The sequence below is a fragment of the Panicum virgatum genome, chromosome 2N (assembly GCF_016808335.1).
Source record: "Panicum virgatum strain AP13 chromosome 2N, P.virgatum_v5, whole genome shotgun sequence".
Lineage (NCBI taxonomy): Eukaryota > Viridiplantae > Streptophyta > Magnoliopsida > Poales > Poaceae > Panicum > Panicum virgatum.
The window spans coordinates 64,916,011-65,054,546 of record NC_053146.1 but is presented as its reverse complement, the minus strand read 5'-3'; the positions used below and the strand labels follow the sequence as shown (position 1 = coordinate 65,054,546).

At 45.7% G+C, this 138,536-nt stretch overlaps 15 protein-coding genes and 3 long non-coding RNA genes across 29 annotated transcripts; 7 read left to right on the top strand and 11 right to left on the bottom strand.

The window, feature by feature from the left end:
• Positions 1-3,221: 3,221 nt before the first annotated feature.
• Positions 3,222-5,332, bottom strand: LOC120662916. The gene is made up of 4 exons (XM_039941965.1): positions 5,159-5,332; positions 3,797-3,854; positions 3,603-3,674; positions 3,222-3,495 (listed from the first exon to the last, which is right to left on the bottom strand). Exons 2-4 carry the CDS (start codon positions 3,811-3,813, stop codon positions 3,222-3,224), a joined length of 363 nt encoding a protein of 120 aa, XP_039797899.1. The 5' UTR covers positions 3,814-3,854; positions 5,159-5,332.
• LOC120658625 lies at positions 3,945-4,908 on the bottom strand. The gene is made up of 2 exons (XM_039936896.1): positions 4,713-4,908; positions 3,945-4,617 (listed from the first exon to the last, which is right to left on the bottom strand). The coding sequence occupies exons 1-2, from the start codon at positions 4,761-4,763 to the stop codon at positions 4,150-4,152; spliced, it is 519 nt and encodes a 172-aa protein (XP_039792830.1). The 5' UTR covers positions 4,764-4,908; the 3' UTR covers positions 3,945-4,149.
• Positions 5,333-6,568: 1,236 nt separating the features above from the next.
• On the bottom strand, positions 6,569-7,541 carry LOC120658642. The gene is made up of 2 exons (XM_039936913.1): positions 7,384-7,541; positions 6,569-6,995 (listed from the first exon to the last, which is right to left on the bottom strand). Exons 1-2 carry the CDS (start codon positions 7,405-7,407, stop codon positions 6,744-6,746), a joined length of 276 nt encoding a protein of 91 aa, XP_039792847.1. The 5' UTR covers positions 7,408-7,541; the 3' UTR covers positions 6,569-6,743.
• Positions 7,542-10,945: 3,404 nt separating this feature from the next.
• Positions 10,946-17,689, top strand: LOC120658612 (mitochondrial import inner membrane translocase subunit TIM17-2-like). The gene is made up of 2 exons (XM_039936882.1): positions 10,946-11,800; positions 17,287-17,689. The coding sequence occupies exon 1, from the start codon at positions 11,127-11,129 to the stop codon at positions 11,790-11,792; it is 666 nt and encodes a 221-aa protein (XP_039792816.1). The 5' UTR covers positions 10,946-11,126; the 3' UTR covers positions 11,793-11,800; positions 17,287-17,689.
• Positions 17,690-18,757: 1,068 nt separating this feature from the next.
• Positions 18,758-21,147, top strand: LOC120658553 (COBRA-like protein 6). The gene is made up of 6 exons (XM_039936814.1): positions 18,758-19,113; positions 19,237-19,316; positions 19,420-19,876; positions 19,957-20,101; positions 20,185-20,492; positions 20,603-21,147. Exons 1-6 carry the CDS (start codon positions 19,056-19,058, stop codon positions 20,890-20,892), a joined length of 1,338 nt encoding a protein of 445 aa, XP_039792748.1. The 5' UTR covers positions 18,758-19,055; the 3' UTR covers positions 20,893-21,147.
• A 157-nt stretch (positions 21,148-21,304) lies between these two features.
• LOC120658548 (COBRA-like protein 1) lies at positions 21,305-25,293 on the bottom strand. Its single transcript, XM_039936808.1, has 6 exons — positions 24,928-25,293; positions 24,209-24,288; positions 22,589-23,045; positions 22,268-22,427; positions 21,903-22,180; positions 21,305-21,799 (listed from the first exon to the last, which is right to left on the bottom strand). The coding sequence occupies exons 1-6, from the start codon at positions 25,013-25,015 to the stop codon at positions 21,507-21,509; spliced, it is 1,356 nt and encodes a 451-aa protein (XP_039792742.1). The 5' UTR covers positions 25,016-25,293; the 3' UTR covers positions 21,305-21,506.
• A 5,345-nt stretch (positions 25,294-30,638) lies between these two features.
• On the bottom strand, positions 30,639-35,826 carry LOC120658595 (probable 6-phosphogluconolactonase 2). 4 transcript variants are annotated; one of them, XM_039936867.1, is made up of 4 exons: positions 35,759-35,826; positions 33,338-33,571; positions 33,085-33,220; positions 30,639-31,504 (listed from the first exon to the last, which is right to left on the bottom strand). In XM_039936867.1, exons 2-4 carry the CDS (start codon positions 33,520-33,522, stop codon positions 30,974-30,976), a joined length of 852 nt encoding a protein of 283 aa, XP_039792801.1. In that variant the 5' UTR covers positions 33,523-33,571; positions 35,759-35,826; the 3' UTR covers positions 30,639-30,973. The 4 variants fall into 4 exon arrangements, with proteins under 4 accessions (XP_039792801.1, XP_039792802.1, XP_039792803.1 ...); XM_039936868.1 differs by lacking the exon at positions 35,759-35,826 and adding an exon at positions 33,817-35,745; XM_039936869.1 differs by lacking the exon at positions 35,759-35,826 and adding an exon at positions 35,575-35,745.
• A 5,715-nt stretch (positions 35,827-41,541) lies between these two features.
• LOC120658544 (pentatricopeptide repeat-containing protein PNM1, mitochondrial-like) lies at positions 41,542-45,659 on the bottom strand. The gene is made up of 2 exons (XM_039936803.1): positions 44,126-45,659; positions 41,542-41,908 (listed from the first exon to the last, which is right to left on the bottom strand). The coding sequence occupies exon 1, from the start codon at positions 45,587-45,589 to the stop codon at positions 44,138-44,140; it is 1,452 nt and encodes a 483-aa protein (XP_039792737.1). The 5' UTR covers positions 45,590-45,659; the 3' UTR covers positions 41,542-41,908; positions 44,126-44,137.
• A 90-nt stretch (positions 45,660-45,749) lies between these two features.
• LOC120658521 (dihydrofolate synthetase-like) lies at positions 45,750-50,575 on the top strand. 2 transcript variants are annotated; one of them, XM_039936773.1, is made up of 10 exons: positions 45,750-46,247; positions 46,409-46,506; positions 46,982-47,132; positions 47,329-47,391; positions 47,910-48,071; positions 48,809-49,000; positions 49,099-49,198; positions 49,367-49,516; positions 49,607-49,738; positions 49,855-50,575. In XM_039936773.1, the coding sequence occupies exons 1-10, from the start codon at positions 45,987-45,989 to the stop codon at positions 50,241-50,243; spliced, it is 1,698 nt and encodes a 565-aa protein (XP_039792707.1). In that variant the 5' UTR covers positions 45,750-45,986; the 3' UTR covers positions 50,244-50,575. The 2 variants fall into 2 exon arrangements, with proteins under 2 accessions (XP_039792707.1, XP_039792708.1); XM_039936774.1 differs by having other exon boundaries at positions 45,751-46,247; positions 49,382-49,516.
• A 393-nt stretch (positions 50,576-50,968) lies between these two features.
• Positions 50,969-54,775, bottom strand: LOC120658536 (protein NRT1/ PTR FAMILY 8.3-like). 2 transcript variants are annotated; one of them, XM_039936794.1, is made up of 6 exons: positions 54,425-54,775; positions 53,758-53,866; positions 53,209-53,426; positions 52,826-53,065; positions 52,170-52,477; positions 50,969-51,961 (listed from the first exon to the last, which is right to left on the bottom strand). In XM_039936794.1, the coding sequence occupies exons 1-6, from the start codon at positions 54,461-54,463 to the stop codon at positions 51,157-51,159; spliced, it is 1,719 nt and encodes a 572-aa protein (XP_039792728.1). In that variant the 5' UTR covers positions 54,464-54,775; the 3' UTR covers positions 50,969-51,156. The 2 variants fall into 2 exon arrangements, with proteins under 2 accessions (XP_039792728.1, XP_039792729.1); XM_039936795.1 differs by having other exon boundaries at positions 53,219-53,426; positions 54,425-54,771.
• Positions 54,776-64,325: 9,550 nt separating this feature from the next.
• On the bottom strand, positions 64,326-66,618 carry LOC120658540 (cytochrome P450 78A5-like). Its single transcript, XM_039936799.1, has 2 exons — positions 65,668-66,618; positions 64,326-65,531 (listed from the first exon to the last, which is right to left on the bottom strand). The coding sequence occupies exons 1-2, from the start codon at positions 66,613-66,615 to the stop codon at positions 64,914-64,916; spliced, it is 1,566 nt and encodes a 521-aa protein (XP_039792733.1). The 5' UTR covers positions 66,616-66,618; the 3' UTR covers positions 64,326-64,913.
• Positions 66,619-70,302: 3,684 nt separating this feature from the next.
• On the bottom strand, positions 70,303-84,526 carry LOC120658566 (putative methylesterase 11, chloroplastic). Its single transcript, XM_039936832.1, has 5 exons — positions 84,032-84,526; positions 82,350-82,586; positions 71,351-71,494; positions 71,074-71,205; positions 70,303-70,968 (listed from the first exon to the last, which is right to left on the bottom strand). Exons 1-5 carry the CDS (start codon positions 84,368-84,370, stop codon positions 70,681-70,683), a joined length of 1,140 nt encoding a protein of 379 aa, XP_039792766.1. The 5' UTR covers positions 84,371-84,526; the 3' UTR covers positions 70,303-70,680.
• LOC120658616 lies at positions 72,262-82,235 on the top strand. Of its 2 annotated transcripts, none has more exons than XM_039936887.1 (3): positions 72,262-73,013; positions 75,874-77,665; positions 81,745-82,235. In XM_039936887.1, exons 2-3 carry the CDS (start codon positions 77,221-77,223, stop codon positions 81,894-81,896), a joined length of 597 nt encoding a protein of 198 aa, XP_039792821.1. In that variant the 5' UTR covers positions 72,262-73,013; positions 75,874-77,220; the 3' UTR covers positions 81,897-82,235. The 2 variants fall into 2 exon arrangements, with proteins under 2 accessions (XP_039792821.1, XP_039792822.1); XM_039936888.1 differs by having other exon boundaries at positions 72,897-73,013; positions 75,899-77,665; positions 81,745-82,121.
• A 6,915-nt stretch (positions 84,527-91,441) lies between the features above and the next one.
• LOC120658651 lies at positions 91,442-95,162 on the top strand. Of its 4 annotated transcripts, XR_005668785.1 has the most exons (7): positions 91,445-92,106; positions 92,495-92,702; positions 92,814-92,899; positions 93,121-93,232; positions 93,312-93,377; positions 94,648-94,707; positions 94,898-95,162. It is a non-coding gene; the product is annotated as an uncharacterized LOC120658651 (long non-coding RNA). The 4 variants fall into 4 exon arrangements; XR_005668784.1 differs by having other exon boundaries at positions 91,442-92,106; positions 93,312-94,707; XR_005668783.1 differs by having other exon boundaries at positions 91,446-92,106; positions 94,648-95,160.
• A 1,773-nt stretch (positions 95,163-96,935) lies between these two features.
• On the top strand, positions 96,936-98,857 carry LOC120658546. Of its 3 annotated transcripts, none has more exons than XM_039936804.1 (3): positions 96,936-97,251; positions 97,357-97,425; positions 97,503-98,857. In XM_039936804.1, exons 1-3 carry the CDS (start codon positions 96,999-97,001, stop codon positions 98,609-98,611), a joined length of 1,431 nt encoding a protein of 476 aa, XP_039792738.1. In that variant the 5' UTR covers positions 96,936-96,998; the 3' UTR covers positions 98,612-98,857. The 3 variants fall into 3 exon arrangements, with proteins under 3 accessions (XP_039792738.1, XP_039792739.1, XP_039792740.1); XM_039936806.1 differs by having other exon boundaries at positions 96,938-97,251; positions 97,534-98,844; XM_039936805.1 differs by having other exon boundaries at positions 96,937-97,251; positions 97,357-98,857.
• A 6,990-nt stretch (positions 98,858-105,847) lies between these two features.
• LOC120658659 lies at positions 105,848-109,685 on the bottom strand. The gene is made up of 2 exons (XR_005668797.1): positions 109,537-109,685; positions 105,848-107,801 (listed from the first exon to the last, which is right to left on the bottom strand). It is a non-coding gene; the product is annotated as an uncharacterized LOC120658659 (long non-coding RNA).
• Positions 109,686-126,633: 16,948 nt separating this feature from the next.
• LOC120658512 (protein LONGIFOLIA 2-like) lies at positions 126,634-132,083 on the top strand. Its single transcript, XM_039936762.1, has 5 exons — positions 126,634-127,324; positions 128,353-128,420; positions 128,564-130,249; positions 130,379-130,493; positions 131,033-132,083. The coding sequence occupies exons 1-5, from the start codon at positions 127,144-127,146 to the stop codon at positions 131,830-131,832; spliced, it is 2,850 nt and encodes a 949-aa protein (XP_039792696.1). The 5' UTR covers positions 126,634-127,143; the 3' UTR covers positions 131,833-132,083.
• LOC120658665 lies at positions 127,563-128,681 on the bottom strand. Its single transcript, XR_005668802.1, has 2 exons — positions 128,545-128,681; positions 127,563-127,746 (listed from the first exon to the last, which is right to left on the bottom strand). It is a non-coding gene; the product is annotated as an uncharacterized LOC120658665 (long non-coding RNA).
• Positions 132,084-138,536: the final 6,453 nt, after the last annotated feature.

Genomic DNA, 138,536 nt, shown 5'->3' with positions numbered 1-138,536 from the left:
GTCGATGCCGGCTCCTGCATAGACGTCAGATTTGTTACCGGAGTTTCAGGAGGCACACGCCACACACCTGAATTAAAAATTCAACCTTCAACTATCATAAAAAACTAGATGTATAGGCCACGCATTTACGCGGCTAGTATTGAAAATTCGAAAATTTACATGTCGTTTGTATATACTATTTTTTACCATACATTATCATGTTCATTATCGTAAATTATGTCTTATTGTTGATTAAAACAATTCAAATATGATATAACTGTAATAACAATTTGATTTGTTGAGATTTAATAATATTATGCATATAATTATTTTTATTTTTGTTTTATTTTGATTGATTGTTGTTAGCTTTAGTTTTTTATTAATAGTATATATATGTTTGTAACTGATGCATAGCTAAATGATATTTTATATTTAATTTTTCATAATGGCATTGGTGGGTGATTTTTAATTAGACATAGGGATATTTTAGGCTAATTTTTATCATAATGACAGTGGTGGGTAATTTTATTTTTTTATTTTTCTCCAATTAATGTAGAAATTTCTAGGTCTTGAGAGCGAACGTGGAGGCTCCGTTTGTTGGCCAAATAATAAGATAATAGATTGATTTTCAACATTTAATAACAAAATCAGATAACAAACACCTTATGTGGTTTCAATGGTAGTTTTCTAATTTGTGATAATTAAAAATATTCAAATGTAAACTAAAAATTCATAAGTTATTTATTTTAAATAAAAAATATGAAATGGGTATAAACCGTTTCTAAAAATATAATCTATCTATTGACACTATAGTTGTCAGTTATTCAGATCTAATTTTTTCATATTGATAGTATTTGGTTGCTTGTAGTTATGCCTATTATTTTTTAATAACTAAGGTTCGAGGAATAATAGATATAATACATTTTCAAATTTTTTTGGTACTAGTTACATATTTTTCTGATTTAAAATACATTAGTTTTGATTTTGTAGATCTAATTAGAGTTTTTATTTTTAAAAATATACAAAATCACTTTTAAACCCACCCTAATGACCATTTTTGCCCGGTTTCAATAGTTGGATAGTATCTGTTACCCGGTTCTGTAGATAGTTCGAGGATGTAAACCGAACTTTTTTTCTGTTCGAAATTGGGCCATTCCCTCTCCGTACCTCAAACGTATGAAACAAGGATCGATTTGGAAGATTTTGATGCTCCTTGTACCGTCAGCCCTAGCATGGCGGGCAAGATCTTCTGTTGTACTTCTCCACGTCAGTGACTCAAGTGCAGCAGTAACTACTACAGAGGATCCCTATCCCTGGCATGGAGTAACTTTCTTGCACGGCTGTGCTACAATAGCAAAGCTTGTGAAGTTTCTCTATCGATGTCTCCGCAAAATGGAACGCACTGCGGCACTGGTTTGTGGTTTCGCTCGTTTTGTTTGCCGAAGAGATGCAGACGCTCAAGGAAGCCCGCTGGTGTTCAGTCAGAGAGAAGAAGTTACAGAGAACATACCAATTGGTCCGTGAGAATATGCCTTGAAAGACCATGAATGCGAGGCTCATTCCCATGTCATGGCGTAACTTCCATAGCCGAAGCGTCCTTGTATTTTTTTTCCAACTCATATAATTAATTGCGCCTAAAAGAAAACACATCAATTCTCTGCATCCTTCTAGGATTTAGGGGCTGTTCGGCTGACAATTTCTAGGCTGATTTCGGCTAGTACTGGCTGAACGAGTACAGTGCACAACTGAAAGCCAACATCAGCCGTCCAGCGGCTTCAGCCAACAACAGCCAATTCAATTCAAAAAACTGGTGCCAACTACAGCCAATGCAATTCAACAAATGGCGCCAACTAGAATTCTATTTCAGATTCAAATAGACTCAAACAACATGACCCATCAGTGGTCCCTTCACATACAAACAGTTCCATTACAACCACAGCCATTCCAAGTAATAATTACCACTAAGTACCCAATGGTTAAGGTCTCTACAACCATCTCCTAGATAAATTCCCAATGCATTAGTTAATTAGTTCTCTAAACAACTAATTTGAATTAGTACACACAGTAAGAAGGCAAATTCATCATCCAGCCAAAAGCCATCTTCCACCCTCTTCATTACTAATCAATCACCTAAACAAAATCCAAAAGCCATTTTCAACCTTCGTCATCCAGCAACTCCCTACTCCCCGTCCTCCTAGTCCCTTGCATAAACCATTCATCCGCGCATGTTTACAAATGCATATTAGTATCAACTTAGCCAGTGAAACAAATATTGATACATGAAACAATGGCATGTAAACAAGATTCACATACTTCTTCTCAAGGAGAGGAAGTCCCAGAGTAATCCAATCTCGGACTTCTTCTGTAGTCGCGTCTGGGCTTAACGCCATTGCAAGCACTTGACCCAAACTGCCACCAACACCACGTTGCTTGTACCTCGCTGGACGTTTTGGTCCCTCCAACTCATGCACATAGTTGTGCAGTGCACAGGCAGCCATAACAAGCTGAGATTGCTTTATTAGCGGGTAGTGAGGTATGCCATTCAAGAGTTGCCACTTACTTTTTGCGCACCCAAAAGTACGTTCAATCACGTTTCACAGCCTCGAATGGTACTTGTTGAACAACTCCTGAGCGTGACGAGGCGACCCTTTCTTGAACTCCTTGACATGGTACCTCATACATGGATATGGCGGCATATATCCCTCTCGATTTGCATACCCAGAGTCCACCAAATAATACCGTCCTACACACAAAAACATAAGCTCATATAACATCAGCTTGTACTCACCAACTGCTAACCACACATTATACAACCAGCAAGAATTTTGGCAAACAAACCTTTGGGAGGTTGCGGGAACTTGCCATCCATCAAAGCCTTCTTTTTAAACACCCGCATGTCATTCGCTGATCCCTCCATGCCAACGCCAACGTACGTGAACATCATATTGAAATTACAAACACAAATCACATTTTGGCTTCTCCAGCCATGGCTGTTTGTGAAGTCATCATGAAATGCTTCATCGACACACACTTCAATGTGTGTCCCATCAATGGCTCCTATGCAGCCATCAAATAAAGGTGAATACTCTTTCAACTCATCAGGCACTTCTGCATACGTGCTGTCCCTCGGCCTTAACACATCATCAGCAAATTGCACCATGACGTTGAGCACGGTTGCAATCATCTGGCTGCAAGTTCCTAGCCCCCTTCTAAATCTCTCATGCATTTGCCTCATTGGTTGTCTAGTCCCCACAGCCCAAAGGAACATGCCTAAAGCTTCTTTTGTATGAACATCTGCTAGCATCTGCCAAAACATTTTCTACCCACTGTTGTCCATTGAGGTCCAGCTGAAGGTACACAGGTTGGTATACTAATGGTAGCTGCGGCGGTGCTAACAGCCCGGACATTGCATATCCTACCGCAAGAGCAACATTTGCCACTTCGTTGAAACTGTTCTCACTGGAATTTTCACTTTCTTCTTCATTGCAGTCTATGCTATTGTGCTCCATGCTTGTTCTGGTTTCACAGGAACAAGGCAAGACTCTATTAAAATAATCTACTTACATACTGGCATTCTACCTAAGAGTGCATATTATTAAATTAAGTAACAAACTGCTACTCACCTTGACGACAACACAGGACCAGCCTGGAACTTTCCTTGCCTGCAACCACAGTGGTTGTACCTATTGTCCTCCCTGCAAAACAAAGCAAAACAAAAGAAAAGCAGATATGGGAGAAAAATAAGACAATTACGGGTTATTGGTTTGAAGTAAACAAAGTTCATAGATCGTAAACAAAATAAGCAAATCAAAGTTACCTTGCATGAAAGGACATCACATTTGTCACATGACAGCACCATCAGAGCACTAAAGCACCTATACAAATACAAATGAAACTACACTTAGTATCCATAATTTAAAAGATTAAATAATTTTGATGTGCATTAAAACATGTGTTAATAGGGATTGTAGGAAGAGAGCAGCATCAAGGTTATTACAAACCAAGTCCAACAACTAGAGTTCGAAATTATTACATACATAGTTCGTCACATTACAAACACAGAGAGCGGCCTAGACATTAAACAACTACAGTCCAACAAAAGTACATTCGAAACAAGCACGTTTACTAGCAACCAGGACTACTTCTGGTTCTTATGCTGGATGAGCCATGTCAGCCAAGCAATACGGACTTGTGGGCTTTTATATTGAGGAACTCTCTGTGCGACACAGAGTTCTTGAACAGCTCCAAAGCTGTGAAGTATAGGTCTGAAGGTACTGGGACACCATCGGCTTCTGAGATTTCCATTGCTTCGTCGACTTCTTCCTGCTCACGGGTCCGTTGTCGATCCCGAGAACTACTCCGCGTAGCAATGCTGTCCGAAATCCTTCCTAAAATCTCGCAGCACTTCTTCCTTGGGCTGTCAACCACATGATCACCTCGGGCCCTTTTCGAACCAGAGTGGTAACTGGAAGGTCCGCTGTAATCGTTCTGGCTCATAACATGAGGAGGTGTTTCTGAACCAATGCCACCTCCTGACAAGTAAATGCCTGTGTTGGTGTTCCGGTCGCCAAACAGGGCATGGAGTTCATTCAGGAAAGGCGGTGGGTTGCCACGAGCTGCCGCAGCGTTACTTGTTTCCTACAATGCACAGTGTTTTAGACATGTGTGAGGTAATGGAGCATGAAATAAATTCTAGAATTTGTGATAATAGTTGCAGGACGTACAAAACTTACCCCGGCGTGTGGAGAGTCGTCGTCAATTGGCTGGGAACCATCCTGGGCCATCTAGTAATCTGGATCAGCATCAATGCCGCCCGTTTGGGTGTTCCGACCGAGACCAGTGGCCACTTGTGAGCCCTTCCAAGCTCTATACTTTTGTTTCAGAAAGTCAAATTTGTTGTTTATCTGTTTGCACAAATATTGGGGGAAGTGCGGATAAATGTTGTGCCACCCTTCTCTAGTCAATCCGAACTGGTTCCAGTTGAACTTTTCCTTCTCCTGAATAGCAAGGGTCAACAGAAGTTTCACTTCATGTTCCTCCCAATGGGCATGATCCCTTGGCATCTGTGGGCACATGTAATGGCTAATTTTTGTTTGGGTGCATGCTGACAGTTTAGAGGTAAAAAGCAGAAAACATAACGGCAGTAGTAGAAGACGAAAAGAGACAACGGTAAACTTGCCTTGGTTTCTCGCTTTGCTCGTTTGGCACGGAAGTTGTACTGAGTAGCTTCCGGCGGTGAGCAGGAAGCCGTAGACGAAGGTGCCAGTGTAGAAAACCATAGAAGTCACCGATGGAAACGTGAGGGAATGGTGGACTTCCTGAGGATGGAAGTAAGAAATGAGGTTCAGAGAGATGTGATGGAATTGTACATTACTGGAATTTCAAGGGAGCAGTACAAATTACTGAGATCTTGACGAATAACACAAATGTATTGAAAAGTAATAGTACCAGTCAGCTGTTGACCGATCCAGACTTCAATAAACTGACTAATATCACCCTATTTGATTCTGGCTATCCAATGAGCTGCATGTAATTCTCATGTTTGTTTTTTGTTGTCTTCGTCCAGCAATTAATACAAGTAACACCTTAAACATGACCATATAATCAGATAGCCAATGGTACCATTAGGATCACATGACACCAATGTAATGAGCAAGCTCTCTACATCCAACCAGAGGGGGGCAATTACAGAGCTTTTGAATAAAGGTTTTGAATAAGCAAGCAAGCTTTGCTGGCCACATCGTTGTCCCTGTCCCAACTAACAAACACGAAGGCAGGAACCGTCCCAATAACTCAAGAATCAAATTGATACTCTTAGTATGGGGTGCCATTTCAATCCCAGTCAAGCAACATATTAACACCTGACAATCTGATAATTTTATTATGGGGTGCTCAAATGAAGAGCCCTGGAAGAGCAGTGTACACCTATTTTATAAAGAAAAGGCCCAACTTTGCTGAGCAAGATGAACGAGGTCTCCCAAACTGGTCGGTTCAAACCAGAGATGAAGGAGCAGTAGAAGACGGCGGAACCCTAAACCTATCTGCGTGCACATACGAGAATCGACGGGGACCGCGTGTATGTACCGGATTTGGGGAGGTGCTTGGTGCGCATGCGGAGGGAATAGCTGGATCCGGCAAGAACGACGGACGCGGCAGTGCTCAACCACCAGATCGAGCGATTTCGGGGAGTCGAGGCGGGTGTGGCGTCCTCCTGCTGTCGTCCGGTGGCGGATGGAGACGGACGCAAGCTGGCCGACGGTGAAGGAAATGGTGGAAACGAAGGCTGGCGGGCGCCACCGGCCGTCGGCGGCGGCGCGAGGGGAGACTGGTGCGGGGAAATCCTACGCGCGCGCGAGCTAATGGAGAGGGAGAGGAAGAGGGAGAGAAGGGTGGTGTGCCAGCCAACAGATGGATGGAGTCGCTCAGCCGAACGGCTGGGCTGATGGGCCAGCTACTTCAGCCGAAATCAGCCCAGAAGTTGTCAGCCGAACAGCCCCTTAGCTGAGCTCGTCCATTTGTGTGGAGACAAATTTTTTTAAAACTACGTGGAGACAAATTTTTCAGGCCGGATGAGCCTCACAAGTACATCACAACCGCACGACAAGACGAGAGCAACAAAAACCCAAGTTTATTGTGCACACACCACCATATCATGATTCCAGAGGCACGTACGCACGCACCCGCACACCAATATTCACACGCGCACGATGACATGCGTGCAGGCCGAAGCAATGCTCCGGCGCCGTCGTCTGATTATCTGATCATCACTTGTCGCCCGCGGACGACGACTCGGAGAAGAATCGGTTGAGCGTGGGGAAGACCTCCGGGCGCTGCGTGCTGAGGAAGCGGCGGAACGCGTGCTGGCTGTAGCGCTGCCCCTCGTCGGCGTTGTCCAGCACGGCGCTCTGGCGGTTGCTCTTGCTCACCCGCACGTCCGGGTTCATGAGCACGTTCCGGGTGAGCTGGAACACGCATATCCCCGTCACGAACGACATGGCCGCGATCAGCGGGTACACCTGCAATGTAACACGCCATGGTTAGCAGCACGCCAGCACGTAAGACCATGAAGCGACCTAGCTACCATACAAACAGGTACTCCCTCCGTTCCAAATTATAAGTCATTTTAAGAATCTTGGAGAGTTAAACCATCTCAAAGTTTGACCAAAATTATAGAGAGAAATATAAAGATTTACGATGTCAAATAGATATACTATGAAAATATAGCTAACAAAGAATCTAATGATATTTAATTGGTATCATAAATATTATTATCTTTTTATATAAATTTAGTCAAATTTGAAAAACTTTGACTCTCCAAGATTCTTGGAATGACTTATAATTTGGAACGGAGGGAGTAGCTAGCTAACGACACCATGAGGGAGGAACGATCGATCAGATGCGTACATCTGGCTTCAGCCAACGGCCCATGTCGGTCGACCTATTTGCTGCCTGACGCTAGCTGCTGGGATCAGGTTCACCACTCGAGCTCGCTCTGAAAAAGTCTCCGGATGATGGCTGGAGCCTGCCTTCTGCTTTTTCGATCTTGTGCCGCTGAAAGCTGGTCGATGGGTGCCATGCAGACGCGCTCGCGTGCGTTTATATACCCGCCGGCAAAGTGCCCGGGCGGCAAAGCCGCGCAGCCACGCACAGCGAATTGCTTCGCCGCGGTGCGGTGCCGGGGCGATGGTTTCCTGTGGGCGACGAGGTGGGTTTTCGCTTCACGGCGTGTGGCGAGGCCGCCCGCCCGCTCGTGCTCCCGCGCCGAAACCATGAGCTGCCCGTTGTTTTGCCGGCGGGCCTGCTCTGCTGGTTGTCAAGGTCTCGGCGCGCGTGCGCTGTCACCACCGGCGGCGCAGGTCAACCCAGGTTGCCCCGACCGTTCGATTGGCCCGGTCAACGCCAACGGAACGTTCCAGGTCAGCAGCCGTTGCTGTCATCACTAGGGTTCGCGTCACCATCGATATCTCTGCCTCTCTCTCTTGGACTCCGTCGACGTCGGTGTTCCTACGTGTGGATGGCGAGTGCTCGTCAGAATATGCTGCTTTTTTGGACGTGATGAATTCCCGGTCAAGTCCGGGAACCTGCTCAGACGACTCACCTCGGGTTTTCTGAATCTGTGGGAGTAAGCCTGGTTTTTGCTGGGAGATGAAGAAGAGAGCGGTGACGACGACGAGGACGAGGAGGCGGAAGAGCACGGCAACACAACACCCTGTGCTGTGCTGTGCGGAACCTGCGGAAACAATGACGGCAAGGACCAATTCTGGATCTGCTGCGATAACTGCGAGAAGTGGTACCACGGGAAGTGCGTGAAGATCACGCCCGCCCGAGCCGACCACATCAAGCAGTACAAGTGCCCGGATTGCACCAACAAGTGGCATCCCTAGATACTTTTTTTTTGCGAAGGGGCTGGAAGCCCTGAGTTGGATTAACCCGTGTCAAATACAACGAGGACCCTGGAGAAAGAAGAAAATACAACCCACACCTTCAAACAAAATCTCCAGGGTGCACGACACCAACAATTGAAGAAATGGTCAGTTGAGAGGTACCTTCAGTGTTTACATGCAGGGAAAGGTTCATGTCAACACTCAACACAAGGAACATGCCACGTTTTAGACACACACAGAGCTAGGCCGAACAACTAATCAACAGATATAACCATATATAGAAGGGTCTTTTATTGGTGGTTCTGATTTTTTAGTTTTTTTTAGAGGGATCATGAGGAAATCTTCTAGGCTGGGCCTATATGGGCCTGTTTCTCGTGCGAGCTAGGCTGCAAGCAAGTCTTTCGACTGAGAGATAGAGAGATATTGGCCTCATCGGCCTAAGATGAAGGGCGTTGTTGGGGATAACTCGCGTTTGCGAGTCGATTAGTCGCATAAGCTCCTTCCCACCTCTCGTCTTCCTTCCCTCACGCTCTTCTTCCTCCTGTCTCCCCCACCTCTCGTCCACAGCCCCGACCAGCGGCGGCGGCCCACCTGCCCACCCACCACCCACTGCCGCGCCACCGCAGCTATGACCTTCTTCTTGCCCTCACCGCCGGCCACCTCCCACTGAGGGTTTAGCCCCGCCCGGTCGGCGACGGTCTCGCGACACCTCACCCTCGCCGCCTGTCAAATCACCACCACTGTCGGGCCTCCACCGTCCCGACTTTCCCTCTACATCCGCCGCCTCGACCACCACAGGCTGGTGGTGATCTCACCGCCGGCCGCTCCCCCCACCACCCACTCCCGGTGGTCTCTCCATCCCCTATCAGATGATTATCTCCAACGAACCGTCTCTGACTTTGGTGGCCTTGTAGACTGTAGTGAAAAATCTTGACTTTCAATGGGATGCATTACTTGTGTATAGGTCTGAAACTTCAAACCCCAACCAAATGCCGGTGTTTTTTCTATTTTTCTATTTTTTAGAAACATTTTTTACAGAAATATATTTTTGGTTTCACAATTTACACTTTTATACCCCTACCGCCCGGCAGGAGGGCAGTAGGGGGCCTACCGCCCGTTTGCGGGGCGGCCGCCCCCTGCCGGGTGGTAGGGACCTATATGTAATTAAAATTTGAGTGCTATCGCATGGAGACCCCTACCGCCCGGCGGAGGGGCGGCAGGCAGGCCGACCGCCCGGCAGGGGGGCGGCAGGCTCCCAATATAAAAGCAGAGCCCCCCCCCACCTGCATTTGCAGCAAACAACATCCATAGAGGGAAAAGGGAGAGACGTGGGGTGAGGGAGGGAGTTGCAACAGCGAAGCCCTGACGGATTTTGGATCCGAATCGCAAGTAACCAATATTTCTCAACTTTGTCATTCTAATTTTTTTGTATTTTTAATTCTATGATTAGTGTTTTTTATAATTGTAACCGTTTAGGGTTCGGATTAGTGGTTATAATTGAAGCCGTACCATGGTTTTAGAAACTGATTTAATTAAAATTAAGTCTTTGGATGGCCAGATATGTCGAGCAAGGTGGCGTTTCAAGTTCATTACGGTGATTTCTATAGAATTACTCGTGATTCCTATGTAGTAAATCTATCAGCATTGGAACGAAGACAGTGCAGTCTAGATAAACCCCTAGAGAGGATTTTTGGTTCCATACGCAAATGGCTTCACGGGAAGTTCAATGTGAATCCAAAGACCCATTTGCTTACGGTTCATACCGTGACTTCCTGGGAAATAAATGGGGATTTCTGAGAGTTGACGCTTATAAGTAGTACGGAAGAATGGAAACATTACATGCAACTCCCTCCTTCACCCCACGTCTCTCTTTTTTCCCTCTATGGATGTTGTTTGCTGCAAATGCAGGTGGGGGACCTCAGCTTTTATATTGGGGGGAGCCTGCCGCCCTTCCACCGGGCGGTAGGGGCCTCCATGCGATAGCACTCAAATTTTAATTACATATAGGTCCCTACCGCCCGGCAGGGGGCGGCCGCCCCGATGAGGGTATAAAACTGTAAATTGTGAAACAAAAAATATGAAACGAAAAATATATTTCTGTAAAAAATATTTTTAAAAAATATAAAAATAGAAAAAAGGCCAAATGCCGCCGTGACTAGCCTTTGTATGGACCATGACACTAGGCCTCAACGGGCCAAGTTTTTATTGGGCTATTAGAAATGATGATTCCCCGGCTCGGCCCAACAGCAGGGTTTCAAAAACCGGACGGGAACCGCCGGTTTCCGGATTTTTTTTCCCATTTCCGATCCAGTCCGGGACAGTAAACCAGATCTGATTTTTTATATTTTATGTTTCTAAATTTAAAAATACAAAAACAGTAGCACCGGTTTTTGAAACCCTACCTAACAGCACGCCTACGGGCTACGCTGGGGCGGTGGCCGCCTCGTCGCCGGCGCCGCTACAAATATCTCTCACCGGCCTGTTCGCCCGACGTGATGTCGGTAACCACACGACCTAGCAGTCGATGACACTGGGCCCTTGCCCGGTGACGGGACCCTAATAGCGCTAATCACTCGGTGAGCCAATTAGCCAAAGCAATTTCTCCAGGCTTCGACGGCGCTCCGCTTCTCTTCCCCCCATTCCGCACCAACTTCCTTTCCACGCCAGGGCCCGAGCTCCGTGCTAGGGTTTCCTCTCCCGCCGCCGCCGCCGCCACCGCCGCCGGTGGAGGAGGAGCTGAGCGACTAGCGCCGGGAGGGGACCATGGGGACGCCGGAGACGTCGCGCGAGCCGTGCCCGGACCGGATCCTGGACGACGTGGGCGGCGCGTTCGGGATGGGCGCCGTCGGCGGCTCCGTCTTCCACTTCCTCAAGGGCGCCTACAACACCCCCAACGGGATGCGCCTGTCGGGCGGCGCGCAGGCCGTGCGCATGAACGCGCCGCGGGTGGGGGGCAGCTTCGCCGTCTGGGGCGGCCTCTTCTCCACCTTCGACTGCGCCATGGTCTACGCGCGCCAGAAGGAGGACCCCTGGAACTCCATCGTAGCTGGCGCCGCCACGGGCGGCTTTCTATCCATGCGCCAGGGCGCGGGGGCCGCGGGGCGGTCGGCGCTCATGGGCGGGATCCTCCTTGCCCTCATCGAGGGCGCCGGGCTCATGCTCAACCGCGTCCTGGTAAACCCGCCGCTGCCCGCCGAGGATCCCAACCTCACCGCGGCCATGGGTCCCGGAGGGTTCCCGGGCCTCCCGCAGGCGCCGCTGGTCGTGGCGCCTCCTGAGGCCGCGAGCTCCGGCGGTGCGGGTGGCTGGTTTGGGGGGCTGTTCGGCAAGAAGGAGGAGGAGAAGGCCAGCTCGAGCGGGGGCAAGTCGGAGATCCTGGAGAGCTTCGACACACCGAGCACCCCGATACCATCATTCGAGTATAAGTGAGGAAAAAGGTGCGATTTTTACTCGATTTACGTATTCTTCAGTATGTGTTCGTTTCAGATTTAGAGAAAAAGCTAAAGGGATATTTACATTGGAATACATTCGATTCGTTGCTCGATTTTTGTTTGGTGCTTCGTGTAGTAGGACTCTTATTCTTTCCGTGGAAGTTGGAAATCGCTTGGATTTGGCAGATGATTTATTTCTTGTGCTACATGTAGCGATAATTTTGTTACTAGTCCGTACCGAATCCAACTAGATATTGTTATTAGCTTCCTATTGGGAGAACGGGGTTGGTCTAGTCGTGTTATATACATATGTTCGGGAAACAGGTGAACATTGCTTTGCCACATTTTCCAAAGTTCTATTGTTTCTCCTCTGTCCACAACCACGGATCAGACCTTCAGGTTAGGGTCAGACAGCAACTACTATGGAGTCTCTATCGGCTACGGTGCCATGTCCAAACCGCATCATCCATGATGCAGGTACAGGATTTGCCGTTGGTGCTGTTGGGGGTTCTTTCTTCCACTTTGTCAAGGGTGTCCGCAACGCGCCTAGTGGCACACGATTTGCTGGTGGTCTGCAGGCTATGCACATGAATGTTCCACGTGTTGCTGGAAGCTTTGCTGTTTGGTGCGGCATGTACTCAGCTTGTGATTGCACTCTTGTACACTTGCGTCAGAAGGAGGATCATTGGAATTCCATCCTTTCCGGTGCGGCTACTAGTGGCATCTTTTCTTTGCGTCAGGGCTTCCGTGCGGTTGTTCGTTCATCCATGCAGGGTGCAATTTTCTTTGCCCTAATTAGTGGGGCAGGGATTATGATGCAAAGCTCACCCTGATGATATGCCTATGACAGAAGATGTTCCAGCTATCACCCCTGTGAACACATCTTCAGGTGGTTGGTGGTTTAGTGAATTATTTCGCAAAAAGGAAGGTGGAAGAGGGAGTATCAAATTACTTTAGAGACTTACAAGGGGGCCAATCATGCCAGTACCTTGGTTTGAGTATAAGTAGATTTATTGGATTTGGATCGCTCTTTTTACTTCCTATAATCTAGTACCAAAGTCAGAGTCAGTATCAGGCAGGGAGAATATCTTCGCATGATATGGCTATATTCAGATTTATTTGATGGAATAAAGGAATAAAATTCAGGTTTCACTTCTTTGTAGTTTTTTTTTCCTTCTAATTTCTGGGGTTGGAGTTGGACAAATTATTTGTGGACTTGTTCGGTATCATGCTGGGCACTACTAGCTCTTTGTTTATTTGTCCGGACTTGTGGTGGCGACACCACTGACTTTCCTATTAACATAGGCCTACATCAGGGGTCGGTATTGAGCTCTTATTTATTTGCTTTGGTGATGGATGAGGTCACAAGGGACATACAAGGTGATATCCCTTGGTGTATGCTCTTTGCTGATGATGTGGTGCTAGTGGACGAGAGTAGAGCAGGGGTAAATAGGAAGTTGGAGTTGTGGAGACGCACGTTAGAGTCAAAAGGGTTCAGACTTAGTAGGACCAAGACCGAGTACATGATGTGCGATTTCAGCGCATCTAGGCATGAGGGTGGTGACGTTAGTCTCGATGGTCAAGTGGTGGCCCATAAGGACACTTTTCGGTATTTAGGTTCGATGTTACAAAAGGATGGCGACATTGATGAAGATGTTAGGCATAGAATCTTAGCTGGCTGATTGAAATGGCGTCAAGCTTCTGGTATCCTCTGTGACAGGAGGGTGCCACAAAAGCTAAAAGGTAAGTTCTATAGGACAGCGATTCGCCCGGCAATGTTATATGGTGCTGAATGTTGGCCTACAAAAAGGCGACATGTCCAGCAACTGAGTGTAGCAGAGATGCGGATGTTACGGTGGTTTTGCGGGCACACAAGGAGGGATAGAGTCCGGAACGAAGCTATTCGGGAAAGGGTAGGGGTGGCACCAATTGAGGAGAAACTTACTCAACATCGGTTGAGATGGTTTGGACATGTCCAACGGAGGCCTCCGGAGGTGCCGGTGCGTAGTGGGGTGCTAAAGCGTGTTGATAAGGTAAAGAGGGGGTAGAGGTAGGCCTAAACTGACTTGGGACGAGTCGGTTAAGAGAGACCTTAAAGATTGGGATATCTTTGAGGAGTTAGCTTTGGATAGGAGCGCTTGGAGACTAGCTATCAACGTGATTGAACCATGACCTTTGTGTCTTTTGGGTTTCATCTCTAGCCTACCCCAATTTGCTTGGGACAAAAGGCTATGTTGTTGTTGTTGTTGTGCCGATGTTGATGTTTTAGGAGTTCTTATCTGTCACGACTCATATGGCTGACTTTATGTACCAGCTGTTGGGAGCTGGTTTGTTCCAGACTTCCATAAGGGTTTGCCCTTAGTCTATAAAATCTGCAAAATTTGCTACGATTCTGAACATTATTGTTATGGACGTTGTTGGCATTGAGATCGTGAGAGAGGGAGGGCAGCAGCGATGGGCGAGCTACAGTACCGCGGTGCTACAGTGCCCGCGGGTACTGTTTACGCGATGGCGTCTGCGAGGTGAGGGAGCGGCGGCTAGGGTTGGGGGCGTTTGGGACGCCGGCCGCGGGGCTTCGCCCACGGCCGGCAAGAGAGAAGGGATTTCCTTCTAATCTCTTCCTTGATTAGATTGATACATCTCCTCTCCTTATATAGAGAGGTTTACTTGACCCCTAAGCAAGCGACTAAGTAACCCTAATGGGCTAAGGCCCAATAGGCCCTTGACTCCTCTAATACTACACCCCACCTGGACATGCAGCTTGTCCTCAAGCTGCAATCTAACGATGACGCTAACAATGACTCCACTAGACGCAAACCGAACTCCTAAGAACAAGCCTTTTACATCTCGGCTTATTTTAAATAGACTGCGACTCTTTATTTTTGACGACACCTGAAGATACGGCGGACACCCTCCGCGTGCTGGATCTGCACGTATGTCGCCGCCTAGATCCCATGGAGACCATCGGAACGAGAGGGGAGGATAGGTATTACCACCGGAAATTAGTCGCAACAGCGACCAGCGGAGACGTCCTCGTGGCGGCCGGTGACGGAACGTGATGGCGCTAGGTGATGTGCCTCCACCGTTGACAAGGAGGAAAGCGCCTCCCCTATCGCTGCTGTATAATTGGAGTTCGCTACCCAGCGCGCGCTTGAAGACAGCGGCGAGTTGGCGCAAGCGCTGGTGGCCTTCCGACGGGACAAGGTCGCGCCCCCATTTGCAGAGGTCGATCGCTGTCAAAGCCGCCTCTTGCATCTCCAAGCGCATCTTCTGCAGCCGTCGCCGCGCTAGGAGGCCGCCTGCAGCCGCACCGCCGCCTGGATGAATGAAGCCGCTTGGTCCTGTTGCTCCTTGCGCATCACGCGGACGAGCCGTCGCGCCAAGAACTTGCGCGTTGCCACTTGTAGGTGCACGACCGCCTCTCTCTTTCGCTCAAGTTGTATCATCTCCTGGAGAGCGGCTTGTATCTGGACTATTGTAACCCTTGTGTCGGCGCACAGATCTTTGGTGAATGATGGAACAATCGCTGCAGGAGACGCTCTTGCCTTTGGGAGTCGCACATCTGCAGCGGAACCTAGCACGGGGCTGGGGGCGGTGAACGACGGGAAGGCGGCCGTGGCCATGGTGGCGGCGGCCGTGAAGGAAGGGCTCCCCAGCGAAGTAGATCCATACCCCGGCATCCCGTAGGAGAAGGGCGCGTTGGATGTCGGCGAAGACGTTGGTGGTGCCGTGGACAGCGTGGCGGCGGCCGTCGATGAAGAACTCGCCAGGGTTGTAGATCCGTACCCTGGCATCCCATAGGGCATGGACGCCGCAGGGGTCGACGTCGGTGGCGGTTGAAGGCGCGACTCCATAGAGGTGATGCGCGCCTCCACGTCGCCCATGCTGCTCAGCAGCTTGGTCATCAGGGCGGCCAGACCCTCCATGGTTGGCGGTGGCGGCGGTGGCTCAGACTTGTCGTCGTCTGGCATAGCTGATACCAGATTGTTATGGCTGTTGTTGGGATTGAGATCGTGAGGGAGCGATTGCTATCGTGCTACAGTACCGCGGTGCTACAGTACCACGCGGGTACTGTTCACGAGATGGCGGCTGCGAGGGCGGGAGAGCGGCGGCTAGGGTTGGGGGGCGCAGGGAACGCCGGCCGTGGGGCTTCGCCCATAGCCGGCAAGAGGGAAGGGATTTCCTTCTAATCTCTTGCTTTATTAGATTGATACATCTCCTCTCCTTATATAGAGAGGTTTACTTGACCCCTAAGCAAGCGACTAAGTAACCCTAATGGGATAAGGCCCAATAGGCCCTTGACTCCTCTAACAATTATTCCATTAGTTATAGAAGCTAGAAAGATAGGTAGTGTACGCTTTGTTGATTGATCGTTTTGCCCTATAATTATTCATTTATTTGTGCTATCATTTACTCTCATGAGTCAGATTGCAAATTAGTCAGCTTATCAGCATATCTGGTCAAGAATAGCTGGCCTAGTTTCGAAAATAAATGAAAGAAAAACTTGAGTCAACTTGTGTGTATGAATTATGTGTCAGGTAGTGTACGTTTTGTTGATTGATCGTTTTGCCCTATAATTATTCATTTATTTGTGCTATCATTTACTCTCATGAGTCAGATTGCAAATTAGTCAGCTTATCAGCATATCTGGTCAAGAATAGCTGGCCTAGTTTCGAAAATAAATGAAAGAAAAACTTGAGTCAACTTGTGTGTATGAATTATGTGTCAGGAAGTTATATAGGTCTATTTGAAATAAAACCAGGATAACTGAACAAAGGATGACCAGAAAATTTTACAATTCGTTAACCTAGTTTTTTGGAAGATCCAACATTTTGTAAATGTAAATATGTTTGTTTGGCTTGCATGGAACATTTCTAATTTTTTGTTCTTCAACTGCATTCAAGTGTATGAACATGCACCTTGTTTTCTAATTTTAATTTTGTTCAACTGCAACTTTGCAAGCTGGCCTGGACCTCCATGAGAAAATGTTTTAAGCACATTTTGTCCAATAAAGTAATTGAAATTTAATTTTAAATTGTTATATGAGGCTTTCTTTGGATAGGTGTTTCGCTGAGACAGTTAAGTCAATCGCTCTTCTTTGATCAGAATTGCCAAGCTGCAATAACTCGTATAAGCTCTATACATGGAGGTTAAGATCGCAAGGCCTTGAATCACAGTATTAATTGGTTGTATTCTTATTGAGATTCTGACTTGCAGCAAACCTGTGGCATTTCTCTTAGACAATGGTGTGAACCGCCTTGTCGCTAAATTTATTTTGTGCTTTTGAATCTCAACAAGCTTATGCATAACTAATGATGTTAAGATACAGTGGCTACTAGACCTAGTGCTTGCAAATGTTAAGGTGTCGATGTTTTTGCATACTTTTAACTGTTTATATTGTATTCCTTTCTTGGTTATTTTAAGCAACAGATCAGAATTCATGGCTGGGTAGACTTCATGAACTAGTGTGCTGATTTGAATGTACTTGACAGGTTTGCTGATGGAACTGTTGCTTACCTGGTCTTGGAACGTGGTGATTGGAATTGGAGATGCAGATCAGCAATACAATAACCGTGAGGACAAGTGATTCACTTGCTCGATAACTTATTCCCGCCTTTGCCCCTCTGCTTTGACGGCTCATATCTATGCGTCCCTGCTTGTGTATGTGGCAGATTGGCTACTTTTTGAAATGCGCCTTCTGAACGTGGCAGATTGGCTACTTTTTGAAATGATGTAGTAGTAGCAGAACAAGCAGAAGCAGTTGTGTACTGCCTATATGATAGCATTTGTGTCGTGTGCAATGTATTGCACTCGAGAAAACCCGTGTTCTATATCTTATGCTGGCCTGTGAAGGGACAGTAATTTTTTAGTTCGAAGTTGAGCTGTTCCACCGCATCCTGTTGTTCCCCGTAGCTGGGAGTTCTGAGTTGAGCTGTTCCACTGCATCGTGTTTTTCCGCAGATCCATCGTCTTCCCCGTAGCTCATTTTGAGCTGCAATTCTTTTCTGCTCACGATCTGCTGAACTGCCGTGCCGTTTTTGTTTGGGAAAATTCGATTCATGCCACCACAACTCCGTGAAATTGGGTTTCACGTTGAAAATCATGCCACTCAATGGCATGGATTTCAACATGAAATCCAACTTCGTGAAATTGTAGTGGCATGGATCCAACTGACCCTTTTTGTTTAGCCTGCTGATGTCGCACGGTGTGCCTGTGATGCACGGTACTGTGAGGTCTGAACTGCTCTATTGACGGTTGCTCTTGGGTACTGCAATTTGGTTGGTAAAATGCCCGTTGTGTGCAAGGTAAACCATCGAGATCGAGGACTCCAGAAACAGGCAGTACAACTTCAGCTTCAGCACGCGGAGCTTTCGTGATATTCTCAAGACTAACGCGAAGTTTACTGACTAACTGAATCGATATGATGCTCGGATTGGGAATGCATCGATTTCCTTCTTTATGCATGCTGGACACGTTAATCTTCAGAACAGAGGCATGTATGAGCCGATCTCATCAATCAAACCTGTCAATCCAGAAACAGGAACACGATCACTGCAATTAAATTTGAGAGAAAAAAAACTCCTTAAATTGCAACAAAGGCTCGCGCACGTGCCGGCGATCACGCGAATTTCGAGCCGCGACAGCGGCCGCGCAACTGACGCGGCCAGAGGAGAAGAAGAAGAAGAAGCTTCAGGTGTTCGGCCGTCGCGGTCGGCGGCCGTGGCGCGGCGGTTGCGATGGCCATTGCTCCACCCCCTTTCCCTCCTGCTCCCACTACCGGTCTACCGCCACTACTCCAGCAGGCGCGCGGTATCTGTGTCAGACTGTCAGTGTGTATGATCACCAACCACGTTGCTTCGGCAGGGAGGCACCAAGCCGCAAGCAACCCAGCCCGGGCAGGCCGCGTGCGAAGAGCCGCGGCCACCGGGTAGAAAGGCGCGGTCGCCGGCGCGCGCACGCGTCGTGCGTCACGGGCTCGGGTTCCGCCTCGGCCGATGAGTTACCGTGAAGGAACCCAACCGACGGTGGCAGAGCGGCGAGGTTGGTGGCGCTTTGACATCACGGCCGGCGCCGCCGTTGGCTCACAAGCAAGCGAGCGCCCTCCTGCCGAGCCCATCGCTCATCGCGGCGCGCGCTGGCTTTCTTCGCGTTAAAAGACCCGCGCGCGCTGCTCACCCCCCACCCAATGCGGCGTCCTGCTGGCGTGGTCTAGCCGCGTGGTGCTTGCGCTCTGTTCGTTGAGGCTCGCGTCGATCTAGCGATGGAGCCCCGGTGCTCCGTGCTGGTCCTGGCCCTCGCCGCCGTGCTCTCCGTCGCAGGTCAGCTCCTCACCGCCTCCTCTGCTCTTGCATGCTCGCTCCCCTCTCGTGTTGTTTGTTGGGAACTTGGGATCAATGAGCTGACACCTCAAGCGTCTGTCTGCCAATCCATTCTTACTGCAGTGGCTTACGACCCCCTGGACCCGAACGGGAACATTACCATCAAATGGGACATCATGTCGTGGACGCCCGACGGCTATGTCGTGAGTACTCACATGGATTACGCTGTTAATCATGCTAGAATGGGACATTGGGACTTGATTGGACATCGATCGATCGAGCTGCTGACACGAGCAATGGATGCAGACGGTGGTGACGATCAACAACTTCCAGATGTACCGGCAGATCATGGCTCCGGGGTGGACGGTGGGCTGGACGTGGGCGAAGAAGGAGGTGATCTGGTCCATGGTGGGCGCGCAGGCCACGGAGCAGGGCGACTGCTCCCGCTTCAAGGGCAACATCCCGCACTGCTGCAAGCGCACCCCCGCCGTCGTCGACCTGCTGCCCGGCGTGCCCTACAACCAGCAGATCGCCAACTGCTGCCGGGGCGGCGTCATCAGCGCCTACGGCCAGGACCCCGGCGCCGCCGTCGCCGCGTTCCAGGTCAGCGTCGGCCAGGCCGGCACCACCAACCGCACCGTCAAGGTGCCCAAGAACTTCACGCTGCTCGGCCCCGGCCCCGGGTACACCTGCGGCCCCGCCAAGATCGTCCCCTCCACCGTCTTCCTCACGCCCGACCGCCGCCGCAAGACCCAGGCTCTCAGTGCGTTCGCGCTCTCGCTTCTACGTAGCTCTCTTCTGACATGGCATAGGTTCCTGACGCGTCGCGACGCATGCCTGCAGTGACGTGGAACGTGACGTGCACCTACTCGCAGCACCTGGCGTCCAAGTACCCGTCCTGCTGCGTCTCCTTCTCCTCCTTCTACAACGACACCATCGTGCCCTGCGCCAAGTGCGCCTGCGGCTGCGAGCACAAGACCTGCGTCCAGTGCGTTGAGCTCATTCTTGCGCGCGCCTCTTGGATGCCGGCCGGCGTTCGCTCGAACTGACGATGAGCTCTCTTTCATCCAGGGGCGACTCGAAGCGGGCGCTGGCGGTGACGGGGAAGCACGAGCACGCGCACGCGGCGGCGGCGCGCGGGCACCGGGAACAGGAGGCGCCGCTGCTGCAGTGCACGACGCACATGTGCCCCGTGCGCGTGCACTGGCACGTCAAGCTCAACTACAAGGAGTACTGGCGCGCCAAGATCGCCATCACCAACTTCAACTACCGCATGAACTACACGCAGTGGACGCTCGTCGCGCAGCACCCCAACCTCGACAACATCACCGAGGTCTTCAGCTTCGACTACAAGCCCGTCGTCGCCTACGGATCCATCAGTAATTCTCTTTCTTCCTTACTGCTCAATTCGCCACACCGTGTCCGTGCTCTGCACTCGATCTGGACGTGACCTTGATGGGATTGCTGCCTGTTCTTGTGATGCCATCAGATGACACGGCCATGTTCTACGGGCTCAAGTACTTCAACGACCACCTGATGCAGGCGGGGCCGTACGGGAACGTGCAGTCGGAGGTGCTCATGCGCAAGGACGCCAGCACCTTCACCTTCAGGCAGGGCTGGGCGTTCCCGCGCAAGGTCTACTTCAACGGCGACGAGTGCCAGATGCCGCCGCCGGACGCCTACCCCTACCTGCCCAACGCCGCCCTGCCGGCCCCCGTGGCGTCGCTGGGCGCCGCAGTGGTGGCCGTCGTGGCGTTCCTGGTGCTGGTCATGGTATGAGACCACAGGAGAGAAAAAGACGACGATGTTTTGCTCTGTAGATACAATCGACGTTTTGGGTTTCAGGATTGGTTTGGAATTCCAAGTTTTTTCTTTCTTTCATTAAGGGCAGAAGCGTAATTTTGAAAGAGAATCTGTGCATCTCACGTCAGATCTAAGTCATATAGCTAACAGCTATGCTGGTGTCTGAATGTGTTGATATTGCTGGTAATGTATGGTCAAGCAACATCCTTGAGAAATAGGATTTTTCCAAAATGACAAATCTCTAGAACTGGGTAAATCAAATGATTATTATGTGATAATAATCTGAGGTTGTTTTAGACAAAGAGGTAAAAAAAAGAATATATTTTGAGCCATCCTACGTTTTGTAGATTTTAACAAAAAAACAAAAAGGAATATTTTCAAAGGATACTTCGTGCAAACTTTGCATGATGCCGAGGAAACAGCTTTATTTCTCGCCAGTCAGTCTTTGCTAAAATTTACAAGTACGGGAATGTACATCCTTGAGTACGTAACTGTACATTTGAACACCATCGCAAGAAACTCAATGATCAGAAGGCAATAGCATCCAATGCAATCAGGTCAAAACTTTCTGTGAAACATGTACTACATCACTAGGGATTGGCCAGTAGGATCGCCAATGCTGCCCAAACAGCAACAAATGTGAGGAGAACCGAAGCTGACTGCCGTGGAGAGGCGTTGGGCAGCCATGGGTACGCGTCCGGCGGCGGCATCACGCAGTTGTCGCCATTGAAGTACACTCGTCTTGGGAAAGCCCAGCCTTTCTGGAAGGTGAAGGTGGAGGGCTCCTTCCGGAACAGAAGCTCAGACTGAACATTCCCGTCCGGCCCAGCCGTCATCAGCAGATCGTTGTAGTACTTGATGCCCCATAACATCGCGGTGTCGTCTGCGAAAGCAGAAATGTTAATGCTTGAAAAAATTGGAACTAAAAGTGCATCAGTGCAAGTTTGAATGTGCCCACAGAGTAGATTGAAGTGCCAAGTGCTCACTTATTACGCCATAGGGGTTCAGAGATTTGTAGTTGAAGCTGAAAATGGTAGTCAGGTTGTCGAAGTTGGGGTGCTGCGCAACGAGGTTCCACTGCGAGTAGTTCATCCGGTAGTTGAAGTTTGTCACGGTGATCTTGACCCTCCAGTACTCCTTGTAGTTCACTTTGACATGCCAATGCACTCTTATTGGGCACATGTGAGAAGTGCATTGGACTAGAGGTGCCAAGCTGTTCTTGTTAGGATCGTTCACGACAGAGGCCAGATAAGGTGAATTACCCCTGTCGAAGAACAGCACATCCAACCTTCAGATAACTGAACGAAACGAAAATGACATGTTGACATTGAGTTCTGTCAGAGTGACTTACTCTACACAGCTTCCTGGTGCAGTGCTGTTATTCTGGCATCCACAAGAGCATGTTGGGCAGTTGACAATGGTGTCGTTGTAAAACGATGAAAGCGAAACACAGCAGGTTGGAGATCTTTGGGCAACAAACTGTGAGTATGTACAGGTCACATTCCAAGTCACTGCAGAAAGAAAACAAACGGTCAGCTACTGACACCCCAGAGGCGTTTCTGTCAGAACTCAGAAGGGATAAAAAATGTGCCAAAAAAGGCAATTAATCTGAAAGTTGTTCATGAGTTTATTTTCCTTGCAGAATAACTAGAACAATAAAAGAAGATCTTACTGTGTGCTTGAGTTGATCTTCTCCCATCCGGCGATATGAACTTAGTAGGTTTCACTAGTTTGGCAGGGCCGCAGGTATACCCTGGCCCGGGAGCCTTCAGAGTGAAATTCTTGGGCACCTTCACAGTCTTGTTGGTCGTCCCAGCCTGACCAACACTGACTTGGAACGAAGCCACAGCATTGTCAGGGTCCTGTGCCCATGCGGTGAGGACTCCTCCCTTGCAGCAGTTGGCGATCTGCATGTTATAAGGTGTGCCAGGAAGCAGGTCCACAACCTCAGGATCCTTCTTGCAGCAATGGGGAATGTTGCTTTTGAATTTGGAGCAATCGCCTTGCTCAGTGGCTTGGCCACCGGTCATTGCCCAGATTATCTCCTTCTTTGCCCAAACCCATCCGAGTTTCCAGCCCGGCGCTTGGATGTGGCGGTACTGCTGGTAATTGTATAGGGAAACAACAGCCTGGACAGAAGGTTTCACAGGATATGAGATATTGGCAGGTCTTGTGAAATGGGGAAAATGAAAATGATTATAAGTGAGGTTGTTGGATTTGATCTCTAGGCCTAATCCAAAGATCGGGCCAAATCCCCTTTGATCGCGCCCAGATCGGGGGCGCCCAGTCAATGTGGCTGGTGGGCCCCGTTGCCAGTGCTATATTAAGAACGGGAAGGGGTTGGGGCACGGTATCCCAAGTTTGCCGCCGCCAGAAAACCTTCCCACAACCCCGATCCGATCTCGGGAGCGCTAGGCCGACGGGAAGCTCCGCCAGCGCCCCCTCTCCTCCATCACGACGACCGGATCTGCCAACCCCGTCGCCGGCCAGTCCCGGTATAGGCCCGAAGGCTACCGGTACCTCGCCGCCCATCGCCGCCGCCGGACCCGCTCCTCGCCGACCCCGGTTTCCTGACCGCCATCGACGCCATGGCGCAGAACGCCTCCGCCTCCTCTGCACCACTCCATGCTGACGGTCTGCGCCTCCTTCTCACCTCTCTCTCTCTCTCTCTCTCTCTCTCTCTCTTAGATCATGAATGGACAACTTGTATAATTACTCAGAATTCATGTACCCCATACCCAGTTTTGTATGCCTAGATTCGATCCTTTTAGAACACAAGAGTTTTGAATCTAACAGAGGTTGCTCAAGTAAAAGAAAATATTTTTGAGGTGTCAAATAAATCTCAATTGCGTGATATGGATTTCGTAAAAAGGTGTGCGAAATGCATTTGAAGAAATGATGAAAATGTTAAGATTGGTATTTGGTTTGGTCTGGTAGGAAATGCAACAGATGGATAACGGAATAATTCAGTACAGCAATTGACAGTATACATAAGCGCATTAAGAAAAGTACCGCACTGCTCAAGGACAGGCAGGTTGAAAATATTTCAAAGGACATCGTTTTCTGAGACAAAAGAATGACAGAGAAAGCAGCATAATGACAACACGACTCAAGACTGAAGACTAAGATGCAGTAATTAGAGTAGACCGTGTCTTGTGGAATAATTTTCATGTCAGGTCAGATCTATGAAAGCGTATGCAGAATTTTTGTAACAACAGCGATGTGCAGTTGATTTTTTTTAATTATAGATGGTAAAAAGGTAGCTTTAAACAAACAGAAATCGTTTACTCACCACATAGCCATCTGGAGTCCACTGCATTACATCCCACTTGATTGTTATGTTCCCATTCGGATCGAGTGGATCGTATGCATCTGCAGATTACCAAGGGAAGTGTCAAGAAACTCGGTACTACTACCCCCAACTTAAAGATAGTAACGGTACCACATATACAAAGAAATCGTGCTAAAGGCGTTATGATAATGAAACACACGACAAATTGAAGGCATACACATTTTTAGCATCGACACCAAACATCCCCAACCAATTACAAGCAGCAACCAGCCATACCAACATGAACTATTCGTCAGGGGACTCGATATCTTTGAAGCAAACTGAACTGAAAGAACTGTACGGTCAAATGTTTCATTGCTCACATTAGCGATCCAATAATACTTGGGTTCACACTAATATGCTTCAATTAATATCAAGAGAAGATCACCTTAAAAAAGGGGAAGAAGATCACACTTTTAGCATGACACTTCCCGTAAGGCTGATTTCAAGCTCTGCCAGAAAGTATGAACCCGCACACTATTTCGTTTAAAATTTGTTTACCGGCCAAATGATAATCACGGGAGAGACTAATATTATGAAATTGCTAAAAGCAGACAACCAAATTCAAAACTTCTTTTTTTTGTTTTCTGTCCAATCGAGTTTACGCGGAGAATGTCTGCGCATTACAATCCAAAAATGGAGAGAAGGCTCGAGAAAGGACGCCTGATGTGCGAACTGACCTGACGAAGGCGTCAGAGAGGAGACGGCGACGACGAGCAGCGCGACGGAGGCGCACAGGCGCAGGGGCGCCGTCCGCCGTCCCGCCATGGCCCGGCCCGGCAGAGCTCAGGAAGTAAGCAGCAGGCCCCTCCCTGCCCTGATCGCTCTCGGCGTGTCTGCTCTCCGTGCGGAGGAAGGCAACAGGAGCTCAGAAGAACGAGGAGTGGGTCAGAGGGAGAAGCAGAGGTTTCCTCTCTCTCTCGTCCTGTGGTGTCTGGCCTACCAGTTTGTATGCGCGATGGCGATGCGAGGCTTCTGGCGCGCGCCGTGTCCGCCCGGGGATGCAGACATGCACGCGGGTTTGAGCTATTCTTGTGGGTGCGAGGGAGGGAGAAGCTTTCCCGGCTTCCCCTTTTGTTTTCCTTCTAGGGGAGTGCAAACTGCAACGAAGCTAGCAGTGATGGTGATCCCACCGCCAGCTGTGCCCGTTCTTCTTTTCCCCCTCTCTCTCCTTCATCTTTTGTTTTTATTAGTGACCTGTTTTCTTTAGAAAGAAGGCTTTCAAAAACAAAAAAGATGAAGTAAAACGTTCCATCGCGTTTACCACATTAGAACTTGTGCCATACTACTTTCTACTTTGCTGAAACCTGTCATGGATTTGCATGCAGTTTCAGGTTCAGGTTCAGGTTCAGGCGTTCGGATTCCTTCCTGGTTAATCAATCATCCGATGGTGTCAAAAGGGACCCATCCCTGTCATCTCGGTAGGTTCTCACCAGCGCTCCGGTCACTCCGAATTCGTGTGACAAAAAGTCGCTTTTCGTGCAGACTAACAATGCCGGCCTCTCGAGTTGGGCGCGTGCAATCTTTTCCTGGCGACGGTCAGGCCGGGCACTAAGAAATCGATCAGCTAGGGATATTGTTCTTTGGCCGGCCGGCCGGCTTTTGGCTTACGGCCGGAGGAGCACGATGCGTAGACTTTGAGATAAATGAGCTAAATCAATGGAGATCTCAGAAACATTCAGAACAGCGCCGCGTTGATCTGACCTTGTTTTTCTAGTTTTCGGATAGAATTAGTAGAAGTGATAATTCGAGATGATGATCTCTCTAACCCAGATAGAGCCATCATAAGGAACATTCGAGAGAACCATCCCTCATTCCTCTTGCGAAAACACACCCAGAGATCGGCCAGCTGGATAGTTCCTATTCCGTGGATTTCTGCTGGTCGCTGAATTGGCGTTTGCTGTCTGACCTTGACACCTTGTGCATGTGCCTGCCGGAACAGGACGGCGGAGAGGTCGGAAGGTTCTGGACGAAACGCGCGGCCGCAGCCGCCTCACGCGCACGCGGGTCCCGTGCCGTGAGGGAGCGGCGGCGGAGGGCCGGGCGACAGCTAGATCCAGCCAAGCCAGCGGCGGCACATGACACGAGCGAGCCGGCGAAGCAACCAGCGGCGGCGGAACGGAGCGAGAACGAGAACGAGCGCGCAAGCAAAGCGTGGCCTCGGGGAGCGCAGCTGCCGGAAACGGGAAGCCGCGGCCGGCCCGGGCTGGATGGTGTGAGCCGCGGCGCAAGGCAGGGCAGGCGGTGCGCGACGCCCCCACCGGCGGAGAGAGGCTGTGGTCGCGGACTCGTGGTCCCCTTGGCCCGCTGTCGATCACAGCTAGGATTTGCCCGGGCTATGTGCGTGCTAGTTGGATGGATGCCCGCCGTGTTGCGTGCTGCGGTCGCGGCGGCGGCGGCACGGTCAAGCCCAGCGGGTGGCGCACGGGAGGGAGAGCTAGCAAAAAGGCGGCAACTGGCATGCCCACTCTTCTTCAGCGAAAACCGACCAGTTTGGCTGCACACACGCCCAGGGTTCACTTAACCGACTGGAGACCGTTAACCGCCGCTCTCCGGTACCGGTATACCGGTCCGGTTTGGCCGGTTACCGGTCGGAACCGGTGTAATTCAAATTTGAATTCAAATGGCGCAGTTCAACCGGTTCGTACCGGTATACCGGCCGATTTGACCGGTTTACCGGCCGGTTTGACTGGTAACCGGCCGGTTTGACTGGTAACCGGCCGGTTTGACTGATAACCGGTCAAATTCAAATTTTTTTCTTTTTTGGTTTAAATTCAAATGCCCGCAAAGTATACTAAATAAATATTTGTATAACATATTTTAGTCTAAATGAACCCTTCAACCCTCTTTTGTACTATTTTTACATTGCATTTGTATATTTTTGTATGCACGTTTTTTTGTTTAACTTCAAATCCCCGCAAACTATACTAAATGAACGAATTTTTGAGAAAATTTGACACCATTAGATTCGTCGCAACTTGAAGTATTTTTAGGATTTTTTTGAGATTTTTTTATTTTTTTAAATTCAAATTTAAATTTTGAATTTGAACCGGTTTCATACCGAACCAAACCGGAACCGGACCGGTCCGGTTTGACCGCCGGTCAAACCGGACCAGTTCCCACCGGTTAGGGAAACCCTGCACACGCCAGGCCAAGCTGATACCTGGGCAACACGCTCAGTCCAGCTAGGCGCCAGCCCAGTTTCCGCGGCCACGGCCCACGGCTCGTCTCGTCGTTCCGATAGAGAGAGCTGGGCCACACGCTCTGGCCACGGTACAGTGTTGGGGGCTGGGCCGGCGCCGCGAGAAATGGCGGTTTTTTCTTTTTTATATTTTTTAAAAATAAAAATTTAAAAATATATGTCCGTTTTGAAATATTTCAAAAATACCCCCGGTCGCCCCCCAATAGGGCGACAGGCCTTAAGTGTAATTTTTTATTTCTTCAAATTCGCAATGAGGTCTCTGGAAAAAAAAGGCCATGTCGCCCCCCAACGGACGACAGGGCCCCCCTCGGGCGACCGCTGGGCCCAGCCCACGGGCGCGGCAGGGGGGCCTGTCGCCCCCCCCGCCCCCCCCCGCGGGCGACCGGGGTATCCCCCTCTATATAAGCTCCAACCCTCCCTTTCCCTCCTCATTTGAGCCCGAAAATTCCACCAAAAATCCAGAAAAAAAGAGAGGAGTGAGGAGAAGGAAAGCGGCGAAGCTCTGCCGGATTCAGCACTTGTGATCTACAGGTTAGTACATTTAGTTTATATATTGTTATATTTAAGTACTACGTATTTAAGTATGAGTAATTTAAGTAGGGGTGGGTAATTTAATTTAATTAGTGTTATAGTAGAACCATTTAAGTAGGAGTTCAATGATACTTTAGTTTGTAGTTATGTAGTAGTAAATTAGTTTAGAAAATTAGTTCTACGCATTTATTATTACAATTGCAATACTATTAGAGACGTGTTTATAAATTAATTATGATTTAGAATAGAATTTGGCATATGCAGTATAGAATTTGAGTGTCATCACGTAGTTATGAATACTTATACGTTGTAGTTGAATTTCATACTTAGTTTTTATGGATTATTGAATAAGGTAGTGAAGTAAAGAGTATAACTCGATAAGTATTATGTGATATACAGATATGTCGAGCAAGATGCAGTTTCAAGTATTTTATGGTGAATACAATGTTATGTATGAGCCAAATGGAGTAGATCTTTCTGTCTTTAAGCGCACATCTAGCGGCATAGATAAACCTCTGGAAAGGAGTTTTGGTTCCATATGTAAGTGGCTGCAGCGTGGGTTCCATGTTGATGATTGTGCTAGTTTACTTGTCATTTGTTTCTATACATACTATTGATGTGAACTTATTATGTTTGTGGGTTCCATAATGCTCGTGAAATAAGGGAAGTTCTTGCGATTTTTTCCCGTGATTTAATGAAGGACAAGTTAGGTGCGGTAGGAGTTAGCGGCCGAGATCCTGCCGACGATGATGACGACTACACGCTCGAATAGCTCAAAATAGGAACCATAGTGTATCTAGCTGCGAGTACGAGATCACAGGTTGCCACTGCTCAGCACGGCGATCACGGGTTTCCCAAATATGGCATTCTTTGCCCAGACATACGTGACCCAATAGCAGTGCCCTTCCACCATTTCAAAAAGTACGCAATTCGGCAGAGCTTCGCCGTTTTTCTTCTTCTCACCCCTCTCTTTTTTCCTGAATTTTTAGGCTCAAATGACAAAGGGAATGACGGCATATGGCAGGCTCAAATGACAAAGGGAATGCCGGCTAGGGAATATATAGGGCCTATCGCCCGTTGGGGGGCGACAGGGCCTTTTTTTTTTCCAGGGACCTCATTGCGAATTTGAAGAAATAAAAAATTACACTTAAGGCCTGTCGCCCTATGGGGGGCGACCGGGGGTATTTTTGAAATATTTCAAAACGAACATATATTTTTGAAATTTTTATTTTTAAAAAATATAAAAAAGAAAAAACCGCCGAGAAATGGTTTTCTGGAGCGGGCCACCAGCCGGTCACCACGCATGCTTATACAGCCTTTACATTTCAGTTTAGTCAATGTGCAGTACCTACTACCTAGTACACCTTTACGTTCTTCAACTCGATATAGTAATTAACAATACATTTCCTTATTTTTTGCTAAGAAAGAAATAATTTGCTGACATGCAGGATATATGTGGTTCGTGATACAATGATCTAATGCTGGGTCTTGCCATAAAAATTTCTCTAATTCTGGCTCTTCTCTTCCTCAGTTGCTCTTGTCTTTGCAGTTTGAGGTTTCACAGTCAATGGGCAGCAGAATGTACTTTTTTCAGATGGGTTCTGGCTATGTTAGTTTAACTGCTCTTCTACACAATTCTTTGTAAAAAAACTCTCAAAAATCTCATGTCCTCGGCAACAGTTCCATGAATGATTTTTGCAAAATGTGGTTTAGTTTTTTTTTTCGTTTCTTAATTTCCTAAATTGCGCTATGGAGGAATACAACAGCTAGGAGCCCAGCTTAGACATCAATGCTAATTTGGAGGTCACTATGTACTTATGTAGGTATGCTAATTGCATACAGTAATCAGCAGTATACTAATGGTTTACCTATATGTGCAAATTCACCAGTTCAGTTCTGACTCGTGTGCTATAAAGTTTCTTCTGTTTCTCTTAAGCTTCAGAGAATAGTAAGTAAGGTTCATCAGTTGATTGCATTGGCAGGTCTACGCTAAGCCATGCATTCATCTACTGCAAGCAGTTCAGGAACCAGGCAACATGTACGTAGTCCTTTACAATCTTCATACTTGTAAATTTTTTCTGAAAGAGAACACCAGTGCTCTGAATCATGGAAATTAGCTCTGAATATCCCCTTGGAGATGTACACAATAAATTTCAAATATATGATGGCTTGTGCTATCGCATACTGGCTCAATTTCTACTCTATGAATGAAGCAAATGAGAATAGGAAAAACTCAACCTATTTTCCTTGCTGACGTAACCATGGTATCTCAAGTCTGAATTTTATTTCTGAAGCTGTAATATTTGCAAGACAGAAGTACCTCAAACATGACTTTGCCGACGCATGAGACGTGTGCAGCCAGGCACATCAATCACAAGTGTATGCAGGCCGAACGCCTAATTGCCCAAGAACTGCAATGCTATAGCCGTGAGTAGAACAGAACAGTGCCTTCACGTCAACCATAATGAGCATTGGGTGATTCAAATCGTGCTGAAACACGCTACAGATTGAAAGAACTGCACATGATCATGTTTCAGAAACAACCAACTGAGCCCATATCAGGCAGCGAACGAAACAGAATTTCCATGTCTCCAGGTCGTTGGTATGGATTCAAGCATATTCAGAAGGGTGTTATGCACGAGAGCAAATACCAACATATTAAAGAATCTAACTTCAATCAGATAGCATTAGAATGCAGCGCATACCACAATACGACCACAGTTAAAAATCCAGTGTTCTCATCCTTTGCTCTCGACATCGCATACACATTTCTTCGCTCTAAATAACCTCATTGCAAAAGGACCAAGGGGCAGTTTTTCATTTCCCGGAACTTAGACCCTCAGACAAAATTAATGCCAAGACTACAAGTATATCGAGCTAAAATGGGCAACCAAGCATCTTCCATCACATCCCACCGCCTACTTACGTTACATACCACTGCCTACTTACGTTACATACCTCCACTCGTTAACGGCGAAATAACCTTTGGATCTTCAGGGTAAGTACTCGTGATGCTCATAGGAGGCGTCGCTTCCTTTGTCAGCCTTAAGGGATGATGCTGCAGCCTTGTCCAGGAACCACACCAGCTTCCCGTCTGTTGGCTTGACCATTCTTGCAGGCAGCAATGCGGGAGCCTCAGGACCTTCAGTGCCATCGAAAACTGCTAAGTGCATGGCCTTCGCCTTGTCGTCACCAGTAGCCACTATTGCTATGTTGGACGCCGAGTTGATTACTGGGAGAGTGAAGGTGATCCTTTCAGGTGGAGGCTGCGGGGAGTCAGTGATGTAGGTGACCCAATCGTCTTTCAGCTCAAGGGCAGGGTGGTTAGGGAACAGGGAGGCCACATGGCCATCAGAGCCCATGTCAAGGAGGATGAGATCAAACTTGGGGCAGTCGTTGCTCTCTGATACGCCGATTGTGCGGACCTTGACCAGCTGCCTGATGACGAACTTGTAGTCTTTTGCTGCATCCTCCACTGTGGCATTGTCATTGATGGAGTAGACATGGCCATTAAGAATAGGTACCTGTAAGACAGTTAAAATACACAATTAAAATACATTAAATAGTTAGTTAACTTGGCAAAATAATGCATCGCTAAAGGTGCTAACCCATGATGTGCAGCAGCAAAGCCAACCATCATAAATATGACACCAACAGCTATATCTTATTCAGCTATTTGCTTGGTGCCAAAATAAGCTAAAAATGGAATCAATGTAAACTGAAATGGTAAAAATAGGGATGACATGGAACAGATACATATAATCAAAGGATTCAAACAAGAACATGGCATGCTCTAAAAAATCTCATGCAACAGTAACACTAGCAGAGCAGAGAATGTTGTGGTTTTGTTAAGGCTATTAAGGCTTTTAGACAACCAGTCTTCTGTGCCCTCTAAATGTGCCACAAACTAGAAAAAATAATAGGGTAAGTACAATCAAGAAAAAGATCAACAAAAATTTTCAACTGAAATTTTGTTACGATCGAACTGAGTAATATTCTAGTCTAGAAAACAGAACCAAGAAATCTACACATGTAATGAGACTGGTGAAAGGAGCCCAGCTGAGTGCAGGTATTCTGTTGCAATAAGAAACCATTTAAATAAGTTGTTAATCTGACAATGGGCAATGATCGGAAGCATGAAAAGTGTGTGGACCCTGGTTGGTACTGGTCGCTTCCGGAGTAGCTGGAACATGGAACTCTTAAGTTGGTAGTTAGGCAGCCTTAATCTGTCCCCCACCCCCAAGTTGGCACAAGGATATAGCATTATCTGAAGTCTGAAAATATCAGACTACCAGAACATGACATAACAAATGATAAGGTGTAGCACCCATCCAGATCAACAGTTAGTGTGTAAAATCTACCTAACAAGGTGCTCTACTTTCATTTAGCATTAACATTTCTTACTGTATCAGGAAAAGAAAATGGATATGGCCATATGAGAACAACGACAGTAGACTGAATGTTAGCAACCCAGATTTTGGGCTAATATATACCACTACTCTTGACCTACTCTTTGTTTGAACAAATCATTGCAATAAAGAACAGGGGATTCTTGATTATCTACAACTCGCACTGGTTGGTCCCCTGAATGATTAATTTTAAGCCTTGTTGCTTTGAACCCTGAAATGGAAGTACCATATACTCTAACATTTGGTTGAACCGTTGAAACAAGAAAAGAAAAATGAAAAAAAAATCAGAAAGCTTACGTTTCATAACATGCAGTACACACCACCAATAGAGAATGAAAACTTGTATGTAATAGTTTGTTGACGTCTTATTTCGGTTCGGTTAAAAAAAATGTCTTGTTTCGGTGAATAAACTTTCCATTGTTTAGGTATGCAGAGGGATAAATATCATTGGTGGAAGGAACAAGGAGAACCATCACTAGAGGATCTCATGCAAGATACAACCACCATCTGGTTGGTACAGAACAATAAATAAAAGAATCCAAATCAACTCATTTTTCAAGGAAGCAGAAAGTAGGTGACAGAGACCAACAAATTAATACAGAATAAGAAAATCTTAGTCAACAAAAAAAATGTGCATAAGTTTATGTTAGGCTGCCCTGGAGAACAGAAAAGAAAGGTTTATGCAGTGCCCATACCTTGGCGAGGAATCCTTCTTTTGTTAGCTTATAGTTGCTCTCTGCGTGGTTCTTTGCAACAGCACGTTCATCAGACCAGAAGATGTACCATTTGGACCAATCCAGGGTCTTGTTGTATGGGGCCTCACAAAGTTTCCTTGTAGTTGAAAGAGAGAAAGTTCAGATATAGGAATGTGAATTGTGTTGACAATTCTTGTGCATAATTATTAAAAAGAACATAGGGCAGTTAATAAAGCTGAGGAAATAGCATTACCCCAAAAAACTGACTAGGGGACCTCCAGATAAGGCAATAGCAAAGTATCCCCTTTCCTTGACAGAAATTTCTGAAATTTGCGCGATATACTCAGCCAGATCTGTTGAAATCTCATCTAAACTCTCAAAAACCCTTATTTCACTGTTCCTTTTTGGCTCATATGTGGTAGCTGATTCCCTTTCCATTGCTTCTTTGGTCTTGAACTCTATATCAAGTTGTTGCACCAAAATATTCCTGCAGAAAGATGTAGCAGCAAATTAACAACACAAGTAGATTCAGAAGAAGTGATCTAATTAACATTATGAAAGCTTACAAAATGCAGACTAACTTGTACATCTAAAATATCTACGATACAAGTAGTAACATTATAGACATCCATAGTCTCCCAACTCAAATACCATTTTGTTTATTGTTTCTGGCCAAGAAGGGGCCAAAATGTTAGAAAACAGAAGACAAACTACTAAGTACAGTAGCATTACCTATGCTTACCCAGCCCAATATCCCATGAGTGATTGCCCCTTTAATAGCAGTAAAATATTGAGGCATAACATAGTCTCCGCTAGCCAATTTAATTGCATTAAAATTATAGAAGCATAACTATTGTAGCATATTTAACAGCAGTATAACTATTGTAGCATAACAGTCTCCGCTAGCCAATTTAATAGCAGTAAATCTATTGAAGCATAACATAGTGTCCGCTAGCCAATCTATGGGCAACATCACAGGGCGTCAGGGCCTTTTGCTAATAATTCTTGTTCATTACTGAACATGATCAAAACAAGACACAATTACTCCATAATTCTGAAGTTGCTCTGCAATAAAATATTACAATAGGGAGCTTCTCTCTAGAATGCAGGAGAAAAAACAATAGAGGAAACTGGTAGCCTAACATGAATCTAGAAACTGGTATGCTGGTTCCTTTTGCTGCATTCTTTAATATGTCATCCTTATACAAGTTATTTTTCTCTTCTAAACATTTCAAGCACAACCAAAAACTACAACACCAACTTTCTAGTTGTAAATGCTTAAAAAGCTACTCTTACATTTTGTAGAACTTGACCAAACATCCAAAAGGATTAAGTATTCTAGGAAAGATCTTGCACGCAACATTAAATCACCTAAAAAACTGAACATGTACGATTGCATCACGTCAATTTGGGGATCATAAATTTGCATGTGTAATATGATTGTGACAGAGATATAGCTGGATTGATTAACCCATAAGATTATAAGAAAGAAGATAAAACTTTGGGGTCTATTGTTGCCCTAGCCCCTAATTAATTATAGCTTTGACATTTCAGTATGAATTTTAAGGGAAGGGGAGTCTCCTATTGCTGTATATGGAAGTCTTGCTGGCTGCATGTTGCACATTAGCTGAAGCCTGAACCCAGTCCTAGGCATGGATGAACGAGTGAAACAGGTTATCGCACAAATCAGATCATGAGCATCTCAGCAAAACGACCTACTCAACATCCACCTGCAAACTGCCTCTTATGAGCCCAAGGCTCCAAACCCAATTGCATAAGTCAATCTGAGACAGTAAGACTACAAAACTAAGCTTCATTAAGTTCAAAGCACAGATTAAAACTGAAGCTCTAAAGGTCTCATACGAGATTGCACAGCAGACAGAGAGATATCAGCATTACACACAAGATTCACATACGAGCAGTAACACATACTCAAAGAACACAAAATTACGAATAAAAGAGCAGAAACTGTCTTTCTTGTTCTGCTGAAGGAATGGAGAAAGCTGCAAGAGCTCTGGACCAGAACTAGCAATAAGGAACGGACAGTTGCAACTGAAAGCTCTAGCAGTCATCATTTGAGTTGAGAACAGTTCAAAGATTCCAATCCCAACAAAAGCACTCAAAAACTACTTTACTGCTAATAAAAAGTGAAAAAGAAGCAGAAGCACTGCAGGGGAACAATCCATTGCAGTAGATGCTGAAGACTGAAAAAGCTGCTGCCTTTGGCCCCATGGCTCGCGTACTTTCTCCCGAGGAAAAGAACCCAAAAGAAATCGGATAAGGCCATGGCGAGCGCACCATTGCTGATTTGCTGTCCCGGACAAAAACATCCGGATTAAAAACGCGCAATTCCGCCCCGAAAAAAAAATCAATCTCCCATCGACTAGAACGCGCACCAAGCCGCATTATCTAAAACCCCTACCAGCAACAAAACCAGCAAACGATTCGGCCGCGTTTTCCTACCAATGTTCTATCAAGATCAGGCAGTACCAAGAAAACACGATCCGTCAAGAATAGCACGAGGTTGACGAGGGAGAGGAAGAATTCCAGTTCACGGCGGCTGCGCGCCGGATAAATCGCCCCCACCCAGTGTAGCACCCAAACCAAGAGCCAACCCTAAGATCACGGGAGCGGAAACGGATCAAGAAGAGCCGGGTCGAGTTCAAGAACTCACCGGAACGGTGCATTCACTCGTCCTACCCCGCCTCCTGTCCCTCAACGTATTGCGTAGCATTACTGTAGCAATTTAGCATCTAATTACAACATAATTAGGTTCATTAGATTCGTCTCGCCATTTACAGACAGCAGTCGCAATGCGTTTTTTATTTCGTCTAGATTTAAGTCTCCATGCAGATACCGGAAATTTTTTTTGGAATTTTGGTTTTTATTTTACATCTAAACACGGGCTTAGTGGGTTTCAGTAACGGAATCTACCGGGGGCAGAGGAAGGGGCTTTGTCAGTTGGCATCGGGCCAATTGGGTGTGTTTAGTTTGTGAAAAAATTTGGGTTTTAGTACCGTAACACATTTCGTTGTTACTTGACCAATAATATCTAATTATGAATAAATTAAATTTAAAAGATTCATCTCGTAATAATCAATTAGACTATATAATTAGTTGTTTTTTCAACTGTATTTCATGTTTCATGCATGTGTCCAAAAATTCGATGTGACGAATACTGTAATTTTTTTTTAAAACTAAACACCCCAAAATCACGCAAGTTGCAGGGGGCGCCTGCGGTCCTCATCTTTTTGGAGAAAACGATTGAGCTGCTGTCTTCTTCATCTGCAACTGACGCACAGGATGGCGAAGAGCCATTGCAGATAGCATGGACCAAGGACCATGGAGGGAGGTCCAGTGCCTTTGATGCTACCCTACCCCATATCTTTACACGTTGCTAGTGGAACAATGTGACCCGCTCGTTAAGTGATCCCAAAGTGCAACGGGCAGTTGTGCCTACGAGCCAATTGCCCAACCTACCTCGCCTCGAGTTTGATCTAAGAAAAGGGAATAAATAAAGCTGCATCAGTTGCAATTTGCAGGTAGTTTTGTTTTGAAACGGCATTTTGCAAGCAGTATGGGTGGTAAAAGATCTTAAAATTTGATTAGATTATTTGAAGGCCGGATTATAAAAAATTCTGGATCTAATTTTATATAATTTTGAATTAAATAAAATATATAAAAACCAACTTGTATTCCGAAGAGACACCCTAGGTAGCGGTAGTACTTTATGTTAGTGAGTTGATCACGAGGCCTCTGATCCTTATCCTCAGATTAGGGTCCTTTTACATGTACTGGCGTACTGCCCCATCGAATCTTCGGACACATACATGAAGCATTAAATGTAGTTAAAAAAATAACTAATTATATCATCTAACTGGTTAGCACGAGATAAATCTTTTAAGCTTAATTAGTCTATGATTGGACATTATTTGTTAAATAAAAATAAAATGTACTACCGTGTCAAAATTCAAACTTTTTTACCAAATAAACACACCCTCATCACGTAAGGGTAGAGTCTGGGGTCAATCCAACACAAATCGTTCCAAGTTGTACACTGCTTCTGACGCACGAGAGCTAGCATTCCTCTAGCCTGCATGGCTCCACCAATCAGGACTTGCAGGTGAACAGGTGAAGAACTGGACCGACGTGTCATTCTCAAGCTTGCGTGTACCAACCGCTCGTAGTTTACAGCATGAAAAACTGTCATCTTCCAGCCCTCTGATTGGGCACTGCAGCCTGCGGGCAACTGCAACTCCAATTCTTGGAAGCTCAATAACCAGACACCGATCACCACCCAACCCACACGGAGAACCAACAAGATAGCTGCGAATCAGGCCATGTTTTAGGTCAGGGCACGAAGAGGGAGCCTGTTTCCGACTAGAATATTATACACCATGGAGTTGTGGTAGGTGTTATCCTGTCCATTAATTTGTGTACTATTGCTGTATCGAGATGCGAGCCATATGTCAGAACGAATAGATTTATATTTCATCATGTATTTGTATAGTGTGGTCTACGTACATATACAGAATCTATACAGAATAAATATTATTATCCTGAACAGATCTGGCTGGGGCTGCATTTCAAAATCATTTGAAGCCTCCGCCCTCTCTCTTCGTCTCCCATCTGCCCTCTCTCCTCGCAGACCGGCCGTCGCCGTAGATCTGCACCAGGTCCGGCGCCCTATGCATCGCGGGTCAGCGCGGAGGACGGGGCTCGGAGCGGCGGCGCGCAGGTCGGGGCACGGCACAGCGGCCCCGGCGTCGCGGTCCGGCGGCTTGGAGGTCGGGGCACGGCGCGGCGGCCCCGCCTTTGCGTTCCGGCGGCGTGGAGGCCGGGGCACGGGGCGCCAACTCCGGCAGCGCGTTCCGGCAGCACGGAGGCCGGGGCACAGCACGGCGTGGCGACTCCGACACTCACGGGTCCAGGTCCAGCGCCGGCGAGGGTGGATCTGGCGACGGTGCGGCGAGATCCGGCGCTTGCCGCGGCCCTGGCAGCGCGGAGGGCAGGGCACGGCCCTGGCGGCGTGGAGGGCAGGGTGCGGTGGCGAGCTCGCGGCCGCGGCCGGCGGAGTTGCCGTCGGCGACGGGCCCAACACCGTCCGGCAGAGACGCGCGCGGCGCCGGGGCGCGGCCGCAGTATGCAGAGCCGCGCGCGGCGGTGACGCGGTGGTCGTTCGTGCGCTCGCCCTGCCGACACGTCCGGCGGCGACGCAGGCTGACACGTCCGGCGCCCCTGACAACGAGCTACGCTTTCCAGCCGTCAGCCATGGCGGTGGGCCGAGTTCCGGCGGCGCTTGCCTCCCGGGCCTAGATCCGGTGCTGGCTAGGCCGAATCCGGCGCTTGCCATGGCCGGCCCGTGCAGAGGCCAATGGCTCCCGGTGGCGCGAAGCCTGCGGCGAGCCACTCCCGCGCCGAGCACGAGTTCGCCGAGCGCCTCCTCCTCCAGGACTGCTGGACTGCTGCGCTCGCCGGCGACCGGTTCGCACGGGGCGGCGTTGGAGTTGTCCTTGAAGTAGTCCTCCGCGAGGGTGGACAGGGACAGGGTCTTGCGGGGCACGGACGCCGGGGGACGACGCCGCGGGCGAGGACTCCGCGCCGGACTCGTACCCAGGGGTCGCCGATGCTCCTCCCGCTCGCTCGTCCGCCAACAGAGCTTCCCGGCGCTGGGTCGGGGGCGGTGGAGCTCGCTTCTCCAGCTCGCATGGCGGCAGCGGAGTTCTTGAGCTCCTCGTGGACGAGGGACGGCACTATCAGTGGCGGCCGTCACTGGCGCTATCAACAAGAGACGGCACCGACGACGAGGGGATTCTCAGCCACGGGGAGCAGGTGAGGCTTGACCGCTTGAGGCTTCTGGAGTTCTTGTTGTTGCTTTGGTGGAATCTGTTAAGGCCACACATTTGAAGCTATATTTTCATTCTCAATTCATACTGGGTGAGCGGCTCGTATTATTTTTTTGGTGGGAGACTATTTTCTGCAAATATTTTTCAAGCAGAAAAATGTAAAATTTAAATGATCCTTGAGCAATTCCTGATGCACAGGACGAATTTATATTATTGATGTCAATATAGGAGTATTTATATTGTGGCTCGTGTTTTATGTGGCATGTATATTAATTGTGCCTGTTGTACATGCGTGAACTTCAATCAAGGGGAGACTCGAAAGATCATTTATGTGTGTTCAAAGAGTTGTTCAAGGATTGTTCATGTGCGGTACCACATGTTTATTAAAAAATGCACCACAATGTATATTAAAAAAAAGATTCTTCATATGTGGTACCATGGTGTATATCGAAACTGGTTCCTTGATGTATATTCAAACATACATGTGCTCACTCAAATTAAAAAAATTAGAAGATGATCGTGTGCAACATTAAGGATTCTTCATATGGGGTACCATGGTATATATCGAAAATGGTTCCTCGGTGTATATTCAAACAGACGTGTTCTCATTCAAATTAAAAAAAATAGAAGATGACCGTTTGCAACAGTATTTTTTTTTGAAATGAGTGGCTCACGGGCGGAAATGGAGTGGTGATGCAGGTACAGGTGGGTCAGCTTTACGCAGGCTCACATAGGCCATGTTTAGTTTCCACCCTATAAATCCTGTAAATGCAAAAAAACCGTCACATCGAATGTTTCGACACATGCATGGAGTACTAAATGAAGTTTATTTACAAAATTTTTTGCATAGAGGAGCCGGAGCCGGAGCTGTTTTTCGAGAAGCCGGAACTCTACCAAACGAGCCCGAAATCCACTGAGAACAGCTGGTGCAAGCTCGACTCCAAGCTCATGGGCGACTTCAAATTTTTTTCCAACTTTTATTCTTTTTTCTATTTCTGTTGTACCCACTTTCCCCCCTAAAAATGATAGTGAATATTATGCATAAAGCTAATATATCCAGTTGAGAAAGCCGGTACATGAAACTCTTTTTATTTCTCTTGATATTGTTTTTTATGAGCAAGATCTATATATATGTTCTTCATATGATGTACCACGGTGTGCAAAAAAGAGTACCTTGCGGTACCCGATTTGATTAGTGTGTTTATAATTTATTTTTATGTATCTAGTATTTTATTATGTAAGATAGCGTACCACTGTGTACATATGCAGTACCGTGGTACATATGGTACTTTGATTTATGTTCAAATAAATAGATCGTCAGTCAAATTAAAAAATATGGTTGCTTTGTGTGTATTTAAATAGTTGGGTGATCAGTCATATTAAAAAATAAGAAGGTGGTGATGTCTGTGTGCAACGGTAACTTTTTAAATGAGTGGTACATAGTGGTCAGCTTTTTGCATGGCCCTAGGTAACTTTATGTGCTCATCCGTCAGTCCAAGATTCCCTCGGTGGCAGCAAAGGTGGAGTATACAGCATAAAAAAATAAAATACAGCCCGTATACGCCATGTGGGGACAGGATCTTGCAAGTTGGCTTCACAATGGACGTTCAAGATAAGATCTATCACAGTTGCATGGTGTACCAATCATTTTTCCGCCTGTTTCTGATAAGAGGGATCGCCTTGGAAAGGATATGATGTTGATGTGTGACCCTCAATAATTCCCGGCCATATCCATCGCTCTCAGTTCTACTGCTGCCCATTTATGCACAGGAAACGGCTGCCTCTGCCTGGATTTGGGCTGTGGCAGAGGCGACGGGGGCATAGTGGGCAGGGTCCAAGGTTGGTGGCCTGTCAAATTCCTCACTGCAGAGTCTAAAAAATCGACAAATTTGGGCACGCAGGAACTCTTTATCACCTCACCTAGATTTGCATAGTGACCAAGAGCACATTTCTTCGCTTCAGCACCTTGCATTTCTCAGGGATTTTTAGATCGCACAACGGTGAAAGATGTCTGATGTCTCACAAGAATTTCAATAGAGAAGTGTAGGTTATTCAAGTTTTCATCAGATGGGAAGCACTTTTTATTTATTGATTTTGCTAGTCTTTTGCACACATCTTTTGCGGTTGCCACTCATTGAAGTGAAGCCCTTGCTGGTTCTCGGTGCAACAGAGATCAGGGCTGTGCCAATCGAGACAAGGGGCAAAGGGTCCCAGAGGCCCATAGTTTATGTTATCTAAAGTGTGTGTGAGAGAGAGCCCCTCTGTAATGGTGTGAATGATACCAGCTTGATCCGAGATTGGTTTACGAAATGAGAGCTCAAGAAAAGAGGACCAGTGCACGCAAACCAGGTGTATAAAGTTGCATAGAAAAAAGAAGTCATATCTACCTGATGGAAATCTGGAAAAGGACGGGTCTCTGCGTGAGTGCACCGTGATCCCTTCCGCTGTTCCTGCTCATCCCGGTCCCGGCAGTGCAGCCCCCAATTGCCGAGACCTAAACTCTGACGTGACGTGCAGAAATCAACCAGTGTGTAGAACAAGTGAGTGGAAACAGGTGATGTTAATGTAGAAGATCAGGCTCGAGGACATTGGAAAACACATTTCCACGCATAAAAAACAGTGACCGTTCTTTAGCAAGAGATGGTACAGTTAGATTTGGTTGGGCATACGGTTGTTGCAGATTTCCAATGCTTTCTATGAAAAACTAAGGTGTACATAACATTACTAGAAGGGTAAACAAAAAGAAGTGAAATGGTACATTATTTAGAATGAAATGCAAGGAGTCGCACCAAACATCACCAGAGCCACCAGACATTGAAACATAAACCATACGTAGCCCTTACATTGGAAAACATTACTGTTGAATAGCCAGTCACAATGGCAGGCACAAGTCAAGGACAACAATTTTCTGATCTTCAGGATTAATAAATCTAACTCCCGATGATGTTTCGCTCCCATGGCCATCTGCTCCAACCAAACTGATGCATAATTACAAACCATTAGGAACACAATTTCAGAAAGGCATAGGTAGTTTCTAAGAAAATCATATTAAGTACATAGGACAAACTTTTAAATCCTTAATTTCCCATGCAATGCTGCAAAACTTTTGGTGTGGCAAATAAAATCATACGTAAAACTTGAATCGGACAGATGAGATCATAGGGAAAATCCCTAGATAATGATATTAGCTTCTACTCCATCCAAAATTATTAGTCGTTTTGGCTTTTCTAGGTATACTGATTTTGCTGTGCACCTAGACATCATATATATCTAGATGCATAGCAAAAACTATGCACCTAAAAAAGCCAAAACGACTAATAATTTGGGATGGAGGGAGTAGTACAGTATGATCTCATTTATCTTGTAACTTCAGCTACCAGCAAACATACGGTAGTGGTGCCTCTATCAAACATAGTCACAAATATGAGTTGAGAACTTGTAACTTCATAAACATGGTGATTATGTTCAGCACTTTAGAATTCCCATAAAGAATACATAGAATTAAGGTCAAGGAACATGGCACATGACCAGAGCATATTCCATATGTTCAATACTAAAGATGTCCCTCATCCAAATATGATGGTTAAGTTAGTGAGAACCACTAGCTTGGATGGTGAAAAGCCAGGTTTGTTAAGTCAAGCTCATGATATGATACAATACAGGAAGTTGGACCTACATGTAGTGGTGGGGCTCAAGTACACTCTAAACACCTAGGTCAGAATATGCTCTGGTGACAAAGGGGAACTTAAAAAATTGGAAACAGGTTAGCATTCCTACCGTATAGAATATTAGAATATGCACCGTTCATGCTTATATGTATCAGAATACCAGCAGGATTGAACTTATGTATTAGAACAACCTTGGGCCTTGGCTACACATAACAGGACTCATTGAGAGTATTGTATTTCACAGCTAAAAGCATGGACTTGAGCACAGTGGCTAATTTTGTTTCATAGGGAAAGGTCCCTAACTGGAACTAAAGCCACATATGTCAAACAAACTGATTTAAAAAATGCAGGACTCATTGAGAGTATTGTATTTCACAGCTAAAAGCATGGACTTGAGCACAGTGGCTAATTTTGTTTCATAGGGAAAGGTCCCTAACTGGAACTAAAGCCACATATGTCAAACAAACTGATTTAAAAAATGTAGCCGTGGAGTTGCTATGATGTAAAAAGTAAAATGTTTTCAGCGGCAAATTAGACTGCGGGAAAATGAAAATGAGTAAGACTATTCCAGTTTGTACTGGCCTTTTGCAAGCAGAGAGGCATGATAACCTTGGATAAGGAACAATGAAGCAAGTTTAGTTCCTTTTGTATTTTCAAATGTTTTTATATTTGCATGTACCCACAGTTCTTAAAAAGAGTAGATTCAGGAATTTTGATATTCATAAGTAGTGCACTTAACCATAAGTCATTTTGAATGCTGTAAAATTTAAAGTAACTTATCTATGCAACTGCTTCATGATACTAAACAAAGAACAGAAATAGCCAGTTTGAAGAAAAGGGCAAGAAAAACAATATTAGGATACCAAATTTGCTAAGGCTTTGACTCATGTACCAATTATTGGGAACCAATGGCAGATGTACTGGTTGCTGATCAGAGAAATAAGATGAGTTGTGGAATCAAACTCATTCGAAACTACCTGCTGCTTTGGGACAGCACTTGCTAACTTCCCTGGTTCCAAAAAGTTCTTCCTGCCTATAATTCTTGACTTAATATCTTATTCAGTATCATATCCATGCATTAATTAGCAAACTTATCTTCTTTTTTTTTTCTCGAACACGCAGGAGAACTGCGCATCATTATATTAAGAAGAAGGAAGGAAGGTCCAAGAGGACCGATACAAACCGCCACTATGGCGGTGACCAAGCAAACTTATCCTTAGAGTTTGTCTTCCACACATTCATAAAGAAACGGGGCTTTTGACAACTGCCTTTAAGTAGGATGGCATAAAAGAATAGATTCTAAACATAGTCCTGAAACTGCATACAGGAAAAATCGGAAAAATAATATTTCATTTGTGCTTTCATATTTTTAAGTGCAATGCAGTAAGATACTTGAGGATAAACAACTAACGTAAAACAACAGATTGGTTCTTTGAACTATCAGTCTATCACCATCCACAAAGAAATGCTTAAGCAAAGATAGTATTATGAAAAGAGTAACAAAAGTAGCATGACTAGAAAAATTACCAAAAATTTTGCTTAAATTCTCATTCGACGCCTGGGCTTCTTGACAAAACTCATTCTGAGCTTGTATAGCCTCTTGCTCTTCAATCTCATCTTCTCCGGCAAAGTGAGCCTCTTCTTCACCTTCTTCTCCTTCTTTGCCTTCACAAACCTCTTTTCAGTCTTATACTCTCTTGGTGCCACAGTTACACCACGTGCAACTGCCTCCCTGAACAGTGCACTTGCACGATCCCCTAAATTGTGCCTAGTAAGGTTCTCAATCAGCAAGCTATACGACTTCACTCCAGGAGCATGCCCATATCCTTTCATCATACGGAATACCTTGACAGCATGCTCAACCCGCTCAATCCCACACAAGATCTTGATGAATCCGTAATACGCCTTCCTATCAAGTTTATCTCCAAATCCGGCAGAACGCATCCATGTCATCATCTCGTCCCCCTCTGAAATCCGAGCAGCTTGGTACAAGCTCCTGATGAGCACCAAGTATGTGTCAGCATCCGGTGAGCATCCCCACTCACCCATACGGCGGAAGAGATTCATGGCATCCTCCGTCTTGCGGATCTTGCAAAGATTTGTGATCAGCACCCGAAATGTCCCTGCATCCCGGGGAATGCCGTTGGCCTCCATGTCAACTAAGAACTTCTCCGCTTCCACTGACATCCTCAGCGGGTCCTTCTTGCGGCAGAGCCGGCAAACACAGTCAAGAATAGCATTGTATGAATCCAACCCTGGCTGAAACCCACCACGCCGTGTCTCGCCAATCAACCTCAGTGCATGGTCGAGCTTTCCAGCATCGGCATATCCAGATACCAGCAAAGTGCAGATATTGTCATCCGGGAAGATCTCATTGGCGACCTTCTTGGTAGCACGTTCTGCGTGCGAAGGGAAGCCTTCAGCAGAAAGCGAGGAGACCAACGAAGTGAGCGCCTCGCGGTTACGGAGCTGCTCGGGCAATTCGTCGAACACCTTGACGGCATCCGTGGGGCGGCCGGCTCTGGCGAGCTGGCGGAGGTAAGCGTCGAGCGTGGCGGGCCCGAGCGCGGTGGGGAACTCCTGGATGAGAGCGCGCACGGCGGGGAAGTCGCGGCGGCGCGCGAGGTGCCGGACGACGGGCGCGAGCGCGCCGTCGGAGGGGTGGAGCGAGCGGCGGCGGACGAGGAAGCGGAAGAGGTCGGCGGCTGCGCGCGAGGAGTCGGGCGGGGAGAGCGCGAGCGCCTCGGCGAGGAGCGCGTTGGTGGGGCGCACGTCGGAGAAATGGAGCGAGAAGTAGGCGTCCGCGGTGGTGGCGGGCGGCGGGGTCGTGGAGAGCGCGGCGAGCGCCGCCGCGAGGGACGATGCGAGGGAGTTGGTCAGAGCGGGTGTGGTGGAGGTGGAGAGGTGGCGCAGGAAGGGCGAATGGGGCGTGGCGGCCGTGGCGCCGGGGGCCGGAGACGGGAGAAAGCGGAGGAGGTGGCGGCGCCACATTTTGGAGCGGCGGAGATCGGGGGAGGGTTTGGGAGGTTTGCTTATGCTGCCTATTCGGTCGAGGTCTAAACGAGATCGGACGGTCAGGATGGAAAGTTACCGTTATCTATCAAGAACCCCCCTGGTTTTGCCCCTATCTTCTCTCTTTTCTCCCTCGTCGGCTCCTCCTCCGGCAGCCCGTCGGCCCGCGACGCCGCCATCCTCCCCACCTCCCGTCTCGGCCGGAAGCGCGAGGCCTATCCTCCTCACAAGACCTAGCAACAGCTCGCCATTCGTCTGTATCCCGCAGCGAGGAGTGGAGGCGCGCGGGCGCGATTCGCCGCATCTAGGCGCCACGGCTGCGACCGCGCGCCCTCCGGCTCCTCCTGCTGCCGCGCTCGAAGCTCGGCCCCGACGGATGCTCGGCCGCTTCCCCGTCGCCCTCCGCCTCCACCGCAGTATACTGCGGGGGAGCAGCGGCCGCCGCGGCCTGTCCGCAATGGCCGGGGGCGACGAGGAGGGTCGGCTCGGGGATTTCTTCGAGTACATGGAGCGGCTGCGCAACTACGAGCGCTCGGGCGTGCCGCGCGGCGCCGGAACAGACTCTGACGACGGTTTCGACCTCGGCCGCATGCGCCGTCTCCTCCGCAGGCTCGGCGACCCCCACACCCACTTCCCCGTGAGCCCCCCCGCAACCCCCCCCCCCCCCCCCCCCCCCCCCCCGCCCCCGGTCATCTCATCTCGCTTACTAACACAGATACCTTGCGGCTTCAACCGTTGACATCATCAAAGTTCAAAGATAGTGCAGTAAATGCAAGGGCTCAATAGTCGTGTTTGTAGGCTGTGCATATCGCCGGCACCAAGGGGAAAGGTTCGACTGCTGCATTCCTGTCCAATATCATGAGGGAGCAAGGCTACAATGTGGGTTGTTATTCCAGGTAATCTCTACTCATCATCAGCTATGTAGATCATATGTAGTTGTTACTGTTAGACAGAAGTTTTGTGGTGCCTCTATGATAGGAAGGCAGACTCGAGATTCATGATTGTTTGCTCGAGCAAGTTAGTACTTAGTATGAAACAATGGCATAGACAAAATGGTTTAGGCTTTTAACCTCTGTCAACTGATGTCAACTTTTACCAGATGATACCAAATTGAATTTACAAAATCTATTAAAGAGAAATAGCCTAGATGGGGCTGTTGATAGGTCAAAAAGGTACACAGGAGCATATGTAATATATTTTAAGTAGCTTTGATCGAATGAGGCTTATGTATATAAAAAAGTATCTTTCTCTGCCTTAGCTCTATCCTCTTCAATTCTTAGGGAGCAAATCCTTTCATATTGAGCTCTATGTCCAGTGTTTGAATTGTAGTCATCTATTGTAGATCGTTTATAGTTCTGTTTTTCTATGCAGCCCACATCTTCTAACTATACGTGAACGAATTTCTGTTGGAAATGATGGAGGACCTGTCCCAGTTAGACTCTTAAGTGATCTTTTTGATCAGGCTAAGGAAGCTATTGATGAATCAATAGAATCAGAAAACGGAGCCCTGACACATTTTGAGGTAGTTTATTTATTAAAAATGTAGCTTACCTCATTTTTGGATGATAAATTTTTTGTCCATTCCATTACACATGCAAACAGTTATTGCAAACAGTTGATGTGAATTTTTCCGGTAGACTCCAATACAATTGGCATTTAATCTCTTCATGTTTTGTCTTTCATCTAATCATAGTCATGACTTTTAGAATTATCTGCAGGTTTTTACTGCTCTCTCATTTCTTCTATTCTCACGAGAAAATGTTGACATTGCCATCGTTGAAGTAAGTTATGGAACATCTACTACCGCCTTATATGACCTCTTAGGTTCTCTGCTCATCGCTGTTAAATTTCGAGGCTGGTACATATAGGGCCATGACTTGGCCTTCCATATTTTAGATAGGAATATGAACTAATATTATGCTGAACAGAAATCACAAGAGTTTTTTTTTCTCGAATAGAAATCACAAGAGTTTGCCACTAGGAATGTAGAATAGGCAATCTATTTTGAGATATTAAGCCAAGTCGCATATGGGATACGAGATTGAAGAAAATACCGAAATAGTGCTAATAAGTTAAGACGACTCTGCTTGGCTAGCACTTTCGATGGATCTCACTCTAATGTAATAAGGACAACAAGCATACCGTCAGTTGGTCTTGAATGCAAAGTGCCTTGCTTATCATAGTTGAGTCACATTCTTAGCACCATCTGTCCTTGCTGACTCTAAATTACACGAAACCTGAACTTTCATGGTTGCAGAAACGATTTTATTAATCGCTTGCATGTCTATTTATTTCCTAGGCAGGCCTTGGTGGAGCTAGAGACGCCACACATGTCATACAAAGTACTGAATTAGCAGCATCTGTCATAACAACAGTAGGAAGCGAGCATCTGGCTGCATTGGGTGGCTCCCTGCAAAGCATAGCAATAGCAAAGTCTGGAATCATCAAACAAGGACGACCAGTTATGTAATTCTCTTATCATTTTCGTTCCGCATATCTACCAAGATCTAACTGCTCCTGTTTGTATGTTGAGCTTATAGCTAACTTGGATATGCCTTTTTTTTTCTTTTTTACTTGAAATTAAATGGTTTGTATGGCAAGCCCTGCTCCTCACTCCTGTTCCACTGTATCGTAGGAATCTTGTCCTTGACTTTGTTCAGTAACACGAGAAAGAAACATGTTACCTTTTTCTTGAGTCTTTCCAAAAGACTTTTATCCAGTTGTATATTTTTATCCTTGCATATAATATGCCATGTTATGTGACAAGTATGACTGAACATGAAGATCCGTATTCAGTTATTCTTTCCCCAGACTGATTGATTCTCAAATTTGTTTCTTTTAGCAATATTTTAGTTATTAGGTTCCTAATATTGAGTTGTGTGCTATCCAATGTATACCTCAGATGTAGCATTATACCTTGGATTTTGTAACATTGCGCTGTATGCAAGGAGCGGCAGTATTAGGAATCCTTCCTCTTCCAGTATCTCCTTATTTATCTTCCTCAATCCCTTCCAAACATTAGAACATGTTCTGGTATTATGATCTTAGATCTTTTCTTCACTCATATTTCAATTTTTTTTAACATATCATACATGGTCTAAATGAGGACACTAAGATTGAGTTTTTTAAAAAAGGAAAATATTCCAGCTTGTTTCCTGACCTAGACATTTGTCTCCTGGATATCAAATATTTCTTCAGGTTGTGATTGGTGGACCATTTTCAGCAGACATTGAGCAAATTATTCGTGACAGAGCATTCTTGACACAATCTCCAGTGATATCTGCTTGTGATCCTGGAATCAAGAGTATTACGAAATACATAGATTGGGATAATGGAAAGCCATATCAATGCTGTGACATCAGCATCAAGATTTCAAATGATATGCCATTGGTGAATTACATCGTGAACCCCACCTATTTCATCTGAAATTGATAGGTTCCTCTGATTATCAAATCCTCTGACTAAATAGGGCAAACTATGCTTTTCAGTCCATTGAATTGTGTGACGTAAACCTTAAGCTGCTGGGAGATCATCAGCGCCAGAATGCTGTTACAGCTTCTTGCACAGCTCTATGTCTCCGTGACCTAGGTAATGATACTATAAAGACAATTTGCTGACAGAGCATGCATCCAGTTGCATCGAAGCGAAACTACTTCAGCCTTAATGCCACAAGCACTGTCTGGTTATTTGTTCGTGTCTCTGTTTATTTGTTTTACCACAAGCACTGGCTGATCTATTATTCCTATAATCTCATGGATTTGGGAAGTCAAGGATGGGATATTTCCGAGGCATCAATCCAAGCTGGCTTAGAGGGAACACAACTTCCTGGGAGAAGCCAGATTCTTACACGAGAGGAAGCCTTGCTGCTTGGGCTTGATGGAGCAACCACCGTACTTATCGATGGAGGTCTGTGCTATATATATATACTATAATGTACCCTCAATGGATTTTCAGTTGTGTTTTTTGCCATCTGCTGATGTTCTCAGCATCTTCCAGCCCATACCGAGGCATCAGCAAAAACCTTGTCAAACATGATACAGACTATAAGACCGGAAGGTCCTCTGGCTCTTGTTGTCGGAATGGCTAATGACAAGGCGCATTTTGCATTTGCTGAACAGCTTCTAGCAGGTACGAGGACGATACATCCCTTCCTTAGCATTTGAAATCCACACGCATTGGTTTTTGTTGGCGCACAATTTAACAGTAGTGTTGAAATTTGTGTAATCTTCTGAAACTTTCTGCAGGTTCAAGGCCGGATGTGGTGTTGCTGACGGAAGCGAGCATCGCTGGAGGAGCCTCCCGCACCATGCCAGCTCTGTCACTGAAAGAAATATGGATGGCTGCAGCACGCTACCTGGACTTCAATTGTGTGGACATCGGCACCATCAGTGGTGCCAAGGCTCCAGAGTATATTACAAACCTGGTCGCATCTTCATCGAGCTTCGCTGGAAAACCCACGGTGATGATCGGGTGCCAGGACGACACGGTACCGTCCTCCTGCGATCTGATCAGGGCCGCCTCTCAGCTCATCCTCGAGAGCGGAGGCAGTGACGATCCATCTCCAGGCCTCATCTGCGTGACCGGCTCCCTGCATTTGGTTGCATCTGTACTGCAGCATCTGGAGCGGCACTAGCGCATGCTGCATGTTGCCTGGTTCTGGATGAACGATTGGATATCACACTGGAAGCTGTTCCAGTAGAACTATGGAAGAGTGGCATGAACCAATCGATGGATCCACAGGTGTGCAGATTGGTTGAGTGCTGAAGGCCTGAAGCTGATTCGAGATGGAAAAGATCTTCAACTCTTTCCTTTTGTTTTCTTTCTTTTTTTGTCGAGATTCCAATATGGATCTTGCTATGGTGTGCATTTCCGGATGGTCAGTTCCGTGAGCCCAGCTATCATGCATGTGACATCCTTAGACTTTGAGCCTTTGAGGTCTAAGGAGCGCTGGGAACTTTGATCACAGATTCACAGTGCCAACATCCTTGAAGGGATGGAGATTTACTACTAAACAACCAGTAACCTTTGCTCTCCATTTTTTGTTAAAAAAAGTAGTCTTGTTCTGAAAAAAATAGCCATAGTAATCAACTAGATTTCCATGTAGTGCATTTTTTTCCTTAACGAGAGGAAGCCCTATTGCATTTTCATCACCAACCAGAAATGGAACAAAAACTGCAACCAATCGATCGGCAACCAGCATTATTCCACATCCACCAGCATGCCATGCCAAAGTTAAGTACTTGCCATGCTTGCCAAAATAATGTTTACATTGCATTCACATATAACCGAACCAAATCAACCGATCCCTCCGCAAGCAGACAGAATGAATAACTCCTGAGATAAAAAAAAGAGACTATATTTGGGAGAAAAGGTCCTTCCATTGCCTATGCCCTATACACAGAGAATAAATATAAACATTTCCATATATTACACCTAGTGATAACAAGTGATGTTAGCTAATAACAACTTTCTTCAGTTTGTACCTATACACAGAGAATAAATATAAACGTTTCCATATATTACACCTAGTGATATAACAAGTGATGTTAGCTAATAACAACTTTCTTCAGTTTGTATTTACTGGCAAAATACACATACACAACAAAATTCGCCAAAGAGACGGCTGCAAAACACCAATAATAGTAGTCCAGGTGACCTCTATTCAGATCATCTGGTATCCATCCTGGGCTTTGCCATACTACGGTCACCCCAGCAATGAAGGTGATGATGGCTGAGCTCAAGTAATTACCAAGAGCAGTGGTGAGCAATGCGAATGCCGTCAACATGCTCTTCATGGAGTCTGGCGCCTGACCGTGGAAGAATTCCAGCTGAGTGATGACAGCGAAGCACTCGGCCCCAGCAATAATAAAGTACTGTGGAAACTGCCATGCAATGCTTAGCGGCTCTGCTTCCCGAATACTTTGTAGCCTCTTTGTTTCTAGAAGTGCAGCCATTGCCATGGCAAAAATCATCAGGAAACGACCGATCCCGATCCGCTGTAACTGTGTGAGCTCTACGCCGTTTGCAAAGTACATTCGGGTTGCTGGTGCAATCACTTTGTCCACAGCAAGTACCCAGAGTGTGACGCATATCACTTCAAATGAGTACAAGGATGCTGGTGGAATGGTCAGGGAGCCAATCTTGGTGTTCATCACAGTTCCCTGCTGAATGAAAGTGGTGTGCATTTGAGAGATTGCGGCACCAAAGAATATTCCAGTAACCCATATTGGGAGTAAGCGGATTAGTATTTTCAGTTCCTCAACTTCAGTAACCGTGCATAGACTCCATGAACTTTGACGATTTCCATAGGCCGAGCTCAGATCAGAAATAACCGCTGCCCTGTCTAAGAATCTGAGACAAAATGATGAAATCAGATGATTAATAAGTGCTGGATAGCCAGTGAATGCCAATCAAATGAACAAGTTAGTCACACTGGTTTCCATGTTTCAGGAACAGTTATTAATTTATAAGTTCACATTATAAGATGCATGAGATACACAATTTGAGTATTTTGTTTCCAGAAAAGTAATTATCTCATGGTAGTAACAAAAAAAAGTACCTAAAATCATCAGAGTGGGCTAGTTTTATCCTTTGTATGTGGTTGCTCCTGACCTCATACAGAAGAGAGCTATCATCAGGAACTTCCAAGCTCATGTTTCTAAAAGTGGCAACAATAACCTTGAAAATACTCTTCACTGGAGAACCACAAGGCTCATATTGTCGAAATATAGGTGTGCCCACCAGAAATCCTATCAAAGCAAGACCTATGCATGTCGTGGCAATTCCATATCCTATAGCCCAGCTAACATTTTCCTGAACCCAGACTATAATGGTCCCTGATGTAATCACACCGAAGATGACACATATATAGAATACAACAACAATAACAACAAGCCTTTTTTCCCAAGCAAGTTGGGGTAGGCTAGAGATGAAACCCGAAAAAAATAAGTTCAAGGTTCAGGCACATTGATAGCTAGTCTCCAAGCGCTCCTATCCAAAGCTATCTCTTTAGAAATATTCCAATCCTTAAGATCTCTCTTAACTGACTCATCTTGACCGAAAAATGAGATTAAAAAGCTTAGTTAACCATACTATTGCTCTATCTCCTAGTCATCTCCACACCTCAACGGGGATACCATCAGGGCCCATCGCTTTACCTCCCTTCATCCTCTTCAAAGCCTCCCCGATCTCTACCTCCTGAATTATGACACATATATAGAATGAACTGAAGAAATTCCTTCTCCTCTTAATGTCTAAACTGTGCTCATTGTTGAATTGGTCTGCACCAAATGGAAGCAATGCAGATCTTACTCCTCCACATCCAACAGCAGTGAGATACAACGCAACAAAGAAAATCAGATTTTGAGTTCCATCTGACAAAAGGCATGATGAGCTCATGTCACACGAGACTGAAGTAGAAGGCATAAATGCTGCAACTGTAATGAGTACCATGCCCTGCAATGAGCATTGGCATCCTGTTAGAAAAATATGCAAAATTGTGCATCACTTGAATGGTCAGGTTATCCAAAACAGTCTACAAAAATGGAAGTGAAAAGTGAATAAGAAGCAGCAGGTTAGCAGTAAGAGACTGATATTACAAGTAGGTACATGATAAGGGAGATTAAAATGGTCTTGTAATTTCCCAAGTAAGTATCTGCTATGGCGGCTCCAAGTATTGGCACAAAGAAACTTGTTCCAAACCAAAGAGATACGGTTGATGCACTGGAAGCAATACCACCATGGAGAACTGGGCGGATATACACGACTAGGTTTGTCGCGATTCCATTGAAAGCCATGCTCTCCAAGCATTCCAATCCTGCAGGATTATAGCCGATCAACATCCTCCCAATATACGAAAATGCAATTTGATTGTTACACAGCAACCATGTTTTTAAATGGCTGTATTTAATCAGATAACCATGGATAGGCTAGTTGTAGGAGTTGTGGCAAGGAGGGCAGGAATAGCACATCTTACACCAGGAGCTAGAAAAGAACGCAGAGCAATCAAACATCTCATGCGACATCATGCTAAAGAATGTAAAAGAGTGATAAGTGATCTACACAAGAGTTAGTAATGAGATAGCTTCGAAGAAGAATATCCAGATATTACACAGAACAAAAGTTACGCTTGGCACTGCATGACTCACCCAGAATGAGTGCCGGTGCTCTCCAGTCAAAGCGTTTACTTTTAAGCTGTGACCCTTGCCTTGTTTCCAATAGATTCTGTGATTCATCTCCATGGCATGATGCATCATCCTGAAGGAAGGCCAAGTATTAGCATGAGATCATAATGTTCGTCATGGGTAACCATTTCTTTTCTCAACAGAATATTTGATAGCTGTTTGAAACGAAGGCCACTCATCTAAGTTCTACAATCACTGCAAACAAGGAAGAAACAGGCGCTGAAATTGTGATCCCGGCTTTCAGATCCAGAACAATATAAGAAACAGCTTCACACGGCCTACCAGATTAAACGTTTCCCCCAACAACAGAGTAACACAAAAGGTATCATACTGACTTGCTATCCACAAGCAATCCAGCTTGCGTACATGTCACACTCAGATGCTTATAATACGGCCTGTTCGCTTCCCCAGTACAACGTACATGAGCATTCATGCTAACTCCCAATCTAGCACCTTGTGGCGCTCCGCGCTCCAAAGTAAAAAAATGATACTCCCAACCCCCGCTCTTTTTGGGATACAAAGGCAGCGCATTAAGCAAATGAAATTTGGTCCCGGCGAACCCGAGTCCTCAACAGGAAACACACCATTCCGCGGCAAGGAAGGAAGAGCAGCTAGTTGGGATTCGCCGTACCTTGACCAGAAGGCTCGTGTGCTCGCCTCCCTCCTCCATGGCCGGCCCGCCTCCAGTCCCCGGTGATCCGAGCCCCCCACCGAATCACGCCTCCCCTAGAAATAGTCAAATGCGCTGGTTGCCGAGAACGCGACGAGGCGGCTGGTTGGTGAGAGCGCAACCGATAAGATCATGACTTGCGCGACCTGGTAGTCCCGTCCCATTCTGGCAGCTGGTAGCTTCAGCTCCGCTCCCTGAGCGGGCCACGCCTGGGAGGGGGAGGTTGCTTCGTCCAGATCGGGGCGACGGGCCGACGGCGACGCGGGACGGTGGGCAAGGGGGCGGGCGGAGTGGCGGAGTGGCGGAGGGTGTGGTTTGCTTCTGCGGTTCGGGTGGCGGCGAGCCGATGACGGGTGGGCACGGGAGAGGACGGAGAGCGACCCAGCGACAGCGACAGCGACAGCGACAGGCCGACAGTTTTTTTTTTTTTTGCCTCGACTTTGTTTGGAGCAAGTATTAATTTAATGAGCTAAAAGAAGACTGAATGGTGAGGTGGAGAAAAAAAAAATGAGAAATAGACTTTTAGCTTACAGTCAATTTCGACATAAGAATTAATAAATTTTGTGAGATAGACAAGTGTGTCATGTATTTATAGTGGAGAGCTAAATCACTATACAAGTGGATTGAGAGATGAGTTGCAAAGATTCTTACAGCCAGCAATAGACTAAATTATTAGCCTTGCTCTTACAGACTCTTTTTATCTTCGGTCACTCAAAAAGAATCATTTAAGAGTATAAAATAAAATCTATTTTTTATAGATGGATGTTAATACACGAGACGAATCTAATTAATCAAATTAATCTATAATTTGCTACAATAATACTAATATATCTTATTAGAGTTATGAGATTCTACGGTTAGTTTTATAATTTAATTTTATTTAATATTAATAAATATCTAAATTCTTTTTGATGTGACATATGCTTTATTGGAGCACGTTGGCTGAATTCATGTTGCCGTTCGTGTGAACAGTATCCATCTGATTGATCAGAAGTTGGGGGATCAAGGTAGATGCCAATTTGGCGGCCTGCCCAAATGACACTGCTTGTTCCTAACCAACGCGCTACCGCCCCGTGTGATTTACGGGACGGCGGCGACACCCGGCCCAACCGTCGGTGGGCAGAAAATTCTCTGCGGCGGTGCCGCACAACGCTGCTCGCGCGACACCGCCCAGGACTGTGCCGCGTGGCCTTTGGTGGGCCTGGTCATCAAGCTGCCACGGGAGCTGCGCCGTTTCGGATTTGGAGCCGCTGCTAAGCCAGGATTGAAAAGCTGAGCCGCTGCTGAGAAGCGGAGTCGCTGCGGCCCGACGGAGCCTTTCTAGAGAAGTTTTAGGGAGTGTTTAGTTCCCAAAAAATTTTCTATAGTATTCGTCATCGAATTTTTTGAATACATATATAAAGTATTAAATATAGTTGAAAAAATAACTAATTACATAGTCCAACTAATTATCACGAGCTAAATCTTTTAAGCCTAATTAATTCATAATTAGACATTATTTGTTAAGTAACAACGAAATATGCTACAGTACCAAAACCCAAACCTTTTCACCAACTAAACACACCCTTAGAAGAGAACTCTGTGCTTGTAAAGATCACAAATGCAAGAACACTAGATGTGTGAAGTCCAAAAAAAAAAGAATATGGAATCACCAACATAGTGCAATTGGAACATTACAGTCCTGCGGTTTGTTTAAAAGTTATCAATGTATGACTACTACTCAAATGTAGCAGGATTTGAAACTTCATCAAAATATAATTTTCGAGAAGCTGATGTATCTTCATGAAGGCCAGCTAAAAGACTTGTATATCCTCCTTGGACTGAAGAAGGAATCATATATCCTCCATGGATTGACAAAGGAGGAACCATATATCCACTTTGAATTGAAGGATCAATTCTATATCCTCCCTGGACTGAAGGAGGAGCCACATATCCTCCCTGGACTGAAGGAGGAGCCACGTATCCTCCCTGGACCGAAGGAACAACTATATATTCTCGCTGGATTGAAGGAGCAACCATGGTTGAAAATTCACCAGATGTATTGGTTGAGAAACCTGGTAGTGCATCAGGACCCTGTGTAGAAAAAAAATATTGTTCAAGACATATATTTGAAAAATGGATCACTTAAATAGATAAATATAAAACTTGGTTATCTATAAGTCTTACGATCAATTCTTCATAACCTTGTGCATTCTTTTTATCTTTTCCTGAGGAATACAAATATAGAAAAATATTACTAGCTAAAAAAATGAGATGGGAAAGAATGTATCTTTGAATTGGGGTTTTTACCTTTTTTGTTTGTAGTCTTCTTTTTCTTCCCTTTCTTTTCAAGTACATCTTCTCTTTTCTTCTTTGGACCTTTTATCACCTCAGGAGCTCTAATAGATACTTTACCTTTTAAAATATCTGTTTCACATTCAGTGCTAACTCGGGAAACTACACAAGGTTCTGTAGGTCTTTGGTTCAGTGTAGTATCTGCTTCCTGGTCCAATTTATCAATAGCTTTCTCCATATCATCAAGAAGATCTTTTGAAACTGAGCACTTTAATGCAAGAGATGTTGCCTTTCGAGAGATGCGTGCACACTGTGCTTTTGATGTTTCATTGTCATTTATTTTTCTCTTCTCACAATAAAATCCCCTTTTTGCATATTTTGTCCATCTATTTAGTATATACTGTGTTGGCAAGATAAAAACTTCATTGATAGTCAAGACTCGGATAGCAAGCTTGCACAAAATACCTGTAATATATATGGACAACATTTTAAAAAAAAATGGAAAAGGATTTGAGCAACATGTACTATGAAGTAGTATTAATTTAAAGAGTGATACATACCGATGCATTCATACTTTCTGCAAGAACATGTTATGGTCAGATCCTCGGAGTTAAAGATAATTATTGCTTCATCTTGATATTTGGTTGGTGTAACCTTATAGGTATTGGTTGTCCCTTCAGATTGAAACAATTTGCATGAGAAAGAAAATTACTCTTTAAATTGCTCCTCAAAATCTGAATAAAGATTTCTTGTATATGATTGAGCTGCAGTCTTCAACATTGCTAAATGTGGCATATAAATAATTGGGTTAGTGGATCGTGACTTATAGTCCGCATCCAACTCGTTCTCACGAAGACTAGCAGTGCATTTCTCACATTCTTCAATAAGCTCATAAAGACAAAGTTTTCTTCGAAACCTTTTCTTGAAAACATTATTCATACCTTCACTTCTTTGCGTTGAGGTCATATCAGCAGTAAAAGAGTCACGGAAGATAGCAGCCCAGTGCGCCCGCAACGCATAAAGGTTAGTGAGCCATGAGTTCTTCTCGAGCTTATATTTGTTCAATAATTCATGCCGTAACTCATCAAAATATGCCACAGAACTCTCTTGGTAGACACATCTCTTAAATTCTGCAAGAAACTGTGGGTGATCCTCAATTACGTGACTAAGATGTTTGGCAGCATTTTGAAAAAATATGCCACAAACAAAGATGATGCCTTGTGTTAGGGAATACAATTCTAATTGCAGCAGACATGGCAGTATATTGATCTGTGAAAATTGTGCTAGGATGTTTGCCGGACATTGCTGTTAGAAATGTGTTGAAGAGCCAAACAAATGATTCAATGGTTTCATTATATAACAGTGCAGCTCCAAAAATAATTGTCTGCTTATGATGGTTGGTTCCAAGAAGTGGGGCAAAAGGCATCTCAAATTTGTTGGTCTGAAATGTAGTGTCAAATGATACGGCATCACCAAAACATGCATAATCCATGATAGCTTGACCATCTGCCCAGAAAAATTGGCTATCCGACCATCAACCTCATCTAATTGTATGGCATAAAAAAGGTAGGATCCTCTAATTGCTTATTCTTCAAATATTCTAGTAGCGTTTGCGCATCATTAGATGGTAAGTACTTCCTCCGCTCACGACCAATCATATTATTGCAATCCATCAATGTGAAAGGTACATTCTCAACTCCTCCATACCACTGCTTGAAAAATTCATAGACCTTGGCTGGTTGTATTCCAGCTTCTCGTATCTGAGAAATTAGTTGTTTATCTGCCTCTTTAATACGTCGTTGGGACCTCAACTTGTTTACCTTATTTGGACTAGCAAGATAGTGATTGTGGTCGAATACAATCTTTTGCACTGTCCAAATTTCCTCTCTACTTACACTGAACTGAATACGAGCATCACAACATGTCCTTTTAGTGGCATTTTCTTTTGAAGTCTGATGTTTTGAATGCTTAGCTCGTTGTCCTTGGTTGCTACATACCATATGCTTCTGATATACAGTCCCATCTGGTTTAAGCCTTGTGGTGCTCTTTCTTATACTAAAACTAATTCTTCTAGCATAAGCATTGTATATCTGATATGCATCATTCTCTGATTTGAAAGACATTCCAACATGAGGTACAATTGCAGATCCACCATGGTTACTACCCACCTACAGAATAATGAGATACTTAATTAAAACATGAAGCTACAATAATGAAATATAGTTCAAAGTTTATTTGGTGAAACTACCTGATCAGTTGGCGGATCCTGAGGTGCTATGGCTTCGAACACCTCCGGTGCTTGCATGGTTGAATTTGTTAGCATCTCCATCACCTCTGAGACTGTCGAAGCACCAGTGACCAATTCATTGCCGGGAGCCGATGATGCCCTCAACGGTGAAACAGATTGAACTGCAATCTCAGCAGCCGCAGCTGACTGGAGGGTGTCCGGTTCGACCATCGCTGTTGATGGAAGAACATTATGGTTGATGTTCGCAGTACCTGAATGGCCGGCGGCGGCAGAACTCTCCATCGATGGCCGCGGCAGAGTTCTGCAGTTTGACGTCAGATCCTTTTTTCACGAATCTACTAGTATTTTTCAATATGCGTAGCAGTCCCAAGGCTCCGTCGCGCAGCAGCGGCTCCGCTTCTCTGCTGCGGCTCAGCTTTTCAATCCTGGCTCAGCAGCGGCTCCAAATCCGAAACAGCGCAGCCCCCGCGGCAAGCTTGATGACCAGGCCCACCAAAAGCCACGCGGCACAGTCCTGGGCGGTGTCGCACGAGCAGCGTTGTGCGGCACCGCCGCAGAGAATTTTCTGCCCCGTCGGTGCGTCGTGGAGGCAGGCTTGCGACTTCCCCCGCGGCCCGCGACCCGCCGCCGCCGATTCGCCGGGTATCAGCCAGAGCTCATCCTGCGCGTTCGGTAATTCGGTATCTAGACAATTTGGACAATTTCGGTTCTTCAGAAACTGGTTCCGATCGGTTCCTAAAAAATTTGGTACAGAAGAAATTCGGTATCGGTAAATTCGGTTCGGTTTCGGTATTTACCGAATAGTACCGAATTAGTCACAGAGAAGATGTAATAGCCGGTTCAAAAACTAATTTTGATATAATTTCATAGGTATTAATAGTGCAAAATACAAATACATATAAAAATCCACATGACTATAAGTGTGAGTGCCAAAAATACATAATATATTTTCTATAATTGTACAATCAATTATATAACAACACTCAAACTTATCACATTTCATGTAAATTCGGTAACTTCGGTAAACTCGGTTCGGTTTCGGTATTTATCTCGGTAATTCGGTTCCTAAAAACTCGAAACCGAACATGGAACAGAATACTTCGGTTTCGGTAATTTCGATTCGGTTTTCGATAATTTCGGTGCGCAGGGTGAGCCAGAGCGCCTGGAGCCTTTCCACTTTCCAGCCAACTCTAGCCGCGGTATCCCGATCCGTCCCCGGGGTTGGCGAACGCGGCATGGCGCCTCCTGCCCCAAGTGCCCGGTGCCCATCACGCACCCGAGGATCGTGTTCCGCCGCGCTCCGCCCGGCCGCTCCCGTCGCGTCCAACTGTGCGCGGCAGGCTTTCCCTGCCGAGTGCCGACTAGGCGACTGCACCTACGAGCAGGGCGGTATAGCCCACGTGGGCATCCACGCGCCGCCGGCCGGCCGCATGATCTTGCCGAGTTGCGCTCCCCGCGGCCGGCGACGGCGATCACACCGCGACGGACGGGACGGGACGGAGCCCATGCATCTCGCCGTCGTCAGTGGGTCGAGGCCCAATCACGTTCCTGACTACTGACAGAACGCAGCACCATCTCGCAGCACCTTTCTTTTCAGGCTAGACGGGGGCTGACCGGCGACGTGACCAACCGCCGGCGACGGCTTTGTCTTGTCCCCGCGAGCCCAGATCTCCGCCATTGCTCTCCGTCTCGCCCACACCTGCAGATTGCGCCAATGATGGGACGGTGGCGCCCACCGGCTGGCTCCAAGCGGCATATGGGACACGTTCTGGTCGGACCTTTCCGTTTTCGTCGTAGATACAGGCATCTTTCCATCGATGGCGAGTTGGCGACGACGCAGCTGCTTTCCGGTCTTCTTCGTCGCAGATGCCGCGCAGATTTGGATCTGAGGATGTCCAAATCAGATTTTGTTTGAATCTGCCTTGGTGGAATCATATCGTTTGGTTCTTCATTTGGAATGGCCGTGTTGGAATCGTATCATTTGGTGATCAGGTTCAGGGTTGCAGTCCTCAAGGATGCTGATGCCTACGGAGTAGTTGACATAGCCAAGATGCAGTACAAGAAAGCTTTGGTTGGCAAGCAAGCAAGCTGCACTTTTGATTCGTCCATCTCCCAGAAGTTTCCACTGCTAAACCATGGGGTCTGATGACTACTACGTAAACGGATCACGGTTTCCTCAAACGAAACAGATCACTGCGCGCGCGGGCCATTAAAAAGAAATGCTCTGCACCCAGCGTCCGGTTCCCTTCCATGAAACAGTGCTCTGTTTCCCAGTGTTTGACCAACTTCAATTACTGCGTGCTAGCATACCTCGATTACTTCCATGAGGCATGGCAAATGCAGCGCCTATCTGAAGGCGCAGGCGTTGAACTGCAACTATATTAGTTTTTTTTATACAGGCCTTGCATTTGGCTGCGACTGTTGCCATCAGATCTTATTGGATCGAATCTTCAGCTGCGACCAACCTAGTTACCAGAGGAGTTGACAGTTCACTGAGGAATCAAGGCCGTTATTTTTTTTTCTTTTTTGTATATATATATATATATATATATATATATATATATATATATATATATATATATATATATATAACAAAAACAGTTTGATCGTATCGATCTGACTGGATGCAGTTATGACCAGGCCAAGCTAGTTTCTTGATTTGTTGGCGGATATCAAAGATGATCATGATCTGAGTCTGACTGATCGTTGATTAACAAAGGCTGTTTTACGGTCACTGACTTCTACACAAGTCAACTTTCAGGATCATGGGAAAGCAGAGAGCAGAAAGTAAATTATCTTGAAAAAGTATCAGAGTCTAGTCCACGAGCACCTTCAGCTATTATATCATATCTTTTTATCTCCTCTTCAACAAATTGCTCAAACACCCACACCAAAAACCATCGGCGTTCATAGCAAGACCATGGGACAGTTTTGCGGTACTTGGGAGGCAACACCAAGACTGTAAAATCAGCCTGATTCAAGGCATCAATCCGTACTGTGCATCCTGATTCAAGGCAACACCTCTGTCGATTAGAAGACATGCAAAACTTTTGCACGTTCAAAAAAAAAAACGGTACTGTGCCCATTGCTACACAATATGGAACAACGAAATGGGAGAAATGAAGATGATGGTCTGAATCTTCTTCTTCTTCTTCTTCTTCTTCTTCTAACGCAGATGATTGTCTGAATCTGATGCCTTGAGCTCTGGCTTCGTGTGAACACATGCCTCGAGATTCAGATCATATAAAAAAAAAGGTTTCAGGATTCAGACGATGAAATAAGCAAGCCCGTTGCAGAGACCAAGTCTAAAACTGATAAGCAGCATCAGTAGAATGCATGAGTAGTGGGCAGTTTTTCCTGCCAAGCATGAGACGCGTGACTGCGTGAGTAGCATGAACATGCATGAGCTGGGTAGGCAGAGTAGCATGGTTGCATGAATACACAGTATAAGAGAAGTATAGTTTGTTAGGCACATGCCATTTCGTCTCGCAGGTAGCAAAGACTCCATTTAGTCGCTGCTTGGTAACAAAATGTGACTGTTCAGAGCAAGAAGCCCTTGCATGACGACGATTTTGATATTAAAAAAAAAGTTTGAGACCAAGTCTGAGGGACCGAAATAGCGACCAGAGGAGGGTGAATGGGAGCCGATTAAAATTTTTCTTCAAAGAGAGTACGGCTTAAAATCCCAAGTGCGCACTCAACCCTGGATTCTTAGGTGAAGTGTGGAATAGCTATAGAGGAGCTACACCAACACAAAAACAACCCTAGGAACAAACGAGAATAAACGCGAAAGCAAACGCAAAGAACAGCACAAGATTCAGCACGGTATATATCACCGGTTGATCCGACGTACAAAGACTTGAGTACGTCGGTTTAACCGATGATACAGAGCCTGCAGCACGATAAAACAATGCACCAATTAAACCGACAAAATCGACAATTAACATCAGTGCAGTTGTCCAGAGAGACAGCAAAACAACGTAGTGAACACCGGTTAAACCGACGTGCACATGGAGCACCTCGTCGGTTAAACCGATGCCCAGAATAGGACAAAACCCAGAACCACTCACCGGTTAAACCGATGAGGGACAAAATGAACTCGTCAGTGCAACAGTTCAACACCCAGAGATGCTGTCACAAAAACAAATACACCGGATGATCCGGCGCTATTGCCCCGGAGCAACAGAGAAGCGTCGGTTCAATTCGTCAAAAACCCTAACAGCCGTAACACCTATTCACCGGTTGATCCGACGTGCATATGTTTAAACACGTCGGTTCATCCGGTGATAGGGAGAATTCTGTTCGAGTCCAGAAACATTTTTCCAGCCCGCGTCCTTTGGAAACCTCGATGATTGGAGGATCAAATCAAGTCCAAAGGAGCTCAAATTTTGCAGACATGATCACAAAGACCTTGTGAACATGTCCACGAAAGGAATCGACGAATCACTCCATGAGATGGGAGGAATCGCAGATATCTCGAGCAAGAACGAGGTTTTCTCTAGAACTCAAAAACTTCGAATTGAAGGGACTCGTGATTCCGCAGGTTTTAGCACTAGGCTAGATGGATTAGAATCACTACAAAGAGTCACGTGATCATCAAGAAACAACCCCTCATCTCGTGCACAAGAATAGACACGGGAAAATCGAATTTCAACCAAACAAGGCACAAGATGTATGAAATTGAAACGAATTCAAAAGCCCTGAGGGCACAAGGAGGAGAGGGCCTCCTTTCCCGATCAATTTCATACAAGAGCCTCAAAAATCCATAGCCCTAAAATCCTAATCCTAGAGAAGAAAGGAAGGAATATGGAGGAAGAGGAGGAGACGCCTGAGAGGTGGTCTGGTCTGGGCGCCAGGCAGAGAGAGGAGAGAAAGAGAGAGTGTGTGAGTAGATGTTTATGCACACTAACTTTAGAACTAAAAGACTAAACTATCCCTAGACTTAACTAGACACTAGAAAGCCCGTAGGGGCAAAACCGGAAAAAGATATAAGGACTCATCCGACGGCCAAGGTTCTTTCTTCGAGTCGAAGTCTTCTCCGCGATGCCACCGTGGGGATGAAGATCCGGTCCGCGGTTTTGGAGAGTCCGCGAAACCCAGGTAGGTGGCCGGTTTTGAGAAAACCGCCAAAACTCCACGCGCGGGAAGATTCCCGCCTCCACGCCGTGGCCCTGGACGCCGTTCCCGCCTCGGCCTTCTGACGGCCCTAGACGCCGCCCGACGCCCGTCACCTCCTCGCCCGCAGCGAGGCCCTAGACGCCGTCAACACCCGTTCCTCTGCCAGTCCCGAGACCGACGCCCGTGCCTCCACGACTTGGCGTCTTCAACCGCCGTCCGCCAACTTGGTTTTGTGGCGCAAACCAAGAAACCCGCCATCCACCGGTGCTTGCGCCCTCGATCCAGGAGTGGACGCCACAGCTACCGCCAGGCCCGAGCTCCGGTCCCGGCTGGCCTTCACCGTCGTCCACCACACGGTCCATCGGCCACAGCACCTCTACGGTAGCTCTCCGTCGACACTCGACGCCCGTGTACCTGCAACCAAAGACCAAGCACACGATCACACCGCACAGTTTACAATTCACTCATCCCAGCCAGGAGAAGGTACTCAACATTCCTCAAAGTCCAATATAAATAACTCTTAATATTATCGCTCATGTTCATTTCCACGAGCCAGCCGATCGCACCAAATTATTTTAGCACACAAAACTTAGCATGCCACATTCTTAAGAGATGAGGAATGCTTGGACAAACGGAAAATATAAGGAAAAACTCTGACGACGCCATGCACGGCGACCATTTGGTCGTAGCTTCCTTCATTGGTTCGTAGAGACACCAGCTAAACAAGACGACGACGCGGCCAAGCATGGAGGTAGGTCGGACACTCGGGCAAACAAATTGAAGGGCCTGACGGTGATGACGTACGACAGCTTAGGCTGCTGCTTGGAACCTGGGGACGGCCTTGCACACCAGCGGCGTCGCCATCTCCAGCGACATGCTCAGGCGCTCCGACAGGTCCACGCCGCCGGCGGCGGCCGCGGAGGCCCACTCGAACTGGTGCAGCAGCTGCGCGATCCAGAGATGGGTGGTGGCGAGCGCCAGCATCTTGCCCGGGCAGACGCGGCGGCCGGCGCCAAAGGGGGCCAGGCGGAGGTCGCTCCCGAGCACGCTCACGTCCTCCTCCTGGAAGCGCTCGGGGCGGAACACCTCCGGCTCGGCCCAGATGGCGGGGTCGTGGGCGATGGCCCACATGTTCACCATCGCCGTCGTGCCGGCGGGGACGAGGTGGCCGCCGACGTGCGCGTCGTGGATGGCGAGGCGCGCCCACGAGAGGAGCGGGCCCGGAGGGTGCATCCGCAGGGTCTCCTTCACGACGCACTGGATGTAGGGGAGGTTGGCCACGTCGGCGTCGGTCACGCCGCGGCCGCGGCCCACGACGGCGTCCAGCTCCGCCTGCGCCTTCGCCTGGATGTCAGGGTGCAGCACCATCCTCGCCATGATCCACTCCATCAAGATCGCCACCGTGTCGGTGCCTCTGAAGATCATTTCCTGGTTACAACAAAAAAAAAAACAACAGGACAAAACGTGCGTAAATTGAATGAAACCATTTCCGTATCCATGTAACAGAGAAGATAAATAAAGATTGTAAAGGACATGCATTTTACACATACAAAGTCGATCTTACCCAAAGAACAGCGATCATGTCGGAATCTGACATCTTCTCCTCTCCCTCGAGGCCAAGGAGGACGTCCACGAAGTCACCCACGAACTCATCCGTGACCCCTCCATTTGCACGCCTCGCCCTGTGCTCCTGGATGATCTTGCCAACGAACTCTTCAACCTTCTGGACTAACCTGTTGCACCGGCGGCGCACGCCCTGGAGGTCGAGCCACTTGAGCAATGGCAGGTGGTCGGCCCAGTTGAAAGTCCCAAGGAGGTCGTAGCCCTCGGTCACCATCTCCTCCAGCAGTGCGCCCTCTTGGCTGGCCAAGTCGTCGTAGTGCTTGCCGAAGACGGTGGCCATGATGTGGTTGAGCGACGCGGCGTGCAGCACGCGCTTCAGGGAGACCTCGCCGTGGCGTACCATGGCGGCGGCGACGTCGGAGACCATGGTCGCGCCGATGGAGGTGCGGTGGTGCGCGGCCCCGGCCACGCGTCGAGGGCCGAACAGGTGCGCGGCGGCGAGGCGGCGGAGCCCACGCCAGTGCGCGTCGCCGGACGGAGCGAAGCCCATGGCGCGGTGGAAGAGCAGGTGGCGCGCCGCGTCCTTGACGGGGCGGTCGCCGAACGCCGGGCTGACGAGGATCTCGCGCGCCGTGTCCGGCTGGCTGGACACCACGAGCCGCGTGAGGCCGACCGAGAAGGCCATCAATGCCGCGCCGCCGTCGACGGCGCGGGACAGCGCCGCCAGCGTGAGGTGCGCCACGGGGCTGGAGAGCGCGGTGACCACGCCCGGAGGGCCGGACGGCGGGCGGCGGCAGCGGGAGAGCGCCCACGCTGGCCCGCCGGGGGAGAGCCACAGGAGCAGGGCAGCCAGGAAGAGGGCCGCGACGAGGGGCGGGAGTGGGGAGGTTGTCGGGAGGAGGAGCAGGAGGAGCGAGTCCTCATGGCCGGTGGTCATGGTGAGCACCATGGCTGCTTGGGGTGGTGTGGGAGATGAGGGGTTTGGAGAAGTTGGTGGAATGGTGAGAGGGAGGGAGCGTTTAAATAGGAGGGAGTCCACCGCTGATGTAGCAGCTGTTAAGGCAAATAATTTTCTGATTTCCGTTTAAATTGCGCGTATTTAGTACTAATTGCATTGCCTAGGAGGCAAGGCAAGGAGTGATTGACGCCCTTGCTTGCAACAATAATAACGCCTTTAAATAAGCGTGTACTAACCTTTATGAATGGCTTGATTTTAGCTCTTGATGAATGAAAAGAAATATGTGGGATCTTTTTCTTGAAGAAAATATTCTGTGTAGATTATATTTGAAACGGGCCAGAGCTTCTTCAAGTGCAATGAGGTCATTGTGCGTGTTTTATTTTAAAAATCCTAGACGGTATGGAATGAAATCAAGACGAACTGCAGTACTGTTTGTACCTAATGCATAATAATATAACGGTCTAAAGATTTGAAACAGTACATGCAGATATGAAACAGCACCTGCACCTCTGAAGGAACAAATTTCAGAGTTTAACTAAAAGCTCTGCATTTTCTTAAAAAAAACAAAAGAGAAAAAAAAATAGAGGTAACTGGCACACGATGATAAGAAGCTGGTTATTTGTAATCTCCTATAACAAGAACATGAAGACGATTATAATTGTTCAGTGGAGACTAACAGAATGGCTAACCATTTCCAGCCTATGTTTTGTTCGCGTTTCTTGAAAGCTTAAAATACAGATAAATCTTTGAAGTTCGCCAGGAATCCAAACACATCAAGCTGGAAATCCAAAAATAATCAATAAGCACAGAAATGTGCATCGACGTTTCAAGCTGGAAATCTTGAAACAGGCAACCAGAAACGGAAATGTGCATCAATGTACCAAATCAAATCTTGAAAAAGGAATATAATAAAATGCTGATTGCTCATATATCATGACAGGTCCATGACTAATTAAACACAGGAAACGGGGCATTTAAAATCTTACCATTAAATCGTCAGCCAGCCGGCTCTGGTTACGTGTATTGCTCTAGCAGTAGTGGCGAAGCACTAGCGCAGCCGTAAATCGATGAGCACGCAAAGGCAGCCAGCCGGACGCCGGTGACGCTCCGCTTTAACGGCCCGTTGCGTTGCAAGCCCCCCCCTGAATTCGGCCTAAATACGAACCGAAACCAACAACTTCTGCATTGGAACCGAATCAAAGTGGTTGCAAATCGAAATCAGTTTCAATTCCCTTTCGATTTGTGCATGCCACGCAAGTGAAGAACTCGTTGCTTCATGGGGCCTTCGTTTTTATGGTCCAAGCGCAGCTAGCCAACGTGAGATAGGCCGGGCAACTCATGAGAGCCATTTGATGGAAGTCCCTGTCCTGACATTTTTTTTTAATTTTTTGTGTGTATAGTGTAGGCTAGCAGCTAGCTAGAGTGCACACTTCAAGATCGAACTCCCTTTTGTGCAAGGGACACTGCTCCTACTAGGAGTGGAGTTGCCGTATGTAGCGAGCTGTGTTTGGTCGTTTGTTTGTTTGTTTTCGCCATCGCGAAATTCAAGCTGCCCGTCGTCCGTCCAAAAACTGATACGACGTTTCCGCTGCAAGTGCCAAGAAAAGGTCGTGGATCGATTTAATTTGCGCCAATAACTTCCTCTTTCAAATTCATTTATTCGCTTTTTTTCCCCACTAAAGTTGAACCCGACGATCGGTTCCTGCCGAGCTGGCGATCGACATGGTACGCAGACAGCGACGACTGTTCATGGATGATGTGGCAAATCTCTGCGAACGAAATTCAGAAACTGCTGCTGCCTTTTGCTACACAGAGGCGCAAAGAATAGCCAGGCCTTCACGGCACGCTACATATCCATGAGGGAGGCTAGAGAGATTATTGGTTGGCAAATGGCAATACGTTTCGAGAGGATGTCAGATTATTGCGCAATTTACTTAGTGCAGACAGCTCGTATGTAGAAACAGTTCCGGAAGGAGAGCAAACAAAAACAGCTGCAGCGATGGTGGGCTGGGTTTTAGTTCTAGTGGTGATGGTTCATGCATCTGTGAGTTGTGACCCATGCAGCCCCTACGCCATGCGTCCGTCCCGTTCCGATTCCCATCGGATCGTCAGTTTCTTCTTCGGGCACATTCCCTCAATGCCATTAAAATTTTAGCCAATTCCTTAATTGCCATTAACCCCACATGTCATAGACATATAAAAAATCTCTTCAATGTCATTTAGTGGCATTCAAGGAATTGGCAAAAATTTCAGTGGCATTCAGGAAATTAACTCTTCTTCAGAGCCATCTCTAGTGCTCTTTTTTCAGAGTTCACGGTACCTTTTTCCGGCCTACTCGCTATCATCAGGCTCCAACATGGCAACATGGGGGGCCCAGCCCAGAACCCGGTGAGGAGAGGTTTTTCTCTAGAAGCTTCTAGGGAGGAAGACACACGGCAGCCGTCCCCACACGGCCCATACTGACTAAATTGATACGGACCCATTCCGATGAGGCCGCCCGGCCCATAACGGAACGGGCCGAGACCTCCTGTTTAACCCTCCTTTAACCCTCCTGTTTACACTGTCATTAATACCGTCCTCCCTGCGTTTCTGCCCATGCTTTACTCCCGCCGGCGGGATCAGGGCCCGGTGCGCGGCGTGTTGTCCTGCGAGGCGAGCTGCGGCGTCAGGGCCCGTCGCCCCATTGGCCGCGGCCTTGGCGAGGCCGGCCGGCAACGGTGTCACAGCCGAAAAAATTGTGATTTTAGTACCACTCGTGATTTTGACACTCCCAATGAATGAACCATCTGAGTCTATGAATTGTGGGAACCGGGAACGCCAGCCGGCCATGCTGCTTCCGTGGGCCCCCCGCAGGGCTGTCTGTTCTCAAATACTCCGGGCAAACTGATGAGATCCTGGTTATGGGGTTCGGCCGTTCAGGGAGATCTCTGATCTGGGGTGCTCGGTACAAGGTTCGAGGATGCAAACTTTTATATTAATTTTCAAAAGTTTTATGTTAAAAAAGTCAAACTGCATATAATTTGAAACAGATGGATATATAACATTCGCTCTCCATTTTTTTTTCTAAAACTTCTGTTCTCCAATTTTTTTCTTCCAAAAGTTTTTGCTCCAACTTTATCTTTTTGGTTTTTTGTTCACATTCGTTTCTTCCGAAAAATTTCCCCCTTTGCCAAAGTTTTTTTTCTCTCTTAAGTTTTGTTCTCAATTATTTATTTATTTTTTCTGATTATTTTTTTAAAAAAATTGCATAAATTTTTCTTCAGATTTTTTATTACCGAACTATTTTTTGCTTTGTTTCAACTTTTCAGCAGAAGTTTTTGTTTCTGAAAATTTCTGTCTAGTCTCAAGTCGCCGATTTTTTTTTGTCAAGTTAAATTCTGCTTGAAATAAATGTGTGAATCGAGATGATAATGATTTTAGTTTTCTTTTCCATTCCAGCTACTTGCAACTAACAAAGCAAATTTGAAGTGCCTCCGGATAAGATGGAAGGCCGCGCATTTTAGCCTAGCTTCTGGTGACTTACTGTTCATTTATGCTTCGTCTTTCCAATCTTGGAAGTGTTTCGCAGCTGATAGAGAATGCATGAAATTCTAACGGATCTATCTAATTTATGCAAAATAAAAAAGAATTAAGTGTTTCATTTTACCCATCGCAACACACGAGCATAGACCTCATAAGAGAGAGAAAAAAAGATGTTTCTTTACTATCATTTTCCTTTTTGGCTGTTGTAGAGTTACACATACTGAAGTGGTCAAGGCCCTATATCTGAAATGTGAAATTTCACATAAGCTGAAGCATCACAGAAATCTCGTGAAATTTCACCTTTCCAAACTTTTTCTAGACGGGATTCAGTAGTGATAGTTGCCCCGAAGATCAAGATGTCACCATGTCAGTCCACAACCGAAGGATGCCACATGCATCTTCAGAAATGACGGTGAGAGATTCTATAGCCCTGCTATGCCGCCGCACCTCTGACAACATCCTTACATCCTCAGCATGTACACCAGCCATGCACGCTCACCTGCCGGCAAAACCTGAAGCTATGAAAACGTGATCTCAAGACGCCTGGACCGGAGGCATGGTGGCTATCTCGACCAGTGTCTTGTGCAGCGCCTGTGGTTCGGAGAAGAAAGGCGCGTGGTCTGCCCCCTTCAGACGCAGCACCTTCTCCGGCGGGTTGGTGCCACACATGCTCTGCTGTAGAGGGAGGGGAATGGCGTTGTCCTCCGTGGTCTCCACGTAGAACCGCCGCACCGAGCCGTAGTTCTCAGCGGTTAGCACGAGCTTTTCCAGCAGAGGGGCGAAGGGGATGGGCCTCATCGACACTGAGGCCAGCGACACATCCTTCACGAGCACAAGGTAGGGGGTGTAAGAACTTCAGAATTCAGAACCAGGATTCAGTTATGTGATTGGAGATTATTGTCCTTGACAGAAACATAGTGCTCCTACCTTGGAAGGGCTCTGGTTGAATAACAAGCCTCTCAGCAGTGCCTTGTCGATGTTGATGGCGGTTGGAGGCCGGTCCTTGCCGTTGGAGTATATGAATTCCTGTGCCTTTTGGAGAGTGCCATTTGTGTCCATCTGGAGCGGAAGAATGGGATCAGCACATAATCATAGAAAGACAGTGTAATTTGGATGAGCGAGAAAAGACAACATTCAGTGTTTGTCTGTTTGATTTTGTTTATGTTATCATTCAACAAAATTAATGCTGCAGCAGGAAATCAACCTGCTGTTGGAACATGCCAAGGGCACTGTGTCTATTTGTCAGCATTGCTGCGCAGAGGAAAACAGCCTTGGCAACTTTGGACGGGAACATCTCCATTGCGTAGGATATACATGCACCACCAAAATCATGTCCAACCAAAATCACCTGCATAATGGTAGAGTATAGAATTGTTATATTTCTGGTAAAAGATGAAGAGGTTATGTGCAAAAAAAGAAAGCAGGGATCTTCATATAAATCCGAACATTACAGTATAAAAATCTCCTGAACAGTTCCTATCAATATTGCACTGCTAAGAACTTTTCTCAAAATTCTGGTTAAATATTAAGATGATATTGGAGCATTCACAAAGAATTCCTGGGAATCAGTTTAAGGAAATATAGATCAAGCTGAGTAGCTCTCAACTACCTTATGTCATTGGTGCATACATAATAATAAGGTTATTCCAAGCATCAAATCATATCTAGAACTGGTTCAATCTGTGATTTGAGAATTAGTTAACATGATTCCTGTTATGATTTTGATCTTTGCAAAAAAAAAGGTCTACAGAATTTAGCACACATAACACATACATATTTAATCCGGCAGAACACTAAGGATAATTGTGGCTTATTAATGATTTCCCCTAGTTCGCTATTTCTACATTGGGTTATTAACTACTAGTTTCGACCTCACACCCAAAAGACTAAAGTATCGCTCAAGGACATTAGACACTTAGATTAACACTTCGCTCACAATTTTCATGCTGCTGCACTATCTATTCTTGCCCAAGGAACAAGCACGTTTGCCACTACATAATCTTAGCTTACAATAAATTAGCTAATGGCATCCCACTTTGCATATTATAAAACCTAAGCAGTAGGCCATCCCAGAAATTAAGTTAAAGACAAGAATTTATCTTTGCCTGGATATAATTATGGACTATGCTCAAGCAGGCCTTTGTTATATTAATACATTGGAAAGTCCCTACAGGCAAGCAACTCCTATATGCTAATAATATTAAAACTATAAAGCATGAAAGGGGCTAAATGGTGATCTTCCCCTCCAAGAGTTTGTACGAGCTTCTCCTCCTGCTACGCGTCAAAACAACAACAAGAAGAAGAGTTGGACATAAACGACTGGCGGGAGGATGTTTCGTCCTGTTCCTCTAGGGCGGAGTCCTGGCGCCTCCATCTCCTTCCCGTGCGATTCCTCATCTCGTGCTTTCCGGCGATCTTTCTCGGATGCAAATTTTCCGATTGATCGCCTAGATTCTTAGTCGATTAATCTCAAGCATGTTCCAATCCAATTTCGTTGGGAATCGAAGAAACACGTTTCTGACAAGCTTTCGGAGTCAGCCCAGATCCCTGCAGAGGGAATCTTTCTGCTGGTGGATCCCCACAGAACTGGTTTCGGGAAGATCCCGAAACCGGGAGTGGTGAGATTACCTCTGTTTTGTCGGATTCGCGAAGGATTGCTGGGCGTTGATCCCTTTCAGGGGACACGCGGCACGAATCAGGTTCCTGTTCGACAAAACCTAGAGGTCCTTCATGGCGCTGGAAGCCAGCACAAGGAGGCCGACCATAGGCGGCTAGGGTTTGTCAACCCTGCTCCTACCAAAGCCCCCTCCCAGTTCGAGTCGATCGACAGGTTCGTGGGGTACTTCCTGCAACCACAAGCCTCTCAGGTAAATCCCAAATCCTATGCCCAAGTAGTCTGTTCTTCATCTGGTTTGGATTCGGGCAACATCATGAGTAGAAGAGAGGGATTCGGTTTGGGGCGTCAAGGTCGTGGGGCTGGTCGCACGAACGCGCGCAACAATGTTTGGCAACGTATAGATGGTCGAGATCAGAGAGGACAGGATCACGGTCGCGGCAACAATGGAGATTTTGAACAAGATGGAAGGCACTCTCAGTTTGAGGACAGATCTGACTTGGCTAATAGAAGGGGGGGGGGGGGGGAATGAACATGTCTACTGGTGAATCGTTCGGTCAAGGCATGCATAGGGGAGATTGTGAGACAGACCCGTCGAGTTAAAACGCTTAATTAAGCGTAACCACCATCCTTTGGTGCATTAGCTTAATTAAGTGTAACTTGACAAGCTGTTTCCAACCCACAGGCCGATCGAAACACATCAGAAGTCTCGCACGAAGGCGAGCGCAGAAGGTACCAGCAAGATACAATTTTACAAAAATAGTAAATAATATTAAGGCTTTGACAAAACATCTTTAAATTTAAAATTTACAAAATAAATGATAGCAGCGGAAGGGAATCTAACTTACAGAGCATTTTCACTAGAGAAATAGTAAAATAAACTAAATAAGTCGAGAACTACCAAGACGTGAAGACGAGGCGCCACATCGAGCCCACCGATGTGAAACCTAGTTAGCTCTTATACTTGAAATAGGGTAACAACAAACCCTGAGCAACTAATACTCAGCAAGACTTACCCGATCAGTGGGTATAACTTAGCCCACATACCTAGACATGCAAGACATTTGGCTGGTGGTTATTTTGCAGAAAAACGACTAAAGTAATTCCTTACTTTCAGTATTTTAGCCCCAGATTCTATACAAATTAACTCTAATCTAATATTTGCATGAATCAACTATAGCAAGCATGGTGGTGCAATCAAATAATAATTCAATGTGTTCATAGTCATATTCATACATATCCTCCTCATTCTATCATGAGACTACGATGCAGCAAAGAGATCAAGGCCCTCATAACCGCGAGACACGGCGAATCGATTCGATTTAACCTTGCAAGGTGGACCTAACCAACACGGCACGTAAAAGCCCCGTCGGACCCCACGCACCGACCTTTCCCCTCTCCGCCTCGAACTACAGGACCGCCCCACCATCATATGGTCAGCCGAGCTCAACGTGAGACCATCAAAAGTAATATATGCATCCCCGTTTCTCCGCGACTACTCGACTACCCCAGGAGGTGAGATGGAGTCCTGTACTTTCGAAGCAAAGCAGTACTCGGCTTACCGGTTTCGACTGCCTCCTACTCCTGGCATGCGGTTAGTACAGTTCAATCCCCGATCAGCACTGCCGACAACGACCAGTCCTTAATCGACACAGACGAGGCTAAGGCACCCAGAAACCCTGTCCTGCTGCCATCCCTAAACATCCTCATCATTCCCCCGTCCGGTCTCAATTTCCATATCAAATTCAATAACTCATGTACTGTAATATAAATATATCTTATATCTCGCGAGTAATCGGAAATTACTCGACTTCTAAACATCCTATATCTCGCGAGTGACAAGAGATCACTCGTCTTCTATCGGGAACCATTAAGCATAGCACTGCTATCGCCCTATACATACTAGTATAACTCAGGAAAACCTAAGGATCATGCAACTAGGGTTCCAAACAATTCCTGAATCTAATGCACAAGTATTAGAAACATATATAGGTGTCATAAATTTAAAAATAATAGGACATGCACCGGGACTTGCCTGGGGGTAACACTAAGTCAGTGTTAATGCTATCAAGGCCTTGAGCCCTTCCGACCTTGGGTCGGGTCTTCGGTTGCCCCTTAGGGTCCTTCCATCTTCTGGAGATGTCCACCGAACACCGTCTTGGGGTTCGGTTCCAACATCGCGTGCTTCACGTTCACGCATTGTACATCTAGCGCATCTACACGAGATGCATATGACATGAGAATGCAAATATGATAACTTAACCAGTACCGAGTATAAACACTACTAGTTTGCACAATTTACACTTAACAATCCTAATGTAACCCGGAATATCCGGATTTTATATCCGGAATATCCAGATTTTTCGGAGTATTCGGGTGAACCTAACAAAAGGGCAAACTACTGTGTATGCCACGGGGTGCAGCAGCGCGCGCGGCGCACGGAGCAGCGGAGAAAGGGCCGGGGAAAGGGGTGGGGAAGGTGGAGGAGCTCACCAGGAATCCATTCCCATGATCGATTTGGGTGGAGGAGAACCGGAGAAGCGGATCGACGCGAAGGGGCGGAGCTCGGGCGGCACTCCCATGGCGGTCGGCGATAGGGCCGTCGATTCCTGCCGGGGGAAGCTCGAGCGAGGCTCATGGAGGTGCGGCGGAGGTGCGGGACGTGGTTGGGAAGGTCCACGTAGAAGGGATCGACGAACTGCAGCCGGAGATGGCCGGGACGCCGTCGGAGGCGAGCACAGCTCGGCTCGGCACGTCCCGAGCTGGAGGAGGAAAAAGGAAATGAGAGAGAAAAGAGTACAGGGCCGGGTGTTTATAGAAGTCCAACCACCTGGTCCAGAGTATCCGGACGTAATTCCGGAGTGTCCAGGCAGGTCCGGACTATCCGGACATATTTCCGGACTATCCGGGCCCAATCAGTTCCAAGGCGATAAAATCTAGATTGAGTCGATTCTGATTTTTGAAAATGGTTCGAACCCTTTATTACAAATCGTTTTAAACGAAATTTCCTCATCACCTAGATTAAATTACTAGCAAAATTTTATTTAGTGGTTTTGTTCATGCAGGTTTAATGCTAATGATCATGTTAACCCCTTGACTAACCTTAATTATAGGTGATTAACACCCGGGGTGTTACAGATTGGCAGGGATCTGGATCATATAATGCTTCTTCCAAGAAGAATGAATCCGCAGGCGGGTCTTCATCTGGCAATTGGGATCGTGCGGCGGGCAAAGCTTCTGAACCTGATCAGACTGAGAGAGCTTCAGATAAAGAAAGATGGTTATCCAAAGAGGACAAGCAGAAAGGAGCCTTCATACATGAAGAATCTGGTGAGATACTGAAACAGCAAGAGGGTAAACAAGGAGAAGGAAACAAACCAGTTCATCTTAAGACACAACCTACTGACAATCAATTCAGGCCTGGTTCTACAAAAGCTGCTTGCGCTGTGTGTGGGCTGAAGAATCATACTACTGAGGAGTGTAGGAGAAATATGTTATGTGAACTTTGTGGGTTTGCCAACCACACTACTTTAGACTGCAAAAGAGAACCCTTCTAGAATGTAGGACCTGAATTGTGTGCTGCTCAGGTCAGTAATCAAAGCTTCTTCTATATTGATGAGAACATTGATCCTAAGACTTCTAGGGAAAAATCTAGTACTGCTATCATCACTGTCAGTAGGGGAGATCTCACCTCTAAACAACTTGAGAATGAGTTCAAGTCAGTGGTTAGTAGTGAACATTGGAAATGGTCAGCTAGGAAGATAGCTGACAACAAATTCACCATGAGATTCCCTAATGCAAAGATGGTGTTGGAATAAAGCAAGTTCAACCTGGGTGTTAAGGGTCTTGATGTACAGTTCTCAGTTGAGCCTTGGACCTCTGCTTCTTCTGCCAAAGGACAGTTACAACAAGCTTGGTTCAAAGTTAGGGGGATACCAGTGGACCAAAGGGGTTTGAGAACTATTGCTAAGATTGGAGGACTTGTTGGTAAAACCATGGCTATTGATGAACAGACTAGATTCAGCAGAGATTATGTGAGAATCAAAATTGCTTGCAGAAATGTGGAGTTAGTACCATCATCTGCTGAAGGAACTTTGGGCCTTTACATCTATGACTTTTTCTTTGACAGAGAATATTCCCAAGAAGAACAACTGGGTGATCAAACTGCTGCTGGGGAAGTTGACATTCCTGATATTTATCCTAGCCCCAAAAAACCAAGAACTGAAAGTATCAACATTAATGCTTCTAGTTCTAAAGATGGAAATGGCCAGAATTTGGGCAATACTACTCTGCAAGGTAAACAGCAAGTCTATCATGAGAACAATCCACAGGCCAAAGATACAAAAGCTGCTGATGACTCATAGAAATATGTTTTTGGTACTGTGGGACATCCTTCCACTAGGCTTTGTGGTTCTGCTCCTGGAAAATTTTCCTTTACTAAGAATTTGGCTTCAAAAGGTATGTCTGTTGAAAAGAACATGGTAGCTGACTTAGCTGAAGAGGCCATTCTTGCAGCCACTTATGTGCCCGAGAATGAGGAAGAATACTCAGACAATAGTGGCAGCAGTGCTGATTTTGAAGGTCAAGTGAATCAAATTATTGGGGATAATGTTGAGTCCTCTACAAGAAGAGAGAATCTGGGGATGGCTGAATGTGAATACAGTGTTAATCCAATGAAGTCACATAGCTTGTTCACTATACACTCTGAAGGTACTTCATCCGGTAAACCCATGACTACCATGGTGCCTGGCAACAATCTGGAGAATCAGGACATCAATCTGAAAGAATTACTTAACCCTTGTGAGATGATGAAAGCTCAGAGAACTGAAAGAAGGACAAGTGAGAGGATTCAGGAAGACATCAAGAAGACTATGGGCAACTCCTCTCAGAAAAGATCCCTACAAGGTATTGACTTACTTATCCAAAACTCTTTTTCTGCTCTAGACAATGAGACTATTATTCAAAAAGCTAATGATATGGGTGCTATTATTAATCACACTGAATTTCAGTCTATTGACCTGCTTAGAGAGTTAGAAAAAGCTAGATTTGATCTCCATAAAAAAGCAACTGCACCCATTCATAATTCTACTTTAGAACCTCATGTGGAGAACATTTTGGAACAATCTGAATCTGATTTTAATTATAGTGAGGATGAATCAAGTAGTCTAGCTATAGATGATGACTTTATTCCTGTTCTTTCCAAGAGAAACAGGAAATCAGTGAGAAGGTTAAGCTTATCTGGGAGGAAGCCTCCTAAAACCAAGCACAAGGAAAATCCTAGTGCTCTGATGAAGGGGAGGGATGATCCTCATGGAATCCATGAGTCACTCCTTACTAAGAAAAAACATACTGGAAAAATGAAAAAATGAAAGGTTTAATATGGAACTGCAGAGGCGTCAGGAAAACTGGTGTCTCCTCTTACCTCAGAAATCTCATTCTAGAACATCAATTCCATTTTATTGGTTTGCAAGAAACCATTGTGGGGGATATAACTGAAAGAATGTTAGAAAATTTTGATCCTTATAAACATTATTTATGGAAATGGATCCCTGCTAGAGGCAGATCTGGTGGTATTTTGAGTGGGATCAATACAGACAAGATGGATGTGGGTTCTTTTTGTGAAGGCAAATACATGCTCCAAATGGACTTGTGGGATAAATCCCTCAAGAAAAAATGGAATTTTCTAAATGTCTATGGGGCTGCTCAAGAAGAAAATAAGGATGAGTTTCTAGCCGAATTGGCTAACTTTTGCAATAGAAGCCAAGAACCTCTCCTAGTAGGAGGTGATTTTAACATTATTAGGTTTGCTTCTGAAAAAAATAATAACACTGGTGTTCATAAACACACAGATCTGTTCAACTATATCATTTCTTCTCAAGATTTAATGGAATTATACATGACTGGTGGAAAATTCACTTGGTCTAATAATCGTGAAATTCCTACTCTTGAGAAGTTGGACAGAATCTTGGTGCATAAATCTTGGGAACAATTATTTCCTACTGCTTTAGTATACAAGCTTCCAAGGGAAGTTTCTGATCACAACCCTCTTATCTTATCTACACAAATAAACACCCCACTAAAGAAACTGAGCTTCAGATTTGAATTGGCTTGGCTAAAGGAATCAGATTTCATTCCTACTATGCAAGAAATATGGGAGAAACCCTGCTATGCTTCAACACCTCTTGATAGGATTCAAATCAAATTAAAAAGATTCGAGCAACATTTCAAAGGCTGGGGGTTTAACAAGCAGGGGCTCCAAAGAAAGGAAAGAATTAATATACAAAATGAACTTTTGGATCTTGAAAAGCTTGAGGAGGAGTCTTATTTGTCCTTGGATCAGATGTCGAGAAAATCTCAGCTTCTGCATCACCTCATGAAATCTAATGAAATGGAAGAATTGTATTGGGCCAAAAGATCTCAAACCAAATGGCTCCTGGAGGGAGATAGTAATACTGAGTTTTTTCATAGGGTTGCCAATGGGAGAAAAAGAAGAAACACCATTATATCACTGGAAGCTGGTGATACTATAATTGAAGGTGATGCAAATTTGCTCTCTCATGCAACTGAGTACTATAAGAACCTGTTTGGCCCAGCCTCTGGTAACTCTTTTCCCATCAATCCAGAATTATGGAATTCTTGGGAAAAGGTCAATGACAATGATAATCTCTGGTTAACACAACCCTTTAGTGAGGAAGAAATCAAAAGTGCATTATTCCTTATGGAAAAAAATAAGGCTGCTGGTCCTGATAAGATACCTGTAGAATTTTATCAAAGCTGCTGGAACATAATAAAAGCTGATATCTTAGATCTTTTCAATGATTTCCACAATAGGAAGTTAGATGTTAAAAGGCTGAATTATGGGGTTATCACTCTTTTGCCCAAAGTTCAGGATGCTACCAAAATTCAGCAATTTAGACCCATTTGCCTTTTGAATTGTCTCTACAAATGGATTACCAAAGTGTTAACCATAAGATTGGAAAAGGTGATTGACAAGCTTATTCTCAGTACTCAATCTGCATTTCTCAAAGGTAGAAACATAATGAATGGGATTCTTACTCTTCATGAGGTTTTACATGAGACCAAGAGGAAAAATGAAATTGGAGTTGTCTTGAAATTAGACTTTGAGAAAGCCTATGACAAAGTTAACTGGGCATTCCTCTTCTCGTGCTTAAAGGCATGGGGCTTTTCTGAAACTTGGTGTGATTGGATTCAGCAAGTAGTCACTGGAGGAACAGTATGTGTCAAACTAAACAATAAAGAAGGACCCTACTTTGTAAGCTACAAAGGGGTCAGGCAGGGGGACCCTCTGTCCCCACTGTTGTTTAATTTTGCTGCTGACTGCCTTGCAAGAATGGTAAGGCAGGCACAAAATAATGGCCTTCTATGTGGCCTTGCAAGCAATCTGGTAGAAAAGGGTGTTGCCATCTTGCAATACGCTGATGACACCATAATTTGCTTGAAAGATGATATAAACATGGCCAGAGATATGAAACTATTGCTCTATGTCTATGAACAAATGTCTGGACTGAAAATCAATTTTGCAAAAAGTGAAGTTCTTTTGGTGCATGGAGATCACAATAAGAACTTGCAGTATTCTGATATCTTTAATTGCCAAGTTGGTACCTTCCCCATCAAATACCTGGGGGTTCCAGTCAGTCCTAGTCGGCTACATGTTAAGGATTGGGAGCCTTTGGTTGAGAAAAATGAGAAGAAACTGATGACATGGAAGGCTGGTTCTCTGTCCATTGCTGGCAGAACCATTCTGATCAACTCGAGTTTATCAAGTTCCTTCATATATCATATGTCGATGTATCTTTTACCAAAAACAATCACTCACAAACTAGACAAACAAAGAAGAACCTTCTTTTGGCAAGGCAATGGTCTGAAACGTAAGTACCACCTTATCAAATGGGAAACCATTTGCCAAAGCAAAGATAGGGGTGGTTTGGGCATCAAGAGCATCAGGAAAATGAATGTTAGCCTCTTAAGTAAATGGTGGTGGAAATTAGACAATGAAAAAGGGCTTTGGCAAGACATTGTCAAAGCTAAATATCTCAAAGATGGGACAATTAGTTCTGTGAAGCATAAGATTGATGATTCCCCTGTGTGGACAGACTTATTGAGTGTAAGACATATCTATCTCAAAGGAAGATCTTTGAAAGTAAACAATGGAAAAAACACCCTTTTTTGGGAAGACTCTTGGCTTAATAATCAACCTTTGTGTATTCGGGCACCTTTTCTCTATGATCTTTGTAATGAAAAATTCATTACTGTGCACCAAGTCCTACATAAAAATGGACAGCTTGACTTCAGGAGATGGCTGTCACCTTTCTTGTTTGATCTCTGGATACAAATTTTGAATGAAGTCTATTCTTATAATTTTGACAATAGGGATGATGAGGTCTCCTAGAAATGGAGTAAATCTGGAAAGTTTTCCACCAAAACTGTTTACAATCATCTGGCTTCTGATGCCTCTGGTTTACATTACAAACATATCTGGAAATCCAAGCTTCCTTACAAAATTAAAATCTTTTGCTGGTTAGTTGAAGCCTACCCCAACTTGCTTGTGAAAAAAGGCTATGTTGTTGTTGTTGTTGTTGTTGTTGTTGCTGGTTAGTTGAAAAAGGTGCAATTCTAACTAAAGATAATTTGCTAAAAAGACACTGGTCTGGTGATCCTACCTGCTCCTTTTGCCAAGAACCTGAATCCATTACCCATCTTTTCTTCCAATGTTCCATAGCTAAAGTAATTTGGGGGATAGTTGGCTTATGCCTTAGGGCCAACAATATTCCCTCTGCTTTGCATCATTACAGGCAATGGATGCTCACTTGGCTCCCTGGTGGCACTGCCACTTACACTCTGCCTAGCTGCCATTTGTTGGGCAATCTGGAAACGCCGCAATGAGGCTTGTTTTGAAAACAAAAATCTGAAACATCCGGTTGAGATTGTAATTCATATCTGTGCTCTTCTTTCTTACTGGGCAGGGCTTTATGGTTCAGAGATACAGGACAAGATTGTGGAAGGCGCGAAGATTCTGCTGGCCTGCGCTCACAGGGTGTTAGCACAACAACCTCGCCCGGTAATCTACCTGCCAGCTCCAACAGAAGACTTATCTGATGAAGAAGAAGACGCTTGATCGATCATGTGGTGGTCCTTTTCGTTCACATCTAGTTTCTGCAGTGCACTTTCTTCCTGGCTGGTTGCCTGACTTTGTAATAAGTAGTTTAAACTTGTTGCGGTCTGTGGCTTTGCCTAGAGCGGCAGGTGATCCTCCAGGCGTGCTTGGGTTTTGAAAGTCAAAACCTAAGTATCGCCTTCACTCTTCAGTTCACCTTGTGTTCTCCGGCTCGTAGTTTTCCTCTTTTCTCTAGCTGTCGTTGTGTCCTATGTCTGTAAACTCTTGGAATTTCCGTTCTGGTAATGGAAATGGGGTACGCCTCGCTTCGAAAAAAATGAAAGGGGCTAAATTACTAAACATCATGCACAACACGACAACAGTCATTTTTTAGGCTACTGCATCATCCCAAATAGAATTTAAGTTTCTAAATATTCAAAGCATCTACAATTGATATATGGAAAGAGGGTTAACCTTTTGAGCATCACCTAAGCCTTTAAGGTAAGATGTAAGTGGTTCAGAATACTCTGAAAGACTGCTAATCTTGTTTGTGTCATAAGAGTGAATCCCTGAGCCCGTTAAGTCAATGGCATTAACTTTGAACCCACTATCTTCAAGAAGTGATATAGTCTTGTACCAACACCAAGCACCAAAGCCACCACCATGAACGAGAACAATGATGTTTGTTTCCAAATCCTTAGTATTCAAATCCTGTTTGAGAAATGAACCATGAGTAAAAAAATTATGGTAATAGAAACAACAGGAATACAAGAATAGTCAAACACTATTATTCAAGTGGGGAGGAAACTAGAAAAACTATCTGAGGTCCTGATGGATATGTATACAAATTATTCTTGTAGTCACCAATGTGGAGTCATTTGCCGATAAGGACTAAAAGACAGAAACGCTATCTACAAATACCATGCTGATTCTGTTCAACCTTTCACTGATCGCATACCAGCTTTATGCGTTTGGCAGGTGGCAGCTGACAAATGACTTTGAAAACGTCAAACGTAAACCTTCCATACCCAATCAACCTGGGTTTCCTTCCTAGATGGTATCCTCTTACTAGTCAACACCACTATTTCGTCAGAAAATGCCAGTATATAAGTCAATAGAATTAGTGGCCACGCTGGCTGCCCCTCCCAGTCATGATCAGGGACTCAGGCAAACCTGGCAGCAGCATATCCCCGCAACACGTAGTATGTGTCAATACTGAAACAATTTGAAGAAACAACCTCGAGAGTCAAGATCCCCCACCATCACACAAGTTGAGATCCCCTCAGGTCCTCCCTTGTCCTATCTCCAGAGTAACGAACACACATGCCAATATAATCGCACAAGAACCAGAACCAACAAGCAATCAGTTTCAGCAGATCCCATGCACGATGAGCTTCTGAACAAGACCCAATACATATGACCAACTACTATCTGTCACAACCGAAGTTTCCCACGTTACTCCCAAATCAGTGCTCGGTCGTGGTCAAATGCCCACCGTTGAACAGGATACTATCAACAGATGCAAACAGGCGGAGAACCACATGTGCATTGCACCAGCCCGGATTTGTAGGCTTTCCAGTTTCAACAAACAAAACCTTGCTTTGCTCGCCTCTGGCATGGGAAATACATTGCCCGGTCCCACTAGGCAGTGTCACAGATGTCGTCTACCGGTTGATACAGGATAACAGGAGGCAAATGTGGCAAGAAACAAATCAGAGGAATTCGTCCGCAAAGCAGCATCGAATTATACTGGAAATTATACACCGAATCAGACGAGCGAGAAGGATCGCCACCAGGGATCATTACACCTACCACGACTGAGCCAAACGAATCGAGCAAACATGAAAGGGGCCTAAATTTAACAGAAACGAAGGGAGAAAAACACAAGAACGAGAGATCCGAGAATTGAAAATTTGGAAGCGGAAAAAAAAAAACCCAAAGCCGCACGTTTCTTACACGCAACGCAAAGGCAACCAAGTCAATCGAAGGAAAACGAACCCGAAGGAAAAACGGGCCGAAGTCAATCGAAAACAGCGCCAGGATTCAACGCAGCGCAGGCGGCGGCACGGAGACCAACCAGACCAAGCAATGGGGAGTGCATGGGGCCGAGAGGCGCAAGCGAGGGAGGGAGACTGGGAGAGAAAGCAGGTCCTCACCTTGGCGAGCAGGTGCTGCGGCTGGAGCTCGGGGTCGGCGAGCGACCTCGGGCGCGTGCTGCTGCTCCGGGGCAGCGGCGGGCCCTGGCCCTGGCGCTTGGCCGCGCAGCGCACCGACGCAGACCGCTCGAACGCCCCCACGGCGCCCCGCTGCCCCAGCACGAGCGCCGCGGCGGCGGCCAACGCCTCCTCGTCGATGGCCATGGTGGCCTTGGCGGAGTCCCTCCCGCCGCCGCCGCCGCCACGGCCGCGGGAGGAGGTGGAGGAGCGCCGCTTCGCCTGCGGCGGCGGGGACGCCGACGGGCAAGGATCGGACATGCAGGAGACCAGCGAGCCCATCGAGCCGATTCAGGGGAGGTAAAATCCCAGAAATCCCTGCTCTCGCTTCTCCGATTCAGGATGCTGGCTTTGGCGGAGGCCGAGGAGGGAGGGGAACGAAGCAGCGGGGGCGGCAGGCAGGCGGCGGATCAGCGGGCGCGGCAGCAATGGCAGGAAAAAGGATACGAAAAATTTATAGTTGTTCTGGTACCGCCGTTTTTGCACAAAAGGGCTCCCAGTTCAGGGAATTTTGTTCCAGTCTAGTCTTGACTAGTAAGGGTCGGAGATCATTAGCAGATAACTAGAGCTGACAATGTGGTACAACTGAATCCACAAATATTCTTTAGGACTAGTCTATCAACCTGTGCTCCTGCACGGGCTAATTAGAGATATCTAATAATTATCTATCTCATACACTCTTTAATTAATTAAATATTATAATCCAGTACTGCAAAGATATATATTTATTATTATATAATTGTAATAAATGTAATACGTTTAGTTACTAACAATCTTTTGTCACTTCACATCACACATTCATATATGTTTGATATGTGTTTAATTGAATATTTTATTTGAGCTATGTGAACAACATGAAAATTGGTATTCTTATCTCTTTTCTTATACATGAATATACGGTGACAAAACATTATGTTAGTATGTTTATATAAATAATATATTAATAATTATAGAAATAGTAATTTAGAATTTTATATTGATGCGCTTTAAAATTTTATTATAATAACATAATTTTGATTCAGATTTGAGGTTCATTCTAATTTTTTATTATGTTATCATTGGATAATATATAAAAAAAATTAAGGAGTTATTTGATATTATTTTATAATGACATAAGTGGATAATTTATATGAAGATTAGGGGGTTACTTTAGATTAGTTCTTTATAATGACAGAGGTGGGTAATTTACATACATGTTTAGGGGGTTATTTTAGTCTATTTTTATAATGGCAAATGTGGGTAATTTATTACAAAAGATAACAGACCGAATGGCTATTATAATTAGAGTTTCCTAATTGATGCCCGGATGTTTCTGATTTTTGTGAGAATTTATAGGATTTCTCTGTTTTTTTAGACTGTTCACCTAGGATCCTAAGTGGCTTCACCTGTAGACTTCAAAATGAGCGTCCAATTAGTATTGGGATGCTAAGTTATACCGTGTTCAATCTGTCAAAAAAAATCAGCAGCCATTTTTGACATTTGGTACCACAGACAGAATTGACGTTGCGAACTGCAGAATTGGCACGACGTCTGACTTCCAATCCTTGACAGGTAGTAAAGCAGAAGTGTTGAAGCAAATTTTCTGCTGCGCGCTGTAGCTGTTAGTACGTGACTCGGACGTGAAGCAGGTTCCACCCGAACAGTTTCTGCTTCGACGACTACTGAGGTTAGTACGTGGCTAAAGAAACCAGACAAAAGCTACCTGAACCCCCTCCCTGGCGTCAAAACGTGGCATGTTTGGTTAACAACGCCTCTTTTTCGCGACCTTTTAACAACGCCTCTCAAAAGTACTACATACCCAAAGACACACGGTGACAGCATTTTTCTCGGTTCCAAATAAAAGTTCAGTTGTCTGAACAAACACTAGCGTCTTGAGAACGAGCACATCTGTGCCCACCTACTACCCGCCCAAACTTTTGCGAGAAAATTTCTTGTATGCCACTGAAAAATATAAGTCATCATCTATATGCCATTAAAAATTAACAAATTCCCTCAATGTCATTGTTTTAAATTTTCCATCTCCTCTGTGTCATTGCTATAAAAAAATACTAATGGATGGACATTTTTTCATCGCCTATGTGCTATTGTTTTTAATTTTTTTCATCCCTATATGTCATTGCCGTCACTGAGTTTTTGACAGCAATGGCATAGAAGAGATGAAAAATTTAAAACAATAGTATTGAAGAGATGTTCTAATTTTCAATGGCACATAGAAGATAAGTTACATTTTACAGTGGCATATACGGAATTTTTCTCAACTTTTGCATCTCCAAACTGACGGCAGGCTCTGGCGCTCTGCCATGACCTGTCGAGGCGACCTATTGCATCCTGCGGTTGGTAGCGGCGACTCAGAGCCCTATGAGCTCCGAGCGAACGCGTAACGACTAGCGAAGGCTGCACGGTGCAGATCCGTGCTGGCGGCAAGCGGGCAGGACGTACCGCGCTGCACTGTCCTCCTTGCTGCCAATGAAACCGCGACCGGAGCACAGTGGCAGAGATTGACGCAGCTGCAGCCTCCGCCCTCCGGTCACGCTGCAACAACCGTGGATTGTGGATAGGCATAGACCACCGGGCGGGCGGGCGCGGCCCCGACGCCGGCGTCTCGCCGTGCGCCAACAGGCGGCGGGGCGAGCAGGCTGGACCCGTGTCCACGACGGCGCGCCGGCGCCACGCCCACGGAGCTCATCTGCCGACGGCGCCGAGAACTCGACGGCGTAGAAATCTCTCGCCGAGAACAAAGGCACCAGAGGAGTGGCACTTGCGAACAACAGGGTGCTGGGCCTGGATTGACTGACTGCCTCAGCTGAATCTTGTCCTGGCCTATTCCTGTTTCTGAAAAGAACAGAGGCGCGGTCGGCCGCGACCAGCCCGGGCTCACGGATGTGCCAGATGGCTCGGGCGACGCACACGACGACACGCGCGTCATGGCGACGGTTCTCTGTCAGAGCTGGGAAACGATTAGTTCATTTAACCAGCAGGTTGTTGAGTCGAATTGAAAGCCGACCGGTTGCTCATCAATCATCATATAACAGAGTCAAACAAAACCCATGCCGAGCTATCTGTATTCTGATCCATCAGCATGCTCCAGTTGATTTGACTCCCTAAGGATCATTCAGAGAACGAAGAAGGAACGTGCTTGATTTTGTTTGACCGGGCTGATCCGCAGCAAACTTGCATGATTGAATTTTTTACAAATTCAGGAACGGAAGAATCTGTGAACAAATGATTGGGACTTATCCATTTTTTCTTTGTTGAGTCGTGGCAATACGGATCACGGCACGCCTATTTTGGCAACAAGCTTTTAAACATGAAAGAGAAGAAGCACGCGGAGCAGAAGCTTGTTACGTGTGAGCACTGAGCGTCGACCTAGAAGAAAAATGAGAAGCACGATTAGCAGTTTAGCACGTCTCGGACTCGGAGCTAAAGTAATCTTCTTCCTTCGTCGTGACCGGTGAACACCTGCGCGGCTACGCGCTCTGGGCCCTGGGGTGTGGTGGGTGTCCCTCGCCGTTGTCCTTGTGACCATTCAATACTCCACCATCCATGGGATGCACGGCGACACGGCTCACGCGGCCACCGGTGGTTGCGATCCTGATCGCGCCACGGATCAGATAAAAGTAGCGCAAAAGTTTCCATCCGGGGCTCCACAAACTTGCACGCGCTTTGCCAAAATTTTGTAGATTTTGAGGTCGACCATCCTGTTGTCAATGCAGTTGGCGCGCCATGGCCGTGCCGCGCACCAACCGCGCAGAAGAATGGAAGCACATGCCATGGAGATCGATCGCCATCGTGCTTCTACTGAGGATTCAGATCATAAAATCTTCTCCAGAACAGTGCTCGTCGATTTTTGGATCAACCGCTGTGGAAAAACAGGGATGGTGCCCTAGTTTGACGCGATTGGAATCTTGAATTCAAAACAAAAGGATTTGTTTATGTTCAGGTGCTAGTTGTGTGAATTCAATTACGCCACCCTCATGCCTGAAGTGGTTTCAAGTCATCGTCACAGCTTTCCTTCTCTTGACATGCCTTTCCCCCCTGAACCAACTCTGTGTGCATGCTTTTGAAAGATGAAAAACTTCAACCATATGCCGAGATTTTCACCCTTTTCTGATGAGCGCAGAGAAAAGATTAGGTGGGGTGGCACCAAATTGCATTGTTGGATTCTTCCAGCCAAAAAAGAAGACTGTTGGCCTGCTAATTAGAAGTGCTGAACATGATTAGTTTGCACGTAGATGACACGATGGTCGGTTTTTAAGGACATTTTAGAGCATGGGGTATGGATGCTTGTCAGTCATGAGCATACTATGCTTTCGAAACTGCATGTTAGCAGTGGAGACCTAATTGGGTGGTCCAAAGCACTAAGCAACTATACATGTGACTGGCACCTATCAGCAAAGCTTCGGCCGATAATACCATCAAGAATTCCTCAATACAGTAAAACTAGCTGTTCCAATCGGGCTTACTCCCGCTGTTTTAAAATATACGACGTTTTTTTTACAAAAAAAGAACAAGTTTAAGTAGTTTAAAAATAAACTAATTAGTCTGTCATAAACGTCATATTTAAAGAAAAATACTTACAAAATTCATCGCGGTTTAATTTGCTAAAATCACCATAGGTTCAAAACTCTCTTCTGAAAGTGAGAACTAACTATACACGTACTCTACATGGCAATCGAAGTTCAGGGGTGGGAAATCCGATTTTGCTTTTAGCCCAACCAACCACAGTTACCAACATAATAGTACTACACATTTTCTCGTTCTTTAGTCAACTTTTGTTGACACGCAGCGCACAGTAATGGAAAGATCAAAGGTGGATTTCATCTGATTTTGATACCGATCAATTCTGCTCTGATCTCCAACAGCTCGCTGCTTAGTGCTCATTCACATGTTCCCCACCAAAAGCTCCACTGGAAGTTTCTTCAGGGCCAACCCTTTTGGGATAGGGGAAAAGCCAAAAGTCCCCAGATCAGGCAGATGAGGGGCATCATTGTTCACTTCCCATGGCATCAGGGCCACCCACAAATATCATGGATCACATGAGACTCCACGTACGGTTATATCTTTCTCTGTCCTTTTTTAGCTTCATCACAAAAGAAGCCGTGATACGGCGCTCATGCCTAATCATAAGAGAACATCATCTGAACACCGTGAGGATGCTGCGTGCGAGCCATCATTTCCTCATGAGCTTCTGGAGTGCGGGCTAAGGCTCAAAGAGATTCTGCCTCAAGCTGCCCTGCAAGCACTATCTTATTGTCATGGCATCATGGGTGTGTTGATCCTGCACGTCAGCTTGGGGGGTAGCAGATAAAATTTCAGGTAAGATTATTGGAGCTTGGAAGCTCAACTATCTGAAGAATTCCTTGTCTTAGCCGCCCTATAGACAGAATTATTTCCAGTGCTACATGCATGTGTTCAGACTTCAGAGTTTGCAGGGGGTCACTAGGCTGTCTGAAACTGACTGAAAGAACTAGTTGATTGAGTCATGCACATAAAGAACTAATAAAGAAGAACGTTAAGATATGCTAGTTATACTTAAAGCTCAAAAGCACTCGAGGACCGGCCGGGACCATCAGCCAGGGTCGGCATCAACTGAATCCGAAGCTGTAGCGCACCTGCCAGTGCCAACTCTGTGAGTTTGTGTACACATCGTCCTTCAGTGCACATAGGCATTGATCTGCCTCCAAACTGAAGGCAACTGAACTGATTGAAGATCATGTGGTTGTTGAACTGGCAATCTGCTGCAGAGTCCCACCCAATTGCAGTTGGGAAGACTGAAGAGCAGGATGGATCAGGTTAAAGAAAACCTAGACGTGCATCTACTTCACATGCATGATCGATCCCAGCAAGCTTAAGTACAGGCTCAAGGTCCCCAGCCACCTGAACGGAACGAGTAGTTTGTGGTCCAGGAATAATGCGTGTGTGCAACGCTTGTATGAGCTGCGCGTGCGTGCGTGCGTGGGCAACATGTATTTATGCAATCATATGCATGTGCAGAATGGCACCGGTGGATCAATGATCGATCGACCAGGAAGCTTTTACACTGTAAAATGCCTCTGGTTGCTGACGATCCGCGACGAGTTGTAAAGAGGCTGAAATCGCGTGCACGTGGCACAAGTGGGCCGTTGTTCGTAGGCCGCAGCTGAGGTGAGTCGCCCTATCTAAGAGGAATTTCTTTTTTGAAAAAAAGACACGAGAGCTCTTTCAGATCATATAAAGAGCAGAAGCCTGAAGCTTACATAGTTTGTGATTACATAAGAAAAAGAAACTCTCACAGCATTAAAGAAAAGATACATAGGGGAAACTAGTTGACCTCTCGGTTCTTACACGCACGTAGGGGTGGTAATAGTCCATGGCCCTAACGACCTCTTCACAGTGCAACATGGCTCTTCAATTTTTTAGCTTAAAATTATATAGGATCAGAGTCCAACCTCTTTAAGGCCCAGTCCTTAAATTCTCTAAGTCAAATTTCAAAGCCCTTTACCACCCTTACACGCACGTCTTCTAACATCCATCTCCTCCTTGATCATACCCAATAGCCTAGAGCTGAGAGGAATGATAAAGCAATTCAAAGCTCATTTGCTTTGATCTCGCGGATTTTTCAAACAAAATCACAAGCTTTCGAAATGAAGAATTGCATGCGAGCCTAAGCACAAGCTGCTGAACAGCTGAAGCGGAGAGGAGCAAGGCCTGCGCCATGCACGATTTGCTTTCCTAGATTTGACGGGTCGAATTCGTGCGTTATTATGCTACTGGTAGAAGATCAGACAACCTTCCGTTTCCATGGAAGATCGGTTGCACTAAATTCTGCTCATTTACCGGTGCTAGGGCGGGTTCATTGCTATAGGTCGGCCGTTTCATAGATCGTCTTGTGCAATACTACATAGAATTTTTGGTGATGTGGAAGCGAGGTGAGAGAAAGAGACGGTTGTCTCGCAAAACAACTTTTTTATAGGTTAAAATTTAGGAATATGATACTACTTTCTACCATTGTATGAGTTGATGTTGTCATGCAACTCAAAATATTTCTTTATTTCATCCATATAAATTAAAGAATGTGGTATAATTATGAGACAACAAAAAAGATAAAGCTATTGTAAAAGTTGTCAGGTAGGTCATCTCAAGATTATGTGTCACTACATGAGACCACCTTTAAGATGACACCAATATACTTGCCATAAAGTAATTGCTATTACTAATAGCAATTTTCTGAAAAAAAAAATACTCCTAGCGGGTTGTTGGCTGGGCACTAAACGCCCTGTGCCGCTGTGCCCTTGTGACAGGATCCAGCAAAGCCCACAAGACTCAGAATGCGAAGGCCTCACAGTGTCCAACAAAGCCCAGTTGTGCCGCTACTTGCCCGACCCCCCCACCCCTCTTCCAGTCTTCCTCCTCCCGCATCGCCGCTAGCCCACTACTAGGGTTTAGATCCCGCATCGCCGCCTAAGTCAGCCGCATCATGGAATCCGACGGGGAGGGCCACCGCAGACCCAAGCGTCGTCGGGACGAAGACGTTGATCGGCACCGGCACCAGAAGCAGGATCCTCGCGGCCAGGCACATGACGGCGACGAGTACATCGGCCGGCACCAGGAGCCTCGCCGCTACGAGTACCCCGGCAGGCACCGGGAGCATCGTGTCCGCGACGACGAGCGCTACGAGTACCACGGCCGGTACCGGGAGCCTCGCGACCGCGACGACGAGCGCTACGAGTACCACGGCCGGTACCGGGAGTCCGGGAGCCTCGCGACCGCGACGACGAGCGCTACGAGGACCGAGGGCCTCGCGACTACGACGGTGGCCGCTACGGGTACCGCGATCGACCCCGGTTCTGCAGAAGCCACGACCGTCGTGACCCTCCCCAGGGCGACGAACGTGACCTGGGCCACGCCGAGGGTGACGGTGACCCCAAGCGGGAGAGCGACCGTGGCCGCACCGAGGGTGACGGTTACCGCAACCGTGGCCGCAGCGAGCGTGATGATAGCCGCAATCAGGAGAGGGAGAGCGGCAGGAAGCGAGACAGGTGCCAATAGGAACACTCCTATCTCGAGTTCGTTCAAATTGCATTCATTGTTATTTTGTAGAGTGGCCAATCTATTGTTGCAATTCGAAACATGAGGACTTGTGACTGTATCTTAATACGATGCATTTACCAATTTGTTCGGAATTTCATGAAACTGACTTCATAATGAAATTGAGTGTTGATGGTTTAGATTTATTCCTTTATTTCTTTCTCCAATTCTGTAAAAGCATGCATGATGAATACACATTACTACCTCTGCTGTAAAATATTTGGCGTTTAGGAACTAGGACGACAGGCCTAATCAGTTGAACTAATAAGCATATTCTTATTACCTTGTTACCTTTGTATCTCTGCTGAATGAATTTCCCTTTGTACATTTTTGTATCAGTGCCACTTGTGATGGTGTGATTTATAGCAAAAAACCTTCTGATGCAACACAGCCTGTATCAATCTTTGACTCTCCACCTTCAACAACTGCAAGCGATGTGTGCTCTGGACCGCCTGAGCTTGCTGGAACTGCTATGGAAACTAAAATAGTTCAGGACCCCAGTGAATGCCTTGTTCTCAACATTTCATTTGATCAAGTCACAGATAAGGTTCCTTTTGTTATTGCAATATTTCTTTTCTCCATTTTTTATCCAAAGTCATTACTTCATTTACTTCGTCTTCAATTTATCAGTGTCATAGAAAGTTACCTTTTTTTGCAGAAGAAATCCGATTCCAAGTATATTAGGTACCACATTCTTCAAAAATGTACTGCAGCTGGTGGCGTCGACCATATCCATGTCGACACGTAAGTTAGTTTGTTTATTCTATAATCATGTCACACCTTGCATCCTGTTTTCTAGCATCATGTTCTTATTATACCCATTTTCTAATTTCCTGTAAATCACTATATGTCATCATAAATCCAAAACAGTGGATCTGAACATTTGAACCAGACCTGAATATGTTTCTGTTTGGCACTATTTCTGTCATGTATTTTGCACTCTAATTTTTTATGTTGTGGCGCAGAAAAAGAGGTCTAGTGTACCTGCGCTTCCGTACTACTAGAATAGCTATGCTTGCCCAAGAAGTATTTCATGGAGACTTCTATGAAGGAAATTTAATTACAGCTGATTTCATGGTATGATATGCTTCATTCTCTTTTCAATGAGTTCTGTTTTTGTATTTGGGACCTCATGTATGGTATTTGTATTTGCCAGGAGTCAAGTCTGTACTCACGGATGTTCCCAATCATGAACTAGGGGCCAGAGCCGCAACTAATGGATGTGAGTCTTTTGATCTCATGCACAGAATTTTACTCTATTTCTAGCATCAGTTGTATTAAATACTAGGTATACCCTGTGATTGATTGTGCTTTAGGCTAACTCTAATGCATAGAACCACCTTGCTCCTATGCTGAAATCACTGATCTTGTTGTAGAGGGTTATAGACGTTGTAGAGATACTACAAATGTATGGAGGTTGTAGAGGGTTGTAGGTGGGATCCAAAACAGGGTTTGATTCCTACAACTAGACAGCTAACTAAGTAATGTTTGGACTCATCGAATTAACCTGCCCAACTTGCTTAGGCCATTGGCTTTGTTGTTATTTTGTTTGATTCTGTGAATCATCTGATTGCACTCTCTTCCGTATTTGCTTGAAAAGTATGCCATTTAATAAAAACAGTGAACTCTTGGGTGAGAGTGTTTTACTTTTGAAAAGAAAGGGTGGAATGGATTATTGTTTACAGTAAAAGCAAGTCGCAAAACAAGTAGTGCGTGATTGTCTATGTACAGCATGACTCCTCTAAGGATTAGTTCTTCTCCTGTGACTTCATTAGTTACATGGGAATACTCGTATCCCTCTTCATAGATTAGCAATACAATCTTTATGCTTGTATTTGTGAGCATTCTGTTGCCCATTCCTATTAGTTATACGTAAGTTTAAGATATGTTACTGTTTATGCTTCCGCCTTAGGTTTTCTGAGTATATTGCAGCAAGTAAGACCAAAATATAAGATAAAATGTAAAGTTGCCTGTTGTGTAGGATATGAATTATATCTCATCATCTAAATCCATGTTCCATTGTTTTTTTTGGTTAAGGGTATGACTCCCATCATTATCCTTAGTGCTCCCTTGTAGGTTTCTTAGTTGCTACCTGTAATCCCAGTTTTGCAGTTTGGGTAATTGACCATATATTGAGGCAGCTCACTTACCTGTACTGTTGGATTATTAATTAATTACATAAATTTATCAACTGTACCTAGTATATAAACAAAAATAAGAGAAAGGTTACGTGGTCAACTGCCAACTTAAAAGTATATTTGGCGATTTTAGGAAAGTTTTAGGTACCACCAGACATCAGTGCAAATTTCTCACTGGATAAAGTGTGCAGAGTTCATATGATTGTGTTTGCAATTATGCATATTTGGTATATTTCCCTTGATGTGATTTGCTAATATCAGTGAGTTATCTCTTAGTTGTCAATGATTATCAAAAGTTAGTATGCATTCTATTCGTAAATGCAAAAGATTTGACTATCTGGTTTGTTTATGCAGTTGATATTGCAGAATGAATATGGATGAAGCATGTGGTCATGATTCTGAGTTATTATTATTGTAACCTTTTAACCTGTCTTGCTTCATTTTCAGTTATTAACTGGAATATTGTTTTCAACTGTTTTAGCTACATGCTATGTTGACTTTCATGCAACCCTGCTTGCATCATTACATCGCAGTCTTAAACTCTTGAACTGTTTGTGTTTACATTGAAGAACATATCATGAGTTTCATTGTTCATCTCTTGCAGATACTGAACATGGAAGAAATTTGGAATCTGTGAAGGGTTAAGGAGTGTAATGTTCAAATTTTGTAGCGAGGCTGTAGTGGCTCTCTTGTTTTGGCAGACGAAGCAAAACTTGTCCTATTCACTCAATTGCAGCATACGTTTATGGATAAGTCGCTTTGGATATGTGTTGTGGTGTTGTTATTCACTCAATTGCAGCCTACGTTGGGCGAATTTTTTGTATATGCTTCTATTCACTAGAGTTCAGAAATTCATGAACGTTTCCATTTGCACGTAGCTGAACAACGGAAAGCCATGCAGCGATTTCGGTGGGAGATGTGCCACAGGCACAGCATTCCTTTCCCCTTCGGCCCTCCATTCACTCTATTCTCGTGCCATCTTCGCTTCGTCGTTATCACCCTGCCCTTTAGTACAACTACAATTCCCAACTGCTAGAAAACACTTGCACAGCTAACCATGTGGAGCAGGCGCGGCTTATTTCGGAGAGCAGTCGAGCACTCGAGCACATCTAATATAATGTGATGGCGTTCGCGTCAGGTCCCCAAACAGCTGCAGGCTTTATCACGGCGTTCAATATCTGAGGCCTAATCAGAACATCTCCATCTAATGGGGTTAGTACTTTTTTTCTCACACGTACTCTGTTCTGGTGGCAACTATACTTTTCTCTCACACTAAATTAGCACCAGTCAGCAGTTTTTCTCTCACAGCAAATCAGCACCAGCCACAACGAGCCAAACAAAGTGAATGTAAGCAATTATATGATTGTGTTCTTTAGGATACATTCTTTTTAGGTACGCTCTGTTCTGTTGGCTGTGGTTGATGGTTGGTGCTGATTTATTATGAGAGAAAAGTACTACCGGTGGCTGATGTTAATTTGGTGTAAGAGAAAAGCACTGCTGATAGCAATCAGAAGGATAGAGCGATAATAGCAAGTGCTTTGCCTTTTCATTATTTCAGCTACATTATTTTCTTGAGCATGTTCATGCGGGATCTTAAAAGATGGGGAAAAGTCCAATTTTCACCATCGAACTATTGCAAAAGTCTGATTTTCAACCTTCAACTACGAAATCGGACAACATAGGCCATCCAACTGTCAAAACCGGGTAAATTTGGCCCTTGGGGTGGTTTTGAAGGTGGTTTTGCATTTTCTAAAAAAATTAAATAAATCTAATTAGATTCAAAAAATCAAAACTAATTCACTTTAAATCAGAAAAATATGAAAACTAGTACCAAATTTTTTCTAAAAATGTAACCTATCTATTGTTGCTCCATTTGAATCTTAGTTATTAAAATAATAGGCATAACTGCAAGTAGCCAAATATTATGAACATAAAAAAGTTTGATCTGAATAGCTCACAAGTCATGTGACAATAGATATGTTACATTTTTAGAAAACTTTTGTACCCATTTCATTTTTTTTGACTTGAAATGAATTACTTATTAATTTTTTAGTGTAAAATTGAATATTTTTAATTCTCACAAAATAGAAAACCACCTTCAAAACCACTCCATGGGCCAAATTTGCCCGATTTTAAAAGTTGGATGGCCTATGTTGTCCGATTTCGTAGTTCAAGGTTCAAAATCGAATTTTTGCGATAGTTGGAGGGTGTAAACCGAATTTTTCCCTAAAAGATGGGGATGGCCCGGTCGGCACATCATAAAGATAAAACCGACCCTAACGGACTCCTTAACCATGAATCCTGCCTGGTTTAGTGGACCGGGATCACTCTAACCGGGTCGACCCCGACCCACGGACCGACCCCAACGCGTTCGCGTTTGGGTCCCTTCCGATTTGCAACTTCCGAGCAGCGACGGCGCTCACGGAGATGCCGCCCTGTTCTCCGTTGACGACAGGCCACGCAGTGACACAGGCGGTCGCGCCGTCGCGCTCCTGCAGCGGCTTCCTCCTAGTCCCATAGCCCCGGTTGTCACGCTCAGCCGCCTCATCGAGCCCCTCCACTCCTGCAGCTGCCCCATCCCCCGACGCACTGCCCCTCCACTGAATAAGCGGGCGATTCACAATACACGTCAGAAGAAAAAATATCGCTGGTGATGAGAGAAAAGAAGAGAAAAAAAAGCCGAGCGACTCGCCAGTCGCCGGCTCATGCAGCCGAGCGCGAGTCGCCGGACAGCACGCGCATATATTATCCTTGCTCTGATCTGCATCGTCCCCGCCGGTGCCTCCCAAGACCAAGACCCCAAGCTTCGTCATCCACCAGCGCCCCCAAACACAGCACGCCGTCGAGGTGGGCGGATCCACTCGACGGGCCGGTTCCGAATCGAATCCCGGCAGAGCAGGCAGGTGGCCGCGACGCGGACTGAGACTATTTCGGATTCGTGGCGACGCCGGTGGCCAGGTACCGAGTTGGTCTTGCCTCATTAATCATTACAAGCGGAACGCAACCGAATAAGGAACTAATCGATCTCTTGGTTGCGTGCGACTCGGATTCTGCCCTCCACAGCTCTCCCTATAAATCAAACCCTCAAGCATCTTTCGGCGTCTGCAGAGCTACACCGCCTTGTGCATCCAGGTAACAAGAGATCGCCCTTAAACCCGATTTAGTAGAGGAAGGGTTGCGTGGATCCAATCGTTGTTTCCTTTGGAAAGAAAATCATATCCAAGGAGCTGCAATGAGCAGATCGGACAGGGGGTCGCCGTCCAAGCGGCAGCGCCGGAACGATGCTGACGACGACGCCACGACTGGGAAGAAGAAGCACCTTTATCTGGCACTGGATGATTGGAAGGGCGGGTGCAGCATTCACAAGCTGGACGCGGATAACATGCAACCTTCAGGGCACCTCACGGAGCCTGCTGCCCTCCGGTTAGCGGGGCCTCTGCTTGGCCACATGGCCTTCGCCGCTGTGGGTACCAGCATCTTCATCGATACTGTGGCAGAGCGGCGTTACTACGGCATCGACAGTTTCCCCCAAACCCTCGTCTACAACACCAAGACCGGCGCCCTTACCTTGGGCCCCCATGTTCCAGATGATCTGTTTGACTTGGGTGGAGCCATGGCTGTCGGCGAAAGATTGTATGCTGTAACAACAGTTTACCATCAGCCCTCCTCCTTGAAGGTCCTGTCGATGGCACCCAACACCAAGTTAGAGTTTTTTACTAGTATTCCGACCATGGATTGGTTCTGGAATAGCCTGCCGACATCAACGCCGCCGTTCAATGGAGATGACATTGTCACCTACGCGTTGCATCCGGACGGATCCACCATCTTCGTGTCCACGAAGTACCGTACCCACTCCTTTGACTCTAGCCATGGTGTGTGGAGGGAGCTTGGGGGTTGGGTGCTGCCCTTCCGAGGCCAAGCCTACTTTGATGCCGACATCGATGGGTGGGTTGGGATTCACCGCAAGGAGGATGGATATATATGCTGCTGCCCAGTTGCCTCCCGTAGCGCCACCACTACTCCACGTCTCAAGTGCAGGATGCTCATAGAGAAGCTATTCCGTAGCAAGGAAGAGGTGAAACAAGGCCACCAGCATTTGAAGCCCACTCTTACCTACATGGGTGACAGCAGGTATTGCCTCATTGAGAATGTCGTTCAAGGTGAGGATAAACATGAGGGATCCGTGCTCAATGTCACCTTGTTTGGCCTCAAGTATGATCATAGAGGAGAACTGCAAACTAAGGTTCGCAGAACGAGTAGATCTTATACGGTGTCCAAGAATACTATCTTTTTTTCTCATGCAGCATTCTGGATGTAGTGATGTAGATTGTAGCGTCGGACCTACACTGCTGTTTGTTCTCTGTTATCTATACCTATGCATGCCACACTTTGTTTGAGAACATCCCTAGAATATTTTGTATTGTCTTGGAAACCGTTGTGCCTTGCCTCTTGCATGTATAATATATATATGTGCAAGTATCCTGGGTGTAATTTATGATCAGTTCTAATCTACAGATAAGTAATAGAGAATTGCTAAAAAATAATAGATAAGTTCTCTTGGCAATTTTGTGGAATCTGTTCTGCATGCAGTTCTGGAAAACATGTACTATTCGACTTTTTTTTTGTATGCCTCTTGATCTTTGCTGAGTCATACTAAGTTTATCCTAAGAAACTCAATTCAAATATCAAGATGCACGTGCTCACACAAAATTTTTAGAAAACGACTCTGGGCTCATTTTATCTGCAGAGTGATGTTCAGCACTTAGGTATACGCGCTTAGTTATCCAATTGGTCTGATATGTTTGTTGTATAGTTTCATGCCATATCTCTATGTTTTGGCTCCTTTATAGCAGTTATATATTGCTGGCTACATTTCTCAGAAATACGCATGCTCGACTGTTAATTGTTTGACTGATATTTGCACCCGTGCCCTTGGGTCCTTGTAAGCATGTATGATCAACCGAGTGAAATGTGTTCGGATGGCTAGCCCATGCTCAATGCATGGAAGCCAGGTCGAGTACCTATAGCTTCTTTGGTTTTCATACTGACCATGCAACACCCGACTTTGGCTTCGGCTCCCTGCTTCCATACGAAATTTGTTCGGATCCGATCAATCTATTTGGCAGCCCATTTGGGCAATGGGAAATTGGGAACACCGTGATGTGGTAAGTGATAGTCGAACCGTTGAGGGGAGCGAACGCTACGCAGGTGAAGTTAAGTGCCCAGCTGCTGCTGTTGTACTGCCGAAAACCATCGCACGAAGAAAATCTGATGCGAGCAACCAAACATACCAAGCTGCCACTTCTAGATAACGAATGCTGATGCGATATCTGACAGGTCTCTGAACGGGAGGGTACCTGCCGCAGCGCTTAGGAGAACGTTCCTTATTTTCCACGTACCAGGGCCAAGCTCGTATTTCATTACTTCAAGAAGCAACGAAATTACAAAACGATCCGGTTCAGAGGGTGCGCAAGCACAAAAAAGAGAGAAAAAAAAAGCATTTTCCTTCAATTAAGAAATAAAAGATGCAGCTAAACATACAATCTCAGTAGAAGATTGGCATTTTCTTTCCTTCAAAACAGATAGCGTTTCTTATTTTTCCAGATTGCCTAGCAGATTGCCGTTAAACCAATCATGTGAAATTTTCTGTGGAACGGCATAAATTTAGCAGTCCACACCCAGAATCGGGTACATTCCTTATTACGGGAGCCTGCTTTTCCCCTTCTCCCTCAGGTTGCTTGTGCTGGCCACCGTGTCCCTCTTGCCGGCAGCTGCAGCAGCTCCGATCCACGGCAAGTTCTATGTTCTGATGACGTACACATGCGTTGCCTTGTCATCTACAGTGTTTCGTGTAGTAAATCCTTGCGATCCTTTGTGAGGATGTTTGGTTATTTAATTTTTTTTAAAAAAAGAATGTTTGGTTGATTGTATGGGCGCATGTAGATGACCTTACATACTTTATGGTGACGAGTGTGGCTGCAATGCATCCACATCCACTGAGTCCGTATGTGAGACCGTGTGAGTGGAGATGGCCAATTCAGGTGTGTCCACCCCATCGGGACAAGAGCATATTTTTTGCATTTGTTCATGCAGCCTGCATCCGCTCATACAGTCAACCAAATACTATTCTCTGCGAGTTTATATGAAACCAAGGACAACTTATGCGAGCAAAAAACACGCCATGCTTTAGCTATCATAATTCTGCTAAGATGAAAAAAGGAGCACCAATAAATTCGCACCATGGTCGGTTCTAGATGCATTAAATTTGAGAATTTTTATGGTGCTTGGAAATTCTAAAAGCAGTTTGGGTCCAAATTTAGAGAAATTTTATGGTGCTTGAGAATTTTATGAGCTGTTGAAAGGTCACCTTGTTTGGCCTCAAGTATGATCATAGAGGAGAACTGCAAACTAAGGTTCGCAGAACGAGTAGATCTTATACGGTGTCCAAGAATACTATCCATTTTTCTCATGCAGCATTCTGGATGTAGATTGTAGCCTCTAACGGTCTGACCTGCACTACTGTTTGAGAACGTCCCCAAAATATTTTGTAGTGTGCTGGAAACCGTTGTGCCTTGCCTCTTGCATGCATAACCTGTAGGCAGATCCAGGATAATTTGTAGGAGGGGTTTATTTCCACCTGTAGACAATTTTAGCCTCTCCTCACAGTACATCCATGACAAAAAATTGTAGGAGGGGCTTAGGAAGGGCTCCATAGGTCCAACAGTGGTAGGAGGGGCTGGAGCCCCTCCAGACCCATCGTTGGCTCCGCGCCTGCCTGTATGTGCAAGTTCTAATCTCGAGATAAATAATATATAGCGAATTGCTAAAAAACATAATAGATAAGTTCTCTTGGCAATTTTGGTGGAATCTGTTCTATATTGCGAATGGACCTCTAGGTGACTTGGTTAGATGGCTCTAGTAGCATATCATGAGTTCGACTTCTCGTGGAAGCGGATTTCTATCTGAGCTTAAAAAAAATCCTCCTCGCTGGTCAAAGAAGTCAGAGTTGTGTGTGTGGTGGTGGGGTGGGGGGGGGGGGGGTGGGGTGGGGGTATTCTCGGTCGGGAAGCATGTGTCGGCCCCTCCAGTCGAGTTTTCTCTATCTGTTCTATATATATGTTGCCGCCACCGCCTCCTTTTGCAGGTAGGGGTGGTAATGGATCATGGCCCTAGTGGTTACTCCACAACCCAACTTGTCTTTTAAATTTTTTAGCTCAAAATTATAAAAGAATAGAGTCTAACCCTTTTAGGGACCGGCTCTTCAAATTTGACAGCCCGTTACCATCCCTACCTGCAGCAGCTCTTCTAGTCCAGCAGAGGCAGCAGGAGGCCCGGGAGGAAGGGAGTCAGGAGAGAATTGGCCCGTGTGTTTGTTGCGGCGGAGAGTTGGGCCGTGCAGCGATGTTCCGAAAGAGGCCCATTCTATTTTTTTCCGTGGTGATGATGTGTTGCGGCAGCTGCCTTTGTTGTTGCAGCACCGCCGCTGCAGCCTGCAGCTCCCAAGCTAATGTGCCACTACAATTGGGCCCTGGAGTAGCATGTTGTAACTATGCTATGGTGGGTGCAGCTGCAGGGCTGCTGCAGCAACAGCAGCGAAACAGGCGAAAAAGAAGCCCCAGAACAGCTTTTAGAAAGATACAAGTTCAAGGGACGTCACGCAACATGTGTATACGGGACTTCCAACAACGCATATGCACTTCACAAAACCGTGGTTGGCATATATAATAGAGCTCAGTTCTCACAGCTCTAGTCTCAAGCATACTTTGATCTAGCATTCTACTCCCACTTATTTTTTGTTCAAAAAATCATGATGACAAAGGTTAGTCAGCTATAGTTACTGTGGCAGCATGTGTGTGCCACGCCAAGAGTATCTCAGCTTCTCCGCGTGTTTACCTCCCTCCGTGTATAAAAACCCTAGAACCTTCTGAAGGAGTTCAATGGATCGGAAGAATAATAATTATGGTGATCTTGACTTTGAAGTCGGTGGCTTAACCCAAAAATTAAGCGTCCTTCACATGGCAAATCTTCAACTTTCAAACTCTGCAGGGGCGGATCAGAATCTGAAACTAGGACGACTTATTTTCCCCTTCTTTCTCTCTCCTTTCTTTTCTTCTCCTCTTTTTCTTCTTTCTCTTCTTTCATTCATGGTTGAAAAATGTTGGGTGAGCTTTTGGAGGAGCTCACAGTCGTCTGGGACTCAGGGTGAGTGAGATCGATGGAATCGTGCAACGATCGAAACATCCCACGCCCGCGGATCATTATTGGAGCCGTCGTGGTCTCGGCATCGGCAAGCCAAGTTCGACCGCGAGCTACCAGACGAAACGGAACCGATAGCTTCTCTCCTTGGCCCCGGACACGAGATCGAATCACCATTTTCAGTTCCCAACCTGTTCTTTCTCCATCTTTTTCATTATTCCAGTGCTGGCAGGGTGCAGCTGCAGATCGCACGTCTCTTCGTCTGCTTAATTAACCCAGATCCAACTTCCGATAATAGCTTCGTTTCAAAAATCAAAAGGTCAAAATGACTGTAACAGCTTGCAAAGACCAAAGAGCAAGAACATTCAGGGCCCGTGTTCTTGCTTGCTGCACTGTGGCTTACACACATGCCCCGTTGATCTGCATGCATACCGCTTCTACAATAATGCGCTCTTGCTTAGCTAGTTAGGTTAACCATCCAGCAGCACACATGTTTTGTCAATCCGATCGAGGCACACACATGCACGGCTGCCCTAGCTCCATGATAGGCATGTGCTCCCTAGCTGCCAACTGCCATGTACGGTCAATACAAACAGTGATCAGAAAGGCATGCAGGTTCGTTGGTCGATCTGTTCGTGATTAGTTTATGGCATGCAGGTCTCAATTATTCCCAATCTGAATCGATCTAGTAGCTATCTAGCGAGATTGATCTGACCGTGGGCTACCTAGTATTAATATTCAAAATCTCTTTAAGGTTTTCCATTTACATCTAGTATTTAGTTCGTTAATTCCCGAGTGAATGACTATGGGCTCCCACTAATTTTTTTTTTAAAAAAAATCTTGATGACAAGGTTAGCAGCTAGCTGACGATCTAGTAGCATGTGAGTGGCACACGTCAGGAGTATCTCAGCTTCTCCGCGTGTTTACCTCCCCCTGGGTATAAAAACCCCGGAACCTTCTGAAGCAGTACAATGGATCTGAAGAATAATTATCATGGTGATGCTTGACTTCGAAGTCGATAGCTTAACCCCAAAGCGTCGTACTAACTACACAGGGCCAAGTCTCCAACATGGCTTTCTTTCCACTATTGCATGCCCATTGTTTTAACTTTTAACTAACCATGTGTTTCACTCTGTTCTGCTGGCAACTAGCAACAGCGCTTTTCTCTCATACCAAATCAGCATCAGTTAACAGCTACCAGCCAGTCAGCAGTACAGTGCTTTTCTCTCATACTAAATCAGCATCAGTCAACAACTACCAACCAGTCAACAGTATTTTTCTCTCACATCAAATCAGCACCAGGCACCAGCCGCAGCCATCCAATCAGCAGTCCAGAAAAGAACACACCATCATGAACCCATCCTGCCGTCCATGACCACTACTCTCCGCTCCACTGTCGCAGCAGGCGCAAGAGAGCAAATGAAGCAGCCCAGAGGCCCACTAATACCCCCAGCTGTGCTTCGCTTGGCTTGCCGGTTCAGGCCACTGATTGCCCCGCACGTCCGTGCTCCACTCATGACGTGCGGCCGCCGGGGCCCCGCCGTTCACTCGTCTGTAGCGTCCCGGTTATAGATCGATGCACCGGAGTCGGCGCAGGCATGTTTTGGGGCCAGCTCGATCAGCTTTCGTGTCCCGTCGTCGGCCATTGACGCGACGCCTGTTTCCATCATGCTCCGCCCAAACCGTGTCGTGCTCGTCGCACGTTTGTACGAAGTGTGTCCCAGTATTTAGCTATCTAGAGGGCAGGGCGTAGAGCCGTAGAGTACATGTCTGCAAGTTCGATCGCTTGGAAATTCCAGACGAATTCGTTCTGCGTAGATTCCTTTGAAATTCTTGTGTAAGCAAGCACGGCTGATAACGTGAACATGCAAGTTCATTGAGGCATAGTACTTGCTTGGTCACAGGAAAGGAAAGGGGTCGACACGATCTGAGATCAGGTCATCTGTCCAACACTGTTTCTGTATTCAGCAGCAGCTTGCAGTCGAGCGAAAGGCAGGGTGACGGAACAAAATAAACCAGCGCAACTAATGAAGCACCAACCAACCGTCCCAACTCCTAAGCGATGGGTCGATCTCCATCAGAGCCACTGACTGAACAATGCAAATCGTATGAGCAGCGGACGGCACCAGCCAGTGGCCACAGTAACCTGAATGGAAGACTAAAGCAGCCTCCGACGACCCAGAACGAGTCCAGACACGTGCATTGCCGCGCGGTATGCTTCAGCTTGCACGCACCCATCAGTCTGCTCTCTGCTGCTGCACAGAGTCCGCAACCCGGCCGGCAATGGCTGTCCTGCGCGGCGGCCGCATCACCCAACGCAGCCTAACATGCTAGGCAGGCAGAGCAGCAGAAGTAGCACAGCGACGTCGCCTTGGTCGCCTGATGACGAGACGATCCGTGATCCAGGGTTCACATTCCCGGTGCTACTGTAGCGAAAACCGTTTATTTTAAAAAAATTGACTTTTATATTTTTAAATTATGAACCGAAAAATATTAAAAACCAGACCGGTTTTCACCTCCCGGTCATCACCGGGAACGGGAAATTTTCCCGGTTTTCGGTCTTCCCGGACCGGGAATGTGAACCCTGCCGTGATCTACCGAGCACGCAACCAACCCATGCGCGCGGATCATTGAGCCGTCGCGGTCTCGGCGCTGGACCGGCCGGCAGCCTGCTCCGGCCGATCGCGAGCGCACCACCGGACGGAGAGGCGTCAGTGGTGCTGGATCGCCGTCCTGTTCCTGTCCCGGCAAGCACTTGCCCATGGATCATCACATACTAGGTTCTCTGGCGGCCGGTCAATTATTAAAGAGTGTCTCCAAGTCAATCGACTGAGAAATAACCTTTCCGTCAATCACTTATTTCAACCGTTGGATGGGCAGTGGACAGCCCAGATTACTTTCTGCTTTCTTTACACTTGTTTCCTCTAAACGGGTCCGCTTCTGTAGCGCACGCGCCCGGTAACTATAATGTCTGTGTTTTGAGGACCCGTTTTAGTTTTCTGCTATGGGCCGGGCCGGTTTAGTGTTGTATGATGTAGCAACCCTACGACATGCCCAGTTACATTACATGTTTGTTGGTCTTAAAATTTTTTATTTTGAGAAAAATGAGCAACCTATTGCCTGTTCAAAAGTAATATTGATTTTCTCACAAAAAATTACAATAATTTAAATATACAACATATATAACACAAACATAATAATTTTCTGTACCATTTGGCACGCTCAGATCACAGATACTACATTTCATGATAAAATAAATAAATAACCAAAATGCATGTGTGGTATCTGTTTTTTTTTTCTTTGACCATTTTCCAGCTGTTGTGTTTTTCACACAATTTTCTAGCTACAACACACAACATGCAAAAAAGCTGTGTTTATTGTTTTTTTTCCTACATTTGTTGTCCAACACCCACAACAAACACATACCAGGTAACATGTGGGGAAAAAAAGCAAAAAGAATTAATTGTAGAGGATATTGGGAAGTAGCATATTTTAATAGAATAGAAATAAATCCATTAGACGCAGCTATCAGTAAACAAAGACGCACTGAAAAATCAAAACAACTCGATGAAATGGATCAAAAAATAGCAAGTGAAGCAGGTCCCCACGTATCTCCATGAAAAAAGCTTTAGACACAAAATTATGTTCCTCAGTGACCCTGAAATAAAGTAGCATATAAGTTAACAATATGAAAGACAAAGTTTAGAAACCAAAAATAGTCCAACTATGGTTGAACATGGGAACAGACATATCTCAAAGATGAAAGTAAAGTTGATAACATCAATGATATTAGCAAATTTGGCACACGGTGATGTATCAGCTAGAAGCTAATTTATTTTAAAAATATTTAAATAATATTTAAAACGACAAACTTATGATTTTATCTCAGTGAAGAACCTATATTTAGTAGATGAAAAAATATGGAATTAGCAGCATACAAAATTCAAGCAATAACTATTTCTGTCTAGCTAAAAGAAATTAGAACAATCTTATTTACAAATTACATAAATGCTAATGTTATTGTATAGTTAATTGTATAAATGATTTAACCAACCTTGAAATGTACTCCTTCCTAGACTATTAAAAACTTCCAGAGTAAATTAGCTGACCATGACCGCATAGATATGCAATAGATATTCCAACAAAAGCAAGGACAACAAGTAGCTACTAAATTACATGGATATGTCAACATTGTATCTACTTTCTAAAAATGATAAGCATAATGTCACAAAATTTGTTTGCTACTGCACCAACAAATAAGATCATATTGACAAATAAAAAATCAGAAATGCAAAATAGATAGTGATAACTTATGACACCTTAGTGAGTTTACAAATGAAAGTAGATGATAGATCCTCCATAAACACAAGAATGAAAGATTATGCTTCTAAAAATCTTTGCATCAGATTAAGGCTGTGTTTAGTTCGCGAAAAAGTTTGGATTTTGATACTGTAGCACATTTCGTTGTTACTTGACAAATAATGTCCAATCATGGACTAATTAGGCTTAAAAGATTCATCTCGTGCTAATCAGTTAGACTATATAATTAGTTATTTTATTCAACTGCATTTAATGCTCCATGCATATGTCCAAAAATTCGATGTGACGGGTACTGTAGGAAATTTTTTGAGAACTAAACAGGGCCTAAGTATTAAACTCCATAAATCGTAGCATCCACACACTAAAATTATACACATATGACCATTATAAAATCAACTCATGTGAACTATAATTAAGTCTAGCAATGACAGTATGATTGATATATAGGTAACACAAGTTGTTCTGCTACATCTTATAAATGGACCAAACTAATGTAAATCTAATGATGCCAAAAGCATAGGATAGTCATACTATCACTGCAATAATCATCTCTCCTCTTCCCTCCCTACCTACCTTCCCACATAATGCAAATTGACCAAATATACAAATTGACATGACAATTTACAGGAAATATAACATGAAATTGACCAAATAAACAAAAGTTAAGGTACAAACATACAGTTTACAATTTTTTTCAATGGTAAAACAGGACCAAATGACAGGGTACCGTACAATTTATAATTTTTCTACCATCAAACAATATGTAAGAATTAGAAGCAACACACACATATATTATGAAACTATACTTTTCATTTAAGAAAAATGCAATTATATGATGAAAGAGGAAAATTATACTTGAGTACCTAAAAGTGAGTCTAAAAATTGTAATTTAGCAAAGAAAGTGCAATCGGCCAGTCGCAAATCAAAAGCTGTGCGAAAAGTTTTGGAACCTCTACATAGTACTTACACAAAGGAGTGAATGCAACAGGTCCCTGCATATCAAAAGGGGTGAAGCCAATTTCATCATACAAAATGTGGTAATGCATTTCTCAGAATCAGGGAGACAAGGACATAAATGAGAACGCAATTTAGTAAACAATGAGTAGGCAAGATAATACACAAAGGCAGGAAGGACGAACTAGTGAATCCACTGACAAAATATGAAGATATTTAACTACAATAGAGCAGATTGGCGAAGTCATGCATAGTTTAGAAAAGAGTTAAATACACCAGCGGTCCTCGAACTTGTCCCGAGGTGCCACTTAGGTCCACGAACTTGCAAAATCGAAATCTGGCACCCTGAACTTGTTAAGTTGTGCCACTTAGGTCCATACCACTTGATGTGGCGCCACGTGGCATGAATATATGCAAAAAAGCCCTTGAATTTTATCATCTTCTATATGTAGATCCTCCCCATCTCTTTCACCTCTTTCTCAATCCGCCACGCTGCTCCTACCGCCGGCAACCACTCCCGCCCCGACGTCCAGAGCGGCGCCGCCCCATCACCTGCCCTACAGCCACGCCGCCGCCGAGCAGCCACCGCGGGAGGCTGGGGCCAGGGCCCTGCCTGCGCCCAGCCTGCTGCCGGCGAGCGCCCGCAGCCGACCGGCCTCCCGCGCGCCGCGCCGCTCTGCCATGGACGCGCACTCCAGATCCGGCGTCGGCGAGGGTGGGCGGAGAGGGAGGGAGGGGGCTGAGGGAGGGAGGGGGCAGAGGGTCGGCGTCGCCCCGATCCAGTCGCCGACGAGGGAGGGGGAGGACCGGCCCCGGCGATGAGTGAGGGAGCGCCGGCGAGGGAGGGGGAGGAGCGCCGACGGCCGGCCCGCGTCGTGCCTCCGCGCGGAGAGGGAGCAGGGAGGGCTCCGGTCGCGAGCGCCATGGGGGCCGGCCTTCTATCCCTCAAGGATGTGAAGATAGAAGACGATAAAACTCAAGGGCCTTTTTGCATATATTCATGCCCTTTGAAAGGGTATGGACCTAAGTGGCACAACTTAACAAGTTCAGGGAGCCAAATTTCGATTTTGCGAGTTCGTGGACCTAAGTGGCACCTGGGAACAAGTTCGAGGGCCGCTGGTGTATTTAACTCTTTAGAAAAATTACTACAAAAATAACAAAGAATTAGACAGCTATGCTACAGTGTAATTATAATACTAATTGTTTGAGATTTTTTAATTTAAACGTAGTAACCAGATATTTTCTACACAAGAAAAAAATTATAGTTTAGTTATACTAAAATGAGTGGAAGTGTAAGCAGTAAAATATTCGTATGCACTACCTATAAAATTTTCAGACACCATGTGCAAAAAGAAACTAGAAGTCCACATAATGCAATGTTTAAGGGCAACTAGCAAACTCAGGTAAGATCGTTTATACTGGAGCTAGGAATAGGAATAATTGCTCTTACAAATAAGGATAAAATGTATGTTCAACATAGCATACCAACATGAAATTTGTGGCGTGCTTGATTGATGCCCCCCAACACACAAATATTAACTTTGCACACTGGCTGGGCATAAAACCAAACAGGCTCGTGAAGAGCATAGATCATCAGCGGGGAAAAAATTCTAGTATTTCTAATTGAAGCGTATGGGTGTGATTGAAACAAAAAATGTAAAAAAAAGAGAGGCCAAAATGCAGCTTGGACTGTTATGGACAAATATTTAACAAAAACAACAGCTCCAAGTTGTTGAACAAATTGTGCAAATTTTATATAAGCCAAGTTGGCACCTGACTCTATTTATTTCTACAATCACCCGCATTGCCTCAACCAAAGGATCAGACATCCTCTCACTAATCTTTTCAAACTCCCTGCATGAAGAACACCTAAGTGTAAGAATTCGAACAGCAGCACACCAACAGAAAATAAGTAGATTGATTTTTGCAAGAAGACGCACGTTAGAGTCGAAAGGGTTCAGACTTATTAGGACCAAGACCGAGTACATGATGTGCGATTTCAGCGCGACTAGGCATGAGGGGGGAGACGTTAGTCTAGATGGGCAAGTGGTGGTTCAGAAGGATACTTTTCGATATTTAGGATCGGTGCTACAAAAGGATGGCGACATTGATGAAGATGTTAGGCATAGAATTTTAGCTGGCTGGTTGAAATGGCGGCAAGCTTCTGGTATCCTTTGTGACAAGAGGGTGCCACAAAAGCTAAAAGGCAAATTCTATAGGACAGCAATTCGTCCGGCGATGTTATACAGTGATGAATGTTGGCCTAAAAAAGGCGACATGTCCAGCAACTGAGTGTAGCAGAGATGCGGATGTTGCGGTGGTTTTGCGGGCACACAAGGAGGGATAGAGTCCGGAACGAAGTTATTCGGGATAGGATCGGGGTGGCACCAATTGAGGAGAAACTTACTCAGCATCGGCTGAGATGGCTTGGACATGTCCAATGAAGGCCTCCCGAGGCGCCGGTGCGTAATGGGGTTCTTGAGCGGGTCGATAATGTAAAGAGGGATAAAGGTAGACCTAAACTGACGTGAGATGAGTCGGTAAAGAGAGACCTTAAGGATTGAAATATCTCTAAAGAGATAGCTTTGGATAGGAGTGCTTGGAGACTAGCTATCAATGTGCCTGAACATTGAACTTATTTCTTTCGGGTTTCATCTCTAGCCTACCCCAACTTGCTTGGGGAAAAAGACTATGTTGTTGTTGTTGTTGATTTTTGCAAGAAGATAAGCACAGCCTACAGAACATCGATCTAATCCCCATAGTCAAGATACTGTGTTGCACGAGTACCTTATCTATGAAGTCTAATATGGTGTACTTTAAACATCTAGCATAGAGGAAGAGGAAATATTAACTAAAAAGGTAAAAAGAATGTTAAGCTTACACATTTTCCACCAAGAAAACACAAAATGGTAACAAGCAATATAACTCATGATGCAAGCAAAGGCGATGACATCAATGAGATTAACAATTTTAGCAGAAATGTGATGTATCAGCTAATAGAGCTAATATTATTTGAATTATATATAACTAGTATCTTATAAAAAGTAGTGATTTTATATCACGGAAGTATATATATTTTAGTGAATAAAAGATCTATGGAAGTAGTAGCCTACAAAAATTCGAGGCAATGACTATTCACGTTTGCCTAAAAATTACATCAATATTATTCTGAAATTGCACAAATACTAATATAGTAAAATTTGTTGTATATTAATGTAACAAAGCTTTTACCTTTGCGGCATGCATTCATTCCTAGTAGAACATTAAAAACTTTCAGATTAAATTAGTTGAATAGGACAACACAGAGATGTAGTAGACGCTCCAATAGAGGAGCAGACAAGACCAGCTACTAATAATATGGATATCTCAACATTGTATCTGTTTTCGAAAAAAGATAGGCACAAGTAACAGCCTCCACAAGTAACAGCCTCAACGTATGAAACAGAGCCATTATTCTAACAGACCAGAGCTGAATCTTGAAACTGAAGAAGGGAGCATCCAACAAAAAAAAGAGATGAAATTAGTAATTAATTTACTAAGTTTGCAGTTATAAAAACTTTATAATTCCACACTAGGAAACTTGCACATGGGGCTTTACAATCTGCCTAGCTTCTTCGTTCCCAAGAAAAGTAGGATAATCATAAAGCCATCCTACTACAAAAGCTAAGAGCAAGTATTATGAGCCAACGAAGCTGGCTGGGTAGAGTCCACGTAAGAAAAAATGTCCTTGTTGGCAGAAAGAGAAATGAAGAGAGAGACGGAGCGGGCGCTCTACTCTTCGCCCGGCTGTTTCATCGCGCCCGAGAAAAAACACTCGCTCCCAGCCGGGCGTGGGCGTAGAAGCCGCCGCTTTCTTTTCAACTGCCAATCCCATGCGTCTCCCTGCCCTTCCTTTTCCCATTAGCATTAAATGCATGTGTATTTAATACAATTTCTCTCAGCCAATCTAATAGTCAAGTCATTATATGAGCTGGCTGTATCATAGGCTGTATATGACATGGCACTTCTATATATGACATGGCACTTCTATTTAGCCAGCAGCAGGTTGAATTATAAGCCTTGCTCTAAAGAGACCAAACTGAAAAATGGGGTCAGCCTTCCTCCATCTCCCAGACACATAAATTGCTGCGGTACTAGATGGGCACAGGCGCACAGCACAACTCACAACAATTGCCATTGAAAATGCAGAGCCTGAAGGCAAAAGAAATTTAAATATAATACCACTTAGATTCAGAGCATTTCTTATAATACCACTTAGATTCAGAGCATTTCTATTATCTCCTAACTCATATGAGGTGCCACAAAATCAAATAAACCAGTAACCCCAAAAATCAAGCACGAGCCTATCAGTTCCACCGTTATTCAGGTATTACTCCAAAATTGAACACATACAGGAAGTCGAAGCATCAGCTGGAGGGCTCTGTTACATCACACAATGAAAACTGGAAAATCCAGCTCCGTCGTCAGACCCAAACCACATGTCGCGATGCTGCCTCATCATCACCGCTAGGACACCACACCCTAGGCACGGCTGCTCCCCTAACTAGCAGATTGACAACCCTAACAACTACTCCCTCCTTCCCTGTTTATAAGGCATACACGTATATTAAGATTCAAACCTTGTCATCTTTGACTAATAATTTGACTATTAAATTTTTATTTTTATAATGCAAATTTCATATGATTGGATTCATAATCAAATATATTTTACAATGATTATAAGTTTATAATCAAAAGTAATATAATATATGATAAATAAATGGTCAAAGTGTTGTTTAGAAGACCGTGTCATGTTCTACCATGCCTTATAAACGGGGAAGGAGGGAGTACTAAACTACTCTCTACACGGCCCTATTGGAAGTGGATCTGTTGAATCCCCTCATCGTGGTGGCGGAGAACCCGACGGAGGAGCGCAAATTGAACAGATCGACGCCGGCGGCAGAGCTTCGCCGATTGACAGGTAAACCAAATCTCAAGCGATTGACAACGAGTAAATCTCCAATTATTATCACAGGTTGGCGTCCGAAAATAATGCTCGCAATCATCAATCATTCTATTCGTGCAGCGGCGCTGCTGGCTAGAGCTGGCCGTGGGTTTCGTAGAAGTACGGCCAGGGATACGCGGCCGTGTATGCGTTCTGAGAACGCGTACTCGACTGCTACATGCCCAAGTTCACACGTTCTGAATGGAGTCTGAACTCTGAACTGCCGTGGAGCCCCGTTGGCAATGGCAGGCTCCGTGGTGTGGGCGCCGGCGTGCAAGCTCCGTGGACAGGGGAGGTGGGCTCGTGCGGCTCTGACGAAGCAGGGGCGAGCTCGTGTCGTGCAGAGAATCCTGCAGGCCAGGGGGGCAGGGCTCCGTGCGCCGAGGAAAGAGGCGGAGTACGTCCAGTCCAAGGGTGTGTTTAGATCTTTGAAAAGGTGGGAGAAAAAGTTATATTGGAAACTGTATTATACTGTAACACTTTTCATTTGTTTGTGGTAAATATTGTCCTATCATGACCTAACTAGGCTCAAAAGATTCGTCTTGCAACGTACATCAAAACTATGCAATTAGTTTTTTTATTTACCTACATTTAGTACTCCATGCATGGGTCATTTGCTATATTTAATGTTTCGATATGATTTCGATGTGATGGAAAATTTAGAAAGTTTGTGGGATCTAAACACACCCCAAGTGGTGAAGTGGATAGGGATTCGGATCGCAGGGGCAGGCAGGCCATGGTGGCCGCCAACCAGGGTTAACCAAACCGTCGGTAACCGGTCCGGTTTGACCGGTTACCGATCAAACCGGTCCGGACCGGTTCCGATTTGGTCCGGTATGAAACCGGTCCAAATTCAAAATTTAAATTTAAATTCAAAAAAATGCAAAATTACCAAATAATTCCTAAAAATATTTCAAGGTGCGATGAATCTAATGGTGTCAAATTTTCTCAAAAATTCGTTCATTTAGTATAGTTTGCGGGGATTTGAAGTTAAACAAAAAAAGCGTGCATACAAAAGTATACAAATACAATGTAAAAGTAGTACAAAAGAGGGTTGGATGGTTCATTTAGACTAAAATATGTTATACAAACATTTATTTAGTATACTTTGCGGGCATTTGAATTTAAACCAAAAAAGGAAAAAATTGAATTTGACTGGTTACCAGTCAAACCGGCCGGTATACCGGCCGGGTTGAACTGGGAAGTTTAAATTCAAATTTGAATTTGACCGGTTCCGACCGATAACCGGCCAAACCGGACCGGTATACCGGAATCGGAGTCCGACGGTTACCTGTCACCGGTCGGATAATTAAACCCTGCTGCCAACGCGCAGGCCATGTGCGCTGTGGCGCGCACGCCACGCCGGCCTCCGCCCCCGCGCACGTGGGGTGCCGCTGCTACCTTTGCTGGCCTGCTGCCATGCTGTCGCCTCCTCCTTATCCACCCACTTGACGTCGGCTCACCGGCCCGGTCGGGGACGGGACGGGGAGGCACCCGGCCTCGCATGCCGCCGTGCCCAAGCTACGTGAGCTGCTGACCTGGCCTGCTGTATCGCGAGCTCTCGTGTGGAAGTCCTCCGTTTCCTCCAACTAAACCTGTTCCGACTTCCGAACCCTGTCGAGCACACTAGCCACCACTCAACCTATTGGTGTGCTCTCATCCTTGCGCTGATCGAGGAGGTGCACGGTGTCCTCCCTTGTCCCATTTAATCATTTTAACCACTCCCCCTATTCCGAATCTTGCATAATGGTTGTAAAAAAAAAGAATCTTGCATAATGGCAGAGCTTGCACGCATGTACGGCTGGCGCACAGCCTGCTTCGGTTTGGGACCTCTTGGATTGTCCCATGGCTACTCATGACCAATAATACAGCAATTACGTACAGGCAGAGTACAATTGCACATACAGCCATTAATATAACTAACTGAACAAAAAGGAAATGCATGAACTAACTGAATACTACCCTTTCATCATTCAGAATTCAGAGCATTTTCTCCAGGCACGTCGTACGCGCAGCTCGCATGTGTTGCCAATTATTAATGTTCCCCATTTCCGGCCCTCGTTCCCAAGGAAAAAAATGTACAGATTTTTTAAGAAAGAAGAAAGAAAGAAAATATCTATACACACACTGACACACACACACATGGCTGTACCAAGCTAGCACCACATGAGCTATCATGTGACCGAGATGCAAACTGCACGCTAACCCACAGCTCCCTGCCAATTAGTCATCGAAATGCACGACGCAAAGCATCGTCATCGTCATGGTCTCGTCGATCCAGAGCGCGCAGGGTCATCGTTTGGTTCCTTGTAATCTAATCTCTTCTAGAAAAGAATCTTATATGATTGGGCTACTAAATGAAGTCTATTTGCAAAACAACCGCAGGGATGAGTGTAATTTTTCGCAACGAATCTAATGACAGTAATTAATTGATAATTAGCTACAGTGATACTACAGTACCATTCTTTAATCACGTGGTCAAAAGTCTCGTTAGATTTTTCAGGGTTCCTAGCGGCGGGTTCTGAAGTTAGTTTTGTAAATTAATTTTGTTTGACACCGTAATTAGCGGTCAAAATGTTATAGAAAACAAGACCATAATGCTCCATCGACAGATCTTGACCTCAGATGACAGAATATGCCGTCGCAAACAATAATGCCTGCCTGCAGGATAAACTATTAAACATTTTTCTTCTCACAGGTCGTTTCTCCAGGTGTTGAGTGATCTTTGGCTAGCTCCTCTCCTATCCTTGTCACCGGCTGCAAGATTCTCTCGTATTCTTTTCCTCCACGAACTAGTTGTTAAGAAGAATAATTAAACACAGTGTGTGTGTGTCGTCAGCAAGATCTTGCAAGTTGTACCTGAAAAGGGAGGGTGCTCTGCATATTTGCGGCAGGTTTGTTCGTTGCAGCGGCTTGCATTGGCACTTGGCGGGGCCGGGCAGGTGCTGCTTACTTCAGCAGCCCGCGCTGGGTAAGTGTCGGCACACCTACTACTGACAGCGGCAAGATAACTATCTTTTCTTAATCTCTGTCAGAAATCAGAGAGAATCTCGTGCTAAAGAATTTTATCGTTCTTTAACAAGTTCTTTGTATTACTGGTTGGTCTGGTTTGGTGACACTTGTTTTTTCTCTGAAAGTCTCAAGAATTGTTGGTTGGCATCTAGAGTTGTAGACTAGGAAGTCGCTAAGAGATGTGGCGTGAGCGACAGCGTACGTCTTTCGCTTCGTCTCTCGTTTCTTTTGAGAAGCATGCAATGATACGTCACTCCTATAATCTAGAACTAGAAGGTGGCCCGCGCTAATAGCGCGGGTAGCTAGTTTTTATATTTAATTCTTTTTAAAAAATTTACATTGACAAAAGAGTTGTATTTGGTAATTTATTTATCTCTCGTTTGTTCTTGTTGAATACTATCTGCAACTTTCTATGCATAGGAATTCACATCAATCATCAAATTTTAGCTCACTGACATGTGGGGCTCACATGAGTCAATGACATGTGGATCACGATAATATATATCTAACTTTGGGATCTTTTAGTGGAACAGATTCTATTTTTATGTTGCTTTGTTATATATTATAGTTGCATATTTTAGTACTTTAACCTGCAAAATCTTAATTTGAGAACTGAATTTAATTTTGGGTCACCTTGAATACGGATGCATATTGTACATATCTGTATTTATATGCCCACAGAATCGTGAATCTTTGTTGACCACCATTAGATTAGTTTGTATAACTCAAGTTGTTCAGCAATATGCAACATTTATGCCTGCCTGCCTTTTCTATTCTCTTTTTTTCTAGTTTCCTTACCCATTCAACGTTGTTGCTTCTTTATCCTTTTCTATTCTCTTTCTCTATCCTTTTTTAGAGGTATAAATCACATTTGTGTTCCTTGCCTAGTGTTTTTTCATGTATTTATAGAAGATTAGACAGGGATAACAAAGTTAAGAATTATTTATGCTATTTGATTCCTCACACGACTAAGTCTCTGATTTTTCCCAATGCTTTACTCTTTATCCCATCAATTATTACTTGTATGGAACTATTTGTATGCCCACATAATCATGAATCTTCGTTGACCACCATCAGATTAGTTTGTATAACTAAAGTTTTTCAGGAACATGCAACATTTATGATGATAATCCTTGTTTGGAGAAAGCATTGATTCTTCGGTGGATATTTCTCTCACATTGATTGGCATGCGTATTCATTGGCCCACACAGACAATCATAAAGGTGACGATGGTCTTGCAATAGATTGCAATATCTGAAACTCTACGCATTGCCATTATTTTTACATCCCTATCTTGATGTTTGGTTGCTCTAGAAGAAATGGATTGATTGAGTTCAGCAATGATTTTGAGTAGAATCCAGTGTGCTTCATGCATCTGTATGTACTGCAGGACGATCTTGAGACTCGAAAAGTTGTGATTTGGAATCTAGGGCTAAGACTATGGTGGCGCCGTAGTGCAGGGCGTTCCGAAGATTTTTAAAAGCAATTATCTCTTTCTATAGTACATACACAATACAATTATGGTAGCGCTGTCATGCTTATGCTGCTGTCATTTTTTTTTGCATCTTTAAAGTGGGTTAATGCGAGACATAGATGGTAACATGAGTTTTTATGTCATGCGACCTCTATATTTAACTTTAGTTGGATACAAACACTTTTGGGTAGTTTAGAATATTGCATCTTCACTAAATTAGACATGGACTCTGCCAATTTAGATGGCTAGATCTTCATTAAACCGAATGGTGTAAATCCTATACACAAATACTATGTAGATCTCCATTAAATTGGAGTATTTATTAATTTTATTTGGCATGAAACTCAAATTTGGGTATTTATTATTGCATTTGACCTATACTATTTATTTAGCTATTTTCCTTCTTAATATGCTTCTTAATAACTATACACATCAACAATAATTTTTTGTATTCTAGTTCTTGCATTTATCTATTTATTAGTCATATTCGATGCCAATTTTTTATATTTTAAATATTTAATTTAGCTATTCGGCTAATATCATTTTTTATCGAGTGGTAATGCTAATTTTTATAATTTTATAATTTCAAATTTGCCTATTTAGTATCTTTGGTTAAGTCCTAATTTCCTTATTTTTAAATTTCGAATTAAGCTATTTACTAATAAAAATTCGGCAAGAACTCTTTGTCATGTCCTAATTTTTCTTAATATTTTAAATCCGAAATTAGCTATTTTTTAATCATATTTAATATGGACTCTTGAGTTATATTGAACCGTTAGATCTTCATAAAATCCAACGGTGCAAATCCTTTTTTTTAGATTAACGTGGGAATTTCTAGACCCTCTCGGCGAACGTGGTGGCCCGCGCTAAAAGCGCGGGTAGCTAGTTTTTTTATTTAATTCTTTTTAAAAAATTAACATTGACAAAAGAGATGTATTTGGTAATTTATTTACCTCTCGTTTGGTCTTGTTGAATACTACCTGCAACTTTCTATGCATAGGAATTCATATCAATCATCAAATTTTAGCTCACTGACATGTGGGGCTCACATGAGTCAATGACATATGGGTCACGATGGTATATATCTAACTTTGGAATCTTTTAGTGGAACAGATTCTATTTTTATGTTTCTTTGTTATATATTATAGTTGCATATTTTAGTACTTTAACCTGCAAAATCTTAATTTGAGGACTGAATTTAATTTTGGGTAACCTTGAATACAGATGCATACTATACATATCTGTATTTATATATATCCACAGAATCGTGAATCTTTGTTGACCACCATCAGATTAGTTTGTATAACTGAAGGTGTTCAGCAATATGCAACATTTATGCGTGCCTGCCTTTTCTATTCTCCTTTTTCTAGTTTCCTTACCCATTCAACCTTGTTGCTTCTTTATTCTTTTCTATTCTCTTTCTCTATACTTTTTTAGAGGTATAAATCACATTTGTGTTCCATGCCTAGTGTTTTTTCATGTATTTATAGAAGATTAGACGGGGATAACAAAGTTAAGAATTATTTATGCTATTTGATTCCTCACACGACTAAGTCCCTGATTTTTCCCAATGCTTTACTCTTTATCCCAGCGATTATTACTTGTATGGAACTATTTGTATGCCCATAGAATCATGAATCTTCGTTGACCACCATTAGATTAGTTTGTATAACTAAAGTTCTTCAGGAATATGCAACATTTATGATGATAATCCTTGTTTGGAGAAAGCATTGATTCTTCGGTGGGTATTTCTCTTACATTGATTGGCATGCATATTCATTGGCCCACACTGACAATCATAAAGGTGCTGATGGTTTTGCAATAAATTGCAATATAAACTCTGTGCATTGTCATTATCTTTTTCATCCCTATCTTGACGTTTGGTTGCTCTAGAAGAAATTGATTGATTGAGTTCGGCAATGATTTTGAGTAGAATCCAGTGTGCTTCATGCATCTGTTTGTACTGCATGACGTTCTTGAGACTCGAAAAGTTGTGATTTGGAATCTAGGGCTAAGACTATGGTGGTGCCATAGTGCAGGGCGTTCCGAAGATTTTTAAAGCAATTATCTCTTTCTATAGTACAGACACAATACAACTATGGTCGCGCTGTCACGCTTATGCTGCTGTCATTTTTTTTTGCATCTTTAAAGAGGGTTAATGCGAGACATAGATGATAACATGAGTTTTTATGTCATGCGACCTCTATATTTAACTTTAGTTGGATACAAACACTTTTGGATAGTTTAGAATATTGCATCTTCACTAAATTAGACATGGACTCTGCCAATTTAGATGGCTAGATCTTCATTAAATCGAATGGTGTAAATCCTATACACAAATACTATGTAGATCTCCATTAAATAGGAGTATTTATTAGCTTTATTTGGCATGAAACTCAAATTTGGGTATTTATTATTGCATTTGACCTATACTATTTATTTAGCTATTTTTCTTCTTAATATGCTTCTTAATAACTATACACATCAACAATAATTTTTTGTATTCTAGTTCTTGCATTTATCTATTTATTAGTCATATTCGATGCCAATTTTTTATATTTTAAATATTTAATTTAGCTATTCGGCTAATATCATTTTTTATCGAGTGCTAATGCTATTTTTTTTTATAATTTTATAATTTCAAATTTGTCTATTTAGTATTTTGATTAAGTCCTAATTTCCTTATTTTTAAATTTCAAATTAAGATATTTACTAATCAAATTTGGCAAGAACTCTTTGTCATGTCCTAATTTTTTTAATATTTTAAATCCGAAATTAGCTATTTTTTAATCGTATTTAATATGGACTCTTGAGTTATATTGAACCATTAGATCTTCATAGAATCCAACGGTGCAAATCTTTCTCTTTTTTAGATTAACATGAGAATTTCTAGACCCACTCGGCGAACGTTGTAGCTTTTTTTAGCACTCTTTTAATAATATAATAGATGATACGTTAAGCCCAAGTGTTGTGTTTAGCTCCAAAATTTCTCTCTCCAAACTTCACTATTTACCTATCACATCAAATCTCTTGCCTCATGCATGGAGTATTAAATGTAGATAAATAAAAAAACTAATTGTATAGTTTTGATGTACACGACGAGACGAATCTTTTGAGCCTAGTTAGATTATGATAGGACAATAATTATCACAAACAAATGAAAAGTACTATAATGTGCTACAGTATTCGATGTGACTCTTTTTACCACCATTTTACATATCATTTCAGCCTTTCACTCTGCACGTCCTTCCAGCAGAACCCTAAAACCAGGCGTCCCTTGTCCTGCACTCCCAAGCCATCACGTAGAACCTACGACCTCAGCTACTACTCTGCTGGTAGCTAGGTCGTTTGCAGACTGCAATAGCACGTAGCCACCCCGCACCATGCTCTGCTTCTGGTCCACTACACGAGCGCACGTTGCTTTTACCAGCTCACACGTTGCCGCACCAGAAGTTGAGAATTGACCGCGACTGCAGCGACGTGTGGACGTGTGGTGTGGCGTGTGGGCCTGTGGGTGTGCAGCCGGGCCGCGGCCGGCATGGCACGGCCACGGCGCGTCGCGGGCTAGGCGGCGAGGGGGCAGGCGCCGGCTGCCCAGCTGCGGCGGCAGCGACCCTGCCTGCGGCAGCGGCGCGGACAGCGACCCGGCTCCGGAGACGCGGACACGGCGGGGACTGGGAGGCTTCCATTCATTGCGTCTTGCCGGGTGCAGTGCACCACTGCGTTGCGCGCGCGTCGCTCTCGCCGCTGCTTGCCGGCCTGCTTCTGCCTGGCTGCTGGCTCGATCGCCCCGGTTTACGCTTCACAACAAAGGGATCTGCACCTGCTGCTGCGTGCAGAGGTGCTGACACGCTGGGTGCGTATATACTGTATCTAACAACTCGTGTCCGGTCGCTGATGAGCAACACTGGCTACCTACTAGCGTATTGCTTGCTAATCCGTTCCTTCCGAACTGCAGATCGTTTTAACAAATTTAGATACGTAATTTTTACTATGTATCTAGACATTATGTCTAGCTAGATGCATAGCAAAAGCTATGTGTCTTGATTTGTCAAAACGATCGACAATTTGAAATTGAATTAGTACGTACTAGCTACAAGTATCAAAAGCATATCTCTATTTCAAACTTTTTCGCGTGACAAAATTGAATCTGATTTCGGTGAGTGGGCCGTCTCGGTCTCGCTTAAACCTAACCTGCTCATCTTCGAAAACGGGACGCAGGAACAGCTGGACAAGGTTGACTCGTGTACCTGGAAAATACTCTAATTCACTGGGCAAAGTGCTGGAACAGAGTGGCAAGGACCGGCGCCGGGCGAGCCCACGCCGCTTTGGTGGCGTCCAGTTCATCGTATTATGGAGCAATGCGCGCGACAGTTCGTCTACCTGTCGCCGTACCCGTACGTTGACGGGGATTACCAAACCAAAACGGATGGATGAGCACGAGCACCTGTAGACTGGACTGCAGTATCTTGGTGTGGTACGGTGCACCTGTCGTACGTCGTATCGTATCCTGGTCCGACCATGTCCATGCTGCTCGATCCGTTCCATCACCACTCGAGTATTGTGATTCTTTAGGATTTGAATTAGAGTTATGTGTGGCTGCACTGCAGAGCCCATACTACACTTCTTTTTCAATCATTGGTTCTCATAATTCTGGTTTTGCGTCGCCCACTTGAAGAAACAGTGACCGAAGAACAAGTTTCAGGCTTTGCACAAACTAGAGTCGAAGAGAATCGAGAGATGCTTGGAGGCGACCACGGTCAAGACGACGGGAGTATTAAGGCCGTGTTTAGTTCGGTAGGGTGTAAACACAAAAAAAAATTTGCGTTTCGAATCTTTCTAATTTGAAGCACTAAATGAAGTTTATTTACAAAACTTTTTGCACAGATGGGTTGTAAATAGCGAGACGAATCTAATGATGCTAATTAATTCATGATTAATCAATAATTAGAGGATGGTTACTATAGCATCATTGTTGCAAATCATGGATTATGTCTTATTAGATTCGTCTCGCGATTTACAGCCCATCCATGCAAAAAGTTTTATAAATAAACTTCATTTAGTACTTCAAATTAGTAAAATTCCTTTTCACTTTAATGCATTTACAGCTTTTTTGCATTTACGGGGTGGAACTAAACACACCCTAAAAGTTGAGGAACAGCCGAACACCTGCATGCCCTGTCCTTTCCTGTGTTCACCGTTGCTGCATGCAGGCCGCGGATCCTGAAGCTTTTTGCGAGATTTGGGAGGGAGGGAAACGCTGGCGGGAACGGAAAGAAAGGGACAAGGATCCCCTCCCCTGGCACCGCCCGCGCGGGCGAGTGGTAACTGGCGGGAAACCTAAGCATGTGTTTGGTTTGGGGATGGGTTGGGTCCATCCTTGTTTTTAAGGTTGGGTCCGACCCATCTAGTGTTTGGTTGAGAGGGTTGGGTCCGACCCAATTTTTTGTTTGGTTAGAGGGTTGCAAAGGAATAGGTTGTGGTTTATTTTGACACCGTTAAAACAGTCATCTATGGGCCCACTTGTCATCCCCTCTATTTTTTCTTTCTCTTCCATCCTTTTCTTCCTCATCGAGCTCGATGCTCGGCCCCGCCGGACCGGCGCCGGCCTCCTCCGCCCGCCCACGCCCACGCCGGCTCCCTCCGCCCGCTCCGCCACCGCCATCGCGCCGGCGCTGGCCTCGTCCGCCCGCCCTGCACCGCCGGCGGCCTCCTCCGCCCACCAGTACTGCACCCGCCCCGCCCCGCGCCGCTCGCCGCAGCCTTCACCGGCGCCGCCCACTCCCTCTCGCCCGCCATGGCCTCCTAGATCGACCTCGCCCGCCATGGCCGCCCAGATCGAGCTCGCCCACCATGGCCGCCCAGATCGAGGTCGGCCCCCATGGCTCCCCCCAGCTCGAGGTCAGCCCCCATGGCCATGGCACCTCCTCCTCCTTGCCCACGGGCGCGCCGCACAGCCCCACCCGCCCCTACACCGCCGAGCTCCTCCGCCCGCCCCCCACGCCGGCAGCTCCGCCCGCCCGCCCCCGCGCCGACGAGCTCGGTAGCGCGGTGCTCCGCCCGCCCCCGCCCCCGCGAGCTCGGCCTCGCGGCCGTCGCCCACGCCCCCGCGGACGGAGCCGAGACGGCGTCGAAGTGGGTTGGAGTGGTCCGCTCGATTTGAGCGGACCACTCCGACCCGCATCTGAGGGGAATATACCCCTTCGGGTTCAACCCAACCCATATCAAACCTCCAACCAAACACGGGTTCAACTAGGTTGGACCCGTCCCAACCCACCCGACCCAGCAACCAAACACACCCTAACGGACTCCCTTCAATTCGCAGCGACCGGTCCAGTCCTTCACCTATCCTAACCTAACAACCATCGCTGCTGCTGCTGCTGCTGCTGCATTCAATCGTCGCGAGCCTCTCCAGATTTCGCCGCCGGGAAAGTTCAGGCGTTTTCACCTTCATTTACCTATCATAGTGATGAGCAAGACTCTGAAATTTTTGAAAAGCCATTAGTGAACCTTGGTTTACATGGGCGGATGGTTCGCTGGTGAGGAAGGAAGGATGGAGCCACGGAGCAGGAGCGCAGCATGATGATGATGATGGCGGGAGGGCGAACAGGCGCGGGGGTCCAGTTCCTCCCACACGGCCACACCCCACGCAGGTCGCCAGCACTGGGCAGCCATGCCCCCAGATCCACCCACACTGGTCCCCGGGGCTCCCCGCCCCACCCGCCTCAATGCCATGCGCCTGCCTCTCACCGGCTTGCCTCCTCCTTGTTCACTTCCGGTTAACGCCGCTCTCCGCCAGCCGCGGCAGGCCAGCAGAGTTGGCTTGAGTTGCTCGCCGCAGCCTGCCTGCCTGCACAAAGTTACAGTTCCAGACCACCACCACCACAGCTCTGCAGCTGCTGGCTGCTGGTGCAGAGTTTCAGCGTGGTTAAACTCGCTGCATCTGCGGCGTCAGCTGCAGCATATCTCGTTCTCGTCTCGTCTCACCGCATCTGCCTGGCCCCGGATCGGCGGATCCCTCGCCGGTCGCCGCCCCCGCCCCCGCCCCTCCCGTTCCCGTCGCATCTACGAGCTCGGCGTCGGGACTTGTAAGGAGCGGCGGGCCGGCCGGCGACACGGGCGTGGACCACCGCACCGCCATGGGAGTGCTCGCAGTCGCAGCCCATCCCGCGCTCCTCGATTGGTGCAGAACGGAACGGCTCTACTACTAGTTGGAGTAGTGTTTTACTAGTACCAGCAGCAGCGGCAGCCGGCAGGCATGGCTCGCAACGTGACGGTGTCACGAGAGGTGTCCAGTGCTCTGATTGAGCCGGGGGGTTGTTTACTGCAAACCATGCGCTCGCCATGTGAGCTCGGGACTCGCTAGATGTGCACCGGAAGCCGATGCATCAGGATTACCCAACCAAATAAAATAAAATAAAGGATCTGATCGTCGTCGATGTAAAGTGAAAGTTCATTGGGACAGGTGTAATTCACCAGGGCATGGTTCCCTCAATCCCTCTGCATCAGATACTGTATTTGTTTGCCCCAGCAGGCCAGCAGCACCAAAGGCCAGCCAAAAGCTACTACCGTCCACCGGTGATGGTTGGTTAACCGACCATCACCGGCGGATCAGTACAAGCTTAACAGCGTGTTGACAGTACTGGCCGGCGCTCCAAACCTAGTACTGTACTGTTGCGATCTAGTAGTACTACCAGTAACCTTCTTTTTTTTCGAGAGGCTTAACTAATTAACAAACGTGTTAATGGCACACCTGCTGCCCGGCGAGAGCTTTTCCCTTAAAGCGCAGCGCACTAAAGTCCAGTGACCGTGCATGCTCCACCACGCAGCTGGGCACCATAAGTGCCCTGTCCAAACTCCAAACACAAGAGAACCCCGTCCCCCAGATGAGATCCGTTCTCGATCGGGACAAGTTCAGGCCTCTCCGTTTCCCTCTCGGACCTGAACGAATCTTAGTAGTAGCCGAGGTCGCCGGCAGTGAAGGAGATCACAGGCTCGGTGTGTGCCGGGCAAGGTTCACCAAACCGGTGGGAACCGGTCCGGTTCCGGTTTGGTCCGGTAATCAATCGGTCAAAATTCAAAATTTAAATTTAAATTTAAAAAATGAAAAATTCCCAAAAATACTTCAAGGTGCAATGAATCTAATAGTGTCAAATTTTCTCAAAAATTCATTCATTTAGTATAGTTTGCGGGGATTTAAAGTTAAATCAAAAAAGAAAAAAGAAAAAATGGGCCGGCCCATTAAAGCCCACCGGTCAAACCGGTCGGTAAACTGGTAAAACCGGCCGGTAAACCGGTTGCACGGGAGCTATTGAATTTGAATTTGAATTCAAACCGGTCAAACCGACCGGTAAACCAGTAAAACCGGCCGGAACCGGTTGCACGAGATTTTTTGAATTTGGATTTGAATTCAACCGGTTTCCACCGCTTACTGGTCAAACCGGTCCGGTAAACCGCTACCGGAGGGCGGCGGTTTGACCGGAGCGGTCGGTTTGGTTAACCCTGGTGCCGGGACGCGCAGCGGAGGATGGAGGTCACGCGCTCCGAGAGCACGCGAGAGCAACTGAGCAGGTGTTCGTGCAGGACGCATGGCCCGATGGCCGTCTCCCATCCAGACAGCGACAGACATTCGGAGACGCATACGAACAGGAGAACGCCATGATGGGTGGATTGGATGGACGGGATGGTTGTAGACGCGTACCACTACCACCTGTTGTGTTGCCTACCGGTACAGGCGCGCGCGTACCGTGGCCGGCCGCGGCATGGACCGGGCGGCTGTTCTGTTCCCGTCGCTCGTCACCCTGGCGAAAGGGGGGGCGGCGATACCGACGACGACGACCGGCCGGGCCGCCGGACGGGGACATGGACAGACGATGCAGGAATGCTACTGCCAGTCCCGGGGCTGGCATGCATGGCGCGCCGCGCACCACCTCCCCCCCGATCGCAGCAGTAAAGCCCAGCAGGCAAAGGCAACAGCGGCGCGAGGAGGACCGGCCGCTGGCGCCTGGCTGGGGCACGGTGCGTGCTGGCTGGCGCGCAGGCTGGCGCGGTGCCGCGGGCGCGTCACGAATTGAAGGGCCGGCCGGCCTGGCCAGTGGCCACAGCCTTGCCGACCCCTCCCCCCGTTCGTCGTTCCTCAAAACTCCTGTGCGCGCGGGGGGCTGCGGCGAGCGGCCTGGCCTGACAGGCATCACATGGCGGCGCACACCCGCAATGATCAGCCCCTCACATGGCGTGTGATGCAGCGGCGGCAGATGGATGGATGGATGGATGGATGCGGGCAGGGCGCAGCAGGCAGGACCAGGACCAGGGACACGGCTTGACCCACCCCAACACGCCGTGCCGGTGCCCCCCGTCCCCACCACGCCCTCTCCTATTTCAACCCCACCGCACACGCACCCCCAGGCAGGCAAGCCGAGGCAACCCCAAGTCCCCAACCCGGCCACGGCCAGCCAGCCAGCCCGCCGGCCTCCCCTCTTAAATCCACAGGCCTCTCCCTCGCTCCCCTTCCCTCCTCTCACGTCACGAGAGCCTGCACTGCATCTGCATGGCGCCGCAATGATAACATTCCTCTGAACTCGCCCATCCCAACAAGAGAAAGGCGTGTGTGCTTGCGTGCGTGAGAAAGAGAACTGGAGAAGCCAGAGTTGTGAGGCTCCAGCTTCTATATCTGCACCTGTACCCGCTGCTTCTCGCAGCTTTGCTCGCGCCGTGATTGGCTCCCCACTCTGCCTCGGAAGCTTCTCTGGATTCTGCTGCAGCTGCTGCTGCTGGTGGTGCGCTGCGGCCTGGCCATCAATCACTAGCGCGCTGAATGCGAGCTGGTGATCGCCTTGGGCGGCCAGCTTGCTCCGGCGCCTGATCGGGGCCGAGAACCAAGGAAGAAGCCTGCTTGGAGCCTCGAAAGAAGATGCCGGCGAGGATGCGCAGCGCCGCCGCCCTCGCCGACGACGCGCGGGACCTCGACCGGCAAATGGGGTGCATGGCCGGCATATTCCAGATCTTCGACCGCCAGCGGCTCATCACCGGTGGCGGGCGGCGCGGCGGCCGGCAAGCGCAGAAGAGGCTGCCTCCTCCACCTTCAGCTCCAGGTAAATGACTTCCGGCTCCCGGGCTGCTTACTTACTGCTCTCTGCATCATCCTGCTCAGCTAAAGTTTCACTTTAGTCTTCTTCCTCCTATTCTTCTTCTTTTTCACTTTGCTAGCGTTTCGCTTCCAAGAATTGATCCAGTTTTACTCACGCTCGCGGGGTTTTTAGCATTCTGGTTTGTTGACTTGAGATGAGAAAGTTAGGTGTTTTTTTAGCCAAAAAAAACATGCTGCTTGTGTGCGTTGAAAACTAAAATGCGTTTCCATGCTATTATTCAAGGTTTGGTAAGATCGACAGTTGGAAGGTTCAGCAAAGAACAGCGAACGAACTATATAAAAAAACAAAATACCTTGGTTGGTAAAACCGCTCAGGAGTCAGGAGTATAAAAACTGGTTGCCTTGCAGCATGGGCGAACCACCTTGCTGTAAAGTGAGTGTTGCAAAATAAATTGTCATGTTGGCAATGTAATCCAAATTTAATATGTGTACCTTCTTTTACCGACAGGAGACTAGGAGTTTTTTTTTGTGCAAGTTACATGCTGTAAGGAGAACATGTGTACTATAGCAGCAGTTGACCGTAGTAACTGTGATCATAAAACATTTACTTAAGGATGCACTAATGACAGCACATGATGCTTTTAGCAATAGATGAGCACGACATCGACGTAATGACATCCAACGATGATTATTTGGGTACCTAGTGCCGGAAAATAGCATGAGGACAACTATTCATGCTGACCGAGGAGGACAGCGGAACAGTGTATTATAAATTTCATTTATATAATCAAACTGAAGAGGACAGCTTAACATTTAGTATTTTTAAAAAACTAAACCTTTCTAATAATGACAGATTAGCTGAAGAGGACAGCTCAACACTTGATTGTAATAATTCCATTCATGTATCAACGAACGTCAGTAAATAATTCATCACCATATCTATCATTGTTTTGTATTACCAGCATGGCATAACAAAGCACTCTATTTTCTCTATTTACATATTTTGTTCTAATACCTCCTTATGTTATCCAGACAATACTGTTTCAAAGAGCAGCAGCAATGTTCCAGTTCAAAGTTCAAGTACCTCAAAGATTGTTCTGGTAATATTCCTACCTCGATTGGCCTCAACTTCTTCCCCCCTTTTTTTGGGTCGGGGAAACCATTTTACACATATAGCAGACTAGCAGAAGTACTATATGAATGCATAAAGAAGATGGCACTAACCTATAAGTTGCTTTTGCAGGAGAAAACATTCAGCAAATGTACGACTGAGAACAGCAGTCTTTCAATCGAGTCATCAAGAGCTTCTTCTTCCTCCTCTTCATGCTCATCCTTTTCATCGCTTGATGGCAACAAATCGGTCCAGCAGGAGCTTCCTTACATCAATGAGGAGCTCTTTGCGCAGAGGTCACTGAAGAGTTCGCCAAGTTTGAAGGAAACTGACATGAACACCAAGTCTGGGCATCCTAATGTCGGTTTCAGAGACATAGTGAAGGACTCCATCAACAGGGACTTTGGAGGCCTAACTGTAAAAACCTCGGTGCAGGAGGCACGAAGAAATGGGCAGTACAAGGACTCACCGAGGCCACTGCTGCTGTCCAAATCAATGGATGGAACCTGTATCATTGGGGTTGACAGGAGCACAAATGTTCCTGCAACTGTCGCTGAATCTAACAGGCGCTTGCAGGAGCAGTCACGCTTCTCATGTGATGACCGAAGACTCCTGCGGCCAGCCGAACCCCAGGAAAGCAAGAGGCCTTCCGCAAGGCTCAAAGAGCTTCCTAGATTGTCCTTGGACAGTAGGAAGGAGTCTCTGAGTCCAAGCTCACGCCAGAAGAACTTGAGTTACAAGAGGACTGATGATATTCTCTTGGATACTTTGAGGCCTCAAGATTCCCCAAGCCATAGGAGAGCCAACAGTGTCATTGCCAAGCTAATGGGGTTGGAAGAAGCAACAAATGCTACAGGGGTGCTGACTGCTGATAACCATGAGACTTCAAGATCACCGAGACCTGCACAAGCCACTCAGCATGAGCATCCATCACGTTCGCCCAGAAGCAATTGCCAGGATTCCTGCATGTTGCAGCTGAAGAATGACTCTTCAGCACTCAAAACCAAGCCTTCCCCAAGAATTCTCACAGAAGCAGCTCCTTGGAGGCAGGAGAGAAGTGCCACCAACACCAAAGCACAACAATGTCGAGAAGTTGAAGGGAGGTCAAGAACTGCATCCGTCTATGCTGATATAGAAAGAAGGCTCGGGGGCTTTGACTTCTTAGAGTGTAATAACAAGGACTTCAGGGCTCTGAGAATATTGGGTGCATTGAATGCAAAAGATGGTAAGAGCCAGAATGACAGCAATGCTGGATCATTGGCTGTTCAGAGGGCAGGGTATGATCTGACCACTGACTCTGGAAAATTCCAGCCTCCAATTGTGGTCATGAAGCCTGCAAGAACTACAGAGAAGCCTGGTGTTTCACTTGCTTCGGTTGCTCCAATTGCAGGCCTCAGAAGCCTGAGGAAGTTGCAGGCCAGATATTCATCTTGCACTGGCAAGAATGACAAGATTCATCTTCGGATATCCAGAGCTCAATCGAAGTCAGAAGAACCTGACAGCAGTGCCAGCTCACCGAGGCCTACAGGTTCATCAAGCCCCAGAAATGTGCAAAAGAAAGCAGAGTCCGAAAGGAGGTCTCGCCCACCGGTCTCACCAAAATCTCCTAGCAAGAAGTCCAATGAAGCTGTATCCCCAAAAGGAAGAATAAGATCAAAGCCTTCTCAGGTGAAAAGCCACCGGGACGAGGTCTTGCCAAGTACAGGGAGCAGAATCAACTTAGCAAGGCAAATTGATGTCAGGATCATGGATTCTCCAAAGTTTCCAGGTGTCAGCTCATCATTTGTTCAACCATGCAGCGTTGCAACAAGTCCCAAGGTACATATAAAGGGAATGGAGTATATATCAAAAAAACCATATAGTTCTACAACTTTCAATGTATTTTGTATTCATTGTCTACGACAAATATACTTACTAGTGAATAATTCCTCTCTATATTCTTTTCAGGGTCCTTCAGTTCTGGGTTCAGACCAAAATATCCATTCACTGGACAACATCCCGAGCCCCGTCTCTGTCCTCGACACATCCTTCTATCATAAAAGGATCTCAGATTCATTCAAAGGTGAGAAATTGGTTTCTTCGTTTACCATCATTAATCTGCATTAGATAACCCGTCAGTTCCTGCAAGAACACCAGCATGATAGATCATACTGTTTGGTCTTATTCAATTCAGAAGCCCACAGTGTTACTCAAAGGACAAGCATAGCTAGCTGTCAGTGTGCTGATAATGCTAGTGACAGATAATCTGCAATAAAAGCTACCAGGTAGATTGTGGTCCTGCAATTAGGAGGAACCATAGCAGCTAGATGTGCTCAACAGTGCATGGCTGCAACCCCACACGCAGCACTGCCTATGCAGGAGCACGATATGTGTCTTATGGTGGGCATACATGCTAGAGTAGATGTGCCCACCAATGTCCCCCTCCACAAATACATCTAGTGTGTATCATTCCATTGATCTGTAGGTGGCCAGTGTTTCCGTCTCTCCTGTCTGATACATGCTTTGTCTGGCAGTGAATTCCGTATTTTTCGTTTGGTACATTAAATAGTTCTGCAGTGTATTGGGTATTGTTTTCTGAAAATACCATTATTACCTGTTCAGATGGGGAGACACATTCTTCAGATGAGTGCTGGAACCCAAACAGCCTGCCTGACACACCACAGTCTAAAGCAAGCAGTGAAGTCAACCAGATTAAACCAGAAAACCTGGAAGTCCTCATCCAGAAGCTTGAGCAACTGCAATCAATGAATGAGGAAGCTGCAAATATCAAAGAAGTCATGGCATCAGTCACTGCAAATAAAAACCATCAGTATATCTACGAGATACTAGTGGCATCTGGTCTTTTGCATAAAGAACTTAGTTTCACAACATTACCTGGTCAACTCCGATCAAGTTGTCTGATCAATCCAGAGATCTTCCTCATTCTTGAACAACCAAAACCAGGCATTGTTTCAGAATTTCAAACTGTCAATGGAGCTAAGAAATGCTCTAAGCCTTGCACAGGAAAGTTTCACCGAAGACTTGTGTTTGACATGGTAAACGAAACCATAGCTCAGAAGATTAACATCTGCAGATTTGGAAGTCGGCCAGTAAAATTTCTTCAGTCGAAGAAGTTAAGTGGGTGGCAACTATTCAGGGACGTGTGCACTGAGATTGATGACAGGCTAACAAAATGCTCCGAAGAGGATGAGAATGAAAACATGCTAGTAGATGAGGATATAGTAGGTGGAACAAAAGACTGGATGAGCTTTGACGCAGAACTACATGGCATGGTTTTGGAAATCGAAAGATCCATCTTCAAGGACCTTATCGACGAGGTCATAGACGGTGGGGCTACGGAGAAAATGCAATTAGGACAATGGAAGCTTCGGAGGCAGCTTTCTTTCAGTAGTATAAATTGAATTGTGCGTGGTAGTAGTTGTTTCCATTAAGAAGCTTAGGCTCTAGTAAATGTAACCTTTTATATTTTGCTGAAGACTAAACTGTAGAAGGAATATAAATGATCCTCAACACCAGAAGAAGCGAGGCAATCTATATTATAGTATTCTTAGTAAACTCTTCTGTACGGTGTGATGTTCTTCTGACTGAATCGTGCTGTTATTCCAGATTACACAAGCTGTTATTTCTATCATGAAGCAATAGTTTAATTCCATACACACCTGTTTCAGGTACAAGGGTCCATTTGGCTTCTATATTCAGTATTCCACGACCTTTGCTAAAAAATATTCCATGACCATCATACTATTTTAGATAATTAGATATTTTCTGCCACTCTGCCAGAGCAGTGATGACACCCACTTGGAGTTCTTAGGCCATGTTTAGTTCCCAAAAAATTTCAAGATTTCCCGTCAAATCAAATTTTTGGATAAATGCATGGAGTATTAAATATAGTTTAAAAAATAACCAATTGCACAATTTAGCTGTAAATGATGAGATGAATCTTTTGAGCATAATTAGTCTATGATTGGACACTAATTACCAAATAAAAATGAAAGTGCTATAATAGCCGAACCCAAAAAATTTCGCAAACTAAACACGCCCTTAAACTAGTCGAAACTGTTTGCTATTTGGATAAAAGAACGGCAACAGTTCTAACCTGACATTCGCACAAGGATAATGAACACGACCTACCATTAGCTCCCACCCCTACCCACCCCAGTAATGACCGGGATTGGTACTTTGTGTGAAGAATACATACACCACTGCAGTGGAGGGCCTTTAGTCTGTGCAAGCAAGTCAGGTTTTTGTTCAGCATAAGGACATGGGATTGCCAACGGTATAACTGTTCAAGAGTCAGTGCCAGTTCATCTAGGACAAGAGACATAACACAGGATGCAGATCGGAAGCAGAGAGATGAATTGAACAGATAAGGACAGGCATTTCCTGAAAGTGACAGAGCAAGGCATACCTCCGACACCAGACCGGCATGCACGCTTGCCATTTTCCAAACTGCGCGCACACAGCGAATAGGCCAAGATTGCAATGATCCACCTCCACCACCCGGACTGATTTGACCATGATTTTCGTAGAATTCCGGCGCTTAATGCCCTTGAGACCTCTGCACTGTTAAGATTTCAATGGCACCGTCAACCGAGGAGACTGCAACAGCCTCGCGTGCGATTTGTATGCGTCATCGCGAAGGGCGAACAGTCTTGAGCTAGGGTCGAATCCTCTCGGCACCGCACATGGAATGCCGGCGCCTGCCGCGCCAACGCAAGGCATAAGTTACCAGCTGCGTCCCATCGGCGGGTCAACGGCAACAGGAGCCGGAACCGATGGTGGGAGACGCCACCGGCTGGCACGCACGCCCAAGATGCGGGACTCTGCTCAGGCCATGGTACAGCACGTAGGACTACCAAGCTCTCTCCGACGCCCAGTGCGCGCGAGAGCCTCGCAAGCATTTCGTCGAGCACGCGGTCACCGCGCCACTACCAGGTCGGCTAGTGACCGTGAGCGGACAATAGCAATCCCGCCGGAGAACACCTCGTCAAATGCATCGAACAACAGGCCGCCAACACCACTGTGAGGTGGGGCGGACGACGGCGTCGGCCCCTCAGTTGGGGGTGGCACGGCGAGGCCACGGGCGGCGGCAGCGTCGAGACGGGGAGGTGGGACGCCGTGGCGAGAGAGCAACCAGGCCGCCCTCGGTCGCCCCCCACCCCCCACCGCTAGTTAATGGGCTAGTGAAAATTTTAAACGGGCCTATATTACATGGCCAGTCTTCGCCACTAGGCGGAAAGCCACATGGGCCCAAAACAATCATCGCGGCCCGGCGTCTTTTTCTTTTTTATATTTAAAAAATTTCAAAAATATATGTCCGTTTTGAAAAATTTTGAAAATGCCCCGCCGGTTGCCCGGCCCAGGGGCGATACCCCTGTCGCCCAAGCAACGGGCGACAGAACCTCAATGTAATTTTTTTTTGAATTTGCAAAGAGATCCCTGGCCGGGGGGGCTGTCGCCCCTCTCCCACGGGCGACAGGGGTCTCCCACCCTATATAAGCCCTGACCTCCATTCACTTCTCATTTGAGCCAAAAAATTGCGCCAAAAATTCAGAAAAAAAGAGAGGGGTGAGGAGAGAAAAGCGGCGAAGCTCTGCCGAATTCCGCACTTGTGATCTACCGGTAACTTCCGTATGAATCCGTTGATATTGTATAACAATTTAATTTAATTAGCGGATTAGCTGAATTAGATTTAGTGCTTTAGAACACTCGTTTAGTATTACAATTTCAGTACTATTACAGACTTGTTTTTAAATTAATTATGAATTAGAATGGAATTATGACAGTACCTTATTGATATTGCAGCATAAGGCAATGACTGCCTCCAATTGTGGAGGATTTTCATGGACCGAAGAAAAATCTAGTATAATACTTGATATCATGACCCATCTTGTTATCAGTAAGAAGTTGGATCCGTTAGCGGATGGTACGATAGAGATGGTGTTGTCCAAAGTAGTAGAGTTTAAAGATTTCACATTATTTCGAGGTATTACAACGCAAGATGTAAAGGGACACCTGCTAGAACGTTGGAAGATATACATGAGAGTATGTGAACTAGCGAATCATCTTAATATTATTGGATTCTTACAAAGTTCTTGTAAGATATGGATGCGGCCAGAGGTGTATGAGATGCACAGTAAGGCAACTCTCATTCAGTTCTAATCTCGTCCGTCATTTGGAATCCATATGTTTGAAATAGTTACATTGTCGTTTAATTATATGCTAGGATTAACCCGAGGACACGGAGTTGATTAATAAATCGATACCAAATTTTCCTAAATTGGTATGTATCTTCGGTGGACTTATGCCGCAAATTAGGCGAAGGAGGTGGAGAAGATCTTCGGGTGATAGTACTTGGCCTCGACAAGAACAGATGACCGGAGGTTCGTCAAGTCATGCTGCAGCACCTCAAGCACCGAGTTGTGTTAACTTGGATGACGACATGGATGACTTCATGCCCCCCAAACCATGGCCTCCAACACATGATGTTCCTTCCCCTGTACATGAACCTAGATCCAGAAAAGAGAGAAAGAGAAAGGGAAGAGGTTCGTCAAGTCATGCTGCAGCACCTCAATCACCAACTTGTGTTAACTGGGATGACGACATGGATGACTTTATGCCCCCAAACCATGGCCTCCAACACATGATGTTCCTCCCCCTGTACTTGAACGTAGATTCAGAAAAGAGAGAAAGGAAAAGGCAAGAGGTTCGTCGAGCCATACTACACCACCATCTGTCAACTGGGCTGACGACCTAGATGATTTCATACCATGATCTATAACATATGATGTTCATCGGTTCAAGATGTATTCGCATTTAATACTGTTAATGTTGTATTATGCTTGTATGTATGTCTCGTACCAAACTTGCATTCACTGGACATGTACATAATGTCGAGTTTGAATCGTAGTTAGTCCTAATGGAGCAGCGAAGCATAAACATACTATCTATCGTATGTAATGGAAAATACGAGAGTGATCAGAGGCGAACGTTGAAGTGTAAAAATAAACGGTCCACAGCTATCTCATTACAAATAAACATCAGAGATACAAACATCGGATATATCTAACCACCCTTAGGGCGTCGGACCCTCTTAGCCCTCTGCTGGGCACAGACATGGCCCTCGGAGTAGGTGTGACGATCCGGAGACCTCACCTGTCGCTCAGGATGCAAAAAGGGGCTGCGGTGTCTGCTGCTGAGAGATCCCAATTGGTGCTCTTCCTAGCTGTGAATACCCCAAGACATCGGGGTCACCGTGCGCGCCAGGTGAGTCTGGAGTCAAGCTGTCGAGTTCGTCTAAGGTGACGTCCTCGTTATCTGGAACAAACGTACTCAAAACAAATCCTGCGTAACATATAAATGTAAACTAACATATGTTGCGTGGTAAATTAGTAAGTGTATTAAGAGAGTGTTTTGTACCAGGTCGAAAGGAGAAAGAAGGTTCGGCGCCCACATCGGGGTAGAATCCTACGCAATGCTATGTATCCTCTCTCCCTCATCAGTAAGGCCCTGTGGTCCGATGTTTTGGTTCTCTATCTCTTCTGACTCACCTTGCTCAACATAGTTGGTCTCTCTTCGAATACTCGGAGTTGCTTGATCTGCACCATGTTAGATTTCGTTTTGTGTCTTCTCCCGGATTTGAATAAGAATGGCCAGAGGCCACCCACGCTCTAGAGCTGCTTGCATGTACTTCTGCCAGTCATCAGTACTGTGTATCATCATCAATTCCCATAAATCACTTTTTACCTCCCAATTAACAAGAGACTGGACGGTCATCACATGTGTATCCGGATCAACACGGAACCCACGCTGCAGCCACTTACATATGGAACCAAAAATCCTCTCCAGAGGTTTATCTATGGCGCTAGATGTGCACTTAAAGACAGAAAGGTCTACTCCATTTGCCCCATACAAAACATTGTAGTCAACAAAAAAATACTTGAAACTGCATCTTGCTCGACATATCTGTATATCACAGAATACTTATCGAGTTATACTCTTTACTTCACTACCTTATTCAATAATCCGTAAAAACTAAGTATTGATTTCAACTACAACATATAAGTATTCATAACTATGTGATGACACTTAAATTCTATACTGCATATGCGAAATTCTATTCTAAATCATAATTAATTTATAAACACGTCTCTAATAGTACTGCAATTGTAATAATAAACGCGTAGTACTAATTTTCTAAACTAATTTACTACTATGTAACTAAAGTATTATTAAATTTCTACTTAAATGGTTCTACTATAGCACTAATTAAATTAAATTACTCTACAATACCAATGGAAAAATACATAAGCTAAATGTACTAACCTGCAGATCACAAGTGCGCAATCCAACAGGGCTTCGCCGCTTCCCTTCTCCTCACCCCTCTCTTTTTTTTCTGGATTTTTTGTGGAATTTTAGAGCTCAAATGAGGAGGGAATGGGGGTAGAATGCTTATATAGGAGGGGAAGGGCCGGTCGCCCGAGGGGGGGCGACAGGGCCCCTTGCTCCCGCGCGCCCCCTGCCAGGGACCTCGTTGGAAATTTGAAGAAAAAAATATTACATTTAGGGCCTGTCGCCCCCCATAGGGCGACCGGGGTATATTTTTGAAAATTTTCGAAACGGACATATATTTTTGAAATTTTGATTTTTTTTTAAATATAAAAAAGACCGCTAGCCCGCTCCGCTGTCCTAGCGCCCTCCCAAAACCCCTAATCGAGTTCGCGTGCTCGCGCGCGCGCTTCCAGTCCAAGACCCGAGCCAAACGAGCCCCGGACGGCTGTTTTAGCCTACGCCGGCCGTCCCGCCGCCGCGCGCCGCCGTCTTATCTCACCGCCGGCCGCTCCCGCCGCCGCCAGCCCGCCCCAAAGAACCCTAGCCGTCAGATCTAAAACGCACGGCTCGGATTAGATCGGATCGAAGTCAACCTAGCCAGGAAAACGGTCAACCGTGTCGGTTTTGCACTAAAGCCCCTCTGTTTTCCCAAAATTAACCCGCCGTCCTCTTCTGTTGAAAAATATTTACAAATCAGCCCCTGTTTTTATGATCTAGCCCCTGCGTATAAGGTTTAATTACGATTTAGCCCTTAGATCTTGTTTTAGCCATAACTTTCTCGTTTTAGATCCGTTTTCGATGATCTTTGCGCTCACGCGATCGTTGCAACGAGTAGAATAGCTTAGTAACCTCTTTTTGTACTGTTTTTATTGTCTGGTGTACTGTTTCTTATTGTTTGTACTTGTTTGCTTGCATGTGCGTGTTTGGTGCGATAGACGGTCCGCAGTTCGAGGAGCAGCAGCAAGATCAAGACTTCGGAGGACCGGACCAGCAGCAGTTTGAGGAAGGCAAGTGGACCCTTGACCATATTTTTGACCCATGAAATCACCAAAACTATCACATTTACCCTTATGTTCATGCATGTGTCTATAATATGATGGGAACCGAGCTAAGGACATGCCTAGTACTGTTTACCTTATTCCTTGATCAACTTGGGTTTAATTTCATGTTGGGTAGCTACGCTAGCTGCTATACTTTGGGTTATGGTTGGTTAATGATGATACAAATGTTATACTTGTTTTTATTCCATGTTCATGATGCTTAATGTTGTTAATCAAGAGTATATGATTTAACTGGAACATGGAGAACCACCCAGGAAAACAGTGCAGCCACAATACTATATGGCTCTGGTCTTGGCTAAGTAACTAGATGATCTATATGTCGTGCTGGGGCGTATGATTGGTGGAGTATATTTTTGGGTTATCGTGTTTTGAGGAGCGGGTGAAGGAAGCTTCGTCTTCTGAGGTACCGCAGAAAAAGGGACCAGTACGTACATATAGTGATTCTTTGGAAAAGCCTCGTAGTGAATCCCTAGCCACTCACCAAAGGAAGTGTTTAAGGGCTTTGCAAACCCGGGCGACATGGGAAACACGAATTGTGGGTAAAGTGTACAACCTCTGCAGAGTGTAAAACTAACCGGTTAGCCGTGCTCACGGTCAAGAGCGGCTTGGACCCTCACATGATAATTGAACTTGAAGTTGATCTAAATCGTGGCTCTAATTTATGGTTAATTGTTGTTTATCTTTATATATGTTTATCTTGTGGGTTTAATGGT

Bases quoted from the DNA above. Each gene is read 5' to 3' on its own strand.
- LOC120662916 (XM_039941965.1), bottom strand. The intron at 3,496-3,602 runs GTGAGTAGCAGT...CTGTGAAACCAG, and splicing joins GGTCCTGTGTTGTCGTCAAG to AACAAGCATGGAGCACAATA.
- LOC120658625 (XM_039936896.1), bottom strand. From the start codon at position 4,763: ATGGCCCAGGATGGTTCCCAGCCAATTGACGACGACTCTCCACACGCC. The intron at 4,618-4,712 runs GTAAGTTTTGTA...TGTGCATTGTAG, and splicing joins ACGACTCTCCACACGCCGGG to GAAACAAGTAACGCTGCGGC.
- LOC120658642 (XM_039936913.1), bottom strand. From the start codon at position 7,407: ATGGGCCGTTGGCTGAAGCCAGAT. The intron at 6,996-7,383 runs GTACGCATCTGA...GTTACATTGCAG, and splicing joins GCCGTTGGCTGAAGCCAGAT to GTGTACCCGCTGATCGCGGC.
- LOC120658612 (XM_039936882.1), top strand. From the start codon at position 11,127: ATGGGGACGCCGGAGACGTCGCGCGAGCCGTGCCCGGACCGGATCCTG.
- LOC120658553 (XM_039936814.1), top strand. From the start codon at position 19,056: ATGGAGCCCCGGTGCTCCGTGCTGGTCCTGGCCCTCGCCGCCGTGCTC. The intron at 19,877-19,956 runs GTGCGTTCGCGC...GCATGCCTGCAG, and splicing joins CCGCAAGACCCAGGCTCTCA to TGACGTGGAACGTGACGTGC. The intron at 20,493-20,602 runs GTAATTCTCTTT...TGATGCCATCAG, and splicing joins CGTCGCCTACGGATCCATCA to ATGACACGGCCATGTTCTAC.
- LOC120658548 (XM_039936808.1), bottom strand. From the start codon at position 25,015: ATGGCGGGACGGCGGACGGCGCCCCTGCGCCTGTGCGCCTCCGTCGCG. The intron at 24,289-24,927 runs GTCAGTTCGCAC...GGTAATCTGCAG, and splicing joins CTCTCTGACGCCTTCGTCAG to ATGCATACGATCCACTCGAT. The intron at 21,800-21,902 runs GTGAGCACTTGG...CTGCTTTCGCAG, and splicing joins GAACCCCTATGGCGTAATAA to ACGACACCGCGATGTTATGG.
- LOC120658595 (XM_039936867.1), bottom strand. From the start codon at position 33,522: ATGGAAAGGGAATCAGCTACCACATATGAGCCAAAAAGGAACAGTGAA. The intron at 33,221-33,337 runs GTAATGCTATTT...TTCAACTACAAG, and splicing joins CCCCTAGTCAGTTTTTTGGG to GAAACTTTGTGAGGCCCCAT. The intron at 31,505-33,084 runs GTATGGGCACTG...ACTGTCTTACAG, and splicing joins AAGAAGGATTCCTCGCCAAG to GTACCTATTCTTAATGGCCA.
- LOC120658544 (XM_039936803.1), bottom strand. From the start codon at position 45,589: ATGTGGCGCCGCCACCTCCTCCGCTTTCTCCCGTCTCCGGCCCCCGGC.
- LOC120658521 (XM_039936773.1), top strand. From the start codon at position 45,987: ATGCTCGGCCGCTTCCCCGTCGCCCTCCGCCTCCACCGCAGTATACTG. The intron at 46,248-46,408 runs GTGAGCCCCCCC...TCGTGTTTGTAG, and splicing joins ACCCCCACACCCACTTCCCC to GCTGTGCATATCGCCGGCAC. The intron at 49,199-49,366 runs GTAATGATACTA...ATAATCTCATGG, and splicing joins TCTATGTCTCCGTGACCTAG to ATTTGGGAAGTCAAGGATGG.
- LOC120658536 (XM_039936794.1), bottom strand. From the start codon at position 54,463: ATGGAGGAGGGAGGCGAGCACACGAGCCTTCTGGTCAAG. The intron at 53,427-53,757 runs GTGAGTCATGCA...ATAATCCTGCAG, and splicing joins AGCACCGGCACTCATTCTGG to GATTGGAATGCTTGGAGAGC. The intron at 51,962-52,169 runs GTACTTTTTTTT...ATTTTGTCTCAG, and splicing joins GCCCACTCTGATGATTTTAG to ATTCTTAGACAGGGCAGCGG.
- LOC120658540 (XM_039936799.1), bottom strand. From the start codon at position 66,615: ATGGTGCTCACCATGACCACCGGCCATGAGGACTCGCTCCTCCTGCTC. The intron at 65,532-65,667 runs GTAAGATCGACT...TGTTGTAACCAG, and splicing joins ACATGATCGCTGTTCTTTGG to GAAATGATCTTCAGAGGCAC.
- LOC120658616 (XM_039936887.1), top strand. From the start codon at position 77,221: ATGTCTGTTGAAAAGAACATGGTAGCTGACTTAGCTGAAGAGGCCATT. The intron at 77,666-81,744 runs GTATTGACTTAC...CTTACTGGGCAG, and splicing joins TCAGAAAAGATCCCTACAAG to GGCTTTATGGTTCAGAGATA.
- LOC120658566 (XM_039936832.1), bottom strand. From the start codon at position 84,370: ATGGGCTCGCTGGTCTCCTGCATGTCCGATCCTTGCCCGTCGGCGTCC. The intron at 82,587-84,031 runs GTGAGGACCTGC...TTTCTCAAACAG, and splicing joins CGCAGCACCTGCTCGCCAAG to GATTTGAATACTAAGGATTT. The intron at 71,495-82,349 runs GTTAACCCTCTT...ACCATTATGCAG, and splicing joins GCTTAGGTGATGCTCAAAAG to GTGATTTTGGTTGGACATGA.
- LOC120658546 (XM_039936804.1), top strand. From the start codon at position 96,999: ATGCAGCCGAGCGCGAGTCGCCGGACAGCACGCGCATATATTATCCTT. The intron at 97,252-97,356 runs GTACCGAGTTGG...TGCCCTCCACAG, and splicing joins GTGGCGACGCCGGTGGCCAG to CTCTCCCTATAAATCAAACC. The intron at 97,426-97,502 runs GTAACAAGAGAT...TCCTTTGGAAAG, and splicing joins ACACCGCCTTGTGCATCCAG to AAAATCATATCCAAGGAGCT.
- LOC120658512 (XM_039936762.1), top strand. From the start codon at position 127,144: ATGCCGGCGAGGATGCGCAGCGCCGCCGCCCTCGCCGACGACGCGCGG. The intron at 127,325-128,352 runs GTAAATGACTTC...TATGTTATCCAG, and splicing joins TCCTCCACCTTCAGCTCCAG to ACAATACTGTTTCAAAGAGC. The intron at 130,494-131,032 runs GTGAGAAATTGG...TTACCTGTTCAG, and splicing joins GATCTCAGATTCATTCAAAG to ATGGGGAGACACATTCTTCA.